A 144,179-nucleotide genomic window follows, 5' to 3' on the forward strand; every position below is an offset into this window, starting at 1 on the left:
GTTACGAACCACCAACACAATTCAGACGGACAGACTAATCCAACAATGAACGTGAATTACAATGACAGAATGCAAATTAGCTAGTCAGCCAGAATGGTTCTCAAAAGGACTCTTTTCACGCCACTTCGTTACGAAGCGACTTTCGCTAACCCATCCATTTTCCTAACCTGAGACGTTAATTATCCTAACCTGCTGCCTAAATTACATTAATCTGTTACGAAAACAAACCACTTCCGTAACAGGGTTTCTCGGTTTGCAAACAAGGAATTTTAGCTAGCTAACGTTAGCTACTTAGCCCACCAACTGACTCATTCAGGCACTGTTTTACAAACAAAGTCTGACAATTCTGTCTAAGAGTAACGTTAAGCATTTGAGTGTTTATCTAGCTTGTAAGCTAAACAAAAATAGACGTAGTTAACGTTACCTTGTTGTTAGCTGTCAACTTGCAGCTGGTGCGTGCTTTGTTTTTGTTCCAATTCTTAGTCTTTATCCCATAAGCAGTACGAAGGTGTTGCACAATAGCCAGACGCATCACATTTCTTTCCATTACCTTCATCTTTCACTTTACAAATTACTTTCACTGTGCCTTCTTAAACTTTCAACATATACTGTACCAACTTAGCCAACTTGCAGGTCTATGCTTAGCTACTATTATCCCTCTTGAATCTAACGCGTCAGCATAACATCTAAATTAGTTATCGTAGCCCACGTCCCCTTCCTTTTAAATCGCCAACAATTCTTTGCGTATGCCCTTCTCATTCAAAACAATCTAGCTAACTTGACATACCAAATCATTCTACACGTAACCTGCAACTAGCTAGGTCGACCAAAAGCAACCGCCGAGTCACTGCCAATTATCCAGTCCCAGCAGAATCGACCCAGCTAGGCGCGATCATTCTCGTGTGGCTAGCCCACGTTCGAAATCATCTAACGTTAGCTAAATAACAATTCTCATAGCTAGCGAACCATAACTAATGTATATTACCGTATGCCTAAATCTATATTCTAGCATTTACCTGAATACATAGCTATTCTCTTGTTTTTATATAATCTGAATTGCCTTAGCTAGCTACATTGCTTGCAGACTACGTTTCCCTGAAATATTTTTCCGCACATCTTTTAAACGGCAATAGCGTTTCACATGTTCCGCTCTGATTGGCTAGAGTGGGTTCAAAATATTAAGACCCACACAATGTTATTTTTCTTCTTCGTTGGGGTTTATCGGCTGTTGGCATCCAACATTATGATGCATTACCGCCACCTAATGTACTGGAGTGTGGGCCAGAGATTTTTAAAAACAAAATCCTAACTCAAACCCGTTTCTATTAAAAAAATATAACAACATATTTGAACCTATGGCTGCGTTTCAAACTCAAAGTAGACAGCCCCAATGGCTGCGTTTCAAACTCAAAGTAGACAGCCCTATGCCCTTGGGGGAATCCCCGCGGTCATATTTATCGTCGGTCCAAATGATTAGCCAAGCAAGGGAAGTTTGCAAGGCCCTCAGCCCTTGTTTTTAATGGAGTTTGCGAGTGTCACTTCGGGGCCTGAAACGCCCCATAATTCAATTCGCGACGATTGTACATCTGCTAAGAAAAGTCCGCCGAAACTTAAAACCTCAATATCATTTTGGAGTGAAAATACAAGTGTAAGTAAAAACGAATGTAAATAGGTTAGACATTTTGCTACTAATGTACAAACACATCTCCTAAAAGTAATTATGTTTTTGTTTGGTGAGCTTTTGGAAATTGTCAAACGTTTGCCTTCTTCAGAAGTAGCTAGGCAGGCAAACATTAGTTCGCTTGCTATCATACAGTAGGCATATATTAATAATTATTTAGTAAATATAAGTTGACATGCAATCATAACTGACTGTGGTGCATATAAAGCACCCACAAGCTACTGTATCAATATATGATCCACTGTCTCTGTTTCCTGGCAATAATCACACTTTCCTGTCGGATTATTTCCTATCACATTTAAAGTCTTACTCAACTGGCTGTGTCCTACCCGTAATCTTGTAACAATAGCCTCCTCTATTCTGCCCCTTCCTGCTGTCCTGATTTTCACTCATTATAAGTAGTGTCTTTGTACGTCTTCCCATGAGCACCATTGCAGGGCTGCTATTTGTTCCTTGTGATGGGGTATTTCTGTGATCCAGCATGACCAGGTATTTTTTATTTTTCACCTTTTTATATTTCACCTTTATTTAACCAGGTAGGGTAGTTGAGAACAGGTTCTCATTTGCAACTGCGACCTGGCCAAGATAAAGCAAAGCAGTTCGACACATACAACAACACAGAGTTACACATGGAATAAACTAACATACAATCAATAATACAGTAGAAAAATCTATATACAGCCTGTGCAAATGAGGTAGGATAAGAGAGGTAAGGCAATAAATAGGCTGTGGTGGCGAAGTAAAAACAATATAGCAATTAAACACTCAAATGGTAGAATGTGCAGAAGATGAATGTTGCAAGTAGAGATACTGGGGTGCAAAGGAGCAAGATAAATAAATAAATACAGTATGGGGATGAGGTAGATTGGATGGGCTATTTACAAATGAGCTATGTACAGGTGCAGTGATCTGTGAGCTGCTCTGACAGCTGGTGCTTAAAGCTAGTGAGGGAGGTAAGAGTCTCCAGCTTTAGTGATTTTTGCAGTTCGCTCCAGTCATTGGCAGCAGAGAACTGGAAGGAGAGGCGGCCGAAGGAAGAATTGGCTTTGGGGGTGTCCAGTGAGATATACCTGCTGGAGCGCGTGCTACGGGTGGGTGCTGCTATGGTGACCAGTGAGCTGAGATAAGGCGAGCTTTACCTAGCAGAGACTTGTAGATGACCTGGAGCCAGTGTCTTTGGCGACGAGTATGAAGCGAGGGCCAGCCAACGAGAGCGTACAGGTCGCAGTGGTGGGTAGTATATGGGGCTTTGGTGACAAAACGGATGGCACTGTGATAGACTGCATCCAATTTGTTGAGTAGAGTGTTGGAGGCTATTTTGTAAATTACATCGCAGAAGTCGAGGATCGGTAGGATAGTCAATTTTACGAGGGTATGTTTTGCAGCATGAGTGAAGGATGCTTTGTTGCGGAATAGGAAGCCAATTCTAGATTTAATTTTGGATTGGAGATGTTTAATGTGAGTCTGGAAGGAGAGTTTACAGTCTAACCAGACACCTAGGTATTTGTAGTTGTCCACATATTCTAAGTCAGAGCCGTCCAGAGTAGTGATGCTGGACGGGCGGCCAGGTGTGGGCAGCGATCGGTTGAAGAGCATGCATTTAGTTTTACTTGCATTTAAGAGCAGTTGGAGGCCACGGAAGGAGAGTTGTATGGCATTGAAGCTCATCTGGAGGTTAGTTAACACAATGTCCAAAGAAGGGCCAGAGGTGTACAGAATGGTGTCGTCTGCGTAGAGGTAGATCAGAGAATCACCAGCAGCAAGAGCGACATCATTGATGTATACAGAGAAGAGAGTCGGCCCGAGAATTGAACCCTGTGGCAACCCCATAGAGACTGCCAGAGGTCCGGACAACAGGCCCTCCGATTTGACACACTGAACTCTATCAGAGAAGTAGTTGGTAAACCAGGCGAGGCAATCATTTGAGAAACCAAGGCTGTTGAGTCTGCCAATAAGAATGTTGTGATTGACAGAGTCGAAATCCTTAGCCAGGTTGATGAATACGGCTTCACAGTAATGTCTTATCGATGGCGGTTATGATATTGTTTAGGACCTTGAGGGTGGCTGAGGTGCACCCATGACCAGCTCTGAAACCAGATTGCATAGCGGAGAAGGTACGGTGGGATTCGAAATGGTCGGTAATCTGTTTGTTAACTTGGCTTTCTAAGACCTTAGAAAGGCAGGGTAGCATAGATATAGGTCTGTAGCAGTTTGGGTCTAGAGTGTCTCCCCCTTTGAAGAGGGGCATGACCGCGGCAGCTTTCCAATCTTTGGGAATCTCAAACGATACGAAAGAGAGGTTGAACAGGCTAGTAGTAGGGGTTGCAACAATTTCGGCAGACAATTTTAGAAAGAGAGGGTCCAGATTGTCTAGCCCGGCTGATTTGTAGGGGTCCAGAACATCAGCTATCTGGATTTGGATGAAGGAGAAGTGGGGGAGGTTTGAGTGAGTTGCTGTGGGGAGCGCAGGGCTGTTGACCGGGGTAGGGGTAGCCAGGTGGAAAGCATGGCCAGCTGTAGAAAAATGCTTATTGAAATTCTCAATTATAGTGGATTTGTCAGTGGCAACATTGTTTCCTAGCCTCAGTGCAGTGGGCAGCTGGGGGGGGGGGTGGTCTTATTCTCCATGGACTTTACAGTGTCCCAGAACTTATTTGAGTTTGTGCTACAGGATGCAAATTTCTGTTTGAAAAAGCTAGCCTTAGCTTTCCTAACTGCCTGTGTATATTTGTTCCCAACTTCCCTGAAAAGTTGCATATCACGGGGGCTGTTCGATGCTAATGCAGAACGCCACAGGATGTTTTTGTGCTGGTCAGTGGCAGTCAGGTCTGGAGAGAACCAAGGGCTATATCTGTTCCTGGTTCTACATTTTTTGAATGGGGCATGCTTATTTAAGATGGTGAGGAAGGCACTTTTTAAAGAATAACCAGGCATCCTCTACTGACGGGATGAGGTCAATATCCTTCCAGGATACCCGTGCCAGGTTGATTAGAAAGGCCTGCTCGCTGAAGGGTTTTAGGGAGCGTTTGCCAGTGATGAGGGGTGTTCGTTTGACTGCAGACCCATTACGGATGCAGGCAATGAGGCTGAGATCTTGGTTGAAAAGAGCAGAGGTGTATTTGGAGGGCAAGTTGGTTAGGATGATATCTATGAGGGTGCCCGTGTTTATGGATTTGGGGTTGTACCTGGTGGGTTCATTAATAATTTGTGTGAGATTGAGGGCATCAAGCTTAGATTGTAGGATGGCCGGGGTGTTAAGCATGTCACAGTTTACGTCACCTAGTAGCACAAGCTCTGAGGATAGATGGGGGCAATCAATTCACATATGGTGTCCAGGGCACAGCTGGTGGCAGAGGGTGGTCTATAGCAAGCGGCAACGGTGAGAGACTTGTTTCTGGAAAGATGGATTTTTAGAAGTAGAAGCTCGAATTGTTTGTGTACAGACCTGGAGAGTAAGACAGAACTCTGCAGGCTATCTCTGCAGTAGATTGCAACACCGCCATCTTTGGCAGTTCTATCTTGTCGGAAAAAGTTATAGTTAGGGATGGACATTTCAGGGTTTTTGGTGGTTTTCCTAAGCCAGGATTCAGACACGGCTAAGACATCCGGGTTGGCAGAGTGTGCTAAAGCAGTGAATAAAGCAAACTTAGTGAGTAGGCTTCTAATGTTAACATGCATGAAACCAAGGCTTTTACGGTTACTGAAGTCAACAAATGAGAGCGCCTGGGGAGTAGGAGTGGAGCTAGCACTGCAGGTCCTGGATTAACCTCTACATCACCAGAGGAACAGAGGAGAAGTAGGATAAGGGTACGGCTAAAGGCTATATGAACTGGCTGTCTAGCACGTTCGGAACAGAGAGTAAAAGGAGCAGGTTTCTGGGCACGATAGCATAGATTCAAGGCATAATGTACAGACAAAGGTATGGTAGGAAGAGAGTGCATTGGAGGTAAACCTAGGCATTGAGTAATGATGAGAGATATAGTCTCTAGAGACGTTTAAACAGGTGATGTCATCGCATATGTGGGAGGTGGAACAACATGGTTGGTTAAGGCATATTGAGCAGGGCTAGAGGCTCTACAGTGAAATAAGACAGTAATCACTAACCAGGACAGTAATGGACAAGGCATATTGATATTAGGGAGAGGCATGTGTAGCCAAGAGATCGTATGGGTCCAGTGAGTGGTTGGGCTGGCTGGGGACACGGCGATTTAGACAGTTAGCAGGCCGGGGCTAGCAAGCTAGCAGAAGCGCCTTAGAGGGACGTCACGGTGGAGGAAAGTCTGTTTTTGCCTCCTCGTGCGGTGACGTCGATAGACCAGTCGTGGATTTGTAGGGTTCCAAGTAGTAGATGGGTCCAAGTCCAATTGGAAAAATGGGTATAGTGGTCCAAGGAACTGGCCGATGGATCAGCTAACAGTCCAATATGCTCTAGATAGCTAGCAGGCCGTGGTTAGCAGAATGGGCCTTCAGGGGACATCGCCCCTGAGGGGCCTGTTGGAATCCTCGGGCAGATTATGTCGGTATTCCAGTCGTGAAGTATCGGCGGGGTTCCGTGCCCCGTACCGGCAGTAGAAGGGGTCCGGATATTGTAGCCCAGGAGTGGGCTTCAGGAATAGCCCAGGAGCTCTAGCCGGGAGATGGGCCTAGCATGGGCTAACTCCAGGCTAATTGGTGCTTGCTCCGGGACGGAAACATTAGCCAGGAGTAGTCAACCCGGGTTGCGGTTAGCTAGCTTCAATGATCCAGATGAAAAGGTTCAGAGTTTACTGTAGGAATCCAGGGATATGGAGAGAAAAATAGGTCCGGTATGCTCTGGTTTGAAACGCGTTGTACGAACTGGCGAGAGCTTTCCGAGCTAAAGGTTAGCTGATGACCGCTAGCAGTGGTTAGCTGACTGATAGCTGGTAGCTAGTTAGCTGGCTAGCTTCAGTTGAGGGATTCCAATTCCGAGGTAAATAGAAATACTTTAGAAAAAAACAGATCCACACCACATTGGGTGAGGCGGGTTGCAGGAGAGTATTTTGAAGTTGAGGTTTAGGAAAAATAATTTTAAAAAGAATGCGAAGAAAAATATATAAAAAGATATATACATGGGACACAACAGGACAAAGACAAAGACGTCTGACTGCTACGCCATCTTGGATTATGGGTCAGCACCTGCTCTATTTGCTTTTGCCATCAGTCTTTTGGCTGTTTTCACTGCCGATTCCACTTTCCCATTACTTTGCGGGTATCCTGGAGACAATGTTTTGTGTGTAAAGTACCAAGCCTTGCTGAACCTTCAGAACTTGTCTGAAGAGTACTGGGGACCATTGTCTGAGTAAAGGATGTCAGGTATCCCATAGCGTGCAAAGTGTGTCTTCAGTTTTTGAATGACCGTTTTCGACTGTGTGTTCTCCAAATGGTCCACTTCCCAGAAGTTGGGGAGATAATCAACTGTGACCATGTAGTCTCTGTCGTTGAACTGGAACAGGTCAGTCCCTATTTTTTCCCAGGGATACTTTGGTGCTTCGTGTGGCCTCAATGTTTCTTTCTGCTGCTTCATACCCCATGCAGTGCAGGTTCTACATAGTGCCATGTATGTTCTCAGCTGTGCATTCATGCCTGGCCAGTAGACACACTCGCAAGCTCTTCTCAGACTTCCCTCTGTTCCTATGTGTGAGGAATGGATTCGCTGCATTATCTCCGACCGAGGGCAGTAGGCACAATGACTCGCTGACCTCTGAAGATAACTCCATTTTGCACACTCAGCTCATCTCTGTTGTGAAAATACATGGCTACTTTCAAGGGTACATGTTCTTTCACTTCAGGCCACCCCTGCAGGATCACATTTTTCAGTGTCTGGAGCTCCCGGTCCAGCTCAGTGGCTCTCTGGATGTGCTTTAGTCTCTTGCTTGACACAGGGAGGTAGTGTACCATATTGATTGATTCCACTTCGACCTCCACACGGCCTTTGTTGTCTTGTTCTGTGAGGTACGCCCTGCTCAGGGTGTTGGCCAGCACCACATGTTTTCCCGGAACGTATCAGAGACTGACCTCGTAGTTTTGGAGTCTTATGAGCATACGTTGTAGTCTTTTTGGTGCGCTGAGGAGAGACTTTGTCATGATGCTCTCTAGAGGCTTGTGATCTGACTGCACTTCCACAGTTCATCCATATGTGAATTGGTGGAACCTCTCCATGCCAAACACCACTGCAAGCAGCTCCTTCTCTATCTGTGCATACCCTTTTTCAGTCTCTGTCAGGGATCTGCTGGCATATGCTATTGGTTGTCCTCCCTGCATCAAGGCTGCTCCTAACCCACTTTCTGAAGCATCACACTGTAGTACAAGCTGCTCTGTTGGGTTGTAGTATCGTATCCCTGATTTTATTGAAAGCCTGCTCATGTCTCTCTGACCACTCCCACAGTGAGTCTTTGTGTGTTAGCTGTGGCTCGCAGAGCTCCGTGGCGTGGCTGCAGAACTTGGCTAGGTAGTTTACCATGCCCAGGAAGCGCTGCACCCCCTGCACATCTGTAGACCTAGGCATCTGTTTGATGGCTGTCACTTTTCCTGGGTCCACTTTCAACCTCTGTGATGTTAGCAGGTGGCCAATGTAGGGCACTTCCTTCAGCCTGACCTGCAGCTTCTTCGGATTCAGCTTGATATTGAGCTTCCTGCATCTGTCCAGGAGCATTTTCAGGTTTTTGTCATGGTCCAGAGTCGTCGCTTCATCATTGTCTCCTTCTCCCACAATCAGGATGTCATCTGCAATGATTTTGACTCCTGGAAGACCTTCCATTGCCTGGTTCAACTTCCTCTGAAAGATCTCTGGGGCTGGACTGATTCCCATTGGCATGCGCAGCCACCTGTAGCGTCCCATGGGAGTAGAGAACGTGGTGAGATAGCTGGAATCCACATGCCAAAATCCATTTTTTACATCACAAACAGAGAACACACGTGCTCTGTTCAGATCTGGCAGCACGTCTTCAACAGTGGGAAGTGGGTAATGGCTCCTCTTGAGCGCCTTGTTGAGAGGTTTCGGATCAATACACAATCTTAGTTTTCCAGACGGTTTCTTCACTACGATCAGGCTGCTAATCCAATCTGTGCTTTTTTCAACTGCTTTTATCATCCTTCTTTTCTCTAGACCACTGAGCTCCTCTTTGAGTGGTTTATATAGTGCTACTGGCACTCTTCTCTTTGGCAGCTGGACGGGCTCCACTCGCTCATCCACTTCCAGCTTCAGTTTGCCAGGTAGGCATCCATCTTCCTGGAATACATCAGAGTACTCCTGTTCAATTTGCGCTTTAGTCCAGGATACTGTTTTCTCGATGGCCAGGATGTTGTGAAGCTGCACAGTAATCAACTCCATTGCCTGGATAGCCTTACTGCCCAGAATGGGCCTGTGCACATTCTTGTTGACTACAATGAACTCAACTCGGTAGGTTTTCTTATTGTGTGGATTGATCACTTTAAGTGTGCACTTCCCCAGTGGCGTCAGAGTACTCATGTTAAACATCACCAATACCCGACTGCAGGGCTCTAGGTGACTGGCTTTTTTGAGGTTTGCAGGGATAACATTACAACTAGCACCACAATCTAGCTGAAATCTGACTGACTTTTTGTTGACCAGCATGGTTACAAAGAGTGCTGCATTGTGGTCTGTGGTTTTCTCCTGCACCACGTTGATGCTCTCTGACTTTGGCCCTAGTGTGATGCACAGAACATCCTCACCTCTCTCTGAGTCAGCTGACGCATTTTCAATTGCCAGGACTCTTTCTCTTGCTGATCCCTGCACTTTTGCAAACCGTAGAGAAGTGATTGTTTTTTCCACAGGATTTACATTTTTGTCCATATGCAGGGCATTTTTCCTTTTTTCTCTCACGTGTCAGTCCACAGTATCTGCATTGTATAATGCTTTGTCCCTCTGTAGGGTCTCCTCTCGATCTCTCTTTCTGTGTTACTGCATGCACTGCTACAGGGCCCTGCACATTTATGACTTTAGCTCTCTGTCTGGACAGTTCTGCAGCTCTTTCAATCTGTATGCATTTCTCTAAACTGAGAACAGTCTCTCTGAGTAAGTGCTCTCTTAAGTGTGGGTCACATGTGCCACACACAATCCTGTCCCTGATAAGAGAGTCTGTGATTACTCCAAAGTTGCAGGTGGCCACTAGAGTCCTCAATTCAGTGAGATATTTGTCTAAACTCTCATCTTGGCCCTGACTTCACATGAAAAATGAAACAATTGAAAGATAATTTTTTCTTGGGATCACAAAATGCATCCAGGGCTGCAATTACTTCCTCAACAGAGAGATTGTCTTTTGTACTGCCCACACACAGGGTCTCACAAATCTCTCTGCCTTTTTCCCCAATGAGATAATACAGTAGCTTCACTTTTTAGTCCTCAGGTTTTTCTCTCATTGACAGAGCCATGTACAAATTGAATTCCTCTTTCCATCTTTTCCAGGTCAGTGCTAAATTACAATCATCAAAGTCTATTTTTCCCGGAGGTTTCAGTGCATTTTCCATGGCGATTTTATTTGTGGAATGGAATGTTAGCTACTCACGAATCTGCTTGTATCCAATAGCCAGCTAGCTTTTAGCATAAAGTCACTCACGATAGCCAGCTAACGTAGACGGTCGGCGCGATGACTAGCTTGTAAACGCTGCACTTTTTCAAACTGCCGCCTGGGATGTATTCTTCATTTACATCGATGAGATCCAGGTCCTTTTGAGTACCGCTGCCACCATGTTTCAATATGCTTTGCGTTGTAGTCACGACAGACAAAGATATATAGTTAAACAAACTTTACTAGGCATGTTGTCAACCAGCACATTAATAAAGTAAGTAACAACTGGTTTCCGTTTCCTGTGTAACATCAATATGAGTAACATCAATATTGCTACACTCCCCTCCCTGACTTTCCTCTGTACTTGAAATAAATGCCTGCCCTTAGTATCTCTGTTCCACTACTCCTGCCCTCTCTGCACCATCACTGTCCATATCAGGCTTTTTGCCTCTGCCTTGCTCATTGAAACTACAACATCAACATCCCCACTACTAAGTGCTTGTATATCCAGTACATCAACTGCCTTGTTCCCCTCCACCCCCACATTGGCTGGGACCCAAGTAAATCTTATCTGTATACCCATCTGTCTTGTCCTACCATGGGTTTGTAGTACATCATAAAGCAGGTCTTGTCTGCTACATGGAGTAAATTACTGTAGACTCATCAACACTGCACATGAATCAGAGCAAATAACTACTCTGTCTGGCTTGACTTCCTCCACCCACTGCAAGGCTAACAGTATGGCCATCATCTCTGCCATATATACAGCCAGATGATCTGTAATACGTTTCCTGACTTTCATCTCACATTCCTGCACTACAAATACTGACTCAGTACGTCTTGTCCTTGGATCTTTTGAACCATCTGTGTAAATGGCCACAAAATCCTGAAACACAGTATCCAGACATCTCTTAAAGAAATCAGATGGATCAACACCCTCCCTATATTTCTGTAGTCTCTTCAACACTTCTAGATCTACTACTGGAGGCGGGAGTAGCCATGGTGGAATTACAAGAATAGCCACCGTTGGACTAAACTCCCTTCCACACAGTCCCATCTCTCTCGTCTGAGTATTAGCCACCCATTCAAGACTCGTGTTCTGTCCTCGCTCATGTTCCTAGCATGCTTGTAAAATACCTTTTGCAGGATGAGTCACCCCATGTCCCTGTAGGTTGACCCAATAATTAATTGCCAGCTGCTGTCTCCTAATCTGCAATGGCATATCCCCCATCTCCACCTGTAGTGCAGACACTGGGGAGGTCCGAAATGCCCCACTACATATTCTAAGTCCTTACCCCCTGTATGACATCTAGCCTTTCCAATGATGTCCAGGCTGCCAAACCATACTCTATACTGCCATACTCTATTACATATCGGATCAATGCAACATACATGGTCCTCATTGAGGAACGCCCAGCCCCCCACTTCTTCCCCGTCAGACAGGATCAATGCAACATACATGGTCCTCATTGAGGAACGCCCAGCCCCCCACTTCTTCCCCGTCAGACAGTGCATCACATTTAGCACCTTCTTACACTTTCCCACCACTCTCTCAATGTGTTCTGCCCAGGTCAGCCTCGTGTCAAAGTACACCCCAAGGAACCTGAAGGCCCCCACCCTCTCCAAGTGTATCACGTATAACCTCAAGCGTACCTCATCTCCCACCTTCACCCTGGTAAAGAACACTGAGTTTTCTCTACAGAGAACCTGATTCCCCACTTTAATGCCCACCGCTCTACCTCATCAATTGCTTCCTGTACCTTCCTGACTATGTATGGCACATTTCTTCCCCTTTTCCATAAGGCCCCATCATCTGCAAATAACAACCTCCCAATATCCATCCGTATCTGAGAGTAAACATCATTGATTATGATTGAGAACAACAGAGGACTAATCACGCTCCCCTATGGTGTACCATTACCCATCAGGCAGCTGCCTGAAAGAGACTTCCCCACCCTCACCTGGATAGACCTTCCAAATGGGAAATCCTTTATCCAGTTCTACGTTCCTCCTCCTACCCCCATAATATCAAGCTTGATTAACAACCCCTCCTTCCACATCATATCATCTGCCTTTTCCACAGCTAAAACAGCCTCCTTGTTCACCTGAGCCTTCCTGACCTTTGTCAAGTAGAGCACTGGGTCCAAAGGTCCCCTTCCTGAACACACTCTGATGTGGCAATACTAGCCCCCTGCTCTCCAGGAAGTAAGTTAGCCTCTCCGTAATCATACGTTCCATAATCTTACATACATGTGATGTTAAAGCTATTGGCAGATAGCTTGTTTGCCTCTTTGGATCCTTCCCTGGTACCACTACTGCCTACTTCCAGCTGCTGGTAGTTTCCCCTCCTCCCACATTATGTTGTACACCAATACCTTATCCAGTGCCTCATCACTAAGATGGGCCAACCTACAGTAACATAACACAACTCATCTTTCCCAAGTTAACCCAGCCTTACCTATTTCCCTTTTCATCTCTGCCATGTTAAATGGTGCTTTCAACGCATCATTTACAACCTCCCTCCTATCCAGAACTCCAGGGTGCTCCTCTCTTGTTCTCTCTCTTCCCCTCTGCCCCTCTGACAAATTTGGAGAGCTATGCACTTGGATAAATGCTTCGGCCATCATCTGTCTTCTTCGCATCTATTACTGCCATTTCCACCCCACTCGTCAACATTGGATAATCCCACTGACCCACACAATGGAAATGCAGATGCCTTTATACATTCAGTGCCTGTTGAGCAGCTACTTTACCAGAGTCTCTGACTGTGTATTGAAGTAAGTGGAAATATAGGTAGATTTGACTAATTAAATGCATTAAAAAAACACAGCCAATGCAGATTGCTAGACCCGCTCAGGATAGCTATACTGTAAAGTTTAAACTGTGCCAGAAATATGTGTAGAATTATATCTACAACCTATTATATGAGGTACAGTCTGGCTTTAGGAAATTCCATTCCACCGACACTTTGTCTACAATATCTAACTGACCACATCAGGAAGGAGCTAGATGGAGGTCTTCAAAAGGTGTTTGATACGGTGGATCATAACATTCTGTTAATCAAACTAAGAGCCATGGGCTTTAACATCTTAGCAATAAAATGGGTTAGCTCTTATCTGCAAGGAAGAAAGCAGATGGTGTGGATGGGACTCTGTCTAAACCCAAAACCCCAAGGGAGTGTGCTGGGTCCACTTTTCTTTCTGTTGTTTATAAATGTATTGAAATCTGCCTGTACATGTGACCTTTTCCTCTATGCAGTGGCGGTTCTAACTTGTATGGCTCCCTGGGCGAACCCCCCCCCCCGCAAAAAAAAGCGCCATACTGCACTAACTGTAACCTTTATTCAGACATTTGGAACAACACAAATAAATAATCATAACATTTTAAAACTATATAAAAATAAATACAAAATTAAGACGAATTCTCCGTTTCCTTCTCCAGCGAATGACGGGGATCTGGGCCTGGTCGGGTGTCTGTAGTATATCCCTCCCATCTGACTCATTGAAGAAAAACTCTTTGTCTAATCTGAGGTGAGTAATCGCAGTTCTGAAGTCCAGAAGCTCTTTTCGGTCATAAGAGATGGTAGCAGCAACATTATGTAAAAAACGCGAAAAAACTAACAAAATAGCATGGTTGGTTAAGAGCCGATAAGACGACAGCCAGCCCCTCCGGGGCCATCTTCAAATAGCCGCATGTTGTAAGACTATAGCACGTGGGTGAGAAGAAAATGCCCAGGATAGCATATGGTCTGGCTTTTGGTGTCTATTGTGGATCATATTGTGATTGTCTTGTATACTGTATATTAGGGTATTATTGTTTTATATTCTAAGGGGTATGTGAGACAAGGGAGATGTACCTGTCCAGAGTTGTTGATTAGGAAATGGAACTGTACAAAGGAGCTTCCCCCTCCAAAAGGACCACAATGGAAATAAGCTTTGTGCTATACTTGATGATTTTCTTAAATTGTATGTGGAGGCGTCACCGGCTGGAGTGCCCTTATGTATGTATCTTAAAAAATAGTCTAATAAATGCAATCAATCAGTCAAAGGAAAATATGAATACCAAAAATCGTATTTACTTTTTCAATATTCAGTATTTCTATGCACATTCCAGATAGATATATAAATTGATTAAAGTTGGCGTATGGCATCTTGATAGGCCTATAACAATGCCGATAAGAGTTTAGAACAAATGTACTTACAAGGATCTATTTTTATTACAACAGTACATGTATATACAGTAAACACAGTATGAATGTATGGGTGAAGGGGGGATTGATTGTTTAGAAGCACTTCCTGTGGACAATGGAGGGGCCTGCCTCATCGTACTCCTGCTTGCTGATCCACATGGCCTGGAAGGTGGACAAGGAAGCCAGGATGGAGCCACCGATCCAGACAGAGTACTTACGCTCGGGGGGAGCGATGATCTAGAAGATTAACAGAGTACAGGGAATTGCTTAGTTTCACGTAGACCCACTGTAAATCGGAACATTACAATTAACTTGATAGGTAACTTCCTGAAGGTTAACATGGCGGGATTGTCCCTTACCTTGATCTTCATGGTGCTGGGGGCCAGGGCTGTGATCTCCTTCTGCATACGGTCAGCAATACCAGGGTACATGGTGGTACCACCAGACAGCACATTGTTGGCGTACAGGTCCTTACGGATGTCAATATCACACTTCATGATGCTGTTGTAGGCGGTCTCATGGATACCAGCAGACTCCATACCTGATAGAAGATATTACAGAAGTCCATTAATTGGCACAGCAACACAAAAACATTAATTGTAATAACACATTGTATTGCAACCATAATGCATAATGCATACTGTAAGTATGACTTACCAATGAAGGAAGGCTGGAAGAGGGTTTCTGGGCAACGGAAACGCTCATTACCAATGGTAATGACCTGACCGTCAGGAAGCTCATAGCTCTTCTCCAGGGAGGAGGAGGAGGCAGCGGTGGCCATCTCATTCTCAAAGTCCAGAGCCACATAGCACAGCTTCTCCTTGATGTCACGCACAATCTCACGCTCAGCTAAGGGGGGCATGTTTCAATGATGAGAGGGAGAACATTTACAGAACTGCACAGCAAGAGATTGCTCTAAACACACAGAAATTACAATAATCTAAAAAATGAGGCATAACCTCCTTGACAGAAGTTAGCTCTCCTTACCGGTGGTCACGAAAGAGTAGCCACGTTCTGTCAGGATCTTCATCAGGTAGTCAGTCAGATCGCGACCAGCCAGATCTAGGCGCATGATGGCGTGGGGAAGAGCATAACCCTCATAGATGGGGACATTGTGGGTCACACCATCACCAGAGTCCAGCACAATGCCTATAGGGAGCAGGCAAGGCACGCTAGTCAGTCAGACAGACATGACTGACAGAGGAATGGTCGGCTGTTATATGGGAATCACTCCAAGCATTTGTCACATCATAAACAAACAATGCCGCTGACATTAATGGCTAAAGGTGTGCCACATACCCTGCCAAACAGGGATTACCATGTCCTTGACAACAGGGGAACAATTAATCTAGCTATCTCTGACAACTAAACAGCTCACTTACTCAACACTATTGTTATACATGTGCATCAACTTGATTTTAGCTGTCTCCTGTGATTATGTTGACCACTAATGTGTGGAAGCGAACTACATATTGTATCAGTAATATAGCAACTATCCATGGTTGACATTGGTACATATAAGAGGCAGTGTCCTGGAATACTGACCGGTGGTACGACCGGAGGCGTACAAGGACAGGACAGCCTGGATGGCCACATACATAGCGGGAACATTGAAGGTCTCGAACATGATCTATAAGACAAGAATACGAGAGACATTTCAGAAGTTTGCTGGAATGTTATGCTCTAACAGAAGACGTGGATTTGAAATAAAGTGGGGGGAATAATGGGGTTAAAAGTACCTGTGTCATCTTCTCTCTGTTGGCTTTTGGGTTCAGGGGAGCCTCTGTCAGCAGGGTGGGGTGCTCCTCAGGGGCCACACGCAGCTCATTGTAGAAGGTGTGGTGCCAGATCTGCAAGGATACGAAAGAGTTCCCTGTTTATTATGTTATTATGCTGCATGTATTTACTCCTAGTCTTGTGCCAAAGTCAATGCCAAAACTCAGCAAGATGTTGTAAGAGGTGTGTAGTAATTTAGGACACACCTTCTCCATATCGTCCCAGTTAGTGATGATGCCATGCTCGATGGGGTACTTCAGAGTCAGGATACCCCTCTTGCTCTGCGCCTCATCACCTACATAGCTGTCCTTCTGACCCATACCCACCATCACACCCTGGATGAGAAAGAAGAGAGGTTAGGAGTGACACAATCATCACTGTAGCCGAGATGACAGACTGCATACTAACATACTGCACCATTTTTGACAGTTTCCCCCTATAAATGTGTGTCCGTACAATGGCACAATCTATACCCGCCCCAGTTACATTATGGTACAGTACCTGGTGACGGGGCCTTCCAACAATGGAAGGGAAGACAGCACGGGGAGCGTCATCTCCGGCAAATCCAGCCTTGACCAAACCAGAGCCATTGTCGCACACAAGGGCGGTAGTCTCGTCGTCGTCACACATGGTTAGGTTTTACTGGGATGGTCTGTGTGTGACAGAGAGACACAGGGGTGAGACTGAGTGGTGGGAACAGCTGCAATCCCCCCCCCCCACCATTGAAAGAATTTCAAGCAAGCCTATCCTAATTGGTTTGTTCACAACCACAGATTTATTACTGTACTGACATGAAAAATGTTTGCATCTGATATACAGAAGTTTTTTTGTCTTTTGGAATAATATATTTATTTTACTACTGTAGTCAAATTGGTACAACTTGTCTTATAACTATTTTGAAAATGTTATCAATTCCTTGTATTTAAAATATCAGCTATCTACAATGTATCCCATGTTATTTGTGTCCCAAACATGCTGTGAAGTTACTGATACTATGTATCAGCTGTCATGATTGTTCCTGGGACATTTTAGGGCTGCCTAGGTAGCTCCAAAAAGGGGCATATCAGTGGAAGCAGGAAGCAAGACCAGCTATCTATTTTAAGCTCCACCCCCTGGCTGCTCCACGCACAGCTACACCAAGTGCTACATTGACCTCCATGGATCCCTATCTGGAACTATTTCAGACATGGGAGAGTTGGAGCCAACCCAGAGAGCAGCTGTCGGCACATTGTAACACCTCTGTTTACAGCATGGCTCCTTGCTCCATCTGCCTATAATGGCTTCATTCATTAGACACTATTTAGTTCTGTCTCAATGTACCTGACCAAACCAGCGTTGGTCAGTGTATCAGTAACTGTTTACTAAGTTATTACACTGTATTTGCCTGCACCCTCCCCACAATCACCCGATGATAAATAGTTTATTTTTCTCAAATCTCTGAATAGCTGAATGCCTTGTATTATTTTGGAGAGATAGCATGAATCCATTCCAATAAGCAGTTACTTCAGTTTGAAGTGTACTTCTAGTTCATGCATCAATAAAGCTACAAACAACCCATCCAGGTAGAAAACACTATATCATCCAATGTCAGAGATCAGCTCTGTCTGGTCAGCGCCAGGTTAAGATGTACTCAAATAACTCAAATGTGGACACCTAGTCCCCACAAAGTCTCATGTTTTCCATAGAAATAAGTAGTAATATACAGAAATATGCACTCACCAAGTTGTAGCGCAAGACTGATGCTTCCACTGGGACAAAGGAGGAGGGTGAGAGGACCCTTAAATAAGAGTGGGGTCTGGGGACCAGGGGTGGAGCCTGGAGTTCACACAAGTCCAAATAAGAGCTGCTAGAAAAAATAAAAACAACCTACAAGTGAAATTATGCGATTGGTTGAGATGGAACTCCTCAAAAATGGTGAGATGCTTCCTGAGAAATGCCAGACTGATATGCTTTAGAGATGAAATGAGAAGTGAAAAGGGAATGTTTTGTTTTATTAAGATGTCTGGGTGTTATAATGGTAATCACAAAGGTGTCAGACCATTAAAATGCAATTACAATGGTCTTTATTTAAATACTTTTCTGTAGGTAAAGCTTTAATTTAAATTGTGTTTTCTTTACAAAAAGAATAGTTTAATTATAGCAAGTTCAGTGCATCCATTTGACACTTTAAAGAATTCTGAATCAAGGTTCTGATCAGTCATGATTTCTGAAATCACACAAAAAGGTGCATTGGTCATTGTACATTTAGATTGATGGTGTTGTTGTTTTAAAGGACAGGGTTTGTGAGAAATCTGAAAAGTGATTAAGACATTTACTGAAATTGTACATCATACAATTCTCTCGAAAAACATTGAGCAGATGTGTCACAGTGTTTTCGTTGACACGCACTAGGTATGAGCGGAAATAGTAGACTTGTGGGCCTTGTTAAGGAGATAAAAAAGAGAGGCTTCGGTCCAGTCAGTAAAACACTGTATATGTCAGTGGGCTAGGCTGCTGCTGGAATGTGAGCTGAGCCCCTAAACATGGTGAACAGCTGAGGGTTATGACGTCTCGTCCTTCTTCCGAGCTGGCGGTCTGACTGGTCTGCGTCCACCGTGCTGAGCCCTTATTGGTCCTGCTCTCTCCTTTTAGGGTCACGGTGTGTAACAGGTGTCGTTAATGTCCATCCAGTGGGGTCCCTCCTTGTTGAGTTTGCAAACTGAGATCCTTATTCGTCCCACCCCTTTCAACAGCCTTTATTTTTCTCTATGTACCTTATGAGGAAATACAGTCTTTCAAGTTTCACCTTTTCAAATGTATTGAGAAAATCAATCACCTATTGAATGATCAGAATTATTATTTTCTATAACACGTTTTACCCATATTACTGAACTGAGCACTATTGGTACCATGCATTATAAATGGCAGTCGTCCATCTGATGTTGTCAGGTATATTTTGACTTGTAAGGCAGGTAGAACAGACAGGGGACACTGTAGCAGATGGTTGTCTTTGGAGTCTGTTAGTTTATATCCATGGCTGGATTATATGAGAGCATTTTCTTCCTCTAGGCTGTCCCACTGGATGTTAGGCCTGCCTATTTATAGGTGTTACTTTCTCTATGTCCACAGATATGTGTTGGATGCTATGGTTTAGAATTCCATTGCAGTGTAATTGTGTTCTTCTGCCAGCCAATGAGTGATGGGAGTTAACAGTTAAACTGACACTGATGTTATCTGAAAGATCATTTTCAGAATCTCACACAACTCAATGTCACACAGCTTGTTCTGAACACAGGCATCTCTTTGAACTCTCTTATCACACCCAGAGCCTTTTACACCAATAACTTATACCATTGAATATCTGTTATAAAAATATTTTTACCAGAATATTTGTTTTTTATTACGGCCTGTTTTCCCTACTTAGCCACTCGGCCTCCTCATCACCATCATCCAGAGTATTTTGTCACTTGAGACAGGAATTATTGGCCTTGATAATTACACAACAAATTGTGGTTGCAAATTGTGGTTGATAATAAAGATGTCAGGTGGACAGATGTGTGATGAATTGCATAACTTCAATTTAATGTTTTATTTCATTTTTCTTTAGAGATGTGCATTACTGCCATCTACAGTTATGTTTTGGAAATGTTACGTAATGACGTTACATCTGCGACGGCAAGTATGACGCCTGCCATGCACCAGCGTTGCGACTATGTTGTGATTCCGTGGTGCTGTCAATGCTGGAAGTTCAACGTTTTGGAATCAGATACATTATTGATCGCGTAACTTTATCCGAGGTTGATATTGTAATGTTACTAAGTAACAAAAGACGAGTGTTACAATAGGTTGTAACTAATTCGCCTCGATATTAAGACGGGTGTATGCGCGAGACATGTGTGTCCATGTAGCTCAGCTAGTAGGATGAGTTGTCATCAGACTTCTGCAGCTGGGAGTGGGACCGACGACTATTCTGTTCAACAGGAAAACGAACTAGAAGCGCTTGCATCCATTTTTGGGGATGATTTTCAGGATCTGCGGAATAACCGTCCATGGAAGGTAGGCCTACTTTCAGCACAATTGTTTGATGAATAGAGTTTCTGATTGCTGACTTGCTAATGCGACGTGGTGTTGATTACACCAACAAGAACTCCTTTATTTGTCTCCTTCTGTGTTCTGCTTTCTCCTCATTCAGCTCAAAAGGCCACCCGAGGTATACCTGTGCCTGCGACCTAACGGACTAAGCAATGGGAAGGAAAGTTATGTGACAGTGGACTTACAGGTCAAAATCCCACCAACGTACCCAGATGTGTGAGTATCATTAGATCAATCCATCGATGGAATGCATGTCATACAGTATATCTTGCCCTAGATTCAGATGTATAATGTTAGATAATATTTCCTAGTATACACCACTGGGGCCACGTGTAGTCGGGCCAGCTGTTGCTGTCTGATGAAATATAAATAACAGCCGCCACCTCTGGCATTAGGAATACTGTGCCTGATTTGTACGTTCAACGTGTCTTTTGGTTTGATACAATCGCCTAATAATTTCATCTGTCTGGAACAAAATGGTATATGTTTTTAAGCATTCATTCCTTTGTTTGTTTGGGAGACAGGCCTCCAGAGCTTGACTTAAAGAATGCCAAAGGTCTCTCCAATGACAACCTCCAGAACCTCCAGACAGAGCTCACTAAACTGGCTGCAGAGCGATGTGGGGAGGTGAGATAGACTTTTACAGGCCGGCAGACAGATGACAAACATCTCCACTGAACCCTTAGACACTACAATTATAATTTTGCTTTGGTCACGTCTTTGTGTAAGTCTCAAAATGACATATTTTCTCCATCACCTCCTCCTCTCTTCCCCCAGGTGATGATCTATGAGCTTGCGGACCATGTCCAGGGGTTCCTGAGTGAACACAACAAGCGTCCGTCCAGCTCTTTCCATGAGGAGATGCTGAAGAACCAGCGGCTGCATCAGGAGAGGCTAGACCTGGAGGAGCAGGAGCGACTGGATCAATGCCGCAGGCAGGAGGAGCAGACGGTGAGGAGGAGACACACACACACACACACACACACACACAAATGTACTATGTCTTTAAACCCTTTCATCGCTACAGAAATCTGAGATCATGGCTGAAATCCAAAGAAGAGAGGAGGAGAAACGAGAGGAGAAGAAGAGGAAAGAAATGGCCAAACAGGTGCCTTCATAATCTTCAAATGTTTACATTTAGCCAACTCACTTTTTTAGAACCAAGACTTCTTATCCTTCTTTGGAAAAGTGACGGACTTTAGGTTTTTAGGATACTGATCATCAATTAATATAATATTGTTTGAAACCAAATTAATTAAAATCATGCTTGACTTGACCTACATATTAAACATAAACCTCCATACAAAACAGAGCATGAAATGTAAACATATTCTGGCTTTGTGACTGCCCAGGAGCGCTTTGAGAGTTTGGACCAGCCTGCCGTGGAAAGTTGTTCTGTATTGGGCAGCTCACCTTGTTCCCCTGGGCTTCCACTTGAGCTCACTGAACCCAGAAAAGGGGCCAACCACCGGAGACGAACCAACTCGAACACCCGCCACAGGCACGGACCAGCAACATACATTCCTAAGATATAGCTCTGTGCCTGAACTACACGGAGTTAACTCTGCATGTTGTTTTTGTTGTCATCAGACGGGACACATACAGCGAGGATAGCCAACGCTCACAGGAAGTGCTTCACTTCAGCAACAGTACCCTGGGGGACATTATAGTGCATAGAGGGAAGTGCCTAGGTAAGAGATTATAATTTCCTGTAAATCTCTCATTATGTTGTTTTGTAATGTAGGTTACTGTACTGTCAGTGTTGAGTTGTGCGCCTCAGTATGCTATGTGTCTGTGTCTCTGGCAGGGGAAAGTGAGAGGCTTGGCCGTAATGTTTATAATGCGTTCGATGCGACCAATGGAGAGTTTGCTGTAGTATACGAGTGGATCCTACGCTGGAACAAGAAGATTGGCAAGTTCTTCACCAGCGAGGAAATCAGGAAGATTGACAATTGTAAAAAGCAGGTGAGTAATTCCTTGCTGAGATCCTTCCTGACATCAGATGCTATAGTCATAGATTTCAAGATATTATAACACAGATGCCTACACACTAAGTAATACCCTCTGTCCATTTCTTTATAGATCCATGGAGCAGAGAGTGAGCTGAACTCCCTGCTGAAGCTGGAGCACCCTAACCTGGTGCACTACCAGGCCCTGAGCTCCAGTGAGAGGGATGACTGCCTGGTGGTGGACCTGCTGGTGGAGTATGTCGGGGTCAGCAGCAGTCTGAGCCAGAGCCTGGCCAGCCAGACCGCCATCCCCCTGGAGCGCCTCCGTCTGCTTACCACCCAGCTCCTGGCTGCCCTCGACTACCTCCACTCCAACTCTGTTGTCCACAAACAGCTGGGCGCCTCTAGTGTGCTGCTGGACCACCAGGGCAATGTGCGTCTCACAGACTACAGCCTCTCCAAGAGACTGGGTGACATCTGCAATGAGGACATCTTTGTGCAGGCCCGCGTGCGCTTCTGTGAGGACATGCTTCCCACCAAGGCTGGGAAGAAAGGGGACGTATGGAGCATGGGGCTTATGCTGCTGGCACTGAGCCAGGGGAAGGAGGTCAGGGAGTACCCTGTGTCTGTGCCCACCAGCCTGCCAGCTGACTTCCAGGACTTCCTTAACAGGTGCGCCTGCCTGACAATAACCATCAACTCAGTTTGTCCAGACAGCTAGTCTCAGTGACAGCTAGACAGCCCAGTCTCAGCCACTTCTTCCATGCCTGGACCTTCTCACTTTTTATGGTGGCAGTCAATTAAAACTTTATTTTTCTGTGGTTAAATTAAAATGTGTTTTACAGATTATGACTCATTAGCACATATGTTTTTTTGTATATCTAGCTAGATGATTTAGGAAACATGTCATCTTTATTATTCTTGTGATAGAAACCAGGCACACTGCACATACAGGTTAATTTTGATGTATTTCACTTTCCTGTGCCTTTTGGCCTATTGTCCTCCTATCATGGACAATGTGTTAGTCAGGGTTTGGTTGTCGGAGTTCGTCCTCTGTGTTTGGGTACCAGTGTTAGTGTAGCGTGGATGCAGAGTAACACAGTGTGGACCAGATGTTGATGGCCACAGTGGGCCTTGCCAGGAATCCCCTACATGAATGTTAGCTCTATTGGAAGTTTCCATCCGTAATGCAACGTTCACTCTGTGTGTGTGTGTGTGGTAGGTGTGTGTGCCTGGATGATTCTGACCGCTGGAACACCCAGCAGCTCTTGGACCACCCCTTCCTCAACCCTCCACTTCCAAAGACCCCTCTACAGTGCCAGGATGCTAGTCCAGAAGGTGACAACTTCTCTTTACAAAGTTCAGAACAGAGCCACTAGATATTTTCAGTCTTAAAGTCTATAAAGTTGTGAAAAAATTGTTACCTTTCAGAGTTCTGATTCACCATATAGAGTCCTGACTGGTTTATTCTGTCCTCTCCCAGACAATGGGGATGACTTTGCGTCGTCGGTCATCCCTCACAGTCACATCCTCAACGCCCCGTTCAGCACTGGGCTGCAGAGGCAGTTCTCACGCTACTTCAATGAGTTTGAGGAGTTACAGCTGCTGGGGAAAGGAGCTTTTGGTGCCGTTATCAAGGTAAACCATGTTTAATATAGCATAGCTGACAGTAGCTTTCATAGCCTTCCCCTTTTCTTTTAGTCCATGGTTATTGTTCACATAATGTTTGTATTCTCTTGACTCCCCACCCATCTTTGTTTCTCTTTCTGTTTGTCCATACCGCTCTCTTTGTGTGCAGGTCCAGAACAAGTTGGATGGCTGTTACTATGCTGTGAAGCGTATCCAGGTGAACCCGGCCAGTAAGCAGTTCCGTAGGATCAAAGGTGAGGTGACGCTGCTCTCACGCCTCAACCATGAGAACATCGTCCGCTACTACAACGCCTGGATCGAGAGGCACGAGACCCCCTCAACAGGGGTCCTGAGCTCAGACAGCTCCGAGCCCAAGAGCACAGCGGAGAATCTGCCCCAGGTCCGAGCCCCCTCTCTGCGACTCAATGAGCTGGGCTTCAGCATTCTTGACAACGTGGAGGACAACGCCCCTCCCCCCGCCCTGGCCAGCTCGGTGGAGTGGAGCACCTCCATCGAAAGGTCCTCTAGCGCCAAGTGTAGTGGCCACGAGACCAGCGATGAGGACGATGATGATGAAGAGGATGTCTTCTGTGCCTCGTTCCTGTGAGTTCCTTTGAGGGTACATCTGGTGCAGTGCCCTGTACACTTGATATACTGAAATAAAATGCACTTTTTGATATCTGTTTTGTTTGCGTCTAGCCCATCAAACAGTGACTCAGAGAGTGACATCATTTTTGACAATGGGAATGGCAGCATATCTCAGGTTAGTGTTCACATTATTGCCATAGTGTGTGTTACTAGTGTGTACAATTTCACCAATTACATTCAATGTAATCTCCATTCCTTAGGAGGAGCCAAGCAAGAGAGTGGGGGGTGACACGATAGATAGCACAGACTCGGAGAGGCCACAGCTCATAGCACATTACCTTTACATCCAGGTAAGGCTCAGTTCACTAGCACTTAACTAATACCACACTAGAGGGCACTGTTTTATGTCTGATATCTAACCCAGGGGTTCTCAAACTTTTTGTGCCGTGACAGAAAATTAATCAGGGACCCCCTCATAATCAGAACACAACTTATATATATGTATGTGCATATGTTTGTATGTATGTATTTATGTATTGTTATTTTTATTTTTAAATAGTTGATCTGGCCGTGGACACCCTGACCCACTTTGAGAACCCTGATCTAACCAGTGTTCTCTCCTCCCTCCAGATGGAATACTGTGAAAAAAGCACTTTGCGAGACACCATTGACCAGGGCCTCCATCAGGACAACAGTCGCCTGTGGAGGTTCTTCAGGGAGATCCTGGATGGCCTGGCCTACATCCACGAACAGGTCTGTCTGTAAAGCCCCATCTCCCCTAATCAGAGTGCACTGTAGGGTTCAATGTCTGCTTCAGGGTGTGGAACAGAGATATCATGTTAAGATCATAGAGTTGGAGAAGAGTGGAGAGAGAGAGGGTACTGTCCTGTCACATTCGGTTAAGAGGTAGGAAGTCCAGGACAGTCACTGCTTGTGATTATGTTGTTCCACTCCAAGTATCTGCTAAATCTTCAGATCCCAATGTCAAAGAAAGGTTTTGCTAGGTTCATGGTGGACATTGATATGGGATATAATTTGTGCTGTACAAAGTGTTTTGAAATGTGTTTGATGCAAAACGGTGTTTTAAAGGATCCTCTTCTCATTTTTTCAAACGCTCAAATGTTCTGGCATACATGTTCCTTCCTACCTCTACACCAAGAAGCCAAGCTGTCACAGCACGGCTCAAAACAACGATGATTACGCTCATGACATGCTTCTAGCCATGGTTCCAATTAGCACTAATTGATCACCTCCCCATCACCCTTCCAACAGGGGATGATTCATCGAGACCTCAAGCCTGTCAACATTTTCTTGGACTCTCAGGACCATGTGAAAATTGGAGACTTTGGCCTGGCCACAGACCATCCTGCTAATGTGGTATGCCTTAATGTCCTCAGCTTCGCTGTCTCCTGGTGATAGAGATGAATTAACTGATACCTTGAAGTTCATGTTGAGGTCTATAAGTGGAATTTTGACGCTGTATCAATTTAATGTATTTCTTGTGTTTTTTGTCTTAATGTCAGAATTGTAATGCGTTATTGCCTTCTCTGCAAGCCCAAAAAAGTCAAGAATCAACAAATAAGTGGTTTTGACTGTACATTTAATCACCTCATAGGCTGCAGCAGGTAAACTGGATATTGAGGAGAGTGGCTCTGTTCTGATTCTCAAATCGGACCCAACAGGTACTGAGAAGCAACATCCTTCCACATTAAACTGTCCCAAGTGTTTCAGGCTTTGTGACTCTGTTAAGCTCATATTTTCTACCTTGTTATTTCTGAACAGAGAATATGACTGGTATGGTTGGTACTGCCTTGTATGTCAGTCCAGAGGTGCAAGGAAATACTAAAGCCACTTACAACCAGGTAAGAAATACAGTACGAATGGAACAAGCACCAAAGTCAATTCAGAAGAACAAAATAAAGAGGTATTGTCTCAGTACAATCATTCATAAAAGATCTCAAAAGAAGTCTCAAAAGAATTATACTATCTTATAATGACTTTTTAAGGCCCTTGACTCCTGGGTGGACCACAGACTAATGTCCTCTGTCATTTTAGGCAGTTCAAGGTTTTCCCAACGGTGTTACTGTATTCTCACTAGGAAATATATCATTCTGAATGGACTGTATGAACCTGATGTAAAAGGGGAGAGGGTTCAACCCGTGATCTGTGTTTCTCCTCAGAAAGTGGATCTGTTTAGCTTGGGTATCATCCTGTTTGAGATGTCCTACCGGCCCATGACCACCGGATCTGAACGCATCTCAGTCCTGAGCCAGCTGCGCATGGTGAGTCTGTCCAGCGAAGGGAACACAGACGGGTGTAGTGTGGGGGGGGGGCACGGGAAGGGTCTCAATCACTCATCTTTCATCACTGTCCCATTACTCTGTCATTCCACTCTGCAGGAGGACATCCACTTCCCTGAAGACTTCCCTGAGTGTAAGAGTGGAATGCAGGTGACTAAGGACATATTCAATTCATGTTACACAAGTTATACTCTCAGCTCTGTGAATTTTTGTGAAGCTATGTATAAAGTAGAAGTAGTTCACATAGTCTGATGATGGGAAGTTTAATGAAACCAAACTGAGTGACATTACACGGTATGGGCCGATTGACTGATCTATCTCCCTGTGTCTATCTCAGAGGAAGGTGATTGGCTGGCTGTTGAACCATGACCCGGCGCTGCGTCCCACGGCCCAGGAGCTCCTGAAGAGTGATCTGCTGCCCCCGCCCCAGATGGAGGAGTCAGAGCTCCACGAGGTCCTGCAGCACACCATGGCTAACGTCAATGGCAAGGCCTACCGCACTATGGTCAACCAGCTGTTCTCCCAGAACACCTCCCCCGTCATGGACTACACCTACGATATCGACCTCCACAAGGTACTAGGCTACTGCTCTGGCCAACACACCGACACATTGGACCAGACCCCTCAAACCTGACCTAGCCACACAAACACAACACAAAGCAACCAGACGTTAAAGCTTGGGTACGATTATTCTTTCTGCCATTTCATAGCGTCTCAAACCACTGTTTGTGACAGACAAGTATTGGAGAATTTGTCTTGAATGCTCAGAATAGAATGGTCCAAAGTGGGAAGAGCTACCCATCTCCTCCTGTAGGTGTCACTGTTAACACAGTAATGATGCTGGTCCTGTGTTCCGCTGCAGTTCTCCCGTCATCTGTTCCACATGATGTTGGGATTGTTTAAGCTTTAATCGATGGCTTTTGATTCATAACAGACTGTGTTTGTTTTGTTTTGCTGCAGGGTAGTTTTAATTTCAACAGTGCTAAATTGCAACAGTATGTGTACGAAACAATTACCAGGATCTTCAAGAAACACGGTGAGTCTGGACTTTTTTGTCCCATTTTAAGAGCTGAAGTCATGTTTACTCTCTTGTGCAAACGACTTGACCCATTCCACTCTTAACTCCCTGTTATGAAGACCTCACTGGGGGCCTTGACTTAAACATCTGCTCCCATATATACTGTTGTCTCTAGTGACTAATTCTAGGCAGATGTTTGGTTATACACTGCTCAAAAAAATAAAGGGAACACTTAAACAACACAATGTAACTCCAAGTCAATCACACTTCTGTGAAATCAAACTGTCCACTTAGGAAGCAACACTGATTGACAATAAATTTCACATGCTGTTGTGCAAATGGAATAGACAACAGGTGGAAATTATAGGCAATTAGCAAGACACCCCCAATAAAGGAGTGGTTCTGCAGGTGGTGACCACAGACCACTTCTCAGTTCCTATGCTTCCTGGCTGATGTTTTGGTCACTTTTGAATGCTGGCGGTGCTTTCACTCTAGTGGTAGCATGAGACGGAGTCTACAACCCACACAAGTGGCTCAGGTAGTGCAGCTCATCCAGGATGGCACATCAATGCGAGCTGTGGCAAGAAGGTTTGCTGTGTCTGTCAGCGTAGTGTCCAGAGCATGGAGGCGCTACCAGGAGACAGGTCAGTACATCAGGAGACGTGGAGGAGGCCGTAGGAGGGCAACAACCCAGCAGCAGGACCGCTACCTCCGCCTTTGTGCAAGGAGGAGCAGGAGGAGCACTGCCAGAGCCCTGTAAAATGACCTCCAGCAGGCCACAAATGTGCATGTGTCTGCTCAAACGGTCAGAAACAGACTCCATGAGGGTGGTATGAGTGCCCGACGTCCACAGGTGGAGGTTGTGCTTACAGCCCAACACCGTGCAGGACGTTTGGCATTTGCCAGAGAACACCAAGATTGGCAAATTCACCACTGGCGCCCTGTGCTCTTCACAGATGAAAGCAGGTTCACACTGAGCACATGTGACAGACGTGACAGAGTCTGGAGACGCCGTGGAGAACGTTCTGCTGCCTGCAACATCCTCCAGCATGACCGGTTTGGCGGTGGGTCAGTCATGGTGTGGGGTGGCATTTCTTTGTGGGGCCGCACAGCCCTCCATGTGCTCGCCAGAGGTAGCCTGACTGCCATTAGGTACCGAGATGAGATCCTCAGACCCCTTGTGAGACCATATGCTGGTGCGGTTGGCCCTGGGTTCCTCCTAATGCAAGACAATGCAAGACCTCATGTGGCTGGAGTGTCAGCAGTTCCTGCAAGAGGAAGGATTTGATGCTATGGACTGGCCCACCCGTTCCCCAGACCTGAATCCAATTGAGCACATCTGGGACATCATGTCTAGCTCCATCCACCAACGCCACGTTGCACCACAGACTGTCCAGGAGTTGGCGGATGCTTTAGTCCAGGTCTGGGAGGAGATCCCTCAGGAGACCATCCGCCACCTCATCAGGAGCATGCCCAGGCGTTGTAGGGAGGTCATACAGGCACGTGGAGGCCACACACACTACTGAGCCTCATTTTGACTTGTTTTAAGGACATTACATCAAAGTTGGATCAGCCTGTAGTGTGGTTTTCCACTTTAATTTTGAGTGTGACTCCAAATCCAGACCTCCATGGATTGATACATTTGATTTCCATTGATCATTTTTGTGTGATTTTGTTGTCAGCACATTCAACTATGTAAAGAAAAAAGTATTTAATAAGAATATTTCATTCATTCAGATCTAGGATGTGTTATTTTAGTGTTCCCTTTATTTTTTTGAGCAGTGTATATACATGTTATAGACCTTTAATACAGCTGCGATTCTTTATTTGAGTTGTTTATTCAGTTTCTATATTATCTGCTTCGTCCAGGTCAAAATATATATATATATATTATGCAATATGCAAAGTAGATACTGTACATGGCTGGTGGGCACACTGGTTGAATTTGAACTTCCATATTGCGTTTGACGTTATATTTTTATGTACATTAAACTTATTAACATACATTAAACATAGTGTTTCTGTGGCTGTCTGTCCAGGGGCTGTGCGTCTCCAGACCCCCCTGCTGCTCCCCAGGAATAGGAAGTTGTATGAGGGCAGTGAGCTGGCCTGCTTGATGGACCACAGCGGTATGCTGGTCACCCTGCCCTACGACCTCCGGGTGAGCATCAAGAAGCAGGAAGTACTACACCGTGATCGTGGCACGCAATCAGAGTGGACTACAGCCAGGATAACCTCAGGACAACCCTGGAACATCCTAGGGACTTAACTGTCTGTTTCCACATAGGGATTTATTGTAGTCTTACATGCACTGTTTATTGAGTCTCTCTTTTGTCTCCATTCCAGATGGCATTCGCAAGATTTGTGGCCAGAAATAATATTACCCATTTCAAGAGGTAAACTTCATAGGAGTCAATCACTGAATTCTTGAGTCTATGCATGTTCAGTCTTTGCATGTCATCCGAGCATGTGTTTATATCCAGCATAATGTAATGGGGTTTGTGTGTGTGTGCGCAGGTGGAGCATCGAGCGTGTGTTCCGGCCCAGGAAGCCAGACAGGGCTCACCCCAGGGAGCTGCTGGAGTGTGCCTTTGATGTCATTGTCCCTGTCACCAACAGCCTGCTGCCTGACGCTGAGACCATCTTCACCATCTCAGAGATTATCCAGGAGTTCAGTGTCCTGCAGGTACGAGTACTGGACACTTCCTGTCTGGCTCACTCCTTTCACCGTGTTACTACCCCTGTCACAGTCTAGTTCAGGTCACAGACCATACTGTCCTTCCCTTATAGCAGGTCACAGACCTGTTCACTCCCTGGACACTACACAGGGATTTTTCTGCCATTGAAATTCTTGGGCAGGAAAATCACTTTCAGTGTAAACGTAAACGACTAAAACCAGATATAAAGAATGTAGAAAAAATAAATGACCTATGTATTTTTTAAGAATATAATCATTGAGAACTAACAATCACCAAAATATAATCTAGACAGTCAGGGAGAATTGAAAATTCTAAAAAACAATTTACCAGTATAGTTAGAACACAGCATTATCCATTGCAAAATGCATAGAATTGCAGGAAATTAGCTTTAAAACTTTAAAAATTCTCTCAGCTCCGTGGCAGAATATGTAAAATCACACTAAATTTGTTTTAAAACTGCAACATTTCTTCTCGGTTGCATGGCAAAATGTGTAGAATTGCAGGAAATTGTCTTTAAAACTGCATAAAATGTATCTTAGCTCCATGAACAAATTTGTAGAATTGTAGGAAATTGGCTTATAAAAGCAAAAATGTCTCTACAACGTCAAGATGGGGGCCTCTAAAATGTTCTCTAAAATTCAGCCAGGCCGACCGCAATCCCTGCCACGCTCACCACCTAAGCTCCATTTTGATCCAGAAAAAACCCTGGTACAGTAGGCCCAGTTCACTCAGCATGAGTCCAGTCCCCCCAGAGGACCACCATAGCTCCAGGCCCCCTCTAAAAGGCCCTCTCCCTGATTGCACCATTTACTGTATATTCCCTCTCTCTGTGTGAGAAAGCTGTTAAGAATGTGTGAGTCACTGAATGAGAGAGCAGCAGCCAGCCTCTGTGGCCATTTCACTGAGCAGTCCTCCTACAGTAGTGGTTTAGGGATGAGAAGTTCTCCTACAGTAGTGGTTTAGGGATGAGATGTCCTCCTACAGTAGTGGTTTAGGGATGAGAAGTTCTCCTACAGTAGTGGTTTAGGGATGAGATGTCCTCCTACAGTAGTGGTTTAGGGATGAGATGTCCTCCTACAGTAGTGGTTTAGGGATGAGAAGTTCTCCTACAGTAGTGGTTTAGGGATGAGATGTCCTCCTACAGTAGTGGTTTAGGGATGAGAAGTTCTCCTACAGTAGTGGTTTAGGGATGAGATGTCCTCCTACAGTAGTGGTTTAGGGATGAGAAGTTCTCCTACAGTAGTGGTTTAGGGATGAGATGTCCTCCTACAGTAGTGGTTTAGGGATGAGATGTCCTCCTACAGTAGTGGTTTAGGGATGAGAAGTTCTCCTACAGTAGTGGTTTAGGGATGAGATGTCCTCCTACAGTAGTGGTTTAGGGATGAGATGTCCTCCTACAGTAGTGGTTTAGGGATGAGAAGTTCTCCTACAGTAGTGGTTTAGGGATGAGATGTCCTCCTACAGTAGTGGTTTAGGGATGAGATGTCCTCCTACAGTAGTGGTTTAGGGATGAGAAGTTCTCCTACAGTAGTGGTTTAGGGATGAGATGTCCTCCTACAGTAGTGGTTTAGGGATGAATGGTCTTCCCACAGTAGTGGTTTAGGGATGAACAGTCCTCCTACAGTAGTGGTTTAGGGATGAACGGTCCTCCTACAGTAGTGGTTTAGGGATGAACGGTCCTCCTACAGTAGTGGTTTAGGGATGAACGGTCCTCCTACAGTAGTGGTTTAGAGGTGAACGGTCCTCCTACAGTAGTGGTTTAGAGATGAACGGTCCTCCCACAGTAGTGGTTTAGAGATGAACGGTCCTCCCACAGTAGTGGTTTAGGGATGAACGGTCCTCCCACAGTAGTGAATTAGAGATGAACGGTCCTCCTACAGTAGTGGTTTAGAGATGAACGGTCCTCCTACAGTAGTGGTTTAGAGATGAACGGTCCTCCTACAGTAGTGGTTTAGAGACGAACGGTCCTCCTACAGTAGTGGTTTAGAGACGAACGGTCCTCCCACAGTAGTGGTTTAGAGACGAACGGTCCTCCCACAGTAGTGGTTTAGAGATGAACGGTCCTCCTACAGTAGTGGTTTAGGGATGAACGGTCCTCCTACAGTAGTGGTTTAGGGATGAACGGTCCTCCTACAGTAGTGGTTTAGGGATGAACGGTCCTCCCACAGTAGTGGTTTAGGGATGAACGGTCCTCCCACAGTAGTGGTTTAGAGATGAACGGTCCTCCCACAGTAGTGGTTTAGAGATGAACGGTCCTCCCACAGTAGTGGTTTAGAGATGAACGGTCCTCCTACAGTAGTGGTTTAGGGATGAGATGTCCTCCTACAGTAGTGGTTTAGGGATGAGAAGTTCTCCTACAGTAGTGGTTTAGGGATGAGATGTCCTCCTACAGTAGTGGTTTAGGGATGAACGGTCTTCCCACAGTAGTGGTTTAGGGATGAACGGTCCTCCCACAGTAGTGGTTTAGGGATGAACGGTCCTCCCACAGTAGTGGTTTAGGGATGAACGATCCTCCCACAGTAGTGGTTTAGGGACGAACGGTCCTCCCACAGTAGTGGTTTAGGGACGAACGGTCCTCCCACAGTAGTGGTTTAGGGACGAACGGTCCTCCCACAGTAGTGGTTTAGGGACGAACGGTCCTCCCACAGTAGTGGTTTAGGGACGAACGGTCCTCCCACAGTAGTGGTTTAGGGACGAACGGTCCTCCCACAGTAGTGGTTTAGGGATGAACGGTCCTCCCACAGTAGTGGTTTAGGGATGAACGGTCCTCCCACAGTAGTGGTTTAGGGATGAACGGTCCTCCCACAGTAGTGGTTTAGGGATGAACGGTCCTCCCACAGTAGTGGTTTAGGGATGAACGGTCCTCCCACAGTAGTGGTTTAGGGATGAACGGTCCTCCCACAGTAGTGGTTTAGGGATGAACGGGCCTCCCACAGTAGTGGTTTAGGGATGAACGGGCCTCCCACAGTAGTGGTTTAGGGACGAACGGTCCTCCCACAGTAGTGGTTTAGGGATGAACGGTCCTCCCACAGTAGTGGTTTAGAGATGAACGGTCCTCCCACAGTAGTGGTTTAGGGATGAACGGTCCTCCCACAGTAGTGGTTTAGGGATGAACGGTCCTCCTACAGTAGTGGTTTAGGGATGAACGGTCCTCCTACAGTAGTGGTTTAGGGATGAACGGTCCTCCTACAGTAGTGGTTTAGGGATGAACGGTCCTCCTACAGTAGTGGTTTAGGGATGAACGGTCCTCCCACAGTAGTGGTTTAGGGATGAACGGTCCTCCTACAGTAGTGGTTTAGGGATGAACGGTCCTCCTACAGTAGTGGTTTAGGGATGAACGGTCCTCCTACAGTAGTGGTTTAGGGATGAACGGTCCTCCTACAGTAGTGGTTTAGGGATGAACGGTCCTCCTACAGTAGTGGTTTAGGGATGAACGGTCCTCCTACAGTAGTGGTTTAGAGATGAACGGTCCTCCCACAGTAGTGGTTTAGGGATGAACGGTCCTCCCACAGTAGTGGTTTAGGGATGAACGGTCCTCCCACAGTAGTGGTTTAGGGATGAACGGTCCTCCCACAGTAGTGGTTTAGGGATGAACGGTCCTCCCACAGTAGTGGTTTAGGGATGAACGGTCCTCCCACAGTAGTGGTTTAGGGATGAAAGGTCCTCCTACAGTAGTGGTTTAGGGATGAACGGTCCTCCTACAGTAGTGGTTTAGGGATGAACGGTCCTCCCACAGTAGTGGTTTAGGGATGAACGGTCCTCCCACAGTAGTGGTTTAGGGATGAACGGTCCTCCCACAGTAGTGGTTTAGAGATGAACGGTCCTCCCACAGTAGTGGTTTAGGGATGAACGGTCCTCCCACAGTAGTGGTTTAGGGATGAACGGTCCTCCCACAGCAGTGGTTTAGGGATGAACGGTTCTCCCACAGTAGTGGTTTAGGGATGAACGGTCCTCCCACAGTAGTGAATTAGAGATGAACGGTCCTCCCACAGTAGTGAATTAGAGATGAACGGTCACCCTACAGTAGTGAATTAGAGATGAACGGTCCTCCCACAGTAGTGGTTTAGGGATGAACGGTCCTCCCACAGTAGTGGTTTAGGGATGAACGGTCCTCCCACAGTAGTGGTTTAGGGATGAACGGTCCTCCCACAGTAGTGGTTTAGGGATGAACGGTCCTCCCACAGTAGTGGTTTAGGGATGAACGGTCCTCCCACAGTAGTGGTTTAGGGATGAACGGTCCTCCCACAGTAGTGGTTTAGGGATGAACGGTCCTCCTACAGTAGTGGTTTAGGGATGAACGGTCCTCCTACAGTAGTGGTTTAGAGGTGAACGGTCCTCCTACAGTAGTGGTTTAGAGATGAACGGTCCTCCCACAGTAGTGGTTTAGAGATGAACGGTCCTCCTACAGTAGTGGTTTAGAGATGAACGGTCCTCCTACAGTAGTGGTTTAGAGATGAACGGTCCTCCTACAGTAGTGGTTTAGAGACGAACGGTCCTCCTACAGTAGTGGTTTAGAGACGAACGGTCCTCCCACAGTAGTGGTTTAGAGATGAACGGTCCTCCTACAGTAGTGGTTTAGGGATGAACGGTCCTCCTACAGTAGTGGTTTAGGGATGAACGGTCCTCCTACAGTAGTGGTTTAGGGATGAACGGTCCTCCCACAGTAGTGGTTTAGGGATGAACGGTCCTCCCACAGTAGTGGTTTAGAGATGAACGGTCCTCCCACAGTAGTGGTTTAGAGATGAACGGTCCTCCTACAGTAGTGGTTTAGGGATGAGAAGAGCCTCCCACAGTAGTGGTTTAGGGATGAGATGTCCTCCTACAGTAGTGGTTTAGGGATGAGAAGTTCTCCTACAGTAGTGGTTTAGGGATGAGATGTCCTCCTACAGTAGTGGTTTAGGGATGAACGGTCTTCCCACAGTAGTGGTTTAGGGATGAACGGTCCTCCCACAGTAGTGGTTTAGGGATGAACGGTCCTCCCACAGTAGTGGTTTAGGGATGAACGGTTCTCCCACAGTAGTGGTTTAGGGATGAACGGTCCTCCCACAGTAGTGGTTTAGGGATGAACGGTCCTCCCACAGTAGTGGTTTAGGGATGAACGGTCCTCCCACAGTAGTGGTTTAGGGATGAACGGTCCTCCCACAGTAGTGGTTTAGGGACGAACGGTCCTCCCACAGTAGTGGTTTAGGGACGAACGGTCCTCCCACAGCAGTGGTTTAGGGACGAACGGTTCTCCCACAGTAGTGGTTTAGGGATGAACGGTCCTCCCACAGTAGTGAATTAGAGATGAACGGTCCTCCTACAGTAGTGAATTAGAGATGAACGGTCCCCCTACAGTAGTGAATTAGAGATGAACGGTCCTCCCACAGTAGTGGTTTAGGGATGAACGGTCCTCCCACAGTAGTGGTTTAGGGATGAACGGTCCTCCCACAGTAGTGGTTTAGGGATGAACGGTCCTCCTACAGTAGTGGTTTAGGGATGAACGGTCCTCCCACAGCAGTGGTTTAGGGATGAACGGTCCTCCCACAGCAGTGGTTTAGGGATGAACGGTTCTCCCACAGTAGTGGTTTAGGGATGAACGGTCCTCCCACAGTAGTGAATTAGAGATGAACGGTCCTCCTACAGTAGTGAATTAGAGATGAACGGTCACCCTACAGTAGTGAATTAGAGATGAACGGTCCTCCCACAGTAGTGGTTTAGGGATGAACGGTCCTCCCACAGTAGTGGTTTAGGGATGAACGGTCCTCCCACAGTAGTGGTTTAGGGATGAACGGTCCTCCCACAGTAGTGGTTTAGGGATGAACGGTCCTCCCACAGTAGTGGTTTAGGGATGAACGGTCCTCCCACAGTAGTGGTTTAGGGATGAACGGTCCTCCCACAGTAGTGGTTTAGGGATGAACGGTCCTCCCACAGTAGTGGTTTAGGGATGAACGGTCCTCCCACAGTAGTGGTTTAGGGATGAACGGTCCTCCTACAGTAGTGGTTTAGAGGTGAACGGTCCTCCTACAGTAGTGGTTTAGAGATGAACGGTCCTCCCACAGTAGTGGTTTAGAGATGAACGGTCCTCCCACAGTAGTGGTTTAGGGATGAACGGTCCTCCCACAGTAGTGGTTTAGAGATGAACGGTCCTCCTACAGTAGTGGTTTAGAGATGAACGGTCCTCCTACAGTAGTGGTTTAGAGACGAACGGTCCTCCTACAGTAGTGGTTTAGAGACGAACGGTCCTCCTACAGTAGTGGTTTAGAGACGAACGGTCCTCCCACAGTAGTGGTTTAGAGATGAACGGTCCTCCTACAGTAGTGGTTTAGGGATGAACGGTCCTCCTACAGTAGTGGTTTAGGGATGAACGGTCCTCCTACAGTAGTGGTTTAGGGATGAACGGTCCTCCCACAGTAGTGGTTTAGGGATGAACGGTCCTCCCACAGTAGTGGTTTAGGGATGAACGGTCCTCCCACAGTAGTGGTTTAGAGATGAACGGTCCTCCCACAGTAGTGGTTTAGAGATGAACGGTCCTCCCACAGTAGTGGTTTAGAGATGAACGGTCCTCCTACAGTAGTGGTTTAGGGATGAGAAGAGCCTCCCACAGTAGTGGTTTAGGGATGAGATGTCCTCCTACAGTAGTGGTTTAGGGATGAGAAGTTCTCCTACAGTAGTGGTTTAGGGATGAGATGTCCTCCTACAGTAGTGGTTTAGGGATGAACGGTCTTCCCACAGTAGTGGTTTAGGGATGAACGGTCCTCCCACAGTAGTGGTTTAGGGATGAACGGTCCTCCCACAGTAGTGGTTTAGGGATGAACGGTCCTCCCACAGTAGTGGTTTAGGGACGAACGGTCCTCCCACAGTAGTGGTTTAGGGACGAACGGTCCTCCCACAGTAGTGGTTTAGGGACGAACGGTCCTCCCACAGTAGTGGTTTAGGGATGAACGGTTCTCCCACAGTAGTGGTTTAGGGATGAACGGTCCTCCCACAGTAGTGAATTAGAGATGAACGGTCCTCCTACAGTAGTGAATTAGAGATGAACGGTCCCCCTACAGTAGTGAATTAGAGATGAACGGTCCTCCCACAGTAGTGGTTTAGGGATGAACGGTCCTCCCACAGTAGTGGTTTAGGGATGAACGGTCCTCCCACAGTAGTGGTTTAGGGATGAACGGTCCTCCCACAGTAGTGGTTTAGGGATGAACGGTCCTCCCACAGTAGTGGTTTAGGGATGAACGGTCCTCCCACAGTAGTGGTTTAGGGATGAACGGTCCTCCCACAGTAGTGGTTTAGGGATGAACGGTCCTCCCACAGTAGTGGTTTAGGGATGAACGGTCCTCCTACAGTAGTGGTTTAGGGATGAAGATTGTATTTGTGCTCAGATGGAATGGTGTATTGGTTGTGTGGTGGTGTAATGGTGTATTGTGTGTGTTGTGTTAGGAGAGGAACTACCACATCTACCTGAACCACACCAGTCTGCTGAAGGCCATCCTGCTACACAGCGGAGTCCCAGAGGACAAGCTGAGCCACGCCTCCAGTATCCTTTGTGAAGCCATGGTTAGTACTCCGTCCACCGCACTCGTGCAAATTAAACATACACCATGCATGCGTAGATTGTGTGGTAGAAGTTTTGTCCATAACATCTTTGTTCTACCACTGGAACTGTAAAATGGTATCCTGTCTCTGTTCATAGAGTGAAAAGCTGACTAGGCGAGAGGTGGAGGCCAAGTTCTGTAACCTATCTCTGTCCAACAACAGTGTAAGTATCTACTGTTGCTTCTGGTGTTTTATGACATGTTTGGTGAAATCATCAGTGTATCCACTTTGACTCTGCTCAGAGGGAAGATACTGGTCAGCTTTTCTTGAACATTGCCTTGCTCTCAGCTACAGATACTGTATTTTCTCTCTGTTCAGATCTGTGTCTGATGTCTGTCTTTCCCTGCCAGTTGCAGACGCTGTATAAATACATAGAGCAAAAGGGAGACCTTCGGGACCTGGTCCCCCTCATCACCTCTCTGACCAAACAGAAGACTGCCGTTACCCAGCTGGCCAAGCAGGGCCTCAGAGACCTGGAGGAGCTCACTGGTCTGCTCAGGAGACTGGGTGTCAAGCTGCAGGTACTGCTACTCCCTCTCACCCTCCATCTTGATTGTTACCCCAGGTGTATGAAGTGCATGGAGAGAATGGTATTGAAATGTGTTTTGCTGTTGAGTGAGTGAGTGATTGATTGATTGATTCTCTCTCGTGTCTGTGTCTTTTAGGTGGTGGTCAATCTGGGTCTGGTATATAAAGTGCAGCACCATTGTGGGGTCATCTTCCAGTTTGTGGCCTTCATCAAGAAACGCAGACGCACAGTGCCAGACATCGTGGCTGCAGGAGGGAGATACGACCACCTGGTAATGCCCCCATCCTACCCATGCCGCCAACAGATTATGTCCCAACTTGGGTCCTTGGAAGTGTTGAACTATCAGGGTTTCTGGTTCTCTTCCTGTAGATCCTTGAGTTCCGTGGTCCAGCGTCCTCTGCTCCTGTCCCCTCGGCAGTAGGGGCCAGTGTGGCTTTGGACAAGGTCTGTGCTGCCCTGGCCAACATGGAGGAGCCGGTGAGAACACTTCATCAGTGATCATGACCCACAGACACAGAAGGTCATATTTGAGGATGGCTTATTACTTTCAGCCTCCATTAAAGTTATTATCCTGCCTCTAAAATGTAGCTGTTTTGGGAAAGGCTGTACTGTATATTTCTATACTGTAGAATGACAGTTGATGGGTTTACCCCCGAACCCTCTGTAATCAAATCAACTGAATTTGTGTGGAGCTCTGTGTGTGTGTGCATGTTTAAACCTAACTCCCTGCCTCCTAGCCCTCTATCAGTTCGTGTGATGTGCTGGTGGTGCCTGTAGGCCACACCTCCATGGGCAGGGCCATCAATGTGATCCAGAAGCTGTGGACAGCAGGGGTCTCTGCTGACATCGTCTATGACGTGTCACAGGTAAGTGATGAGCAGCCTGTAGCACCTTCTGCTGTGACAATATCTAACCAACACGGGGCAACACCTCTATTCTCTTCTACCCAACATGGACCGGGGTCCAAACTACCTGAGTTATTTACCGTGACAATGTCTGGACCTGTAAACACTCAGGCGAATGGGATCCATTTTGAGGTTACTTGTATAATCCTGTTAGTGTAGCAGGTTTAAGAAATACGATGAAACATCTCTGTTACTGTATAGAGTTTTCTACGCAGTTTTTATTTTCAGTTTTTAGTTGAAGTCTGTTGACCAACTTTATCCTGAGAAGAGTTTCAATGTGTTCCAGTGTACTTGTTGTCATCCTGTTGCATGTGGGTGGTGTAGTGTGACTGCTGTTCTGGTGCCATGCCTCGTCCCATTCTTCATGTTTATGTGACAGCCTGATCTCAGGCCAGGAGCTGTATGTCACTACTGCTGTGTGTGTCTCTCTGGCTGGCCCCCACAACCTGGCGTTAGCGTGCAGCTGACAGCTCTCCTCTCTCTCTTACGTTGAAACTTTCCCTCTTCTCTTCTTTTATCCTCTTTTCCTCTGTTTACCTCACCCTTTTCTCCCTTGTCCTCTCCACCATTCCTTCCACCCACTCCAGTGTCCTCCCTCTCTTCTCTACTTTTCATTTGATCTCTTCTTTTTCTGTCTCTGTGACTCTCTATAACGTCACTGATTGCCCAACTCCATCCCCCTGAGCCCCAAGCAGCAATTAAAAGCTTTGCTTTGTCTGAGCTCACGCTGCTTTGCTGGAGAGGAACAACATGTCACTCCAAGTTGTTAGGGATGCCTGCCTTATGGACCAGCCAGCCAGCTGGGGGGGGGGGGGGGTAGTGTGAGAGACAATATCCAGTGTTCAGAGTTTATTAAGTGCTGAGATGCTCCCCTCCTAACACCTTTCACATGCACTGCTTTTACTGGCCAAATCTCCAGTAAATGATCATTTATGGTCCGTAGACGGTTCCTTTCTTTTAGCTTTTCTAGCCAAATATGGTGAACCCTATCTGAGGTCAGCTGGGAGGCATATGGCCGAAAGCTGGTCGACCCTCAGGCATCCACAGTGGCAGAGCTATAGCCTCGGCGGTCTCAGTGAGAGAGCTGCTGTGAGCAAGCTGGTGGGGAGAGCAGAGCAGAGAGGTGATATACAGTACAGGGATTGTTCCTCAGCAGAGTCTGCTGCTCTGTTCTGACTCAGCATTGCCTGCCAGTTGAAACCTGTCTGTCTGTATTTGATTAGGATAAATCAGCTCTGCTGCTCACACACAGCCACGGGTGAGTACAGTACCCGGACAGGACCAGGTTTGTGCAATGGGCAGAGTTGCTCTCCGTTCCAAGCTAAACTTGGTTCTCCGCCACTCTGGAGGAATTTGAGGCACAAGTGAAGCGTTCCCCCAGCACGCATTTCATTTTCCAGGCTTTATGCTGTCTCTGCCACCCCTGCTCTCTCTCTCTCCCACCACATCACTTGCTCTGATCTCAGTGTAAAATGGGGGGAGTTTTCTGCTTTTATTATTACATTCCTGCCGTGTTGTCCAACACGTATGCACACACTCTTCGTTTGCTTGCACACTCCGTTTGCACAGGAACTGATGAGTCATAGGAAAGCCACTGAAGCCTGCCTGATCCCAGCTTTCAGCACACCATGAAACCACCAGGACTGCTTACAGCTCTTACTCTTAAACAGACAGCCCACTTTGATAAATACGCCACAAACTAACTTTCCCATAACCCCACTGTCATATTACAGGAGAAACATGGAGCTGAAGGAGAGCTTATCCTCAAACTAATTCACTGTATAGTGTTGAAGGGGTCCACTTGCTCACTGTAACCACTTAACTCTGTAGCTCACTGTTACCACAACCCCTATAGCAGGGATCATCAACTAGATTCAGCTGCAGGACAATTATTTTTCTTTAGCGGATGGTTGGGGGGCTGGAACATAATTACAAATAATTTGTAGACTGCAAATTGACAGCAAGAAGCCCAGATAGATGTAATATTTGACTAAAACATAATCATTTTAAACCTTGATTACATTTGTATACGATCTATCAATTAAGCGTGGAACTACTTAGGAACAGATTTCCCCCCCCAAAACACCAGGAAGTCAGCTCCAAGTGATTTTAATATGTCCAACAATGAAAATGAAAATTTGGCCCCTCGAAAAATTTCAGGGGCCAAATAAAACCCTCCGCTGGCCCAATTCTGCCCGCAGGCCACCAGTTTGGGAACCCTGCTCTATTGTAAGTACATGCAGGTTACAATTCACCAAAACCATACAGTTGGTCAATCCACATATAGTAGTAGTAACTGTAAATGTTAATCTGGGTCTAGAACTCGGTTGCAGGATCTGGAGCTCGTTGGGACATCATCATCTTGGGAGCAGTATATACCATATTTTCACTTGGCTATTACAAAGTAGTGTTTTCTTCCCCTCTGGATCTGACTGTGTTGTGTTCAGTCCCAGGAGACTCTGCTGGAGCACTGCAGACAGGCTGGCATCACCTGCATGGCCCTGGTCTCAGACAAGGAGGGGAACTACATCAAGGTAATAATAATAACTATTCATTTTATATAAAGCTTGTCCAGATGCTCAAAGCTCTGAGGGCAAACGGGGTGGTGAAACTCAATATTAGGAAGGTGTTCCTAATGTTTGGTATTCTCAGTGTATATGGTATTGATATGAATGCCCCAAAATACAAGAATTTGGAGTGAAAGTGTGTGTTGGAAGCAGGTCTGATTCCTCTCCCTATCCCCTGTGTGTCCCCAGGTCAAGTCCTTTGAGAAGGAAAGGCAGTCAGAGAAGAGGATTCCAGAGTCTGACCTTGTGGATCACATTGTTCAGAAATGTCGGACCAAATTCTATGAGGAGAGAAATGTCAGGTGACAACACGGTTTACTAGCCCACGCACAAACTCTGTTCTAGACTTCCAGTGAAGTTGGGGAAAGAGACTGACACAGCGGTGTTGTTTGTCTCCTCCAACAGGGAAATCTCTGAGGCTGTCTCTCTTCAGAACTCCAAGGGGTCACTCGTCAGTACCTCAGGTACAGTTGAACAGCCTCTTGACCCTGTGTCCAAGGATGACCCCATTACCTTTGACAGAGAGCAGAGCAGTAATTATGGTCCTCTGGTTTCCTATGAACCTACTTTGTTCTGGGTTTAAGTCCCTACATGGTGGCAGAGCTTTGTTAAATGGGTAATCAAAGAGCGATGGTGAATATGTGAACTACAAAGTGATTAGTGGTAGTGTTACATTTCTCACCACCTCTGGCTCAGATGTACAGTAGATATACACCTTAATACAACACACTGGACTTATTAGTCTGGCTAACAATGATGGCTTCTCAGTCGACTGGTGTCTGTGGGTGGTGGTGGGAGAAGGCTGTAACAGCTCTGACATATTGCCATGGTCTCATTAGGATTGTGTGTGTGTGTGTGGTGTGATCTGACAGGATCATCAGAGCAGCACGGGAGCAGTGCCTCTAGTAACATGAATGTGAACCTCCTCACCCCGGAGAAGGTGTCCTCTAGCACCAGACGACGCTACGAGACCCAGGTCTGTCAATCAATCACACCTGTCACTCACACCTTTCCTGGAGTAGGCTATAACAGACAGAAAGACATACACAACAGACAGACGGACCGAGCCAAGCCCAGTCATGCAGCCGATCACGAGACCGGGACAACCTCTCCCTCCCTGGCTGTGGTTCCCAGCTCTGTCTCACTGTAGCGTTCGTCACAGTCAGACAACACGCTGCCTTTTACACGCCGCCAGCCCAGGCTTAAACCCCATTGGCTCGCGTAGAGATGGATTGCATGTGAGGATGAAGTGGCTTTTGTTTCCCAGTTTCATTGTGTTCATGGGAGCAATTACTCCTTTCCCCCTCTTTCTCTCTCTCTCTCTTTCTTTCTCTCTTTCTCTCTTTCTCTCTCTCTCTCTCTTTGTTCAGATACAAACCAGATTGCAGAATCTAAGTAGCAATTTACAGAGCAAGAGCAATGACATCGAAGTTCTGGCTGTAAGTCATTTTCTGTTTCCCCACCTCTACACCTTATCTGTTGAATCCATGTATGAAATAGATCTGTGCGTGAAATGAGGACAGAAGTTAGCTGATCAGTTGGACTAGTGGTTCTCCCCTCTGTTTTTCTCTGCACTGCAGAGGGGTTTACAGGGCTCTCCTGGAGGTAGATGGCTACAAAATGATTCCAGTTGCTCCACAACAGAAAACAAGGAGAGAGCATGTCATTTGGAGCTAAATTGCTAGCATATTTTGTTTATTTGTGGTTTCGTAGTCAATTTGAAAGGAGATATTCACAGAGTAAATTATACAGTGTATTATTTACTGATACGACATAGTCCAAATACATTTGTCATTCCATATGTTTGTGTCTGGTTCACATCAGAGGGTTAGAGGTTAGATGCTGGAGCGTGAGGTATTGAAGTATAACAGACATATTCACCTTGATGCCGGTATGTATTTACTCAGAGCTAGAAGTGTGCTTCCAGGTTACATCAGCAGTATTGCTAACCGTCTGTCATAGGTAATACCCGTAACTAAAGAAAAAGGCAATTTAACCAACATTTTAAGGCATAGATGGAAAATCAGCCCTGACAGTTCTATGATTTCCTGCAAAGGACATTTTAAAGTAGTGCACTCAGTGGTAGTGAGAGCACCATGAATGAGTTACAGAAGTGCACTCAGTGGTGGTGAGAGCACCATGAATGAGTTACAGAAGTGCACTCAGTGGTGGTGAGCGCACCATGAATGAGTTACAGAAGTGCACTCAGTGGTGGTGAGAGCACCATGAATGAGTTACAGAAGTGCACTCAGTGGTGGTGAGAGCACCATGAATGAGTTACAGAAGTGCACTCAGTGGTGGTGAGAGCACCATGAATGAGTTACAGAAGTGCACTCAGTGGTGGTGAGAGCACCATGAATGAGTTACAGTAGTGCACTCGGTGGTGAGCGCACCATGAATGAGTTACAGTAGTGCACTCGGTGGTGAGCGCACCATGAATGAGTTACAGTAGTGCACTCGGTGGTGAGCGCACCATGAATGAGTTACAGTAGTGCACTCGGTGGTGGGCGCACCATGAATGAGTTACAGTAGTGCACTCGGTGGTGAGCGCACCATGAATGAGTTACAGTAGTGCACTCGGTGGTGAGAGCACCATGAATGAGTTACAGTAGTGCACTCGGTGGTGAGCGCACCATGAATGAGTTACAGAAGTGCACTCGGTGGTGAGAGCACCATGAATGAAGAATAATGAACAAAGTCAATGTTCTGCTCTGACTAAATTGCTACAACCACAGTGTGCAAATGATCTTCATGACCTTGAGCTGAGGGAACTGAACCCTGAACCCTGTTTTGTGCCATTGTGGAATGTGTCTTGAATATTTATAGCAAATATTTGAGTGCTGTGGCAGAGGTTACATATACTTCCTAAGGAAAAGGACAGCATGCTATGTACAGTGTGGTCTGAGATTACATGGTGAGATAGAGTAACATCCGTTGTGTTAGTGGAGTCTAACGCACCTCCGTTTGTTGTTCCGTCCCAGGTGGACCTGCCAAAGGAAACCCTCATCAACTTCCTGTCTTTGGAGGTCTGTACCCAGCTCTGCTTATCATGACCTCCGTCTGCACAACCAATAAAGTACATCTTGGCAGGATGGAGTAGGGGAGGGAAGGAAGGGAGGTCAGGCTTTCGGAGAGGAAAAATAAGGGAATCCTGACTCCTTTCTTAGCCTTGTCTGGGGAGGGGAGTAAACACCACAGAGTTACCCAACTATCAGCTGGGACAAGGTGTGAACACTCACATTCCAAACTCCTGGCTGCAGCGCCTGCCAAACGAAGCAGAAACCCCTAGCTTTCATTAAAAAAAGAGAATGTAAATGATATGGTGTTAAATATAATAAAGATTTTAAAAAAATACTCAGAACACAAGCTTATGTTAGCAGACAAAGCGTAGAATGAATGGCAACCTTATACAGTTCCCCTCTCACATCATACGTGGCTTTGTGATTGAGTGTCAGAGAAAACAACTTACAATACACAGTGTGCATGCCCAGACCCACAGGAAACCCTGCATCACACTGACTAATTACCCCACAGAGCATTAGAGGGCCTGAGACTCTAAACTATCCTAGCAGCTTTACTGAACCTCCACTCTCAACAGGCAAAAATATACAATGTGTAAAATCCACAACCCGCAGATCTATCTTTTATATTTCCCCCCATTAACTGCAGATGGTGGAGTCTCCGACACGGTAACTACAAATACAATAACAACCGTGTTTGTTTGATCACAGTGGCTATGTTGAATGTCTGATTGCTCTCTCTCTCTCTTTGCCACTTCTCTCTCTGTAGTTTGATGGAGATGAGCCGTTCAATATCAGCGTTAAACATCTGCTGTCGCGTCTCCCCAAGCAGCGCTACCTCAAGTCCATCTGCGAGGAGATCCACCGCTTCAAAATCATGAAAAGGTGCGTAGTTGTACCTGTGGTTACTGGGCTGTTTTGAACAGCGTATGGGTGTCTCAGGGCAGGCGAGCCCAGCCAGACTGTGAGAGCAGGGCAGTATACCCCATCGCCTCGCCCCTGTGTGCTCCCAGGGCCTGACTTAGACCCAACTCGCCTTTTTATAAAAAATCATGAAACCTGAGGAAAACGGTAGAGATCATTAAAGGCCCTTTAAAAACCAGACTTCCTTTTATGACCAGCAAACACCAGAAAACCCCAGCCCACACCCCAGGTGTGTGGATGTCAGTCAACTCTTCAAACAAATCAGGTCAGAGATACCTATAGTCTCTAAAACAACTCCTCAGATGATCAGATTTCCATCTGGGGGAAGGATTTGGACTGTTTGTCTGTCTGCTGTCTGGTTGTTTCCACTGTGAGTGACACCTAGAGTCCTGGGCCATAGGCCAGGTCACAGGCAGGGCTTAAGCCCCACTGCAAGCTGTCTACAGGAGCCTGGGTTAATATCAGCCTCACTGCCTATAGCCCTGCTCAAAGACTCGGCTAAACAATTTTTTGTTGTTGCACTGCCTAGCTTTATTTGGATTCTCAGAACAAGGAGCCTATGTAGGATTTGATGGATGTTCTCTTTCATGAATGGGGATAATGTAGGAGAAAGCTAGAGCCTCTTTCTCTGGTTCCATCTGGGCTCTTCGTAGACTGTCCAGAGCAGTTGGTTTTAATTTCCTGTGTGTACTGTGTGTCTCATTCACCGTTAAGGGAAAAGTGTTTACTGACAAATTAACGTAATTTGGGCTCGCTAACAATGGAGATATTCACAGTGGGTGTTTTTGTGTTTGTTTTGGCTGGAACTAGGGCACAGAGAAGACGAGATGAGTGGGCCAAAGGCCACAGTAGTCAACAGTCACTTGGCTGCACTGTGCCTGTAAACTACCCATAGGGCCCCACAGTCATTGAGCTGCCCCAGTCTTACAGCTACAGCCACTATTTCATGTACTTCAAAACAGACTAGCTGCCCCCCAGGTCATCTGAAATGCCCTGTAAAAGAATGGAAAGCTAGGGCCAATAATGATCAAGGTGACAATGAATAGAAATAGTCCAATTAGGCTGTTTTTACACAATGAACTGGCCAGTTAAACAGCTAAACAGACTTTACCTGGTGTGCTAGACTTACACAAGAAAACAGTTAGGTTATTGTCTGTTTTTGATGTCCATAGCAAGTGTTATACATTCCCTTTGCATATGGAAACATCAACAGTCCGCTAGTGGACACACGGTGGGGTTGTTTTGGACATACATTAAATATCAAGTTTTTGACTTGACGAGTGTGTTGTCTTTGCAGGGTTGCCGTGGTGGTTTTGTACAGCTACAAGGATGATTACTACAAGATTCTTCTGTGAAACCGAAGATGTTTCTGCCCAGGACAAGCTCCAAGCTGCTCCCAGCACAACGGGCTTCCTGTGCTTTTCAATTTAGTGAAACAGTATCCGTTTGTTTGAAGAAGATGACAGCTTTATTCTGTGACTTTCCTTTTCAGAGTGAACCCAAATTCAAAAGTCAACTTTTACAGTGTTGAAATGTAATCCAGGTACAATCAGCTGTTACCCTGACGCTCACAGCATTGTGTTGGTCCCTACCAAAAGACCAAGACAGTTTCTAATCTTACTGTACCTGCCTTAATGGAACAGATCATATACATTCTGAAGCAGAAGGGTTTTTTGATTGCAGATACTGTTTCCAAATTAATGTCCAATTCCATATTTTTTAAGTGACATGATTAATAATGGCAATAAATCACATTTTACCCCAGTATGTAGTTCTCTTCTTTGAGAGTGCCCCAGTCTGCGAAAACAATGAATGTGTTCATAAAAAAAAAAGTATCTCACACCTTGGATTTAGCTGAGAAACTTGATAATTAGCTATGGACTGTGGATATTCTTTTACTGAGAGATCTATGGGGTGTTTGACTAGTACTCTGAATTTCACAAAATGTTCCTGTTGAATGTGACCTCTGATGGTATCGAAAAGCCGTTGTGACCACACTAATAATTGGTTTAACCGTTATGCTGTAAGAAGCTAATCTTTGAAAAAAAGCTCCTTAAATGGTTGATTTCTTGTGTTTTCGGACCAATCTTCACCTCATGTTGAGCTTTATGAGCAAACGGTGACAGTCAAGTCAAACGGAATTCTTCAGGTTGTCTGTTCAAGCCTTCCTGACTCAGTGTTTTTCTGTCTGTGGTTTTATGAAGCCCCGAGTGTGAGACTGAGATCTGGCCGCTGCATTCCCCACTCACGCCTCATCCGTATAGCCCTGTGGGCTGTGAGAAACACCAAACACACATCTCTGGTCTTCCCCATCCGCTAACACATCACGGATAAGGAGAGCAGAGCAACTATGCTTAAGAGAAAGGAAACTTTAAAACCTTTGGGAAACTAAGTGAGAAGATTTTTTTATTTAACAAGACAAGTCAGTTAAGAACAACGCTGGGCCAATTGTGCACAGCCCTATGGGACTCCCAATCACAACCAGATGTGATACAGCCTGGATTTGAACCAAGGACTGTAGTGACACCTCTGGCACTGAGATGCTGCGCCACTTGGGAGCCCAGGAAGCAGATCCCCTTTGGCAGCACTGGGCAAGAGTAGATAAAGGAACAGATGTCACATCTAACCATGATATGTTACCTCTTTTGAACCCAACTGTTGCTAAGTTGATATTTATTGATATTTATTTGATTTGTAGGGATTTCCAGTCTTTTTTTAAAAGCACGGGGCATCAGCCAGCTCCGTCACACTTTTCATTGCAAACATATCACCATGGAAATGTCACAAGCACTGAAATGTCTTCCCAAATGTTAAATGTAAAGAATTTTTGTTCACACATTTTGTTTTTCAAAATAAGTATAAATGTTACAGTTCAACAGCAAAGAAAAATGTATTTACAGTTTACAACAGTAAAATAAATAGGCTTGAAAAACAAAGCAGATGGAAATGGTAAATGGCTTACAATATCTAAAATGTACAGCAGCTTTGGCTACCAAGTTCATTTGCCAAAAACACGTCATTAACTCAATCTATACTTTAGTATTAATAAATAAAGCTATGTGAAAAAATAAATAAGCGACTCTTCTGTCCTACTTTTATCTACCTTTTTTACACATAGGAAAAACAAATAACCCCTCTTACCTTCATTTAAAACACATGGTTGTGATTCAAACGGACCCAAATCTACTGAATTACTTTTGAAACTCTTCAATAGAAATCTATATTTGTCTCCACACAGTTTTGGCATCACAATGGTCTTTGTATCGAGAGACTGGCAATGTAACTATGAAATCAGATCCAAAGATTTCCTAATAAACCCCAGTCTGTTTTGTAATGCTCTGAATCACATCTATTTCATTAGATTGTTAAATAAGCCTCGAATTTGCTGCACCATTATGTTTACTTGAGTGATTCATCACCTCCATGTGCTAAATATGCCCATCAAATCCCTGATTAGGCCTTTATCCCGCCAGGAAGCTCATCCACAGCTTTTTAAAACACTGGATCCTAACAAAAGTGCTACATTTTATGAACATGCGCTGTTGGAATGTACCATTATTTGCATTTCATAGCAGAGTCTCCTTGAGACCCTTGCCCCTTGCCCCTTTTCATTGTAATATGTTATAAACTGGTGGGAATGGGGAGACCTTCAGTCAGGTTACCTTGGCATGGAATACATGGCACAACAAATTGCACCAAAATTGGACTAGCATACGTCATTACAGGAGAAACAATGAAATATGAAAAACATTAAGGCTATAAAATAAAGGCTACTAATGTATATGTTAACATTCTCTGGAAACAGTAGCTCATGTTTACGCACAGCTGTAAATGAAGTTATATAAGTGAGGCTTATTGTATGTTGACATTCCTCATGAGTAACTCCAGAAAGTCTGGAACTGCTTCTGTAGTTTCCTGTAATGAGTCCTCTTATCTGCAAGCTATAAAATAACAGTCGGGATTAGTATTAATCCACCTAATCTTGAAGTCCATTCCCATTTCTAGATGAAGTCCAGCCAATGGGATGATTCCTTCTAAAGAGAGTTATTGAGTACAGAAGGATGAAGGACCTTACTGTATTACAGCCAGACACACTGGCTTCATAGCTGAGGCAGAATACATTCACACCGTTTTCCCTCTTCCCAGGGTGGTTGGTTGTTTTCAGAATGGAATGATTTTGGTCATCACCTTTGAGGCAGACAGAAACCACTACAGTAAGTGGGAATAGAAGAGTGTCATTCCTTTGCATCGATGGGGAATGTTTAGTCTGGCATTTACAATGTTTTAATCTTGCCACCATGGAGACTTCCATAACAAAAACTAGGCTTGACCAAGAAAAACACTACAACTATTACACATAGAAATATATTTAAAAAAAGCTAAGATGGAAACCACACGTTCTAAAGCAGGAGTTTGGGTTTCTTTTTTTTCTAGGCCATAGTCTGCTGGGTTCTGATGCTGCTCAAAGTCATTGACTGGGGAGAGGAGCGAGTCATGGAACTAGCCATTCATCTGATAATCGACTTACCCTCCCATCCAATTTTGATTACAACTGGAAAACCAGTTAAATTGGCATCACTAAAACAATTGTTGATGAATTGAGTGCTGCGCTGCGGCACATAGAAAAGAGCAAACTAGAGACCTTCGACTAGAACCCAAACCCCTGTCCTAAAGCTGTTATATTCCTCCTGTTAGTTTCATGTTCTAGTTCCAGAGAAGGCGAGAAGCGATGATGATCATGTTCACATTTCAGAGCTCTCTCTGGCTGACTAGTAGCCTCTCTGGCTGACGAGTAGCCTCTCTGGCTGACTAGTAGCCTCTGGCTGACTAGTAGCCTCTCTGGCTGACTGTCACTCTGTCTGTGGTGAACTGTATGGCAAAGTCCCATAATGGCCACATCCTCCTGCCTCCACAGTCTCTCCTCACTGTACCAGCAGTATGATAAAGCAACAGGCAGTTGCATTGCATTGTTGTGGATCGATCACCATGAAAATGTGAGAAAGAGAGAAGAGGAGGTGCTTGGTAGCCTTTTGGGCAGCGTAGAGTTTGGGGGTCTGGTGAATGGGAGTTGGTGTTTAGGGGGAGGGGGGTCTAGCGCTGTCCCCTGACCTGGCCCGTACTCAGCTTGACCCGGGGGATGAGCATCCTCTCCCCACATGGTGAGCTCATCTCTGGGGAGAAGTTGATGCCACAGTCATTCTTCATGCTCTGGAACTTGTTCTCCTTTGAAGGTTCCATGTACACCACCGAGTTCTTATTCACATGCTTCTTCAGGATCACAGTCTAGGAAAGGAGGAAAGGAAATGTTTTAAATATCAATTACTTTACTTTCACACAACAGGTCTTGTCAGCTATATTGATTGAATCCTACTGCTTTGTGTTATCATGTCTAGTTAGGACGGGAGAGACTTTTTCGGAAACCATGTGACGAATTACGATTTTCTGTGCTGCTCTAGTCTCATTTCATGGGGGTGTTGTAAAACGATCACATTTTATGATAAACTTGACACAGTTCAAAGTGCTCCATCAGAATTAAGTGCTGGAAAAATACATTTATCCCTACTTTGACACCCTGAACATGAATTGTAGCAGGAGCTGGAAGATCAAGGAAAACCCACGACCCACCCACAGATTAGATCCTAAAACAACGGCCCACCCGCCCCGCTATGGTGCTATGATTTAGCACCATAGTGGTCTGAGTTTGGGCAGCAACCCCATACCAACAGCAAAAAAAATGAAGTAATTTAATTGGTTCTATCGGGCAGAATCATGAGGCATTTCGAAGCTGTGTTGCAATTCATTTGTGAATAGTCTTTTTCCGCAAGCTGTACATACAGTACTGGGCCTAATGAGCGGCTTTACCCACAATGCCTCACCTTCTTGGGGGCGCTGTAGCACGACATCCGCACCCACTTTTTCTTCTTGTTAATGAGGACTGCCACAATGAGGAAGATGACGATGGCCAGGAGGAGACCGGCCAGTATCCAGGCAGCTGATTGGTAGATGAGAGCCATCCTAGTTTGACTGGGGATGTTCTCTCCCAGGCTGTTCCCATCTGCAGGGAAAATCAATATCAGCTCTCCCCACAGACTGGACTACACATACTGCTGTCACACAGGCCAATATTTCCATTACATTATTCCCCTTCTAATCAATTTAAATGAAAAAGCAGCTCATGTCCTTCCTTAGTGTTTGGCAGTTTTCCCTGGCCAATACGTTAGATACAGTCTCCAGATGAATGTGTGTCCGTGTGCATTTAGCTCATTTGTCAAAGCATTCCAATTGCCCCACAAGAATGTAAGCATCAACAGGCTGGCTGGGAAAGTATGGACAATGATACCAAGTCACAGGTCTGAAGCAGTTGTTACCTATCAGTAACCTATCATTTAACCATCTCTGTGGGCCATAGGAGGAGTGAGTGAGTGAGTGAGTGAGTGAGTGAGTGAGTGAGTGAGTGAGTGAGTGAGTGAGTGAGTGAGTGAGTGAGTGAGTGAGTGAGTGAGTGAGTGAGTGAGTGAGTGAGTGAGTGAGTGAGTGAGTGAGTGAGTGAGTGAGTGAGTGAGTGAGTGAGTGAGTGAGTGAGTGAGTGAGTGAGTGAGTGACAGAGAGAAAGAGAGAAAGAGAGAAATAGTGAAAGGGAGAAGGTGAGCTAGAGAGAAAGAGAGATGGACAGACAGACTGTACCTGTAGCAGCAATGATAGGAGGCAAAGTGACAGTGGGGATCCAGACTGTGTTGTCCACTGTGGTAGTAACCCTGGTCTTGGGGGCCTTGGTCGACACCATCATTGGAACAGACGTTGTTGTTATTTCTGTAAACCAAAGAGGAAAATCACAAATAAGTCACAACCCACGTACGTAATGTCAAACACACTTGAGCTGAAAACAAATCCCACATCCCAGATCAATGTAACAGAAGGTTATGGTTGGGTGGAGTGTCTGTAGATAAGGTGTGTTTACGGGATGTGTTCCCTAAGCTTCCATGACTTCCCTTTGTCAAGAGTCTTATGTAAAGTGCTGTTATCCACCGAGCAAATAACCAAAACAAAGCTGAGATGAAACGGTTACAAATCAGAGGGAACAATGCATGCCTGTGTCAAGGTTTTCCTCTATAGGAAAAGCTGACATGGAGCTTTGCCTTCCTGTGCCGGCATTGAGAGTGGCGGGTCGGCTCAGCCGGAGACAGGAAACACGTGTGAATGTGCGGATGCTTGGGGAATGTTTTCACTCTGAGTGAGTTGTGTCACATGGAATGTTGCTGTGAGTAACGGTGTTTGCCCAAGCAGCGCCAGCGAAACAGGCACTCAGAACGCGACTCACACACGCTTGCTTTATTCTAGCTAACCGAAAAAGTTTGAAAACGGTTCCTCCCTTCCTACAAGTTACACTGTGATTGATAATGGTCTCAATAACAAGCTGTACCTCGTCCCAAAGGAATAACTTGTTTTAATGCATACTTAATATGGGATTTTTCACAAGACACAAATATACTACACACTAGAATGACAGTGGACATCATTAGGGAGGCTAACAAGGCAGTGTGCTCTCACCCATCTAGACATTCCCAGGAGTTTAGTTCCACGGACAGACTCACTCTCACACATACAAACTCACTTACCCAGACAGTGAGGGCAGCACTGGCCCTTGCGCAGGACGGGCACCCTGCAGTTGGCAGGCGGGCAGCGCTGGGAGAAACACTGAATGGTTCCATTGTTGCAGGTGCAGCTGGTGCAGGCATTGGCCTTCCAGGTGTCCCCAGCCAAAAGCACGTCTCCCTCGCTGGAGATACAGTACTCCTGCTGACTGGTGCTCACCGGGAGCTGGGGACCCTGCTTGTCCTCTGTGGATGGAAGGATGGAGGGAGAGGCACACCAAGGTAGTATAACATGTTAATCCAGAGCAGTTATTAGGACAGTTCACCTGTGTTTGCAATAAGATGGTTTTACTGTATGGTAAATTCTAGCAGGAAGCTAGCTGATGACTAGGGACTAGGGAACACATGGCTGCTGTGCTGAGCTATGTCAGTTAACTCTCAGGCTTATCTCTGTGTCTCATAGCCATAGGCCCATAGATCAATGGCCTGTCTGTGACCAAAGCTTAGCTAGACTGTACACATCTCAACACTAATGTAAATCAAATCAAATGTTATTCATCACATGCTTCGTAAACAACAGGCGTAGACTAACAGTGAAATGCTTACTTACAGGCCCTTCCCAACAATGCAGAGAGAAAGAAAATTGAGAAATGATAGAAAAGTACAACACGTAATAATAAATACACAATGAGTAACGATAACTTGGCTATATACAAGAGGTTCCAGTACTGAGTTGATGTGCAGGGGTATGAGGTAATTGAGGTAGATATGTACATAGAACTAGGAATAAAGTGACTAGGGAACAAGATAGATAATAAACAGCAGCAGCAGCCTATGTGATGTGTCAAAAAAGTTTGTGCATAAAGGGTCAATGCAGATAGTCTGGGTAGATGTTTGGTTAACTATTTAACTAATTATTTAGCAGTCTTATGGCTTGGGTTTAGAAGCTGTTCAGGGTCATGTTGGTTCCAGACTTGGTGCATCGGTAATGCTTTCTGTGCGGTAGCAGAGAGAACAGTCTTTGACTTGGGTGGCTGGAGTCTTTGAGAATTTTCTGTGCCTTCCTCTGACACCGCCTGGTATAGAGGTCCTGGATGGCAGGGAGCTCGGCCCCAGTGATGTACTGGGCCGTATACACTACCATCTGTAGCGTCTTGCGGTCTGATGCCAAGCAGTGGCCTTATTAGGGGGTGATGCAGCCAGTGGCCATACTAGGGGGTGATGCAGCCAGTGGCCATACTAGGGGGTGATGCAGCCAGTGGCCATACTAGGGGGTGATGCAGCCAGTTAAGATGCTCTCACTGGTGCAGCTGTATAACTTTTTGAGGATCTGTGGGCCCATGCCAAATCTTTTCAGCCTCCTGCCATCCACGACTGTGTTGGTGTGTGTGGACGACGATACATCCTTAGTGATCTGGACACCGAGGAACTACAGCCCTGTTGATGTGAATCGGGGCGTGCTTGGCCCTCCGTTTCATATAGTCCATCATCAGCTCCTTTGTCTTGCTGACATTGAGGGAGAGGTTGTTGTCCTGGCACCACATGGCCAGGTCTCTGACCTCCTCCCTACAGGCTGTCTCATCGTCGTCGTGCGCATCCACGCAGTCGTAGGTGAACAGGGAGTACTTGTGGGACTAAGATCGCACCCCTGTGGGCCCCTGTGTTAAGGGTCAGCGTGGCGGATGTGTTGTTGCCTACCACTTGGGGAGGCCCGTCTGAAAGTCCAGGATCCAGTTGCAGAGGGAGGTGTTCAGTCCCAACGTCTTTAGCTTAGTGATGAGTTTGGAAGGCACGATTGTGTTGAACGCTGAGCTGTGGTCAATGAACAGTATTCTCACATAGGTGTTCCTCTTGTCCAGGTGGGAGAGGGCAGTGTGGAGTGCAATAGAGACTGTGCCATTTGTGGATCTGTTGGGGCGGTATGCAAATTGGATTGAGTCCTGGTTGTCTGGGATGATGGTGTTGATGACCAGCCTTTCAAAGCCTTTCATGGCTACAGACAGGGACTATGGTGGTCTGCTTGAAACATGTATGTATTACAGACTGGGTAAGGGAGAGGATGAAAATGTGAGTGAAGACACAAGCTGGTCAGCGCATTCTCTGAGTACGCGTCTTGGTAATCCGTCTGGCCCTGTGACCTTGTGAATGTTAACCAGTTTAAATGTCTTACATCGGCTAGGGAGAGCGTAATCCGAAACAGCTGGTGCTTTCATGCAAGGTTCAGTGTTGCTTGGCTCGAAGCGAGCATAGAAGGTATTTAGCTTGGGTAGCTCGCGGCTAGGTTTCCCTTTGTTATCCGTGATAGTTTTCAAGCACTACCACATCCAACGAGCGTCAGAGCTGACGTAGTATTCGGTCTTAGTCCTGTATTGACTCTGCTTATTTGATGGCTCATCGGATGTCATAGCAGGATTTCTTATTTCTTATAAAAAATGATCAATGGAAACAGGATGCGCCTGAGCTAATTTTCGAGTCTAATAGCCAAGGGTCTGAATATGGATGTAAATAAGTTATCTGTTTTTAATTTTTAATACATTTGCAAAATAAAAATAATGAGGTATTGTGTGTAGATTGCTGAGAAAAAAACCCTATATTGAATCCATTTTAGAATAAGGCTGTAACGTAACAACATGTGGAAAAAGTCAAGGGATCTGAATACTTTCCCAAAGTCACTGTATGCCACGCCTGTCATGTGGATGGATTATCTTGGCAAAGGAGAAATACTCACTAACAATGATGTAAACAAATTTTTGCACAACATTTGAGAGAAATATACTTTTTGTGTGTACAAGAAATTTCTGTGATCTTTTATTTCAGCTCATGAAACATGGGACCAACACTTTACAAGTTGTGATTATATTTTTGTTCAGTATAGTTATGGTCAGATTTGAAAAATGGAGAGGGGGGAGAGCTATGTATGGGTTTCTATGTGTGGACTAAAGGTGATCTGAAGATTTGTCACCTCTAGTTGCACAGGTGACATGCTGGTAAAAATGAGGTAAGACTGATTTTCAAATCAAATTTTATTAATCACATGCACCGAATACAACAGGTGGACCTTACAGTGAAATGCTTACTTACGAGCCCCTAACCAACAATGCAGTTTAAAAAAATATGGATAAGAATAAGAAATAAATGTAACAAGTAAATAAAGAGCAGCAGTAAAATAATAATAGTGAGACTATATACAGGGGGCTACTGGTACAGAGTCACTGTGCGTGGGCACCGGTTAGTTGAGGTAATATGTACATGTAGGTAGAGTTATTAAAGTGACTATGCATAGATGACAACATCAGAGAGTAGCCGCTGTGTAAAAGAGGGGGAGGGGAGGGGGGGTGCAAATAGTCTGGGTAGCCATTTGATGAGGTGTTCAGGAGTCTTATGGCTTGGGGGTAGAAGCTGTTTAGAAGCCTCTTGAACCTAGACTTGGCGCTCCGGTACCACTTGCCGTGTGGTAGCAGAGAGAACAGTCTATGACTAGGGTGGCTGGAGTCTTTGACAAATTTTAGGGTCTTCCTCTGACACCACCTGGTATAGAGGTCCTGGATGGCAGGAAGCTTGGCTGCAGTGATGTACTGGGCCGTTCACACTACCCTCTGTAGTGCCTTGCGGTCGGAGGCCGAGCAGTTGCCATACCAGGCAGTGATGCAACCAGTCAGGATGCTCTTGATGGTGCAGCTGTAGAACCTTTTGAGGATCTGAGGACCCATGCCAAATCTTTTCAGTCTCCTGAGGGGGAATAGGTTTTGTCATTGCTTCTTCACGACTGTCTTGGTGTGCTTGGACCATGTTAGTTTATTGGTGATGTGGACACCAAGGAACTTGAAGCTCTGAACCTGCTCCACTACAGCCCCGTCGATGAGAATGGGGACGTGCTCGGTCCTCTTTTTCCTGTTGTTCACAATCATCTCCTTTGTCTTGATCACGTTGAGGGAGAGGTTGTTGTCCTGGCACCACACGGCCAGGTCTCTGACCTCCTCCCTACAGGCTGTCTCATCATCGTTGTGCGCATCCACGCAGTCGTGGGTGAACAGGGAGTACAAGAGGGGACTCAGCACGCACCCCTGAGGGGCCCCTGTGTTGAGGATCAGCGTGGCGGATGTGTTGTTACTTACCCTTACCACCTGGGGGCGGCCAGTCAGGAAGTCCAGGATCCAGTTGCAAAGGGAGGTGTTGAGTCCCAGGGTCCTTAGCTTATTGATGAGCTTTGAGGTCACTATGGTGTTGAACCCTGAGTTATAGTCAATGAATAGCATTCTCACATAGGTGTTATTTTTGTCCAGGTGGGAAAGGGCAGTGTGGAGTGCAATAGAGATGGCATCATCTGTGGATCTGCTGGGGCGGTATGCAAATTGGAGTGAGTCTAGGGTTTTTGGGATAATGGTGTTGATGTGAGCCATGACCAGCCTTTCAAATTCCTTCATGGCTACAGACGTGAGTGCTACGGGTTGGTAGTCATTTAGGCAGGTTATATTAGTGTTCTTGGGCATAGGGACTATGGTGGTCTGCTTAAAACATGTTGGTATTACAGACTCGGACAGGGAGAGGTTGAAAATGTCAGTGAATACACTTGCCAGTTGGTCAGCGCATGCTTGCAGTACACGTCCTGGTAATCCGTCTGGCCCTGCGGCCTTGTGAATGTTGACCTGTTTAAAGGTCTTACTCACATCGGCTGCGGAGAGCGTGATCACACAGTCTTCCGGAACAGCTGGTGCTCTCATGCATGTTTCAGTGTTATTTGCCTCGAAGCGAGCATAGAAGTAGTTTTGCTCGTCTGGTAGGCTTGTGTCACCGGGCAGCTCTCGGCTGTGCTTCCTTTTGTAGTCTCTAATGGTTTGCAAGCCCTGCCACATCCGACTAGCGTCAGAGCAGGTGTAGTACGATTTGATCTTAGTCCTGTATTGACACTTTGCATGTTCGTCGGAGGGCATAGCGGGATTTCTTATAAGCTTCCAGGTTAGAGTCCCGCTCCTTGAAAGCGGCAGCTCTACCCTTTAGCTCAGTGCGGATGTTGCCTGTAATCCATGGCTTCTAGTTGGGGTATGTACATACGGTCACTGTGGGGACGACGTCATCGATGCACTTATTGATGAAGCCAATGACTGATGTGGTGTACTCCTCAATGCCATTTGAGGAATCCCAGAACATATTCCAGTCCTGGAACTTAGCATCTGCTGCATCTGACCACGTTTTTATTGATCAAGTCACTGATGCTTCCTGCTTTAATTTTTGCTTATAACCAGGAATCAGGAGGATAGAATTATGGTCAGATTTGCCAAATGGAGGGCGAGGGAGAGCTTTGTACGCGTCTCTGTGTGTGGAGTAAAGGTGGTCCAGAGTTTTTTTCCCTCTGGTTGCACATTTAACATGCTGATAGAAATGAGGTAAAACATATTTAAGTTTCCCTGCATTAAAGTCCCCGGCTACTAGGAGCGCCGGCTCTGGGTGAGCGTTTCCTTGTTTGCTTATGGCGGAATACAGCTCATTCAGTGCTGTCTTAGTGCCAGCCTCAGTCTGTGCTGGTATGTAAACAGCTACGAAAAATACAGATGAAAACTCTCTAGGTAGATAGTGTGGTCTACAGCTTATCATAAGATACTCTACCTCAGGTGAGTAATAGCTCGAGACTTCCTTAGATATGGTCCACCAGCTGTTATTTACAAAAATACATAATCCGCCACCCCTTGTTTTACCAGACGCCGCTGTTCTATCCTGCCGGTAAAGCATATAACCAGCCAGCTGTATGTTGATAGTGTCGTCGTTCAACCAGGACTCCGTGAAGCATAAGATATTACAGTTTTGAATGTCCCGTAGGTAGTTTAATCTTCCGTGTAGGTCATCTATTTTATTTTCCAAAGATTCTATTCTGCTAGCAAAAGTGCAAGGAAGTGGGGGGTTTATTCGATCGCCTATGAATTCTCAGAAGGCAGCCCGCCCTTTGCCCCTTTTTCTCCGCCTTCTCTTCACGCAAATCACGGGGATCTGGGCCTGTTCCCAGGAGAGCAGTATAACATTCACGTCGAGCTCGTCAGACTTGTTAAAGGAAAAAAAGGATTCTGCCAGTCCGTGGTGAGTAATCGCAGTTTTAATGTCCAGAAGTTATTTTCGGTCATAAGAGATGGTAGCGGCAACATTATGTACAAAATAAGTAAAAAAATAAGTTACAAACAACGCAAAGAAACAAACAAAAAACACAATTGTTTGGGGACACGTAAAACGTCAGCCTTCTTCACCGGTGCCATCTTATTTATTTCAGTTTTCCTGCATTAAAATCACCAGCCGCTAGGAGTGCCGACTCTGGATTAGTATTTTTTTGTTTGCTTATGGCACTATACAGCTCGTTGAGTGCCGTCTTAGTGCCAGCATCGGTTGGTAGTGGTTAATAAACTGCTACGAAAAATATTGATGAAAACTTTCTTGGAAAATACTATGGTCTCGTTCTCTTCCAAGTCTTTGGGATTGGGGGCTGGTCTGGGGTGAGCAGTATGTTCAGCGCCGCCAACTTGTTGAAGTCGAAATCTTCATCCAAATCGACGTTAGTGATCGTTTTTCTGATGTCCAGAAGCTCTTTACGGTCATAGATAATGATGGTGTAAACATTATACAAAAAAATCCCACTCAAAATAGCCTGTAAAACGGCAGCTATCCATTCCAGCGCCATTCTTACTCTTCCATGATGTACACATACATCAAGGGGCCTGTCATTGAAATGTGTATTATTCCCACATTCTTCAGAGACAGAACCATACATATATCAAAGGGCTGCCTCTTACAATCTGATTTTGTGGTGGGAGATGTGGTGATAACGCAACTAGCCGAGCATTCCCAAGGAGGCTCTGTGGGTTTCAGGGGCTGTCATGCATTTCTGATTTGTGAGGCTCTTGCTTGGGGGGCTGGAGGGAGGAGTGAGGTGCGGGGGGAGGTCGTGGTGGGGGAAGGTGGTGATGGGGTGAGGAGTGAGGGGTGGAGGGCGGTGGTGGTGGGGGAGGAGTGAGGGGCGGGGGAGATGGTGTTGGGGGGACAGTGTCCAACTCTATTCTTCTCAGCAGCTGGTGAGGTCACATGACCTGAATAGTGTTGCGAAATTCTGGGAACCTTCAATAAATTGCCTGGTTTTCAAGAAATCCTGGTTGGAGGATTCTGGATTTTCCCTCTTGATTCCGGAATCTTCCAAATGGGATTTCAGGGAAACCAGGGAATTTATTGAAAGTGCCTGGAATTTTGCAACCCTAGACCTGACCAGGAGAAACTAGTTATAGGCTATAACTAGGGCCTAAAGTTTTTCCTAGTCATATCACATTGCCATGAAAAATACTGTTCTTATGTACGAATAGTGGAAACAGACAGGCTTGTCCCCATGTGTTCCTCTCTGGAGGATATATCCCCATGTAAAGCCAGCCGGTTTGGTCTGGATTCTTTATTAGCCTGTGTGTACTGACATTAAACTGTGGGACAGATTGCAACATGCACCAAGACAAGGCAAGACCCTCAATCCACCACCACATGCTGCTGATAATGGCTCCAGATCAAATTTATCCCACTCTATACTGATCACAAACTGACATCGCTTCTGGAGTCATTCAAGTGCTTTTGATATTATCTGAAATTGCTCTTGTCAAGGCTAGTACGATGATAGAGTTCTACATTTACAGAGAAGAAAATGGCTTAGTACTAGAGGTTTCCTAGTAAAGCAGCCTATGACAGATGTGGGGGATGTAAGGTACTGTACCTGGGCAGACATGGCAACAGGTGTCCTTGTTCCTGGTTGGGGCCTGACACACAGCAGGGGGACACACTTCAGTATCGCACAGAACACGGCCCTTCCTGCAGGTGCAGCGTGTACACTCATCCAGGTTCCAGGTCTCTCCCTCCACATAGAGTTTCCCCCCAGGGGCTCGACACACCACCAGGTCCATGCCCTCTGGCTGACCACTGCCTGACTCATCTGGACAGACAACACACAGGTTATGAGAGGCAGATAACAGTAACACAACAACACATGAAAGACTACAAAGAATAAGGTTCACATCTTACTAGAACTAAGCTTGGTGGTTACACAACAATTTGTGTTCGGACATACTTTCCTCTAGTCCAGTACAACAGTACAGATAAAACAATTGACTGCAATAGGGTTGATATCTGTAAGGAGTTAGTCTGTTGTCTCCTGACAAACTGTGTTGAGTTACTGAAAGTTGTAGACATTCTTTCACTTATAAATATTTGAACAGTCCACTGAGTCACTCCCCTATAAATATCCCCAGTGACTCTGAGGGGTGTGGATGAAAAGGTGTGGGTGTGTAACTGTGTATCAATGTGTGTTGCTCCTTACACAAACACAAAGTGTGAGTGTTCATGGAGCCTGAGACCTGACTGATGGGGCAGTAAGTGGACTGGGCTCTAGGGTGTGAGCTCCTATGGGACTGTGAACTGCCAGACGTGTGTGTGTTGATAGATCAGCCGGCTCCAGACAAGTACCTTCACAAGTGGGACAGCACTGGTCAGGCCTGACCACGGGGTTGGGACAACTGGGCACAGGGCAGGATATGAGCACACACATCTCTCTCCCGGTGTGGCAGTAGCAGTCTCGGCAGCCGTCGTGCCAGCTCTCGCCCTCCTCATAGCGGTGCCCGTTGGAGGTCAGGCAGTAGCTGGGCATGGGGGCGGGGGCAGTGGTGCTTGGCAGGTGGTCACTCTCTGGAAAAAAACCATGAACACAGACAGACGTTAGGAAGGGAGGGAGACTGGTGACTTGAACCTGGGAGAAACCATCAACACAGACAGACGTTAGGAAGGGAGGGAGACTGGTGACTTGAACCTGGGAGAAACCATGAACACAGACAGACGTTAGGAAGGGAGGGAGACTGGTGACTTGAACCTGGGAGAAACCATGAACACAGACAGACGTTAGGAAGGGAGGGAGACTGGTGACTTGAACCTGGGAGAAACCATCAACACAGACAGACGTTAGGAAGGGAGGGAGACTGGTGACTTGAACCTGGGAGAAACCATGAACACAGACAGACGTTAGGAAGGGAGGGAGACTGGTGACTTGAACCTGGGAGAAACCATCAACACAGACAGACGTTAGGAAGGGAGGGAGACTGGTGACTTGAACCTGGGAGAAACCATGAACACAGACAGACGTTAGGAAGGGAGGGAGACTGGTGACTTGAACCTGGGAGAAACCATCAACACAGACAGACGTTAGGAAGGGAGGGAGACTGGTGACTTGAACCTGGGAGAAACCATGAACACAGACAGACGTTAGGAAGGGAGGGAGACTGGTGACTTGAACCTGGGAGAAACCATGAACACAGACAGACGTTAGGAAGGGAGGGAGACTGGTGACTTGAACCTGGGAGAAACCATCAACACAGACAGACGTTAGGAAGGGAGGGAGACTGGTGACTTGAACCTGGGAGAAACCATGAACACAGACAGACGTTAGGAAGGGAGGGAGACTGGTGACTTGAACCTGGGAGAAACCATCAACACAGACAGACGTTAGGAAGGGAGGGAGACTGGTGACTTGAACCTGGGAGAAACCATGAACACAGACAGACGTTAGGAAGGGAGGGAGACTGGTGACTTGAACCTGGGAGAAACCATGAACACAGACAGACGTTAGGAAGGGAGGGAGACTGGTGACTTGAACCTGGGAGAAACCATGAACACAGACAGACGTTAGGAAGGGAGGGAGACTGGTGACTTGAACCTGGGAGAAACCATGAACACAGACAGACGTTAGGAAGGGAGGGAGACTGGTGACTTGAACCTGGGAGAAACCATCAACACAGACAGACGTTAGGAAGGGAGGGAGACTGGTGACTTGAACCTGGGAGAAACCATGAACACAGACAGACGTTAGGAAGGGAGGGAGACTGGTGACTTGAACCTGGGAGAAACCATCAACACAGACAGACGTTAGGAAGGGAGGGAGACTGGTGACTTGAACCTGGGAGAAACCATCAACACAGACAGACGTTAGGAAGGGAGGGAGACTGGTGACTTGAACCTGTGAGAAACCATCAACAGGGATGTTTCAGGGCATGAGAAACGCAGGAGTGAATTCAAAGTGGAAATGTCATTAAGAATAAAATGGATAGTAAAGCTATCCAATGTTATTGTCTTGGGTCCATTAGAGGCTAACGAGAAAGCTCTGCTAACCGTCCCTGGTTCCTCTCAGCTCCACCTTCACCAAACACCATTATGTGCTCTTCCTTTTAAAGTCTCTTAATTTCCCAATAATCCATTTACAGTTACAACACAAATAAATAAAGTTGAATAATTTCCCTGAAGTTTTTGGGACCTGACCCAAAACTGATGTCCTCTGTTTCTGTTGAGAGATAGGTTGAGGTTATAAAACCCCACATCTGCCAATAACTGGCCCCCAAGTGGGATATAAACCCAGTGTGGCTGTTAAGTCTGGGGAGAACAGTGTTTTTGATAGAACGTAGTATTTCAGTGAATCACATCATGTTTCCACATCCAAGGCAGATGTTTATGTGTCTCTTCTCTCTCAACACACTGTTAAACAAAGGGAAAAAGGTACACTTCACAAAAAAGTTTCCTATCCATAAATATTTTAACAGTCCACTGAGTAACTGAGTAACAGTCTCAAAATAAGATAAACATGACGGGGTGCCACTTCACCGCCATCTTGCTGAGCAAGAACCTCCAAATACATTCCAAGCTAAAATATTTATGATATTACTGGAAAAATTCAATAAACACATAAAAAAGTATAAATAAGCCGTCTAAACTTTCTTTAACTTGTGTGGTTGGTGAATCTAATCAAACATGCACACACAGGCCTCAGCGGGAGCTAAATAAAACACAAGAGTCAAAACATCCATTCATAACAGGCTTCACAGCAGATCAGCTAAATGGTTCCAGCAAATCAAATCTGCTACATAGTGGGAGAAAGTCAACACACACACGGTCACACAAACATGTGTACAAACACGCACGCAGACGCACACGCACGCACACACACACGCACACACACACACACTACTGTTGTTGTTATTGAACTGAAGTCATGTGACCGGCTGACCCAGACGGATGGATATTGATGCGGACCAGATTTGACAGACAGACAGATGAGAATCATACCTTTGCACATGCAAATGGAGCAGCCCTTCCTGTTCTGCCGGTAGCCATCGCTGCAGTTCTTATCACAGGTTAAGGGGGGACACTTGACACAGCGACACATCTCACAGCCGTGCTTATTCCTCCTGTGGGATAGATAGAGCACACAGATGTCTATCAGATATGTAATGAGAGAGGGAACAATAAGAATGCCATTTTACATCTCAAATGGGGCATATTAAACTCATATTTGAATGAAAGCTCAATAGCCAGTGGTCTTGTGAGTGGTCTGGTGGAGTACTGCCGTGGAACCAGATGGTCAGGTCTGGTATAATAGACATATGGTTCTGTTTTCCCCCTGCTATATTAGCTGGCTTTGAAGAGGCCTGATAAAAGCAGCACCCTGGAACACGTGAGAGCCCCATGGTGCACGGCACACACACCATACCAATGCTAGAGTCTAGGGCACTGGGTTTAAAGCAAATTCAGATGCTTTCCATTTGATTCAACCTATTCAGATGGCTACTGTATTGCTACCAAAGCCTTTGGCTGACATGCGAGGTCCAGAGCAGGGCCAGATGATATGAATGCAGCCAGGTTGATTAAGGAACGTAGAGACTGAAGGGCCCTGCTCTCCATTAACTATGAGCTCATCATGGTTGATTTGATGACAAACAGATTTGTAAACAGAGTAGACACAGGGATGACACTGGAAAAACAATCCCGGAAGAGTTTGAGAGACGATCTAAGCGGCTTCTGAAATGAAACTAAACCCCCACTGATTGGCCGAAAGCTAAGGAAGATACACGCAGAGAAAAAACAAACCATAGATGAGTTAGGAACGGACACAGAGCATGTGACCTAGTTGGATCCATATATAGAGGTCATAAAACATAGATGAGCAGCAGGTTGAGAAATGCCCGATCCAGATGGGTTCATCTATTACAACTCCAGTCTGTCTCGTTCTCTGTGTGTCTCCCATACTCTCTTTTTCTGGAACCTGGAACCCATAAGGCCTTTTTCAATTAAACATGGATTCCGTTAGGTTGGATTAATTACACTATTAGTCTCTGTAGGCCACATAAATAAAACAGGAAATGAACCCAAATCAAATGTTATTCATCACATGCTTCGTAAACAACAGGTGTAGACTAACAGTGAAATGCTTACTTACAGGCCCTTCCCAACAATGCAGAAATAAAGAAAATAGAGAAATAATAGAAAAGTAAAACACGTAATAATAGATACACAATGAGGAACGATAATTTGGCTATATACACATGGTACCAGTATCGAGTCGATGAGCAGGGGTGCGAGGTAATTAAGGTAGATATATACATATAACTAGGAATAAAGTGACAGATAATAAACAGCAGCAGCGTGTGTGATGAATCAAAAAAGTTAGTGCAAGCAGGGTCAATGCAGATATTTCGGTAGCTATTGGGCAGTGATGTAAAGTAACTAAGTAAAAATACTTTGAAGTACTACTTAAGTACATTTTTTGTATATCTGTACTTTACTATCTATATTTTTGACAACTTTTACTCCACTACATTCCTAGAGAACATATGTACTTTTTACTCCCATCCATTCCCCCTGACTCCCAAAAGTACTCGTTATATTTCTAATGCTCAGGCAGGACAGCAATATGGGGCGGCAGGTAGCCTAGTGGTTAGAACGTTGGGCCACTAACCGAAAGGTTGCTGGATCAAATCCCCGAGCTGACAAGCTAAGAATCTGTCATTCTTCCCCTGAGCAAAGCAGTTAACCCACTGTTCCCCCAGGCCCCCAGGTTGGATTAAATGCAGTAGATACATTTCAGTTGTGCAACTGACTAGGATTGTCCATTTCATGCACCTATCAATATTATGTGTTGTCATCCCTACGGCCTCTGATGTGACGGACTCACACAAATGCTGTGTCTGCAAATAGTGTTGGAGTCTGTCCTTGGCTGTCTATACATTTTAAAACAAGAAAATTGTCACGTCTGCTTTGCTTAATATAAGGAATTTGATATATAGTATTTACTTTTACTTTTTACTGAAGTATGACAGTTGAGCACTTTTTACACCAATGTTATTTGGTTAACTAATTAACTAACTATTTAGCAGTCTTATGGCTTGGGTAGAAGCTGTTCAGGGTCCTGTTGGTTCTCTGCTACCGCTTGCTGTGCGGTAGCAGAGAGAACAGTCCATTACTTGGGTGGCTGGAGTCTTTTACAATTTTTAGAGCCTTCCTCTGACACCGCCTGGTATAGAGGTCCTGGATGGCAGGGAGTCCGGCCCCAGTGATGTACTTGGCCATAAGCACTACCCTCTGTAGCGCCTTGCAGTCAGATGCCAAACAGTTACCATACCAAGTGGTGATGCAGCCAGTCAAGATGCTTCCAATGGTGCAGCTGTAGAACTTTTTGAAGATCTTGACCCATGACAAAACTTTTCAGCCTCTGAGTGGTGTTGTCGTGCCCACTTCACCACCGTGTTGGTGTGTTTGGACCATGAAAGATCCTTAGTGATGTGGACACCGAGGAACTTGAAGCTCTCGACCTGCTCTACTACAGCCCCCAGAGGCAGTCGGAGACAATGCCCTGCCACTAGCAGTGGTCACATCTCTACTGATTCAGCAGTAATGACAGTATGGAGAGGCCAGGCTGAGCTTTGAGCTGGCTGGGCCCTCAGTGTACAAACACAGAGACAGAGAGTCTGGCCATCTTGGTAACTGGGCTTTGTTTAAAGGTGGTGTGTGGAATTTCGTGCACAGCGCTGGGCTCTGGGGCTGGGATTGCTGGCTCTGCACAAATTCCAGCGTGCTTGGCAACAGGAGAATTCCGTGCACGTCCTATCAGGTCCGATGATGATTTAGACCCATTGAGGAGGGGAAACGCTTTAAGTCCCCCTTTGTGTCCTTCCCGAAGGCGCTCAACTATGCCAAATGTCAATGTAAACACACCTTTAGGGCTCTGACCCACTCTGACAGCCCACTGCTCACTGCTTACATGATGTCCCCCTCTACCCTATGGAGATAAGAGAACTGGACTGTTCATACATAGCAAGGATAGTGTTTGAGGCAACAAATTATATAGTTGAGTTCTCTGTAGAGGTTATAAATGCAGCCAATTTATACAAAGCCGTCTCTGTGCCACCTCTTTGTATCTTCTCACTAGTCCATTATAGGAGAAGCACTCTGCTAGAAGATTGATGCATTGCTTGGTTCATCAAGGATTCAGACTTCTGAAGGCGGCCCTGAACGGGTGCTTATGGATGCTTCCTGCTCCTCTTCCCCCTCGAGGGGACTCTCTTCTGACTATATCCTGCGCAGACATATCAGGCCCATCTTGAGTGGAGGCTCCAGAGAGCATGGTTCAGATACCAGAACAATCCCACTGTATACACTTCATAGAGGCCGCTTTTGTGCAGATGTGTTTTTGATCGTTGTTTTGAGACGGAAAGATGATTTATGAAATTAAAGTGTGGGGGAAGGGGTAGAGGGACTGAAGCACCAGACACTGCACTGGTCACACAGAGACACAAATTGGCCCCTGATTGGCCCTGATTGACCCTTTAGATCTGAGCAGGTGGGGAGAAGGTGAGGCTGCCAGGTGGGTAACAGTATACTTCCTCTCTGCCCAGTGAGACCTGGCACTGCACCCTGCCAACTACTCCACCTGGAGAATGATGATGTTGTCTGTACACACTGATCTACAGTCATGTTTTTACAGAGTCTGATAGTCCTGTCAGCCAAGATACAGTGCTTGTGTTCCATTGCCAGAGCCAAAGATTTCACAGTGTGAGTAGTAGCGCACTTGTCAAATAACCAAAATCAAACTAAAAGCGTTTACACAGTTGAAGTCTACATCATTACAAAATACATGACTGAACAAAACAAACAATGAGAGGAGGAGGCCTATTTATAACTACATAGTAGAAACATAGTGTTTTTCCAGCTAACGAGAGGCCGGATTGTATGTTAGGGCCCATGTCAATAATAAACCAGACAAATCATCATTACTTCAGGCTTTGGCCTTCAGTCGTAACCAATGGGGCTGTAACAGCCTTTGATCAGCGTGGAAACTAAGGGGTGAATAATGAGCAGTGCTTAACTTGAAGATGTGGAGACCATCCAGAGGACTTACACATATCCGTAGGGACAGGTCTTGCTGCAGGTCAGGGGTCGGCACTTGGGCATTGGAGAGCTGCACTCACACACCTCGCAGCCAAAGTTATCCTTCTCGTATCCCATGGGGCATTGCAGGGAGCAATATGTCCCCAGGTCAGGGCAGGATTCATCTGAAACAGTTCACATGGAGGTCATCTTACCATCAACACCATGTTAGTTTGCATTAGGGTTTTTCATTTGAGAATTCCTACAACTTAAAACGGCAAAATACTACACAGCCATGGAAACACATGAGGTGCGACAGATATTTCTTAGTGTGTGTGCTTATGTTTGTGTTATGGAGATAACGTGCCAGGGAATCGTCAATTTAAGCAAGTTACAGTATGTGTGTGTTTACGGTATGTGTGTGTTTACAGTGTGTGTGTGTTTACGGTATGTGTGTGTTTACAGTGTGTGTGTTTACAGTGTGTGTGTTTACAGTGTTTGTGTGTTTACAGTGTGTGTGTTTACAGTGTGTGTGTGTTTACAGTGTGTGTGTGTTTACAGTGTGGGTGTGTTTACGGTATGTGTGTGTTTACAGTGTGTGTGTGATTACAGTGTGTGTGTGTTTACAGTGTGTGTGTGTTTACGGTATGTGTGTGTTTACAGTGTGTGTGTGTTTACGGTATGTGTGTGTTTACAGTGTGTGTGTGTGTGTGTTTACAGTGTGTGTGTGTGTGTTTACAGTCTGTGTGTGTTTACGGTGTGTGTATGTTTACAGTGTGTGTGTGTGTGTTTACAGTGTGTGTTTAACCGGGTTCAACCCTTTACATCCAGTATGAGACTCACGGTTGAGGCACTGGCAGAGCAGGCAGCCGTTGTTGTCCTGCTGGAAGCCGTAGGGGCAATCTTTCCCTGATCGAGAGCAGTTCTCCAGACGAGGACACAGCATGGGGCTCACTGTCTCATACGAAGGCTCTGTGAGATAGAACAGTAGGTTATAACCTTCATATGATGCTGCTATAACTCTCTATGACATGCCATACTATACTTGACACTATGAAGCCTATAACACTCACAGACATGTCATACTATTCTGAAATGAGGCTTTATTGAGAGTTCAGAGTAAAGAAACATACATTTAGACACACACAATGTTACACATCTATCTCCATGCCAACATAAATAGTTCAGTGTTCACGTTGCTCCCATCAGAGAGTGCTGTGATAAGAGATAAACGCAGGCCCATTACAGCAGATACTGTAGGTGCTCTCTATCAATTGGCTCTGATGAATGAGCACCTCACATGTTGTCTAAATGACCTGGAGTGCAGGAGCACGCTTTGCCTTGGTTCTCTCCCCTAACAGGGGAGGCCCTATGTGGGAGTCTGGTGTGTCAGAGGCTGGCACTGGACAGACCCAGAGGGCTTCTGGCCCTGGTCAGGGCCTCATCCTCACTGGAGCCGGTCAGCGATGAGGTGTTCTGCTGGCCTGGGTCACACATGTATGAGCCACAACCAGGGGATGTTAAGGTGGGGGTCTGGGTGCGAGCCCATTATCTTGCCACGTTCAGTGGGAGGAGCACCAAACAAGCTGTAACTAATTATGCTCACAAAAAAACAGTGATCCACTCCAATTAAGCAGCCTTAAGCCCTTAGTCTAAGCTGCACCTCATGCAGGTGGGTCTCATTTTGCAGGCTGGACCAATAAAAAATAACAAAGGAGCCTGCAGCTGAAGAATGCTGTGCGGCCTCCCCTTTAATGAGCCACCAACATGGCCTCCACATAGCTGCAGGGGGAGAGGCTATCCTACAGTTCTGCACCAGTCAGGTTCTAAGCTCAAAGTGACTGTATTGTAAAACACAACTGAATTGTAGCTCGGCCCAACGAAGTAGGAATTGTTCCATTTACAGATGAAGACGTCAATTGGCGGACGTACTGTACATGGATCTGTTGCACATCTGATATAGCTACATTGACATTTGAGGGGGTTTCATTAATGGGGGTGTTTTCCTGAAAATCAGCTGCCGAGTTGTAAGTTGTTTATGACAGCAGTTTGGCAGATACACTACGTTGGCTATATGAAGAGCTCCATGGAATGACAGATACAATTTATGGTGCCCCTGATCCTTAAACATCAGAAACATTGAAGTTGTTGTGCTTTCAAAAATGTTATTAGATTAAAAACTGAGTATACATTATATTATACAGTCTTTACTGCCCTATTAGGCTAGATGAAAGGAACATTCAATCTACCATTAAAACGTATGGTATGTCAATTGCTTGCACATGTAATATTAAGCTTCTGGAGAAGTGCGACGTCAGATATTTCCTTTTGAGGACATTGGTTGCTTTTGACAATAAGGGGTATGTCTAGAACATGCTAAAATTGGACTTGTTCCTTGCTATTTTCAAACTTAAATCTCCAACTACTTCAATGCTGTATGTGATTAGGTACAGTATGATCATACATTTATGAAGCAGGTGTGTGTGTGTGTGCGCGTGTGTGTGTGACTGTGTTTGAGTGTGTGTCTCGCTCTCTCTCTCCGTACCCTCGCAGAAGGGGCAGCATTCTCCTGGGATCTTGACTGGGTTCTGGCAGCTCTGTTTGCAGGCCATGGCGGTACAGTGAGGGTCTCCATCCACACACTGACAGAAGGTGCAGTCATCCTCCTTCCACTGCTCCTCGTGGCCACGCAGCTTGTTGTTCACCCAGCAGCTGGCCTCCGTGCTATCCATAGACAGGAGCTCCACATCTGGACACACAGAGAGGGAGACACAGATAGAGGCTGGGATCAGAAGGAGAAAAGTGTGGGAACTATACTGTGTTATTTGGTATACCATCCTTACTTGTAAATGCTGTGTGGTACATATGCTGTATGACACACAACATTAGGAATGTTTTGCCCTCAGAACAGCCTCAATTCGTCGGGGCATGGACTCTACAAAGTGTTGAAAGCATTGAGCATGAAAAACCCAGCAGAGTTGCAGTTCTAGACACAAACCGGTGCACCTGGCACCTACTACCATACCCCGTTCATAGGCACTTAAATGTAGTCTTGCCCATTCACCCTCTGAATGGCACATATACACAATCCATGTCTCAATTGTCCCAAGGTTTAAAAATCCTTCTTTAGCCTGTCTCCTCCTTCATCTACACTGATTGAAGTGGATTTAACAAGTGACATTCATAAAGGACCATAGCTTTCACCTGGATTCACCTGGTCAGTCTGTCATTAAAAGAGCAGGTGTTGTTAATGTTTTGTATACTCATTGTATGTACATATCGACGTAATTGAGTTAACAAAGTACTGGGTGGAATCAGAGGTGTGGGAAGCAGGATATTGCTGGAGGGACCAGGAGAAACTGGCCGCCACCAAAACTGGTGGAAGAACACTCCAAAGCTCTTTAAAGGAGTCAGAGAGGATGTAAAGAAACTGTACAGGGATCTAATGTACATATAGTGTAGGTCTAATGTATAATGTACGTAATTAGAGCTAGATGGAAGAGCATGGGATCGGAGCATTTCATATTGGAGCGAGATTAATTAATTAAAAGCAAGACAGACATAACTAATTTCCTGTCTCTGCAGTGTCCAGTCATTCCCTTTAAGAGGAGTTACCCTCAGCCATGTGCATGTCACACAGATCCAGTTTCACCAGTGCCCCCGAAGGCCAAAGACCAGTTCAGGGTTCACCGTCAAAAATTTCACTCCAAAGCCACAAATCCCATTTAAGAGCATTTCATGCATAACATGCGGTTTTACCCATTTGTTTGAAGTCTAGGAACAGCAACATAATAAAGCCAACTGTTTAAGAGGCAACCCAGAAAACACGTTGTGCTTAGAATTCTGGGAACCTGTTCTGATGACTTAAGAGTTTAAATAACCATAATTGTTTTTTGTTCAACTGTTTATTGGTAACAGAGGCAGGCCATTACCACAGCAGCAGTGTGAGGTGGAATTGGTTAGGTGATCTGAGGGTAGTGTGTGTGTGTGTGTGTGTGTGTGTGTGTGTGTGTGTGTGTGTGTGTGTGTGTGTGTGTGTGTGTGTGTGTGTGTGTGTGTGTGTGTGTGTGTGTGTGTGTGTGTGTGTGTGTGTGTGTGTGTGTGTGTGTGTGTGTGTGCGCGTGGTGAAGAAGGGGGGTATCCCTAAGGCCAACGTCCTATTTGCCAGATTTGATTCTAGCAGAGATTTGGCTGCTGTGATTCCTCCATCTGGGTGTGATTACCACAAATATGAAGCAGTTCTGCTTTCCTCTCTATCTATCCATCTATCTATCCCTTTCTTTCTCTTTCTATCCATCTCTCACACTATCAATAGTGAGCCTAAAAATACACATTGTATTGCACTCACACACAAGCCTTCAAGCACTTTTAGGGTTTTAGGTGACTTGACCAGCCTACTAAAAGGATTAGATCAGGTATGCAGCTGTGCCTTGTAAATGAGACAGCTATCAGGTACAGAACCGGAGGTTCCTCTTAATAACGTCCATGAACCAGGTGCCACCCCCAGCTTACCACAATAACCCTGACTATAGCCTCCTCAATGACTGGAGCTTTGGCCAAGCAGGGGTACAAGATGAAAGCATTCCCCACCATCTCAGGGGCTGAACATTCCAGGTGTACGTCCAACACTGACCTCCAATAACCTCCATGTCTCCCTCCCTCTCATGTGTCTGATCAATTACAAAAACACAGTCAGACAAATCTGGCCACCACCGTCACCATTATACGCTGAACAAAAACATAAACGCAACAAGTCAAGTGTTGTTTCATGAGCTGATATAAAAGATCACAAACATTTACATTTGTTTAGATCCCTGTTAGTAAACATTTCTTCTTTGCCAAGATAATCCATCCACCTGACAGGTGTGGCATATCAAGAAGCTGATTAAACAGCATGATCATTACACTGGTGCACCTTGTGCTGGGGACAATAAAAGGCCACTCTAAAATGTGCAGTTTTATCACACAACACTAAATGTCACAGATGTCTCAAGTTTTGAAAGAGCGTGCAATTGGCATGCTAACTGCAGGAATGTCCACCAGAGCTGTTGCCAGATAATTGAATGTTAATTTCTCTGTCTTCAACATCGTTTTAGAGAATTTGTAGTACGTCCAACCAGCCTCACAACCGCAAACCACGTGTAGCCACCCCAGCCCAGGACCTCCACATCCGGCTTCTTCCCCTGCTGGATCGTCTGAGACAGCTGATGAAACTGTGGGTTTGCACAACTGGAGAATTTCTGCACAGAAATAGTCTCAGTGAAGCTCATTTGCATGCTTGTCGTCCTCACCAGGGTCTTGACCTGACTGCAGTTCGACGTTGTAACCGACTTCAGAGAGCAAATGCTTACCTTCGATGGCCACTGGCATGCTGGAGAAGTGTGCTCTACCTGGATGAATCCCAATTTCAACTGTACCGGGCAGATGGCATGGTGTTGGTGTGTGTGTTGGTGTTGTGTGGTTGAGCGGTTTGCTGATGTCAACGTTGTGAACAGAGTGCCCCATGGTGGCGGTGGGGTTATGGTATGGGCAGGCATAAGCTATGGACAATGAACACAATTGCATTTTATCGTTGGCAATTTGAAAGCACAGAGATACCGTGACGAGATCCTGAGGCCCATTGTAGTGCCATTCATCCTCTGCCATCACCTCATGTTTCAGCATGATAATGCACGGCCCATGTCGCAAGGATCTGTACACAATTCCTGGAAGCTAAAAATGTACGACAGCGTGTTTCAGTTCCCTCCAATATCCAGCAACTTCGCACAGCCACTGAAGAGGAGTGGGACAACATTCCACAACATTCCACAGGCCACAACTGCCTGATCAACTCTATGCGAAGGAGATCTGTCACGCTGCATAAGGCAAAATATGGTCACCAGATACTGACTGGTTTTCTGATCCACCCCCATACTTTTTTAAAGGTATCTGTGACCAACAGATGCATATCTGTATTCCCAGTCATGTGAAATCCATAGATTAGGGCCTAATGAATTTATTTAAATTGACTGATTTCGTTATATGAACTGTAACTCAGTAAAATCTTTGAAATTGTTACGTACAGTCATTTGTCCACATGCGCTGCCCAAACCCTTTCAACAGCTCCAACCGCAGGTACCAGTGTTTTTACCTGCCTCTGAGGACATGTGTTTTAGTGAGGAGGTCAGGTACAAACATGTCTCCCTCCATTAAGGCTACCAGATATAATGAAGCCAAAGCAGTCACTCAAAGGAGGTTTATGTTCCTGACTTCCGAGACATTGCTAATTCTTTTGACCAGTCCTTGTATGTGAAGCATGTTAATGAATCTTGAGTCGAGCTGGATGTAAATGGAAGCGATTAAGGTAAGGCCATTGTATGGCGTGTTGGGTGCCCTGGGAGAGTGTACTAAAGCCTTATGTGCTCGATACGTCTGCCCCCCTGCCTCCCTAGTGCCTCCCCTGCCAGTCTGGCCACAATCAACACTAATCACAAACGGCCTCCCTGACTGTGTCAGCTCACCTCCACAAATCTAGTCGTGTCATACAAAACCTCACTTATCTATAAAACATCTATATCTTTTATACTGTTGTTTAACTTTTGATGTGTGTACCTATGCATACGGGGCAGCATTCTCCCTCCGGGATGTAGAAGTTCTCACAGTCGAGTTCCGCACATTCTGCTTTGGAGCAGAAGGATATCCCTCCTCGGCACTGGCAGAGCCAGCACGGGTCCATACGGTACACCTCCTCCTCTGAAAACTCCTTCCCGTTGTGGACACACTTGGGAGAAACTGGGGAAAGTGGAAGAGGAAACAGATGCTGTCAACCTGAACGATATGTAGGGCTCTTGATGGCTAACATACACTAACGGCTGGCTCATTCATCCCCCCTCCTCTCCCCTGTAACTATTCCCAGGTCGTTGCTGTAAATGAGAATGTGTTCTCAGTCAACTTACCTGGTAAGATAAGGGTTAAATAAATAAAAAATAAAAAAATTAACATACTATGCTAAACCATCCATTTGGTATGTATAAAATACATTATCCATCCCGGGACAGAATGAGTTTGTTGCTTCTGTATCCGTGTACAGAATGAAGCAATAATTACAGTGTAGCTAGCTGTGGATGGAAGAGCAGTGTGTTGTGGTAAAGTCGTGTGGAGCCGAGAGCCCTGGGCACTGGGCTCCAACAGCATTAGACAATGAAGCCAGCTCCATTAGGTGGAATTCAGCAGAGATTTGTGAAGTCTTGGTGGAGACAGCACTCGCGGCGTAGCTCAGCTCATCCCAGCGCTGGGTAAAAGAAAAAAGCAGCAGACTGTGCTGGTACAATGTGGTCTGGAGAGCTGGGATGCAGACAGCAGACAGGCCAGTAAAGCCAGCGTAAGTACCGGAAACCTCAGCTGTCTGTCTCCAAACGCCGGCCCATAGAACAATGACTACCGTACGGATCATTAGAGACCCATAACAAGCCCCGAGACACAACTGTCCGCTCACTGCACGCGATGCTCCTGGAAGACTCCGGGAGAGAGTGTGTGTGTGTGTGTGTGTGTGTGTGTGTGTGTGTGTGTGTGTGTGTGTGTGTGTGTGTGTGTGTGTGTGTGTGTGTGTGTGTGTGTGTGTGTGTGTGTGTGTGTGTGTGTGTGTGTGTGTGTGTGCGAGCGAGAGGTGAAGGACAAGCCCATTCTCTATTTAGTTTATTAAAGTTCCATCATTTAAATGTCCATAATTTCATTAAAATGTGTTCTGTATTATTGTCAAATAAACAAGAGGGGATGTTGAAAAACTAACTCAGTGATTAGCACAGCCATTTGTCTTTGACACTTTCACTGCCAATGCCTATGACTCAGGGTCTTGAAAGACCACATTAACTTCTCATCAAAACCATGACGATTTAGCTACTGCAGTGATTATGTAAACAAGTCATGGTCAGATATGCCATGGAGGGGAAAATAACTGTCCAGATGCTAACAGATGTAGCTAGCCCCACTAAGGTTTCCATCTGTATACCATACCCTGGTAGAGCACTGCTCTGACCCCTCTCCTTGCCCTCTGGACCAGCCCTGCACTCTAATACAAAGCAGGTGGGCCAACTGAGTTGAAAGTAAAGCAGGGCTCTCTCTCTCTCTCTCTCTCTCTCTCTCTCTCTCTCTCTCTCTCTCTCTCTCTCTCTCTCTCTCTCTCTCTCTCTCTCTCTAGCTTCCATTCATGCTCTCTGATTCCTAAGTCCTATCCTAATTGAGGATGTGATAGTGGTTGGGGCTGAATGTGCCATAAAACCAGGGGATCAACTTTCACTGGGGATGTGGGGGACATTGTCCCACCCCAGTTTTATCATTAGAATGTGATACAAAACGAGGCAACGGTGTGCTTTAGGACCATGAGGAAGCCTCCGAGCGTTGGGTAGGCGGTTTGGACTGATTATGAGAGTGGATTCAAAATAAATAAATAAAAATGTCCCCCCCACTTCTAAAACCAAAGTTGCGCCCCTGCATGAAACCCTGACTTTGGCCCACCCTAAAACATTCATTACATTCGACATGGTGTGACCGTCTCTTCCAGCAAACAAAAATGTAAAACCAAATTATAAACAAAAATCAGAGGGAATTTTCTCAATGGAGCAGAAAGGTCTCAGCATATTAAGTCTGGTGAATCCAATTTCCTCCCATATAATGCACATCCATGCAAGACCATGCATTCTTGATTCAAATTGCCAGACACTTTGTGTGGTTGTAGAGCTTGATTCAAGTTCACAGCTTTAATGTTCTTGGAAAGCAAGTACCATACTAGTCTACATCAAGTTGTGGTTAAACCTAAATGCTACACGCGATGAAGTCCATACTGTTTGTTCGTCGAAGGGCTGATAAACAGTAGGCTGCTGTTAAAACGGTCGTTTGGAACCATCTGTAATATCAGATGACATCAGGTCAGGAAGGCCATGCCAGCTCCTGCCCAGCCACCCAGACCCATTCTTCAGCCAGAGCTGGAAACGTCTCGTCAAACATGGCCAAAACACACAGGTCAGACCCATTGTCATAGGACTCTGTACACTGACACTGACCAAATACCCACCAAAAGCCAACCTCTGGTCTGTAAAAACATTTGTTCAATGCCTTAGGTCACTGAAAGTTGGGTACTATTATGTGTTCCATTGCAAAATACTCTAGGAATCCCAAACTTTGTGATTAATGAACCTGATTATAATTTAATATGTTTTGTGGATGGGCTTTAGTGTTTGTGAGAAACCCAACCATTAGTGAACAGTCATTAATTTTGAGCCCCACCTGTTTAGCAAAAAATAACAAAACAAAAAACAATTGTTTTGTTGTTGTTGCCTGTTTTGTATGTTATTTTGGCATTAATACATGCCACATATCAGTTTGCAAACAATGTAAAAAAAAATGTTTGAGTTAATAAAGCCACATAAAAACCATTTCAGCCTAGCTCAGTGCTTTCTGTGGTGGTGGGGCAGCCAGCGGAAAATACAGAGCATAGGAGTTGGTAATGTTCTCTAGTTGCATCATGATTGGCTCAGTGTTCTGTCACTCATGGGGACACTACGTCACCACAAAATCTACTGGGTAGAGCTCGAAAATTTAAGCCCCTTGGGTGCTGCCATAGATTTACATTAGAAGCACCCATCCAAGAAGGCTTAAGGTCATTGGCCACAGGTAAAATGACGTCAAATCACGTTATATCTACCGTAGCTTTGATTGGACTGATCATGTCAACATCATACTTTCAAAATCTTAGCTAGCAAGCTAGACAAGCAGTCATCATAATGAACCAAGTTGACAATCTACTGGAAAATATTTTTCAAGCCTTGTCACATGAAGAGAAATTATAGATAAAATATATCGGTGCTCATCGGCCATTGGACATAAACATTACACAACAAGTTGGAAATTGCAAATTGCAAAGCAATCACTAGCCTGTGTGTGGTCCAAGTCTGGGTTTAAGGGTCTCTTTTCCAAGCTTAAAAGGATAAACATTCACATGCAACACCAAAGGTTGAATACATTGGGCATGCTATCAATCCAGCATGACTTCTGCCATGTTCAAAACCACTGGGAACTGTGAAAAAAATTTGCTCAGACTGGGAAAATATGTTTTGAACGGTCATCCAACTTGGAATTCCAAGTCGGGATCTCTGGCCTCTTTTTAGAGCTCTGACCTGAAGATCATTGACGTCCTGATTCAATCTTGTTTTTTCAGAGTTCCCAGTTGTCTTGAAAATACCATAAATCCAGAGAATGCCTGACTTTGATGACAAATATTGATGACAAAATTTGCCCACAAGAAAGACCGCCGCACCACCGTTCTGTTCAAGTGAAGACAGCACAACAAGGTGATTCCAAAAATGTATTGTATGCTGCTGCATAAATTATGTATAACATGCCAGGGAAATATGTATACTGTAGCTAAGAAATTAATACTGTGTATGTTGTGTAGTAAGCTGTTAGTAGGCCATGTGCCTCACTCTAATACTTTGGTCTCTTTCTCCCTTACAACTTATCATACTGTACTAACTTGGTGGTGTACATGTAGCCTACAGCCTGTGTTAGAGAAATGTCATCCTTGATTATTGTAAAAGCTTTCAGTGTCTGCTTCTATGCCCCCTTTATTTATACTAGGGTTCTGACTTGGTGTACAAGGAGAATACTGTAAGAATGGCTCATGTTCTGAATTCTGTCGCTGTACATTTCAAAAGTGCTGAACAAATAGTTATATTGACTACGTACGTCTTAGCTCACGCATTAATGTCTTAATCAAAATTACAGATTGCCTCTCATCCGCTCATCATTCCCTTAAGCCATAGTTTGTACATCTCAATTGTCAGTAGAAATCACATTTGTTTAAGCAAGTCAGCCATATCATCTTTTTTAAAAAGGCATTAAATGAGGCTGAATGAACTGTTTCGCTGCCAGACAAGGCTCCGCTGATAGTCAGGTGTAGCAGTGGTAAGGATTCACTCCATGATGCTGAAAATAAAGCTCTGCTGTTGGGACAGCTTTATATAGGCCCTAATAGTTTGTGGGAACCGTTTGTCACCGTTATAGTGCAATTCATGTATTGTTTAGTGTTGTGTTGTGAGGTGGCTTTGCTGGTATGTATATTTGCATTTGCCCCACCAATATTTACATGCTAAAATCACCACTGCACCCAACACATATCCCCAAAGAGCTTCTGGGGAGGTCTTGGGGGACACTAGGGGGGTATGTGCCATATCTTCATCCCCAGTCTCTCTCTGTGTGATTTCTAATGTGGACGCAGTCATGTAGAGCTAACTGCCAGTAGGGGAGGCACAAAGGGCGTGCAGTCCAGACCCAAAGAGCAGCAGACACTTGTTATCAAAACACTGGTTCCCTAGCCTCTGCAGCCGCCATTCAGTCCCTGTCGGCCTGCCTGACTCAACTACACTCCCCCTGGAAGACTGGAGCACAATAAAAGCATTCCCATCAATTAACTGTTGAACCTTTTCCTTTTGGATATGTGACCAAGCAGGAACTCTTTGACACTACACAATTTATTCTGTTGGTAAAACAGCAAATATTTGCTGGGAGCGCAGAGTAAACAGCCAGGTCCAGGTCCCCCCTCAGTCACCCTCCCTGCTCCTCTCCCTCTCTCCCTGACTAGCTGGCTGGTTGATTAGCTGTGTGCTTCTGTGAATGTGCTTTTGGAGAAGGAGAGTGAACTGACCGAACTACCAACATCTGCTCTCTCACACACACACACACACACACACACACACACACACACACACACACACACACACACACACACACACACACACACACACACACACACACACACACACACACAGACAGACAGACACACAGACAGACAGACAGAGACAGACAGACAGACAGACAGACAGACAGACAGACAGACAGACAGACAGACAGACAGACAGACAGACAGACAGACAGACAGAGACAGACAGAGACAGACAGAGACACAGACAGACACACACACACACACACACACACACACACACACACACACACACACACACACACACACACACACACACACACACACACAGACAGACAGACAGACACACACAGACAGAAACACACAAACACACACACACACACACACACACACACACACACACACACACACACACACACACACACACACACACACACACACACACACACACACACACACAGGCAGGCACACACAGACAGACACACACAGACAGACACACACAGACAGACACACACACACACACACACAGACAGACACACACACACACACACACAGACAGACACACACAGACAGACACACACAGACAGATACACACAGAGACACACACAGAGACACAGACAGACACACACAGAGACACAGACAGACACACACAGACAGACACACACACACACACACACACACAGACAGACACATACAGGGTGAGAACACCAGTTGTGAGTACGCTTCACACACACAATATGCATAATGAGATCCATTATGTTTAATATGCCTTGTGGCGTTGAGATTATTTGCGGCTATACCCCAGAAAAATGTATTTGGACAACAAATTACCATCTATTTAGTGACTCTCCTTTTCATCACAGAACATTTGGTAAACTGGGACTTTGGGGGAAAAACTGTGTTCTGATTAAAAGAATCACCTCCAAAAAGGAGTTAAATTTCACACCAGCACCACTTCTCTCATCAAATTCATGGCTTGCTACGGTTATATATGTTACCTTTCTGGCACTCGAACATGTCACAGCAGTCTCCTGGCTTGCCGGTGGCCTGACTGAGTGGTACAGTCTTCTGGCCGGAGGGGCACTGGGGCTTGTGGCACGCCCGGAGGTCACAGGTGCACTGGGGGGGCACAGTGGGGCAGCAGCCAGCAGGGGGAGTGTAGCTCTTGGTCAGAACCGAGCCCTCAGGACAGGAAGGCACCGGCAGGGCAGGACATGTGGTCGCGGCACATTTCAGCTCCTCTGAAATACACACACACACACACGCACACACACACACACACACACACACACACACACACACACACACACACACACACACACACACACACACACACACACACACACACACACACACACACACACACACACACACACACACACACACACACACACACAGAGTCAATCACATACAATAACAAGCCTCTGTAAGGCATGCTGTAACACCACCTTCAACCCAGCTCCAGGCTACAACAGTGCCCACACTGTTTGCTAGGTGGCAGGGGAAAAGGGGGGAGAAGAGTGGGGCTCCCTGGCCTGCATACAGTGTTAGTGGAACAGTGTTGCTCATGTTGCAGTCATCAGATCCCCTTCACTCCGTGACAGCTTTACAGCTTCCTGTTAGGACGGAGAGTGAGAGCTATGCTCGTCTCTAGACACGACACACCTCTCAGCACATCCTGTCTAAGACCTTTCCTGATCCCTGCCTGCCCACCCACTGGATCCAGCTCTCAATCCAAACAGGCTCTCCATCTCACCAGCCATTAATACAAGGCCATGTTTTACTCAGACTTTTTATCCTACCCTGAGCCTTATTATTGAAATCACACTACACTTAGCATACCAGGAAGCGTTTGTCTATTGATATGCCAGAGCCAACATAATGGTCTTCATACTCTGGTTAGGGAGTGCAGGGGGCACAGGGTTGTACTTTGGACACTTTCAGGAAAAGAAAAGTGGAGTTCCCCTCTGTCTCATATTGTAGAAGGACAGTAGCTACCTTACGAAGCTTGGATTACCCAATCCTTAACCACTGCTTATTTTGGTTCAACCGTGCCACTGTTATGCATACAGAGTCGAGGGATTGGGTGCTGCAAACTCATGTCCTGTCCTATACATTGCCTTCAGAAAGTATTCACACCCCTTGACTTTTTCCAAGTTTTGTTGTGTTACAGCCTGAATTTAAAATGTATTTACTTTAGATTTTGTGTCCTACACACAATACCCCATAATATCAAAATGGAATAATGTTTTTTGAAATTTGTACAAATGTCTCGAGTCAATAAGTATTCAACCCCTTTGTTATGGCAAGCCTAAATAAGTTCAGGAGTAAAAATGATCAATTAAGTCACATAATAAGTTGCATGAACTCACTCTGTGTGCAATAATTGTCACGCCCTGACCTTAGTTCCTTGTTTATGTGTCTATTTTGGTTTGGTCAGGGCGTGAGTTGGGGTGGGCATTCTATGTTTTGTTCTATGTTTGTATTTCTAGGTGTTTGGCCTGGTGTGGTTCTCAATCAGAGGCAGCTGTCTATCGTTGTCTCTGATTGAGAACCATACTTAGGTAGCCTCATTCCCACCTGTGCTTGGTGGGTAGATGTTTTCTGTTTTGTGTATTGCACCTTGCAGAACTGTTCGTTTGTCGTTTTGTTCAAGTGTTCGTATTTATTAAAAGTATTATGAATACTTACCACGCTGCACCTTGGTCCTCTTCTCCTTCTCCCGACGACGTTCGTTACAATAATAGTGTTTTTTCATTTTTTTTCATGATTTTTTAATGACTACTTCGTCTTTGTTTCCCACACATACAATTATCTGTAAGGTCCCTCAGTCAAACAGTGAATTTCAAACATTTCAACCACAAAGACCCGGGAGGTTTTCCAATACCTTGCAAACAAGGGCACCTATTGGTAGATGGGTAAAAAACAATGAATTACACGTTTGATGGTGTATCAATACACCCAGTCACTACAAAGATACATGGGTCCTTCCTAACTCAATTGCCAGAGAGGAAGGAAACATCTCAGGGATTTCACCATGAGGTCAATGGTGACTTTAAAACAGTTACAGAATTGAATGGTTGTGATAGGAGGAAACTGATGATGGAGCAACACCATTGTAGTTACTCCACAATACTGATTTAATTGACAGTGAAAAGAAGAAGCCTGTACTGAATTGAAATATTCCAAACAATGCGTCCTGTTTGCAACAAGGCACTCAAGTAATTGTACAAAAAATTAAATACAATTTTAGTAATGAATACAAAGTGTTATGTTTGGGGAAAATCCAATACAACACATTACTGAGTAAGACTCTCCATATTTTCAAGCACAGTGGTGGCTGCATCATGTTATGGGTATGCTTGTAATCGTTAAGTACTGGGGAGTTTTTCATGATAAAAAAGAAACGTAATGAAGCTAAGCACAGGCAAAATCCTAGAGAAAAACCTGGTTCAGTCTGCTTTTCACCAGACACTGGTAGATTAATTCACTTTTCAACAGGATAATAACCTAAAGCAGATGGTTATTTAATCGATTTGGAATTCAGGCTGTAACACAACAAAATGTGAAATAAGTCAATGGGTATGAATACTCTCTGAAGGCACTGTAATTGTCAATGGCTAAAAAATTTCACAGATCTCCTGTTTGTAGGATACCAGGTTAGATCTGTGGCTGTTACAGAGGACTGGGAGAGAGTGTGAGGAAGGGTGGAATAAAGCAGTGTATGATTGATGACAGTGGAGACAATTGGTAATTACGTTTCTACTTAATGTCTTCCCTTGGGCCTTTAGGAAAGGAAATGCCATGAAGCTAATAAATAACGAATTGCCTCCTAAGAGAGAGAAATGTAATGGCTATCATGCGTATGAGAAGAATACTTTACAATCTTTGCATGCATTATGGTTTTGGTGGAAAGAGAATGAAATAGAATGAAATTGCGTAACAAGGCTTGGGGTTTGTGGCTCTTTCAGAAGCTAGTTTGTTGATGTCCTTCCCAGACTTTTGGCGTTCCCTGGTGCAACACGACTCTAGCAGAGGATGTGTCTCATCCCTGACATTTGAGGGCCTGAAAGAGGATCCCTGAGGCTGTTCCTACCAGATGGGAAACTGAAATGGCAAACAGAGGGACTGGAGCCCAGGTTCTGCTCCACAGACAGACAGTTCAACTCCACGTACAGCGATGATTGCAGTATTACTTTCAATAGTCAAACCCTCAAGGGTTGAACACATCGGTGCGACCCAATGCTCACCCGGCATGTTAATGTTCCATCTATGCAGTCGTTTGAAGTTTGCCTGACCCGTAAAAGTTAAGTTGTGACTTGAGCAGGAGAGTCATATTTGGGGGAGATATCTGACAGATGAAATTGAGGATGAAGGAAGTGTTGGATTTATTCTTCCCTGAATAAATAGTGCATGGGCATGAGGTATCTGTACTGTACTGTTTGCTCTAGGAACCTGTGAACAGTGGGGGCAGGCACAAAGCTTGCATTGATCAACTTTGTTACTGAATAGTGTCAGAGAGAAGGGGGGAAATTCCCCTGAATTAGGCCGAGCAACGACCCATTTAACGGTTTTTGGCCTAATTCCTGCATTTGGTTTAAATAAACTTCAGTGACAGGCTGATTTCAGAGGTTTTATATCTAATAGCAGTAACACAGAGCATGCTGCTGTCTAACAGAGTGATGTGGCCATGAATAAAATGTTGTGCAATGTTTGCATTGAATAAGACTTTCTGTGTGCCCCAGTCAAAGAAAACAGATTGCTTACTCACGTCTAACAATGGGTGGACTGGAGTACGCTGGGAAAACCAGCTGCCAGACACTCTATTGTCATTCAAATGAATGATATTGTAGCCATTTCTGAACATAATAGGCAGACACAAAGCATGGAAACAGTATGGTAAACTCAGTAGAGGATGGATTTCAGCACATTCTGTTTGTGTTCTATCTAGAAGCACCAATGGGGTAATTAGCTAGTCAGTGGTCACAAAAGCAATCTCTGTATTACAATGGTGGCTATTCTCCAGCTTACGCAAACAAAAACACAAAGACCTAATTTGGCATGCTTAATAAATTCAGTCTGTAGAATGGTCAAAACGTTCTCTTGTTGTGGTGGTGAGATAGTATGGAAAACCTAGCAACCCCCTAGGAAAGCCGTAATACACACACAAACATGCACACATGCGCACACACACCCTGAAGTTGGGCTTGAGGTAGGATTTAGAAATTGGTTTATTACCACAGAATGTGCTATTGTAAACAATGCATATTTCTGGCATCTCCGAGAAGCCCATTCAGGAAAAGAAAACACCTCTATGTAAATTAGCTTTTTTCTACACAGAGCACAAGGAGCACAGTATTCATCTGACTGAAGCAGCTCTGGTAGGCAGAGGAGGCTGTGTTGACAGCCTGAGTTTACTCATGGAACAAGTGCACAATGTGAGTTTTGTTCAGGGACTGACTTTGGAAGCAAGTCAGCGGAGAACAAAGCTGTCTTAGTACAGCTGCCCTCCATGGGCCTCTGGTACATCCTCTGGTTTTATACAGTTTGTCCGCAAAGGGACCCATCAGGCTCATCTCTCACGTAAGCTGTGGAGGTCTGGCCGCTTGCCAACTGGCGGTTGAGGCTAAAAATGTCTGTATTGTTCTCTATTTTTAAGAACTAAGTCTGGGAGGTGGTTCAGGGCAAAAGGCACAGGGCCACATGAGAGGGAAACATAGACGTCTGATCATCACACTCTGGTTAGGGCAGTGTGTCAGAAGAGAGAGCTGCAGCAGCCCACAGTCCACACACACACACACACACACACACACACACACACACACACACACACACACACACACACACACACACACACACACACACACACACACAGACACACACACACACACACACACACACACACACACACACACACACACACACACACACACACACACACACACACACACACACACACACGCTCAGGCTAAATATTTGAGGATGAAAAACGTGATCCAAGTGTTCTCTGCTCAGAGTAGCTCAACACAGCCTTCTTCGTACTGTCAGATGAGATTGGGCCAGGGAGATTGAAAGAGAGAGGCTGAGCTTTTATCATGCTGAACGGGCTGAACAATGTTGCAGAGAATACTTTTCTATGGACAATTGTCTACTACAGAGCTGGCACAAAATGCATTGGAGTGAAAGGATGGCACAAGTATGGTCCAAGTTGAATGAAACAGTAACAAATGGGCCATGAGGGAACCTTCAAACAGAGTTAAAGGTCTCTGGATCTGCCTTAGAGGAAACTGAACATAAAACATGAATTGGGCTGTACACATAAAAGTCAGTCCAGGGGATTACGGGGCTACACTCTGCAGCTGCCCAGTCAGTCCAGGGGAGTACGGGGCTACGCTCTGCAGCTGCCCAGTCAGTCCAGGGGAGTACGGGGCTACGCTCTGCAGCTGCCCAGTCAGTCCAGGGGAGTACGGGGCTACGCTCTGCAGCTGCCCAGTCAGTCCAGGGGAGTACGGGGCTACGCTCTGCAGCTGCCCAGTCAGTCCAGGGGAGTACGGGGCTATGCTCTGCAGCTGCCCAGTCAGTCCAGGGGAGTATGGGGCTACGCTCTGCAGCTGCCCAGTCAGTCCAGGGGAGTACGGGGCTACGCTCTGCAGCTGCCCAGTCAGTCCAGGGGAGTATGGGGCTACGCTCTGCAGCTGCCCAGTCAGTCCAGGGGAGTACGGGGCTACGCTCTGCAGCTGCCCAGTCAGTCCAGGGGAGTACGGGGCTATGCTCTTCAGCTGTCCAGTCAGTCCAGGGGAGTATGGGGCTATGCTCTTCAGCTGCCCAGTCAGTCCAGGGGAGTACGGGGCTACGCTTTGCAGGTGCCCAGTCAGTCCAGGGGAGTACGGGGCTACGCTTTGCAGGTGCCCAGTCAGTCCAGGGATACACTCTGCAGCTGCCCAGTTCGTGGTAGTTGAGGCAGTTGAGTTACGTAACATTGTTGGTCATCTGCTCATGTTTTCTCACAGACAACCAGAAAAAGCAGAGGCTGGTGGCTAGAGCTGGAGAGCTGGGGCAGGGGCTGGAGGGCAGGAATGGATCTGAGGCTGGTGGCAGGGGCTGGGGCTTGGGTTGGGGCAGGGCTTGGGAAAAGTTGTGGTACCTGGTAAGCAGAGCTATCAGCTGGGTGACTGGGAGCAGTGAGAGGACAACAGGCTGAGACAGCGATCCCACTTTGCCTAGCGGGAAGCTCTTTGTCTGAGCCAACAGATAAACTGTGTTTTGTTTCCCCTCTGAAATCACTGCCAAGACGCACGCACGCACGCACGCACGCACGCACGCACGCGCGCACGCACGCACGCACGCACGCACGCACGCACACACACACACACACACACACACACACACACACACACACACACACACACACACACACACACACATGGGCATGACAGAGGCCATAGCCTCTGCAGACGACACACAAACACAGAGACGTCTAGCACCCCTGCCAGCTACTGGCGGTCTGGACTGGCGAGTAATAGTGATGCCACAAAGAGGCTGCAGCCAAGCAGAACTAATGATGCTTTCAGGGGAAGGATACGGGCGAATGTGGTACTACTGGTGGGCCAACTCTGTGGTGGCGAGGTCTGTTTGCACCATGGCATCATGGTGGGCACGGCTCCAGTGTCTGACCCACCTCAACTCCACTTCCTCCCTTGTAATGTTCTTTTAAAAGTATACACTTGTACTAAACATTAATACTGCCCCATTTCACCCATATTAACCTTCTGAGGTTAGCCATGAGGACCAGTCACATGTTGGGAGTTTAAAGTACATTGATGTAATATGACATACAATAGCTGTGTAACAACCCACAGGCTTAAATCTGCCTTCTGTTTTGTCAGAGCCGCTCTCCGCAGGGCCATTACAACATCAGGTCATATCAGCAACATCAATCAAAGTATTACAGAACAAGCACCTCTTCTGAAGGCCACATGGGGAAACTCCTTGTGCACAGCAGCTCAAAGACTTATAATTAATCAAAGCCATAAATGTACACTCAGGGCCGGAGAACTAAATACAGGCCCCAGACCATTTCCTGCACTTACATTTACATTACATTTTAGTCATTTAGCAGACGCTCTTATCCAGAGCGACTTACAGTAGAGTGCATACATTTTATTACATTTTACATACTGAGACAAGGATATCCCTACCGGCCAAACCCTCCCTAACCCGGACGACGCTATGCCAATTGTGCGTCGCCCCACGAATATGTATGCATAAAGCTTGTGGGAAGGGCATTAGATTCAAATCTTCTCTCTGTATGAGAGAAACTGTATTTTTTTGACACAAATAACTTGTCAAAATGGCTTGCCCTAGCTGGCTCCCTGGCCTGACCTCTTCCTCCTCTTCCACTAATTTGATCAATCCTCAGAGATCCAGTCTAATACTTCCTCATCAGCAACACAGTGTGTTCATGTCACCTCCCAGCACCCAACATGACATTGACCCCTGTTTGAAGTCCAACGACGTGCGTCAGCATACTGACAGTACATTTATAGAGAGCCCTTAGCGATACTAAGAAATGGCTGTTGGTGATCAGGCGCTGCAGACAGTGAAGCTGCAAACGAGGTTTGTGCCCCAAGTCTTCGAACAAACAGTAAACAGGAACACAAGCCAGGACAGTCGGCAGGCCTCAGAAAGCTACTCTACTCTCTGAGTCAGAGCGAGCATTAAGAGCCAGTCCCAAACCACTACCATGTGTGAATGTACAAGCCCCAAGCAGAGGCAGAGGATGCTATGTTCAAATGGATGGCTGAAAAAGTGCTTCAAATACTGGCAACAAGGTCCGCTTTCATCTTCAACTGCATGTGAAGATTGGAATTGCTGTAACTCTCATGCAGCGAAAGCAGAGCTTACAGTATGTGTAGACATCACAAGCTAAGGGACACATTGACCCAGAGCTAAATCACTACTTGATCAGATGGGTAGCTCCATGACATCTCAGGAGCACTGCACTCAGGGTTACTCATCATAACGGAAGCACTGACGACAGACAGCAAGATGTCTGCCAAGCCAGTCAGACAAAACAAGTTCATTATCAGTGCCCTGAAAACACACACACCCTCCTTACTTAATGCATGGCCGTCTGAAGGGTGTGTGGAGTAGCGACAGCACATAAGCTGCAGAAAAATGTTGTTTACTGTTTTCAGTGTTGTGATTTCACGCTGTCGTCCTCTCTTGGCTGCTCTAGACAACTGGAAGTTGAGAAATGCAGCAGAGGACTTGTATATTATTCATAGGGACACAGGAGAGGGCAATGACACTGTCTCTCAATAATACAGTATGTGTACTTTTCCGCACTGCTAGAGGGATTTACAGAACAAACAGCTCAGTACAAGTATCCAAATACACAGCCAAGGGACTGTAAATGCTCTGTAACAACCTTGTTTGGATGTAGATCTTGTTTGTAGATCATATAACTGAAGATTACACATTTTGTGGTCCTCTCTAGCTCAGTTGGTAGAGCATGGTTCTTCTAATGTTAGGACGGTGGGTTTGATTCCCGGGACCACTCATATGTAAAAGAAAATTCACTCATGACTATAAGTCGCTTTGGATAAAACGTCCGCTAAATGGCACATCATACAATACTCTCAGACCTTACATTATCAGGAATGGTACAAATTTCCCAACTGAACTATCAAAGAAAAAAAGGGATGAAAGCACAAACAAAGCTAAAACAAATGTCTTAGTTGTGGATCGAGTCACTTGTCTTGAATTGGGCCTCCTAAACTCAACAAATGTCCTTAGTAAACTGACGTGAGTCTAGCTTTTTGGCACAACATGGCTACGCAGTATTATGAAGCGGATGATGAGATCTTCCCACTAACACAGCAAGAGAGAATCTGTGAGTTCACTCACTGGCACTTTCTCAGTGAGACCAATGTTCTTTATACATACAGAGAGCTGCCATGTTGGTTTTATGCATCTCTCACACAGTTCTGTCAAAGGGGTGAAATAGAACCCACCTCAATAACAATTCTCACTCAGAAGTGTCAGTCAGAGAGGCAGCTACATGGGTACTTACCCTTAGCCCCTCTATGAGGCACATTTAAACAAACAGCTCATAATTGTCACTCTGGTTCCTTAGCTCTGTGGAGGTCTATCTTCCTCCTCACTGCGTGCTTTAACCCTGGACACAGGCTGAGAATTCAGCCAACACACTATACTGTTACACTTTACAGCCTGAACACTGTGTACGTAGATTTCTATCACCTCATAGGTCCACAGTATATTCTCCTCCTTATAATAGAACCTCTCTCTGCTACTCTCTCTCGGTGTTGACATGGAAAGGACTTTGGAATAGACTGACTGATTGTCTACTACACCTCTGTGATTTTTCACAGGTTGTGCTGACTCGCTGTACTGTATGGGTCTAGGTTGAAGAGAAGGTTAAGACAATGTAATCATTCCATGCAGAAGTGTTCGAAAATAAACAAATTCATTGGACCAGTGCCGGACTGGAAGTGAATGTTAGCAGTACAGAAAGTTTTCCATCAAAGTGGAGAATAAAGACAATCATAATGAATTTCAGCTAACTACTCAGCAAACACATATCATAACTGTTTTACTGTAAATCTACTTATTTAAATGTTTTTCAAATGATCTACAGACACTTTATTACTTGATTTCCCGACCACTGGTCACGTTATCAATGCTAATCCAGTATAATCAGCAACAGTGCTGGCACAATGAATGTGCTTATTTTTGAACGCTCAGCATGGAATTATTACTTTGTCTTAAACTGTATTTTTTCAACCTAGACATGAGTCAGGTATGAGTCAGTTAGCACATAACTCAAGGTATATATTAGGGTACATATGCTTAATAAGCTGAGCTCAACTCAAATAGAGATAGTGTAAAAGACAGGAATGTTGTAGGATAAATAAGGTCAGCTCTTTTTTGGAATCTGCATTTTGTGTATCACTGTATCAGCCACTGTATCAGCCACTGTATCAGCCACCTTTGTGCAACATGACTTGAGCAGTTGTTGGTTAGTTTTAGGTTAGTTCTAGGTTACCTGCGGCCTCCTGGCACTGGCTGCGGTTGATGTAGGAGGAGTGATAGTGGCAGCTCTGGGATTCACACACACAGCCCTGTGCTGTCAGGTTGCACCCAGAAAACATGCAAGCTGGGTCGGAGGGTCCCACAAACTTCTCCCTGTGCCTCTCCTGGTACTCATGTCTACGGCCTTCTAAAAGAAAGAGAAGGGGGGACTTGATTACTGCTTATCAAAATACTCTGGCTTCTCTCACAGACACATTTAGAAGTATGAGTAGTAGTGTTCCCATCAGAATGTATTACAGGAGCTGGGCTAAATAAACTTTGTAAAACACTATAGAGTGGTAATCGGTGAGTAAAGGTCATCATCAGTCACTGACAATGGCACCACACAGATCCATGCTGGGGCCACCCTCAGACTGAGCATGTGTGTCATCACTATGACATGTTAATAGCATTAGTCACCAGCGTACAACATCTGGTATGGATTAGCAATGTTCAAAGGATTGTATTTTTTGCTCCTGACGGCTAGCTGTGGGAAACTCACCTGTCTTGCTGGCCCTCATGCAGGATTCCATGTCAGGGTAGCTGAAGGAGCCCAGGCAGGAGTGACGGGCGTCACACACACACATGGCCCCGGCCCTGTCACAGCCTGTCTGCAGGGGGCAGCGCTCATCCTCCAACCCAGCCTCCGGACTGTGAGGCAGAACTGTGGAAATGAGAAGAGACAAGATATTAGAGGAAAATAAAGAAGAGGGGAGGGGCTGGAGAGGAGGGGAAAGGAGAGGAAAGGGGGGTAGGGGAGAAGAGAAGCATCATCAAAGTGATCCAGAGCAGACATCTTTGTTCTGTTCCTGCCATGCATTGCCTTGCTACTGCCATTTACCTTATGTGTTTGTTCCATGCCCAGCCAACCATCCCTACCCCTACCTCTGATATACTGTAGCTAGCTCCTCCAGGCTGAGCTCAACACAAACAAACACATCTAATGACAATGGGGAGTGAAGGATGGAGGGGAGACAGGGGACCCACCACGTCAGCTGCCTCTCTGCTCCTCAGGGACCCCACAGGGACCCCACAGGGACCCCACAGGGTTTTCGTGTTCATGCCTGATGCACTGCCTGCGTGCCACAGAGTAAACAGGCTCAAACAGAAAACACCACAATACAGCGCTCCTTTCCTCTCCCTTCAACAGCTTGTCTTCCAGGCCTCAATCAACAGTGTAGAGACTTGATTACTGCTTATCAAAATACTCTGGCTTCTCTCACAGACACATTTAGAAGTATGAGTAGTAGTGTTCCCATCAGAATGTATTACAGGAGCTGGGCTAAATAAACTTTGTAAAACACTATAGAGTGGTAATCGGTGAGTAAAGGTGTACTTCTTCTTTCCTCTCAGAAGGAGAAGCCTTGCTTTAATACTCTGCTAGGGGCCGGGAGACAATGATGATTAAAAATGATGGTATATGCTGGTATAGGCTGGCGATAATGAAAATACTTAAGAAAATGTACGTTGTTCATTTATTAATACCAAACAAAGGTATCTATTATTGTACAGCACATTCAGTCATTCCTTTCATAAGTGGTACTTGAGAAGTGCTCTGTATGTAGCCTATAATGGTCACCTATACAAACCCACCGCTCTCTGATGTGCTAATTCTGGAGACTCTGTAAGTGATTATTTCCAGAGTTGAAAGAGAGAGAGGTGAATCTTGGGTGGCAGACAGTCATGGTCCCTGTGAGTTAAACCAGCCAAGACATTGGGGAGAGTAGAGGGGCAGGCAGGCTTTTCAAACGGAGCTCCCCTGCCACGCCAAAACTCTCCCTCGTATTTCCTGTTACCTTAAAATGATCCCCACCTCCTCATTTGTTCCATCTCTGGGCCTTTCTCTGCCTGGGAGGGTATTTTTAAATAGCAGTCATTGAAGGTGGGTGTCTGAGTGTGTCTGTGGGGTGCTAAAGGGGGCCTCCAGGAGTAGGAGGCAGGAGGTAGACAAAGCAAAATGAGAGGTTAGGGGGAGTGAACCTCTAATTACTGTAGCTAATGATTAGGTTGACCCCCCGGCTGTGATATGACCCCACTCAGCTGGCCTGGATCACGGCTGCGTCTCTGGGGAAGTCCTCTCAGCCATGGAGACTGCTTGTCTTGGCATCCAGAGCTGCGATGGGAAAGTTGACCTCTGAGGCCCTTTGGCTGATAGCAAGCTCCAAAGGAAGTCTTTGAAACATTAGATAATGCTGGAGGAAGAGGGAAGTGGACAGGATTAGAAGGAGTAGTGGACTGGACAGGACGCAGAGTCCAATCTTTGCGCTTGAGGACAGACATTCTGTGAGGTGCTATTGTTAAGTGCTCTGGAGAGGGAAGAGGTGGCACTAACACAGTGAGACAGACAAAATAAAAACACCCTGGGCCAAACATCGATATCACTCAAGTGGTGAAAAACCCTTTGGGGATTAAATTAGTTACGTGTTTGGATTCACAGGCAACTTTCCCTAATCACAGCTGTCATAACAATTCACAACCACTTTAACTGGCTGCACTTGATATACAGTATGCACATAGTATAAAAGTCCTCATAAGCATACACTTACTGGATATTTAGCATTCTGTTCAATATCATGTGCATCAGCTATTTTCTCACTGACTGTACACATGTTTGTCTACTACAGATGTCACCTGAAGACATGGTATACTTTCTTCGACCTCCATCACCATTCCATAGTGTGCGAATTACGGGGGGAACACAGAACCCCCAAATCATACATGAGATCCCATAAATGCAATGAAAGTCCAACTATGGGGGTGGGGGGTCTCTAATTTAACCATTCTCCTATTTAGAAAAATGCAATTGTGTACTGATACAGTGGTAAATATGAAAATGAAATCTTTTTCCAAATGAAACGAACACTTCCACCTCTCTGTCATGGTTTGAATAAGTGACAGTTGGTTCAGGCTTTCAATCGCATTCATCTCTCTCCTCCGCCTGCTAGCGAACTTACAACATTGTATCAACGGTGCCTTACAGTTTCTCGCGCCGATGAGCTTGGGACGGACACAGCTGTATTTACGTCCCTTATTTCAGCCCCTTTCAGGTTTCCCCACTTTTCTTTTTACAAAAAAGGTCAATTTGTCAGCAAGAAAAATCACTGAATTCAGGCTACATAGTAAAGCCTAATGACAATTCGCACTCTGCCCTTCCATATTGACCACCCAGAACAACAAGACTTAGAGCAGAGGAGCGGAGAGAGAAGCAGGGGTCAGAGACTGGAAACATTTACCCCCTACTCCTGATTGCGACCCTAATCACTTTAAGACCCTACCCCTGGCTTGGGAGGGAAATCCCGGATCAGCCTGGCCCTCGTGGCCACTGCAAACACACAGGGAGGTGTTGATTTACCCTCACCCAGCCAACCCCACCGGGGGGGGGGGGGGGGGGGGGGGCGCTGGGTCCCACAGCCACGAGGACCAGAGGCACGACTCAATCATGGAAACCATTAACTTTTACATTAGAAATTTTAGTAATTTAGCTCTTATCCGGAGCGACTTACAATTAGTGCATTCATCATTTAGAGACATTCAAAGCTGTTAATTTGACAGAGGGGGTAGCTATGGGTATGGAGGGGGATTAAGGCCTGCCAGCATAACCTGTAAATAAAGCCCAATCAGGGACACTGTCTCCTGGGACACCCTGGGGCCGGAGACCCAGGACCACTAGACCCCTCCGAGTGATGGTGGAGGGCAGGATCATGTAGATCCGGCCCCAACGTGGGACTGTTTTTCCTCACCTCTGATAATGTCAGTCCCATGCCATCACTTTGTTTCAGCCTGGACAGAGTCCAGGTGAGGGACTGGCTGGTGCTTGATGTGATCCTGACCATGCCCCATGCCCAGCTCTCTCAGAGGGCAACTCCTGTTCTGCCTTATCAACTGTGTGAAAAGCTGATCTTGGCTGTCCTTTTAGAATGCTACATACACACGCATGCACACACTCAAACACACACACTCAAACACACACTCACACACACAATGGTCATGGATGGGTACCCTTGAAGCCCTAAAGGATTTGGAGAGCCATCCTCTGGAGTATAATTTCCCTGGGAGCCAGGGATATATTGTGTACAACAGCTTCATAAACTGTCAGTAAAGGACTGGTATAGGACATGGATCTGATAGGAGGGAAGGCAGGGAGACCACAGTGGGATTCATGGTAAGGTCATTCAGATAAATCTGCCAATGAAAACCTGCTGGTGAGACTTTTGCTATTTTGCCTTGACCCCAAGGGAGCCCTCAGAGGCACATCATAAGCCCATTGATTGGGCAACCACATTACAGCAAAACACTTTCTACAAGGACAGCTAACCTGTTTCAGGATCAAATGAAGACAGAGTAAAGTGTACACGCACAGATACACATTTCCCATTGTTAGGCCGCCCATGCTTTTTAAATCAGACAAATTAAAATAGTCATTAACTTTTAAGAGGTTCAAATTGGGCCCTGGCAGGGAAGCCTGAACTTAAGTAATACTGACGTGGAGGCATGGTGCAAAGGTTTGTTGCCAAACCTATTGTCATGCCTGCAAGAGAAGAAAGCTGAGGTTTCAAGGGGGGAAATGAACAGTCTAACATGAGGTCCTCTGTTGGCAGTCAAGAGCTACTTAAACCCGTAGACCTGCTTCAACCAGTCCATTGAGCTTAGAGACAATGTCCAGCACAGTCGATGGAATCATGAACTAGCTGGCCACTGTGGTGTGCTCAAGCTAAATTAGAATAATCACTTACTATGGAGACTTTTCTGCCCAGAGCTGAGAGTGATGTTAATGAATAACCGTGTTGCTGAAACCTCAATGTCAAAACCTCCCATTCTTCTATCAATTTTGTATTTTTTAAATTTTGAAATGTAACCTTTATTTAACTAGGCAAGTCAGTTAAGAACAAATTCTTATTTACAATGACGGCCTACCCAGTAATTACAACACAATAATTACCTAGTAGCCTGAGGGCAATTCCACAATAACTGAATTATGATGAGACTCTGAATTTTCACTGTAAAATGTATGCCAAACAAAAACCATTGACATAAAAGTTTAACAAACCATACACCTCTATGCACAATGACTACTTGCTGAAAAATCTCTGCGTAATTCCGTTATCATGGAATTGTCCCTTTAGCCTACTATAGAATAAAGATGATTGTGCCATTCTAGGTCATGCTTACAGTTCAGAATGGGAAACAAGACCAACATTAAAGTGAGCCTATTTTATTCATAAGTGAAGTCTTATTTTAGACATAGGCTACCCACCTTTACAAACTCCTATTTCAGGGAGCGTTACAGCTCCCGTTTGGTTGACAGCCGCGCAGGTTAGTCCCAAGGCGCAGTAGCCCAGTGCCCAGTCCTGGCCGGCGCACGGCTCCCACTCCATCCGGGTACACTGATCGCAGCATCCGCACGGGTCCCTGGCCAGAGTCCGACCGCTCTCGCAGGCTTTCGGCGGACACGTCCGGAGATCACATGGCGTACATTCATGAGACATCAACACACGCACCAGAATTGAAAAATTCAAGAACGCGACTAAACCCTTCCTGAACATATTTAAAATATGATGATGAGCCCAAGATCGGTAGCCTATGTTAAAAATGTAGGTCTAAGCAAACAATTTCCTTCTGTCAAGTAAATCGCCAAATTAAATCCGCGAGGTCCGTTAGATGTAATTCCAGAAGTTATAACGTTCCGGTTCAAATGGAATGAGAAAAATTGTTGGTACCTGCGCTGTCAGTGCCTTTACAATAGCCTAGGCAGCATGCTGCCCGAGAATAGGCTACCTCGGAAAGTGCACGAAAAAGTGCACGGATGCTCCTGGTTTGGTCTCTCTGGTAGGCTGGCTTACCTTTTACTGTCAATGGGCTATCCTCAGAAAAAAGTATTCAATGCCTACTGTAGGAAGGTGCACTTTCATTGTTGTTTCAAGTAAAATAATAGCTGTGTCCTACGACAACCACATAGTGTGAGTCTTCTGCGTTTGGAGAGGAGTGAGGATGCCTTCACACCGAAACATTGGGATGCAATATGAGACCCAAATTGACATTACAGGCATAGACATTAGCTGCACCCATTCCTCTTGACTGACATGTACGCCCAGCCTAGTGTACGCCCAGCCTGGTGTACGCCATCCAATCACAAGTAGCGAACGGAGGGAGGATTTGCATTGAGATATCCTCTAATCGTTCAGCTGGTCCTCTCATTTTGTTGCGCAATAGGCAGCGTATTCGCAATAACCTTGAAATTCCGTTGAACGAAATGTTCTTTCCGCTTTTTCTTTTCATTTATACTTTTATTTTAACGACCAATTAATAGTACATTTTTTTAATCACATTTTCATTTGAGAAAATCATGCTATTTTCTATTTCAATTCAACTGTTGATAATTGTCGGCCTACATGCTCATTGTAACTGTTTCTGAAATATCAAATAGATTTTAACATTTGTATGCAATTCAACATATAAACTATTGATCAATCAGTAGGCTGCACACTAGGGCATCTCAAGAAGGAAGCCCGTAACTTAACTGATGTAGCATTTAGATGTGATCTCAGTCAAACATAAACATAACAACATGCTGGGCACATTGCTTCATTTCTGGAATATCATTTCCATAGTTGCGCACTGGACATCATGCAATACCAATAATTCCAGTTAATGGCCATGTCAAAGCATTATCTGCCTATCCAATAGCCCTTGACCACTTCAGAGAGCTGTTAAGCAAGGTGCAGCCACATCTTGAGTTTTCCCTGCCCGAAAGACACTGCAGTGACCCGTGGAGACCTCTAGCAGTGGTGCCAATGACCAGCAGACACCAGGGTCAGGTGTATATGAGGTAGGTCATATTGTGTCTTTCACAATACTGTTTACAAAGTACAACATCCCCTGTTAGCTGTTTAACTCTCGAGAGTTAAGACATGTACTGTATGTTGGCTACAGGCCCTAGTCATGTGTATTGTCTTGAGATGTTCAGTATGACTTAGCTACCGTTAAAGATAACTCCTTAAGACTGGACATTCGGTGCTTTTGAAACATGGTGGGTCTCTCTTAGAGGGTCCACTGCTGCAGCTCAAAGTGGGGTTCCTGATGGCCGCTGGAGACCCCAGCTCCATGTCAGAGAGTCAGGGTCATGGACTCAGACCTACTCTCACTGAGGACAGGCAACTTTCAGATAGGCTATCAGTTGTTTTTATTCACATTATTACAACGACACACCAGATATTGGGCCAGAAAAGGTCTCGTAACACACAATATTTCCACATTTGTTTATGTTCCTTGTAAGGAAAGCACCAAAGATTATTGAATATTTTTCAGCTCACTGTCACTCCTGGAGAGCATCTGTTTTGTGTTTCCAGTATGTCTCCCTGCTTATGGTCATGATCAGAAAACAGTGCTACTCACTAAAACTCAACAAGTGTTGAGAAATAATCTACTGGGGATTGATACTGGATTTGGCAAAGTATAAACGAGTCCTTGTGTACACATTTGTTCATTTTCAAGGGAAGATGTTCATACCAGTAGCGTTTCTGTTAAAGAGGTAACATGGTTACAGCATGTCATTATGTTGTCATCAACAGTGATTTATGTATTATCATTCAGTAAACAAAGATGAAGCTATGGTTTCAGTCATGTAGCTTCCTCTGTCTGGCATTCTATATTGTTTAGTTCCGATAAAACACTCATGCTTACAAAATCTTTGTCATCAGGCACTATCACTCAGCCTTGCAAAAGGTCTCCAAGAGACAGCCTTGCAAAAGGTCTCCAAGTGCAGAGTGCAGGAGTGTAGGACGTCAGTATGTAGTCCTACAGTGAATAAATTACTAAAAGAAAAAAGGAAAAGATAAGGAAATTGACTTACAAACAAGTCTTAATTGAATATACTTTTTCAAGAATAACAGGCTACAGTGGGGCAAAAAAGTATTTAGTCAGCCACCAATTGTGCAAGTTCTCCCACTTAAAAAGATGAGAGAGGCCTGTAATTTTCATCATAGGTACACTTCAACTATGACAGACAAAATGAGAAAAAGAAATCCAGAAAATCACATTGTAGGATTTTTAATGAATTTATTTGCAAATTATGGTGGAAAATAAGTATTTGGTCAATAACAAAAGTTTCTCAATACTTTGTTAAATACCCTTTGTTGGCAATGACAGAGGTCAAATGTTTTCTGTAAGTCTTCACAAGGTTTTCACACACTGTTGCTGGTATTTTGGCCCATTCCTCCATGCAGATCTCCTCTAGAGCAGTGATGTTTTGGGGCTGTTGCTGGGCAACACGGACTTTCAACTCCCTCCAAATATTTTCTATGGGGTTGAGATCTGGAGACTGGCTAGGCCACTCCAGGACCTTGAAATGCTTCTTACGAAGCCACTCCTTCGTTGCCCGGGCGGTGTGTTTGGGATCATTGTCATGCTGAAAGACCCAGCCACGTTTCATCTTCAATGCCCTTGCTGATGGAAGGAGGTTTTCACTCAAAATCTCACGATACATGGCCCCATTCATTCTTTCCTTTACACGGATCAGTCGTCCTGGTCCCTTTGCAGAAAAACAGCCCCAAAGCATGATGTTTCCACCCCCATGCTTCACAGTAGGTATGGTGTTCTTTGGATGCAACTCAGCATTCTTTGTCCTCCAAACACGATGAGTTGAGTTTTTACCAAAAAGTTCTATTTTGGTTTCATCTGACCATATGACATTCTCCCAATCTTCTTCTGGATCATCCAAATGCTCTCTAGCAAACTTCAGACGGGCCTGGACATGTACTGGCTTAAGCAGGGGGACACGTCTGGCACTGCAGTATTTGAGTCCCTGGCGGCGTAGTGTGTTACTGATGGTAGGCTTTGTTACTTTGGTCCCAGCTCTCTGCAGGTCATTCACTAGGTCCCCCCGTGTGGTTCTGGGATTTTTGCTCACCGTTCTTGTGATCATTTTGACCCCACGGGGTGAGATCTTGCGTGGAGCCCCAGATCGAGGGAGATTATCAGTGGTCTTGTATGTCTTCCATTTCCTAATAATTGCTCCCACAGTTGATTTCTTCAAACCAAGCTGCTTACCTATTGCATATTCAGTCTTCCCAGCCTGGTGCAGGTCTACAATTTTGTTTCTGGTGTCCTTTGACAGCTCTTTGGTCTTGGCCATAGTGGAGTTTGGAGTGTGACTGTTTGAGGTTGTGGACAGGTGTCTTTTATACTGATAACAAGTTCAAACAGGTGCCATTAATACAGGTAACGAGTGGAGGACAGAGGAGCCTCTTAAAGAAGAAGTTACAGGTCTGTGAGAGCCAGAAATCTTGCTTGTTTGTAGGTGACCAAATACTTATTTTCCACCATAATTTTCAAATAAATTCATAAAAAATCCTACAATGTGATTTTCTGGAATTTTTTTCCTCATTTTGTCTGTCATAGTTGAAGTGTACCTATGATGAAAATTACAGGCCTCTCTCATCTTTTTAAGTGGGAGAACTTGCACAATTGGTGGCTGACTAAATACTTTTTTGCCCCACTGTAAGTATAAATGCTTAAAGTGGCATGGCACAGCACAGCAGCATGTGTATCAGGACAACAGCCCCCTATGCTCCACAGCCGATAGCAGATTGCTATAATCCAAAAAGCAATCACCTCTTCTCAATGACATCACACCAGTGGTGTAAAGTATTTAAGTAAAAATATTTTTGGGGTGTCTGTACTTTACTTCACTATTTATATTTTTGACAACTTTTACTTTTACTTCACTAATTTCCAAAAGAAAATAATGTACTTTTTACTCCATACATATAGAATGGCACCGGAGGGGATGGCTGCCGTTTTACGTTCTCCAAACCAATTGTGTTTTTTCGCTTAGATAATACATAGATAATATACAGTTACCAGGGTTTTCCGTGCATCGACAAGACAAAACAACTACCTCCGGTAAGACAAGAAGGTGGCGGTCTGTGTCTATTTGTAAATAACAGCTGGTGCATGAAATCTAATATTATTAAGGAAGTCTCAAGGTTTTGCTCACCTGAGGTAGAGCATCTCATGATAAGCTGTAGCCCACACTATTTACCAAGAGAGTTTTCATCTATATTTTTCGTAGCTGTCTATTTACCACCACAAACTGATCTTAGCACTAAGACGGCACTCAACGAGCTGTATAAGGCCATAAGCAAACATGCAAACAATGCTCATCCAGAGGCGACGCTCCTAGTGGCTGGGGACTTCAATGCAGGGAAACTTAAATCCGTTTTGCCTAATTTCTGTGCAACACTCTGGTTGCAACAAATGTGCAACCAGAGTGTTAAAAACTCTAGACCACATTTACTCCACACACAGAGACGCGTACAATGCTCTCCCTCGCCCTCCATTTAGCAAATCTGACCATAATTCTATCCTCCTGATTCCTGCTTACAAGCAAAAACTAAAGTAAGAAGTACCAGTGACTCGCTCAGTACGGAAGTGGCCAGGTGACGCAGATGCTAAGCTACAGGACTGTTTGGTGGCCCAGAAAGGAATATATTGCGGGATTCATCCGATGGCATTGAGGAGTATACGACATCAGTCACTGGCTTCATCAATAAGTGCATCGATGACGTCGTCCCCACAGTGACCGTTCACACATACCCCAACCAGAAGCCATGGATTACAAGTAACATCCGCACTGAGCTAAAGGGTAGCTGCTGCTTTCAAGGAGCGAGACAGTAACCCGCTATGCCCTCCGACGAACCATCAAATAGGCAAAGCGTCAATACAGGACTAAGATTGAATCCTACTACACTGGCTCCGACGCTCGTCAGGTGTGGCAAGGCTTGCAAACTATTACGGACTACAAAGGGAAGCACAGCCGCAAGCTGCCCAGTGACACAAGCCTACCAGATGAGATAAAGAAATTCTATGCTCGCTTTGAGGCAAGCAACACTGAAGCATGCATGAGAGCATCAGCTGTTCCGGATGACTGTGTGATCACACTCTCCGTAGCTGATGTGAGTAAGACCATTAAAGAGGTCAACATTCACAAGGCCATTACCAGGACGTGTACTCCGAGCTTGCGCTGACCAACTGGCAAATGTCTTCACTGACATTTCAACCTGTCCCTGACCTAGTCTGTAATACCAACATGTTTCAAGCAGACCACCACAGTCCCTGTGCCCACAAACACAAAGGTAACCTGCCTAAATCAACACCATTATCCCAGAAACCCTAGACCCACTGCAATTTTGTATACCGCCCCAACAGATCCACAGATGATGTCGTCTATATTGCACTCCACACTGCCCTTTCCCACCTGGATAAAAGGAACACCTATGTGAGAATGCTATTCATTGACTACAGCTTAGCGTTCAACACCATTAGTGCCCTCAAAGCTCATCACTAAGAATAGGACCTTGGGATTAAACACCTCCCTCTGCAACTGGATCCTGAACTTCCTGACAGGCCGCCCCCAGGTGTTTAGGGTAGGTAACAACACATCTGCAACGCTGACCCTCCCATAGAGTGGATCAGGCTGTTGATTTTGGCCTGTGGAATGTTGTCCCATTCCCCTTCAAAGGCTGTGCGAAGTTGTTGGATATTGTCTCGAACTGGAACACACTGTCATACACGTTGATCCAGAGCATCCCAATCATACTCAATGGGTGACATGTCTGGTGAGTATTCAGGCCATGGAAGAACTGGGACATTTTCAGCTTGCAGTAATTGTATACAGATCCTTGAGACATGGGGCCATGCATTATCATGCTGAAACATGAGGTGACGGATGCAGATGAATAGCACGACAATGGGCCTCAGGATCTCGCATGATGCCATCTGCCCGGTACAGTTGAAACCGGTATACATCCGTGAAGAGCACGCAGATGAGCTTTCCTGAGACAGTTTCTGACAATTTGTGCAGAAATACTTTGGTTGTGCAAACCCACAGTTTCATCAGGTGTCTGGGTGGCTGGCTGGTCTTAGCTGGTTGTGGAGGTCCTGGGCTGGAGTGGTTACACATGGTCTGCGGTTGTGAGGCTGGTTGGACGTACTGCCAAATTAAAAACAAACAAACATTGGAGGTGGCTTTTGGTAGATAAATAAACATTAAATTCAGCTCTGGTCGACATTCCTGCTCTATGCATGCCAATTGCATGCTCCCTCAAAACTTGAGACATCTTTGGCATTGTGTTGTGTGACAAAACTACACAAAACTGCACACAAAACTGGCCTTTTATGTTCCCCAGCACAAGGTGCACGTGTGAAATGATCCTGCTGTTTAATCAGATTCTTGATATGCCACACCTGTCAGGTGGATGGATTATCTTGGCAAAGGAGAAATGATCACTAACAGGGATGTGAGCTAATTTGTTCCCAAAATTTCAGGGATCTTTTATTTCAGCTCATGAAACATGGAACCAACACTTTACATGTTGCGTTCATATTTTGTTCAGTATACATGGAACCCAAAAGAGTTCTACCAGGAACCAAAAATAGTTATGCTATGGGGACACCCGAAGAACCCTTTTGGAACCCTTTTTTCTAAGTGTGTAGTGAGTAGATGTACGTGTCTGTGTGTGTGAATACCAGGGCAGGGAGCAGAGAGCAGGGCGGGTTACCATACATTCTCAGGTCCTGAATGGGTGTAGTGTGCTGGTGGACTGACTCAGGGGCACTGCTGCTGTGACTAACTCACCCAACCTCCAGCGTGTCCATGAGGTCAGCTCCCTGACTCCAGGGTGCGGACACGGTCCCTGGTGGTAGGCTCGTCATCCCCTACATGAGGAGGCCTACAGTACAGCTGGAAGTGGTTATTAGGGTGGGGGGTCTCAGGCCTGAGTGTGTCTCTGCTTGCCCCTCACACTCCCTCCATTGTTAGAGCTGTTGGATTTACACCCTGCTGCTGTGGAGGGCTTGGCTGGTGTTTGACTGACTGGCCAGTGCCAGAGGGTGTTTCTGACACATTGGAGGGGCTTCCACAGACCCACAGTACATGGCCTATGGTGAAACAGCGAGCCCCTTCCATGGCCACAGCTTACAGGGCTATACAGTGGCTATGTGTTACAGCTTAGAGGGGCTATGTATTGAGTGTGTATGGAGTGGACAGTGTGGGGCACACCTTATTACAGGCCTGAGGATGTGTTTCAGGGGTTTTACTGTAAGGACGGACATATGGGCTCGCTATCGCACATGCTACGCTTATCAGTGAACTCATGGCGCTGATGTGGGAATCAAGGCCATGGTGATGGCAATGCATAGTGAGGGACACTTATACACTATATATACAAAAGTATGTGAACACCCCTTCAAATTAGTGCATTCGGCTTTTTTTTTTGCTGACAGGTGTATAAAATCGAGCACACAGCGATGCAATCTCCATAGACAAACATTGGCAGTAGAATGGACTGAAGAGCTCAGTGACTTTCAATGTGGCACCGTCATAAGATGCCACCTTTCCAACAAGTCAGTTCTTAAAATTTCTGCAATGCTAGAGATTCCCCGGTCATCTGTAAGTGCTGTTATTGTGAAGAGGAAACGTCTAGGAATAACAACGGCTCTGCAGCGAAGTGGTAGGCCACACAAAACGGGACCACCAAGTGGTGAAGCATGTAGCGTGTAAAAATCATCTGTCCTCGGTTACAACAATCCCTATCGTGTTCCAAACTGCCTCTGGAAACAACATCACTACAAGAACTGTTCGTCTGGAGCTTCATGAAATGAGTTTCCATGGCCGAGCAGCCACACAAAAGCTTAAGATCACCATGCGCAATGCCAAGCGTCGGCTGGAGTGAGTAAATCTCGCCGCCATTGGACTCTGGAGCAGTGGAAACGAGTTCGCTGGAGTAATGAATCATGCTTCACCATCTAGCTTTTCGCCTGGCGAATCTGGCTTTGGCGGATGCAAGGAGAACACTACCTGCCCGAATGCATAGTGCCAACTGTAAAGTTTGGTGGAGGAGGAATGATCTGGGACTGTTTTTCATGGTTCGGGGCTAGGACCCTTAGTTCCAGTGAAAATAAATCTTAACACTACAGCATACAATGACATTCCAGATGATTCTGTGCGTCTAACTTTGTGGCAACAGTTTGGGGAAGGCCCTTTCCTGTTTCTGCATGACAATGCCCTCATGCACAAAGCGAGGTTCATACAGAAATGATTTGTCAAGATCGGTGTGGAAGAACTTGACTGGGTTGCACAGAGCCCTGATGTCAATCTTTTTCTCTTTCTTTCTTTCTTTCTTTCTTTCTTTCTTTCTTTCTTTCTTTCTTTCTTTCTTTCTTTCTTTCTTTCGTTCTCTTTCTTTCTTTCGTTCTCTTTCTTTCTTTCTTTCTTTCGTTCTCTCTCTTTCTCTCTCTCGTAGGCTACCTGGCCTGATGACTCCTTGCTGTCCCCAGTCCACCTGGCCGTGCTGCTGCTCCAGTTTCAACTGTTCTGCCTGCAGCTATGGAACCCTGACCTGTTCACCGGACATGTTGCCTGTCCCAGACCTGCTGTTTTGAACTGTCTAGAGACAGCAGGAGCGGTAGAGATACTCTGAGTGATCGGCTATGAAAAGCCAAATTACATTTACTCCTGAGGTGCTGACCTGTTGCACCCTCTACAACCACTGTGATTATTATTATTTGACCCGGCTGGTCATCTATGAACATTTGAACATCTTGGCCATGTTCTGTTATAATCTCCACCCGGCACAGCCGGAAGAGGACAGGCCACCCCTCATAGCCTGGTTCCTCTCTAGGTTTCTTCCTAGGTTCTGGCATTTCTAGGGAGTTTTTGCTAGCCACCGTGCTTCTACACCTGCGTTGCTTGCTGTTTGGGGTTAGGCTGGGTTTCTGTACAGTACTTTGTGACATCAGCTGATGTAAGAAGGGCTTTATAAGTATATTTGATTGATTGATTGATTGATTGAACCCCATCGAACACCTTTGGGATGAATTGAAACGCTGACTGTGAGCTAGGCCAACATCAGCAAGTCCCTGGCTATATCAGTCTGCTAATACAGGACTATTAAAGGCCCAGTACTTTTGTGAGAAAGAAAAAAATCTTCTATTTTTATATAATTCTTATTTTTCAGGGGGTGTTAAACATGTATTGTAAATGTTTATCAGCACAGCATTATGACAGCATTTTCTAAATTGTACCCTCAGAACCCCTACTATGCCAGGGAAGGTTTTTTCGCCTGGTCACAGATAGCTGATGACAGATAGCACTGAAGTCCACAAGCGAAGGGAAAGGTAAGAGGAGGAGAGCGTGTGGATGCGAGAAGGAATGAAATAATAATCAAAGGGATCATGCTGTTTGTATGGGGCTGCTATGAAAGTGAATTGTGTTTGCATGCGATCAGGGGTGTATTCATTCCACCAATTCTGTTGAAAACGTTTCTTAGATGTAAGCAAACGGAACGAAACAGGGATAAACATACCTGAATTTGCAACTGTTGGACTAATGATTACACCCTACTGTAGGTCAGCTAGATGCAGGAAAGAGTGTGCAAGGCCCTATTGAATGTGTCAATGTCTGTCACTTTGTAGCAACCTCATGATGGCTAGAAGGAAAATTGTAAACCTATCGATGTTACATTCAGCTGGGTGAATGGAATATGAATGACAGTCATCCAATATGCTGTAATAGAAATAAGGCCTGCTCATTAAAAAAATAATCGTCCTCCCTAGTCTTAAAGGGGGGCGGCAGTTAGCCTTGTGGTTAGAGCGTTGGGCCAGTAACCAGAAGGTTGCTAGATCGAATTCCTGAGCTGACAAGGTAAACATCTGTTGTTCTACCCCTGAACAAGGCAGTTAACCCACTCTTCCTAGGCTGTCATTGTAAATAATAATTTGTTCTTAACTGACTTGCCTAGTTAAATAAATAAAGATGAAAAAATAAATAAATAGGGCAACTTTCATCTGTATTTGGCACTGAGGCACTGACTGCCACGGGTGGGGACCATGTGTCCAAGTAGGCGACAGGTATCTGTGTGTGGAAACATTTCATCACAAGTTAGACATTTAACATGTTTAGTATAGTCTGTTTGTAACTCCACTCACTACTTGTAGCTGCAAAGCCTGTTTGTTTGTGTTGTTGGTCTTGGGCAGACAACAAGAAAATTGCGTTTGAAAAAGGTCAACATTTTGCTGTGAGCCAATGGGGTAACCTACAGTAGGTAACCACAAGTGGTGGGTAGGGCCGCAACGTTCTATCTAATATCCACCGGGACTATATCAGTTAGCATCATTTGAATGAACATTCTACATTACCATGGACATTATTGCATGACAATACCAGGCAGCCATTGCGAGGGTACCCATGAGCAGTAAATCAGACCTGACCCGTGACAATGTGTGAGAGGTAACCCTGTCAATACTGTTAAACCTTTAAGATAATGGGAATGTTTTTATCCCTGCTTTCTCAGGGGGGTGAAGGGATACAGGAAACATTACTGGGAAACTGACTGGGCATTTAAAAAACGTGAAATATTGCATCAAACATTCATTACAACATGAAGCCAGGCTAGCAGTATCGTCTTGATGCTTATAAACATTTCAATCAAGATATACTTATCATCGAATACTTAAATTACATCAATCCAAGAGGCAAGCTTTGTTTTTCCATCTGCGGTCCATTGGCTGGCATATGAGTGCAGGCCTTACCGCATGGCTTACTTTACTAGGATTTGTCAGAGGCCTGGGTAGAGTTGTAATGGCATACACTTGGGCCTTACACCCGTGGTATTGCTGACCGTGACTATTAATTCGAAAACCAACAGCATCACTCACACTAATAGAGATGTAGTGACACATAGTGGTTCTGGGTTTGGTGGTTGGCACCTCAGACCTGTTGACTCACCCACTCATGTAGAGTTGGAGTATGGAGTTGGAGAGGGTCCTCAGTGAAGCTTTACTTACAGTTCTGGCTGAGCTCCTCTGGATGTGGATCATGCCTGTGACAGACGGCTTACAAACTTATGACTTACAGAACATTAATGTTAAGATGAAAAATTACCAGTTCATTTTTGTTTAACTCTGGGTGACTCCTTTAATGTCTAGAGAGTTAGGTAAATCAGCCTTTAATTTCCTTGCCCCTTACGTTTGGAATGGTTTACAATACACTTAAACATTTTAGGAATTAGTGTCTTTAGGGCATTTCAGATGGTTGTTTTACTGAGAATGTCTCTGTTTTTTATGATTGTCTTTTGTTTTTTGTGTATTGTTGTGTATAATGATATGTATTTTATTGTGTATATGGATGTGCAGTGGTGGAAAAAGTACCCAATTGTCACACTTGAGTAAAAGTAAAGATACCTTCATAGAAAATGAATCAGTCACCCAGTAAAATACTACTTTAGTAAAAATATAAAAGTATAAATCATTTCAAATTCCTTGTATTAAGCAAACCAAACAGCACCATTTTCTTGTTTTTTAAAATGTATTTACAGATAGTCAGGAGCACACTCCAACACTCAGACATAATTTACAAACTAAGCATGTGTTTAGTGAGTCCGTCAGATCAGAGGTAATAGGGATGACAGGGATGTTCTCTTGATAAGTGAGTGAAGTAGACCATTTTCCTCTCCGGCTAAGCATTCAAAATGTAATGAGTACTTTTGTGTGTCATGGTAAATATATGTAGTAAAAAGTACATAATTTTCTTTAGGAATGTAGTGAAGTAAAAGTGATATTAAAGTAAAGTTCAGATACACCCAAAAATTACTTAAGTAGTACTTTAACGTATTTTTACTTAAATACTTTACACCACTGTGAATGTGTTTATTGTATTTTAATGTTTATTTTGGTGCTACACAGGGCTCATCTGGAAAAGACACCTTGGTCTCAGCATTGACTCCCTGTCAAAATAAAGGTTAAATAAACTAAAAAATACTATGAGCTTCTCACCCTCCAGAATATGACCTTGGAGAGGGATGGCCATGAGCTTGTTTGACATTTGTAAGTGGCATACTAGCTCACCCCTGTAATGTTTGAATGGAACTTTAAGTGGGACCTCTCAGAAGCTTAATCTGTAAATCTTTGTGTTGATGGAAAATTCCAAGGCGGATTGGGAATTTAAAAGAAACGTTGTGTCCAATTCCCACAACACCTGCCCATTATAATCTGTCACTTCATATGTGGGCTCAGGGACACTATGGAACCAGCATAGCTTGTAGAGGATACGCTTACATCAGCAGGAGTCAGGAGTCAGAACCCAGATAGCCTGCTAGTCTCCCTCCCTGATTGTAAACAGATCTGGAAACCTCTCGCCCTTTGTGAGTGTCCGGCCGGTGGGAGCATGTCGGGCCCGCCAGGGGGATCACCTCAGGTAACCATCCCAGGTAACTGAGGCTCTAGATTTATAGTCAGACATCCATCTGGCTCTGGAATGTCAATGCTCCCTGTTTCAGCTGTACATTCTCCCGTAATTACAGTGTCACAAACGCAAACATTAAGGTGAAACAACCACCTTGCTGGCGGAAAATAATTGTTGCTTAATATTATTTCTAAGACATGTGTACATGCAGTTTGCTGATTTTAATATTTAGAGTTAGGTAGGAAATAATGTTTTTTTGACAATAATATAAAGGAAGAAGCCTTGAGGCTGGACTCTAACATGTTTGTATTATCTTATATAAGTCATATGTTTTGATCATGGCCGGCTCCAGGCATAAGCAACATAAGCGTAATGTCATTCACCTTTTAACTTCAGCCTATGAGCATGGCTCAGTAAGGCAATTCCACCAATCTTGCAGATTAACCTATGGGCTCACTCGTGCAATAATCACTTTCCTTTTCTTCAACCAATGGGCATGAATCTAGGGGACTATTTATATGTCAACTCAAACCTTGTGTCTCCCACTTGCTGTTTTGCAGCAACAGTCTTCCAATGACCTTCCACTTCTCCACCACCACCAACTGAAGGACCGCCATCGGATCCCCATTCTGCCAGCTGCCCAATGTAGGGGCGGCAGGTAGCCTAGTGGTTAGAGCGTTGGACTAGTAACTGAAAGGTTGCAAGATTGACTCCCTGAGCTGACAAGGTAAAAATCTGTCATTCTGCCCCTGAACAAGGCAGTTAACCCGCTGTTCCTAGGCTGTCATTGAAAATAAGAATTTGTTCTTAACTGACTTGCCTAGTTAAATAAATAGGGCAACCTGTCATCTGTATCTGGCACTGATGAGCATTTCTCAGAGATGAGGCCTACCCCAAACTATTCAATAAAATTCTCTGAATAAAATATGTTCTAAAATTGCAACATTTTCTCTTCACCCCATTGCAAAATGTGTAGAATTGCAGAACATTTGCTTTTAAACTGCAACATTTTCTTTACACCCAATGTCAGAATGTGTAAAATTGCAGGAAATTAACTTTTAATTTTTTCCCCCCCTCTCCGCCGTCAAAATTGGAGACACTAAAATGTTTTGCTGCGAAAGGCAAGAGGGGGGTACTAAAATGTTTTGTCGCTTAGGGCCCCCCTAAAGGCCCTAAGCCTTTTGCTGTGAGCGTCTGTTTAGTGAATGCCAGAACGTCTCATCACCATTTTTGGTAAATGAACCTGTACTTATTACGCTATGTGGTGCTGCCTCCCAATGGTATACCATAGGCATTGCCTGCTCAACCACTTTATGGCTTCTCTCTCACCCATTCATCCATTAGGTTAAACAGATACCAGTGAGTGTGCTGAACCAAACTGATGAATATAGAGATGTCGCTCAGAGATAAAGCATCATCTTGCCTCTAAATTCAGGACTAGGGACAATGTGTCATGGCTGCCAGTCTCTAGCCTATACCCTAAGGCCTGCATCCTCTCACCTCCGTCCTCTCTCGCCTCCTTTTGAAAAAGGTCAAAGCAATCTAGGAGAGGCGCCGAGGAGAGTGAACGTGGACGAAAATGCACTTCTATGAAATGAGAAGCTCCTTCTCCACTGGCAAAGGACGTTTACAGGGGGGATCTCAAAATAAATATTTAAAGTAATAAAGGCAAATTAAGTTAGTTGTGCAAGACATTTTATAGATAAAATGATAAGTAGCATATTAAAATAAATGTGTGCATGCTTTTCTCCTCCAACAATACAGCTGATTCAAAAAGGGGGTGTGACCGATATTACATCTCTTCCGCGGTAGTAAACGCTTGTGCTTTCTATCCGAAAGGAGGCTATCGAGGAGGACCGTCTTCCTTTTGCCTACTAACAAATTTACACTCCTCGACCACTTGACCACTTATCGGTTTCTGGGTCACGGAGGAGCGAGGATGGAGGAGAGAGGACGGAGTACAGACTTTTCACCAAACGAGAAAAAGCCAGACTCTACTGAGGAGCGATCTAAAGCAGGAAGCTGTGTTGGCTCACAGTTTTTATTGGCCGGACTACAGATCACTTCCTGTTTTTCCTTCTGTGAAATACCAACAAACAATGACAGGAAGGGCCTTTCTCTCTGTCTAGACATGAGTCTGTCAGGCCAGGGGCTGCTGCTCTCTATGTTGTCTTGTCTGGCTCATGTCAACATGTCCCAAGGCTGATTCATATCAGCATCCAGTGCCTTCAGAAAGTACTCACACTCCTTGAATTTTTACACATTTGGTTGTACTACAGCCTGAAATTGAAATGTAGTAAATTTAGATTTTGTGTCACTGGCCTGCACACAATAGCCCAAAATGTCAAAGTACAATTATGTTTTTAGACATTTTTACAAATTAATTAAAGATAAAAAGCTGAAATGTCTTTAGTCAATAAGTGCTCAACCCCTTTGTTATGGCAAGCCTCAATAAGTTCAGGAGTAAAAAAAAATGACTTAACAAGTCACATAATAAGTTGCATGGACTCACTCTGTGAGCAATAATAGCATGATTATTGAATGACTACCTCATCTCTGTACCCCATAAATATGATCAGTGGTGGAAAAAGTACCCAATTGTCATACTTGATTAAAAGATACCTTAATAGAAAATTAAACAAGTAAAAATGAAAGTCACCTAGTAAAATCCTACTTGAGTAAAAGTATAAAAGTATTTGGTTTTAAATATAATTAAGTATCAAAAGTAAATGTAATTGCTAAAATATGCTTAAGTATAAAAGGTATAGGTATAAATACTTCCTTATTGTTTTTACTGATAGCCAGGGGCATGCTCCAACACTCAGACAAAATTTACAAACAAAACATGTGTTTAGTGAGTCCACCAGATCAGAGGCAGTAGGGATGAGCAGGGATGCTCTCTTGATAAGTGTGTGAATTAGACCATTTTCCTGTCCGGCTAAGCATTCAAAATGTAACGAGTACTTTTGGGTGTCAGGGAAAATGTATGCCGTAAAAAGTACATCAGTTTCTTTAGGAATGTACTGAAGTAAAAGTTGTCAAAAAATATGAATAGTAAAGTATAGTACTTAAGTAGCACTTTCAAGTATTTTTACTTAAGTACTTTACACAACAGCATATGATTATCTGCAAGGTCCCTCAGTCGAGCAGTGAATTTCAAACACAGATTCAACCACAAAGACCAGGGAGGTTTTCCAATGCCTCGTAAAGAAGGGCACATATTGGTAAAAAAAACCAAAATAAATAGACATTGAATATCCCTTTGTGCATGGTGAAGTTATTATTTACACTTTGGATGGTGTATCAATATACCCAATCACTACAAAGATACATGGGTCTTCCTAACTCAGTTGCTGGAGAGGAAGGAAACAGCTCAGGGATTTCACCATGATGCCAATGGTGACTTTAAAACAGTTAAAAAGTTTAATGGATGTGATAGGAGAAAACTGAGGATGGATCAACAACATTGTAGTTACTCCACAATACTAACATGAATCACAGAGTGAAAAGAAGGAAGCCTGTACAGAATACAAATATTCCAAAACATGCATCCTGTAAAAATAAGGCACTCAAGTAAAACTGCAAAAAATGTGTCAAAGAAATGAACTTTATGTCCTGAATACAAAGCGTCATGTTTGGATAAAAAGTAACAGAATAGAGCTAAGCACAAGCAAATTCGTAGATGAAAACCTGGTTCAGTCTGCTTTCCAACAGACACTGGGAGACAAATTCACCTTTCAGCAGGACAATAACCTAAAACACGAGATCAGATATAAACTGGAGTTGCTTACCAAGATGACATTGAATGTTCCTGAGTGGCCTAGTTACAGTTTTGACTGAAATAGGCTTGAAAATCTATGACAAGACTTGAAAATGGCTGTCTAGTAATGATCAACAACCAACTTGACAAGGCTTGACATTTTTTTAACTTGAAAATGGCTGTCTAGCAATGATCAACAACCAACTTGACAAGGCTTGAACATTTTTTAAAGAATCATGTGCAAATATTGTACAATCCAGGTGTGCAAAGCTCTTACAGACTTACCCAGAAACAATAACAGCTGTAATCGCTGCCTAAGGTGAATTCAGGATGTAACATAACAAAATGTGCAATAAGTTAAGGGGTATGATATGTTGAAATCACCTCGGTCTCTCTAATCAGCCACTGCCACTACTTCACAGAAACCTCTCAGCTGACCTCTCCATATTGACCTCTCAGCTGACCTCTCCATATTGACCTCTCAGCTGACCTCTCCATATTGACCTCTCAGCTGACTTCTCCATATTGACCTCTCAGCTGACCTCTCCATATTGACCTCTCAGCTGACTTCTCCATATAGAAAGTCTAAAAATATGAAATATGGAACATATCAGAAGCATGTCATCTAACTATATTTTGACCTGTAACTGGTTCCATTGTGACAGATATTTAATGACACCTGTTGTTCCGCTGAAATATTGCTTGTTTGTTTGTTCACTGTACAATGCCATATGTTACATAACTACAGTGGTGGAAAAAGTACCCAATTGTCATACTTGATTAAAAGTAAAGATACCTTAACAGAAAATGACTCAAGTAAAAGTGAGTCACCCAGTAAAATACTACTTGAGAAGAATTTAGAAGTATTTTATTTTAAATATACTTAAGTATCACAATAAATGTAATTTCAACAATATACTTAAGTATCAAAAGTAAAAGTAAAAGTATAAATAATTTCAAATTCCTTATATTAGGCAAACCAGACGGCACGATAAAATGTACAGATAGTCAGGAGCACACTCCAACACTAACAATTTACAAATGAAGCATGTGTGTTTAGTGAGTCCGCCAAATCAGAGGCAGTAGGGAGGAGCAGGGATGTTCTCTTGATAAGTGTGTGAATTCGACTATTTTCATGTCCTGCTAAGCATTCAAAATGTAAGGAGTACTTTTGGGTGTCAGGGAAAATGTAACGAGTAAAAAGTACATTATTGTCTTTAGGAATGTACTGAAGTAAAAGTAAAAGCAATCAAAAATATAAATAGTAAAGTAAAGTACAGATACCCCCAAAAAACGACTTAAGTAGTACTTTAAAGTAGTTTTACTTCAGTACAATGCACCACTGTATAACTATGTTCAACAGTCACTTTGGTACATCTTGTAGTAGACATTTTCTAATTTACAGGCTGCAGTAGATTGAATCAGCCAGCTGAGGGCAGAATTACCCAACTTTTTATGTTGTGTTCTCTCAGGTCTATGGATAGCGTTAGGCCTTATCTAATACAAGGGTGTATACACTAGTGTAATACTGGTGTTACAGCCGAAAAGCAGGGCATTGTATCTCTTGTGGAATGACAATGTGTCTTGGCCTTGGAAAGCTTACAGCTGCAGTGGGGAATATGTCACATCAATTTGGATTAAGATACAAAGTTACAAAACAGACATGCAATATATCACAATTTTTACCAAGACAGTTAGTTATGAGAGTAGGTTGGCCCTTTGAGGCTTAGCAACACACCTTTTTTGAGACTACAAGGCTCCTTGACTACATCTTGACCATAGCTGTCCTGTATCCTGCCAGCCTGCACAAGATAATAAGACACTGGGGGTGTCCGAAATGATGCCCTGTGCTCTGTATACAGTAGTAATATATGCCAGATTCCAATGGGCCTTGGCCAAAAGTAGTGCACTTAATAGGGATTAGGGTGCCATTTCAGACACAGCTGTCTTTATTAGAGTGTTGTTTACACTGAGTGGCGTGTTGCAGCCAGGGCCTGGGCAGCACATCACAGTGAATCAATGTTTCATACTGACTCTGCTGAGGTAGGCAAGGGTAGACTCTCTGGAGCCAGCTCCCCCATGCCCTCTGTCTCTACCTGTCACTTTAGAGACCAGGAGGGAGGGAGGGAGGGAGGAAGAGAGAGAGAGATAGGAAGTGGGGGAGAGGGAGGGAAAGACGAAGAAAGAGAGGGGGAGAGAGACAGAAAGAGTGAGCGACCACAGTAAGCCTTGCCCTGAGGGGATGAGTGTGCCTGAGCTTGGTGTGGAAAGGAGAGGCTGACAGTGTCATATGCCCAGCTTTAAACTGGCTTACGAGCAACACATCTGGGTTTGGTATCATGGGATGCAGTGGGCTGAGGGGTTGTCTGCAAGTTTGAAAGGCTCACTCTGAATGCAAACTTTAAACCAGAAACGTTCTCTCTAACATGCATTAAGGTGCATGCGTGCAGCCGTGCACACCACAAATGCACCGTATACCTCTTTTTCACTTCACACTTCTACTATTCTCAGGGTCATTAATGACTGTATCAGAGGGATTCTTTTCTCTGGAAGCAGTGTGTCTGACTGTTCTACAGCCAGCCTTAGGGTGGAAGCCTGTCTATTATTACATGGTCTGATTACACATTTACTGCTCCCAAAAACACCAGCCTTATACAGAACACACGCACCTCTGTCGTCTAACCTGCTCCGTGCAACGTATCTTCCTCTTCTCTCTCTCTCTCTCTCTCTCTCTCTCTTTTCAGCCTCCTTGCACAATGAAGAAAGTACTCTTCCTGAGCCGAGGCTCTGATTACACATTCAGGTTGGACCTCTCCATTGCTCCCTTGGGCTGTTTGGAGACACAAGGAAAAGAGGAGTTGATGGAAGGAAGGCCCACAAAAGCAATGTGTTTCCTGGCATGTCGGGGCCTGCAGCCTTACCACCTACTGCACCTGTTCTGGAGCCTCACACTCACTTACTGACTGACACACGTAGTACTGGAGCTCTGGTGGCACCTGCAGCGTGGCTCCAACCCAGCTAGGGTGAGGCCCGGACACATCACCACCACCACCACCACCTCCCTCCCTACACCCCCTCCACCTCCTCTATCCACACTACCCAGACACTAACCTCACACACGTGTTTGTTTCCCCCATCACCCTTCCACATGTTCCAGACCCCAATTATAGCCTTGCGACACTAGATAATTGAGTAAGTTTGTAATGAGGTTGGTCATTGGTATCTGTGGGTAATCCAGTTTAAATGTGACCCAGGCCACACCACGGCCCAGCAGGTTAACTGGTTCTGTGTGTAGTACAGGGTACTGTATAAAGTAGGAGGAACAGTGCCATTAAATGGAATAAAGTTTGATTTGTTGATGGCTCAGTGTTGATAAGTAACTATTCCTCGTGACAAAAGTTATCCTTCTCAGTGGTTTCCACATTTGCCAATCTCTTCCCATCACTATTTATTTTCAAAAGACTACCTGGGTATAGATAATATCTCACACAGAATGTGGCATACGAGTCAGTCTCCATGGACATCCAGCACTGGCAGTAATATTTTACGACAGACTCTTTTACATTTGAGCTAGTTTCCAAACCATGATGCCACACCAAATACGGGTGGTGTAGTTCTCACTTTAAACTCTCAACAAGCCCTCAATCGTTTCAGCATTGTATTCTGTGGTCTTAATGACATGTTTTGAACACACTGTGCCTCTGACTTTGGTGTTGAATAAACACTGGTGTACATCCTAACCTCATCCCTGCTGAGATACTATTTGGCAGCCTGGGCATCCCTTTCTCTGGCTGTGATTGGTTGAGCTTGGTGTTGTTGCTGTGGCAGCAGAGGTAGTGTGACCTCATGGTCAAGGCCAGTGAGTGTAGCGTTCTGCTCATTTCCTTCAGTACCAGGAGCGGGCTCAGGAAATGAACTAACCAGTGCTACAGCTGGGGCCTGCTCCACCATGATACCACCTCCCCCAGAGTCCACACAGGAACCCTTAAACATAATATGTCCGTGTTCTGTTTGTAAAATACATTTGCCTGTGTTTGCTAGTTCATTGCACTTTATCCAGCATATGACATTATGCCTGTCATGACTGAGGTGATGGAGAGCAGTGGAGAGAGAGATAGAGCTCTGAGGTCAAATGGTTACTGTTTGCAGAATCTGGTGCTTCTGTCCCCAACCAAGGAGGGCCTACAGCAGCACCTAGATCTTCTAGGTGCTGCTGTACAGATTCTTTCAGACTTGGGCCCTGACAGTAAATCTCAGTAAGACACAAATAATGGGGTTCCAAAAAAGTTCCAGTTGCCAGGACAACAAATACAAATTCTATCTAGACACCGTTGCCTTCGAGCACACAAAGAGTTGTACCTACCTCGACCCAAACCTGTACACCGCAGGTAACTTCCACAAGGCTGTGAACGATCTAAGAGACAAGGCAAGAAGGGCTTTCTCTGCCATCAAAAGGAATGTATAACTCAACTAGGATCTGGCAAAAAATACTTTAATCAGTTATAGAACCCATTGCTTTCTATGGTTGTGAGTTCTGGGGTCCACTCACCAACCTATAATTCACAAAATGGGACAAACACCCAATTGACATTGCATGCAAAATTCAGCAAAAATATGCCTTCATGTACAACACAAAACCCCAAACAATGCATGCAGAGCAGAATAACGGCTATATCTGCCAATTATCAAAATCCAGAAAAGAGCTGCTAAATTCTACAACCACCTAAAAGGAAGCGATGCCCACACATTTCAGCACAAAGCCCTTACCTACAGAGAGATTAACCTAGAGAGGAGCCCCCCTCAGCCAGCTGGTTCTGGGGCTCTGTTCACAAACACAAAAAGACAACACAGAGAGAGCCCCAGGACAGCAACACAATTAGACCCAACCAAATTATGAGAAAACAAAAACATTGCTATTTGACACATTGGAAAGAATCAAACAAAAACTGAGCAAACTGGAATGCTATTTGGCCCTAAACAGATAATTCACAGTAACATAATACCTGACCACTGTGACTGACTCTATATAAGTAAATCCTTGACTATGTACAGACTCAGTGAGCATAGCTTTGCTATTGTGAGAGGTTGCCATAGGCAGACCTGGCTCTTGAGAGAAGAAAAGTGCCCATTGCCCACAAAATGAAGTAGAAACTGAGCTGCACTTCTTTACCTCCTGCCAAAGGTATGACCATATTAGAGACACATATTTCCCACAGATCACACAGACCCACATTTTTTTTTAAACAAATCAAACAATGATAAACTCCCATATCTGTTAGGCAAAATATCGCAATGTGCAATCCCAGCAGTAAATTTGTGACCCCTTGCCATAAAAATTGGGCAACCAGTGGAGCACAAACAACATTTGTGTTATTATCTTTCTATTCTTTTTCTCTTTCTCTCTGCATTGTGGGAAGGGCCTGTAGTAAGCATGTCACTGTTAGTCTACACCTGTTGTTTAAGAGGCATGTGACAAATATTTTATTTATTTATTTGAAATACAACCAATATTTATCTGTTTACTTATCTTTCCCTACTATTTGTACTACGACTATTTGTACTAGTACTAATTGTACTACTACTATTTGTACTACTATTATTTGCATATTGTTTAAAAAAGCTTTACATAGCTGATAATATAACATTTGAAATGTCTTTATCCTTTTGAAACCTTTATGAGTGCAATGTTTACTCTAAATGTTTAATAGTTTTTGTTTTGTCTCACTTTTGTTTGATTATTTTACTTGCTTTGGGGAATGTAAACATATGTTCCCATGCCAATAAAGCCCATTTAAATTGAATTGAAATGAAATAGAGCAGGCATCCAGCAGGGATCCAGCCTGCCACAGCTCTGCGCTGCAGATAAACATGTCTTCACACTGTGGCCACTATCTGACAAGGCTGTCTAGGGTGGTTAGCGATTACACCTACCCCCCTCCTTGGTATTTAAAGCACCCTCTCTATCTTTTTACTGTTTCTGTCGACCATGTTCCCTTCTATTTAAATATTTTTTTGAAACTTTCGATCACTCTATAGCTCTTGATTTATCTTTCTCTCTTTCTTTCAACTTTCTCCTCTTCCACCACTCCCTCCCCTCTCTCTCCCTCTCCTCAGAGAGTTGACTCACTCTGCTCTGTGGGGTTGTCAGACAAGGCGGCCTCTGTCTGCTGGAGCTGTAGTCAGGCTGTGCAAGGCCAGCCTCCCCTTTGTCCTGGACATCTCTGGGAGATGGATGTGTCTCCAGGGGATTGGCCCTAGAGAAAAGCACATCCAACTCACTCATATTAAATTCTGCTGAGCAAATACAATCCGCCAATGTGTTTTTTTCTCTCTTTTTTAGTGGAATGGCTAATTTAGAGAGAGAAAGAGAGAGAGAGAAGAGTGGGGGAAGGGTACAGTATCACAATGAGAACGTTAGAGGCAAATATAACATCAAAGTGAAAGACAATGAAAGTGTCCATGTTGATGTATTTGAAATATTTATTTCTCTCACTTTCTGGAAATAATTATGGAAAACGTTAATCGGGGCAGAAGATGCTTCGGATGTCTTTAAAATGTTCAATTCTTTGGGTCCCTGGGAACAGTAGTTGAGAAGCCTTGTCTTCTAACAATGTCTGAAAATGTCCATGTTCTTTAATTAACATCATCTATCTGAAGACATCTAACTGTATGAAGTAATCTTAAATTGTAAACCATGAAATGTGTATGAAATATTAAAACTGAACAATCTGAATATATACACTGCTCAAAAAAATAAAGGGAACACTTAAACAACACAATGTAACTCCAAGTAAATCACACTTCTGTGAAATCAAACTGTCCACTTAGGAAGCAACACTGATTGACAATAAATTTCACATGCTGTTGTGCAAATGGAATAGACAAAAGGTGGAAATTATAGGCAATTAGCAAGACACCCCCAAAAAAGGAGTGATTCTGCAGGTGGTGACCACAGACCACTTCTCAGTTCCTATGCTTCCTGGCTGATGTTTTGGTCACTTTTGAATGCTGGCGGTGCTCTCACTCTAGTGGTAGCATGAGACGGAGTCTACAACCCACACAAGTGGCTCAGGTAGTGCAGTTTATCCAGGATGGCACATCAATGCGAGCTGTGGCAAAAAGGTTTGCTGTGTCTGTCAGCGTAGTGTCCAGAGCATGGAGGCGCTACCAGGAGACAGGCCAGTACATCAGGAGACGTGGAGGAGGCCGTAGGAGGGCAACAACCCAGCAGCAGGACCGCTACCTCCGCCTTTGTGCAAGGAGGTGCACTGCCAGAGCCCTGCAAAATGACCTCCAGCAGGCCACAAATGTGCATGTGTCAGCATATGGTCTCACAAGGGGTCTGAGGATCTCATCTCGGTACCTATTGGCAGTCAGGCTACCTCTGGCTAGCACATGGAGGGCTGTGCGGCCCCACAAAGAAATGCCACCCCACACCATGACTGACCCATCGCCAAACCGGTCATGCTGGAGGATGTTGCAGGCAGCAGAACGTTCTCCACGGCGTCTCCAGACTCTGTCACGTCTGTCACATATGCTCATGTGCTCAGTGTGAACCTGCTTTCATCTGTGAAGAGCACAGGGCGCCAGTGGCGAATTTGCCAATCTTGGTGTTCTCTGGCAAATGCCAAACGTCCTGCACGGTGTTGGGCTGTAAGCACAACCCCCACCTGTGGACGTCGGGCCCTCATACCACCCTCATGGAGTCTGTTTCTGACCGTTTGAGCAGACACATGCACATTTGTGGCCTGCTGGAGGTCATTTTGCAGGGCGCTGGCAGTGCACCTCCTTGCACAAAGGTGGAGGTAGCGGTCCTGCTGCTGGGTTGTTGCCCTCCTACGGCCTCCTCCACGTCTCCTGATGTACTGGCCTGTCTCCTGGTAGCGCCTCCATGCTCTGGACACTACACTGACAGACACAGCAAACCTTTTTGCCACAGCTCGCATTGATGTGCCATCCTGGATGAACTGCACTACCTGAGCCACTTGTGTGGGTTGTAGACTCCGTCTCATGCTACCACTAGAGTGAGAGCACCGCCAGCATTCAAAAGTGACCAAAACATCAGCCAGGAAGCATAGGAACTGAGAAGTGGTCTGTGATCACCACCTGCAGAATCACTCCTTTTTTGGGGGTGTCTTGCTAATTGCCTATAATTTCCACCTTTTGTCTATTCCATTTGCACAACAGCATGTGAAATTTATTGTCAATCAGTGTTGCTTCCTAAGTGGACAGTTTGATTTCACAGAAGTGTGATTGACTTGGAGTTACATTGTGTTGTTTAAGTGTTCCCTTTATTTTTTTGAGCAGTGTATATACATACAGTTGAAGTCGGAAGTTTACATACACCTTAGCCAAATACATTTAAACTCAGTTTTTCACAATTCCTGACATTTAATCAGAGTAAAAATTCCCTGTCTTAGGTCAGTTAGGATCAACACTTTATTTTAAGAATGTGAAATGTCAGAATAATAGTAGAGAGAATAATTTATTTCAGCTTTTATTTCTTTCATCACATTCTCAGTGGGTCAGAAGTTGACATACACTCAATTAGTGTTTGGTAGCATTGCCTTTAAATTGTTTAACTTGGGTCAAATGTTTTGGGTAGCCTTCGACAAGCTTCCCACAATAAGTTGGGTGAATTTTGGCCCATTCCTCCTGACAGAGCTGGTGTAACTGAGTCAGGTTTGTAGGCCTCCTTGCTCGCACATGTTTTTTCAGTTCTGCCCACACATTTTCTATAGGATTGAGGTCAGGGCTTTGTAATGGCCACTCCAATACCTTGACTTTGCTGTCCTTAAGCCATTTTGCCACAACTTTGGAAGTATGTTTGGGGTCATTGTCCATTTGGAAGACCCATTTGTGACCAAGCTTTAACTTCCTGACTGATGTCTTGAGATGTTGCTTCAATATATCCATATAATTTTCCTGCCTCATGATGCCATCTATTTTGTGAAGTGCACCAGTCCCTCCTGCAGCAAAGCACCCCCACAACATGATACTACCACCCCCGTGCTTCACTGTTAGGATGGAGTTCTTTGGCTTGCAAGCCTCCCCATTTTCCCTCCAAACATAACGATGGTCATTACAGCCAAACAGTTCTAATTTTGTTTCATCAGACCAGAGGACATTTCTCCAAAAAGTACGATCTTTGTCCCCATGTGCAGTTGCAAACCGTAGTCTGGCTTTTTTATGGCGGTTTTGGAGCAGTGGTTTCTTCCTTGCTGAGTGGCCTTTCAGGTTATGCCGATATAGGACTCGTTTTACTGTGGATATAGATACTTTTGTACCTGTTTCCTCCAGCATCTTCACAAGGTCCTTTGCTGTTGTTCTGGGATTGATTTGTACTTTTCGCACCAAAGTACGTTCATCTCTAGGAGACAGAACACGTCTCTTTCCTGAATGGTATGATGGCTGCGTGGTCCCATGGTGTTTATACTTGCGTACTATTGTTTGTACAGATGAACATATTACCTTCAGGCGTTTGGAAATTGCTCCCAAGGATGAACCAGACTTGTGGAGGTCTGCCATTTTTCTTGAGGTCTTGGCTGATTTCTTTGGATTTTCCCATGATGTCAAGCAAAGAGGCACTGAGTTTGAAGGTATGCCTTGAAATACATCCACAGGTACACCTCCAATTGACTCAAATTATGTCAATTGGCCTATCAGAAGCTTCTAAAGCCATGTCATTTTCAGGAATTTTCCAAGCTGTTTAAAGGCAGTCAACTTAGTGTATGTAAACTTCTGACCCCTGGAATTGTGATACAGTGAATTATAAGTGAAATAATCTGTCTGTCAACAATTGTTGGAAGAATTACTTGTGTTATGCACAAAGTAGATGTCCTAACCGACTTGCCAAACTATAGTTTGTTAACAAGAAATTTGTGGAGTGTTGAAAAACGGGTTTTATTGACTCCAACCTAAGTGTATGTAAACTTCCGACTTCAGCTGTATATATATATATACACACTGTATATTTAAAAGGTTCAGTTCCTTTTGTTGACATATCCTCATGTCACGCTATCCTCAAAGGCTCACACTGTCAAGCCTCTGAGCTCTGGCATGCGCTGGGTCTCTGTCCTGTTTAAAACCACAGTGTTTGGGACTCATTATATGTGTGCTGGCCTGGCCCTAATTTACCCATCTTCTTCTTAGGAGAATAATAGGTGAGGTTTGGAGGAGAGCGGAGCTGCTGTGTCCGAGCTTGTGCTTCTGTCAACCCTCCTCCCTCAAAGCCTGCTCCCCCCTCCCCCACTTCTCTCTTCCGCTCCTCCCCCGGGACTAAAGCATGAGCACCTGCAGAAGCACTGGGCTGTGGGACTCTCTCTCTCCCTCCCTCCTTTTCTCTCATTCTCCATCTCTCTTTGGCAGGATGCCCAAAGCCTGTGTTGACAGACTCACACCCCTGTGCGTGAGAGTGTACCTCTCTGTAGATGGCTGGTTTGTGTGTAGGCTTGATTGTCTGTGTGTAATGCTAGAGTTTACGGAACTTTGACTAAGGTGAATTCAGCCTCTTTTCATGGGGTTGATTCACTATGACAGAAAACACATTTGGTGATAGAGACTCAGCTCTGAGTTATACTGACCCATAATCTCCTGAGGTTACTCATCCACTCCTCCACACCCTACTTCTTCTCCTCATTCTCCCCCTCCCATCCTCTCCTCCCCTGCTACTGACGGTGTGTCTCTGGCTCTGCTATTTACATGCCCGTGCTTTAATACTCTATATTGATGTGATTTTACTGCAGGGATTTTTAATTAGCTTGCACCTGCTCTATTGTATATGGCACTATGAAACAGCTGGGGATGTACGTTTATTTCCAGATCCCCATGACTAATGCTTGCCGGGCCTTCCTCTTCCCCTCGCATTGGTTTATTCCTTGTCATTTCTCTCCCTGATTGAAACCAGGCTGAGCTCTGGAGCAGCCCAGTGCCAACGCATAGCCTGGCAGCATCTCTGCCACCTCTCCTCTGGCCTGTCTGGCACCCACACACATGGCACTGCCCCAAGCACATGGTTTTAATAGATCTTCTTCTTCTTCACTCTTTCTTTCTCTCCTTCTTTGCCTCCTCTTATGTCTTTCTGACACATGTGCAGTCAAACACACACACATACACACCCACACACTCTCCCTCACAAACCCAATGTTATGTCCTTGAAATTAAGACTTGAAATTAAGATATTATGGGGTCTCCAATTGCATGCATTTTCTCCTTGGCTGCATGTGGTATTGATTGCTGTATTTTGATCCAGCTGTCGTCCCAACAGTCCCCAAGGTTAGGAAGCAATGTATCACTCACGGCCTGAAGCACATACTCTTTTTCCATTGAACATATTTCCCTGGCCAGAGGGATTCTACATGATTTTCATTAGCTGTGTGATTGCTAGAGAGCAATCATTCTGCAGTCAGATCTACCATCATGCACTGACCAGGATCAGTATCAGGTGCTCTTGGGAACTGCAAGTTTCTAGGATAGTAGATCAGAGCTCAGGGGAATTCATCTGGCACTAGAAACATTAGAGAGTTATCACTACACCAGCATCATACTGACCAACTGTCCACTTCTCGCCCACACCACACCAAAGCACAGCCTTGCTGATTTTTCTTTTATTGTTACTTTTCCTCCTTTTTTGTAGAAGTAGTAAAGGTTCTGGGGCTCATCAATATGCTGTATAATAAACCATCACTCCATATATTATGGTTTAGTTAAGAGGGAAGAAGCAATATCATTCAAATCTAAGATGGATTTTAATTGTAAGATTGATTGAAAATGTATAATCCCTTTGAGGAGTGAAGCCTCGTTGTACAGGTAACTGCCAAAATAAAGGAAACACTTGAGTAAATGAGGGATACAATGTATATTGAAAGCAGGTACTTCCACACAGGTGTGGTTCCTGAGTTAATTAAGCAATTGACATCCCATCCTGCTTAGGGTCATGTATAAAATGCTGGGAAGGCCATTATTTTGGCTACCATGGCTACAGGATGACAATGCCCCTATCCACAGGGCACGAGTGGTCACTGAATGATTTGATGAGCATGACAACGATGTAAATCATATACCATGGCTGTCTCAGTCACCAGATCTCAACCTAATTGAACACTTTTGGGAGATGTTGAATCTACGCCTGACACAGAGTTTTCCACCACCATCAACAAAACACAAAATTATAGAAATGATTGTGGAAGAATTGTTTTATTTTTTAATTTTTAATTTCACCTTTATTTAACCAGGTAGGCTAGTTGAGAACAAGTTCTCATTCACAACTGCGACCTGGCCAAGATAAAGCAAAGCAGTGCGACACGAACAACAACACAGAGTTACACATGGAATAAACAAACATCTAGTCAATAATATAATAGAAAAAAAAGTCTATATACAGTGTGTGCAAATGAATGGTATCGCATCCCTTCAATATAGTTCCAGACACTGTAGAATCTATGTCAAGGTGCATTAAAGGTGTTCTGGCTGGTGGTGCCCAATGCCTTATTAACACGCTTTATGTTGGTGTTTCCTTTATTTTGGCAGTTACCTGTTTATCTGTGGGATCCTAGAGCTGTGGTCTTGACTGTGGGGTCACATGGGATGAGAGATTTCATAATCCTAATCATGTGACCAAAGAACCATTTCAATGAAACTTGAATGAAAGCCTAGTAATTACTGCAGTGAAAGGGGCTGAGATGACTGGTCTTGAGTCATGCTGAGACGTTTAATCTGCCTCTCTAATTACTACCATGGGAGAAAATTAAGACAAAATGCCAACATGGTTGTTTTTGAAAATAACTGTAAGGAAAGTCTGAGTCCTCCTTCAATTGAGTGATTCCATGTATTTAAAATATAATTGTGGCCCAATACATTGTACTGCAGCAAGTTTTCAGGTTTGAAAACAGCAAACAATACAAAACCTGTATGGTTTGGGTCTGGCACAGTCTTTTTGCACAAAAGACTCAACAGGCAATGCCAAGAGCAGTCAGCTGGCCTCGTTCCAAAGGGAGCCTTTGTGTGTCCCTCCTCCCAACCCCCACATAACCTCTGTTACCCCCCCCCACCCTGTATCGTATCACCTGGGTCCTGGGCCGTGGCCAGCAGAGTGAAGCCCCCCGGAAGGGACCAGGGATTATGGGTCTTTAAACAGGCCGTCTATGGCCAGTAGACCCAGCAGCCTCCTAAAGGGAATGTGTCTGCTGCTCTGCTCTATAGTATCAGTGCTCTGGTGTAGCAACACTGAACCCCTCCAGTCTGACTCTACCTCTGATATGATACTCATGCTGGTACAACTGTACAACCCTCCCTGAGGTACCGTATCTATGTCTGCCTGTCTGTATGTCTGTCTGTCTGTCTGTCTGTCTTTCTGTCTGTCTGTCTGTCTGTCTGTCTGTCTGTCTGTCTGTCTGTCTGTCTGTCTGTCTGTCTGTCTGTCTGTCTGTCTGTCTGTCTGCCTAGCTGTCTGTCTGCCTGGCTGTCTGCCTGTCTGTGAAGCAATCTCAAGATAAATAGCCAGTCTTCTGTCTAGTCAGGGATACTATAATACTGTACTTAAGTACACCCTATCTCTATGACACAGAGACACCTGTGGAATAAAAGGATTGTTCATCTTATTCCTGCCGGTGTTACATTTATATCCTGTATCTTGGAGAACATTAAGTGCATACATAATATCCTCTCTCTCTGCTGCATGTTACGTGACACGTCTCTCCTCTTCTATCCATCCAATTGGCTTTTCAAAACCGCAAGCCCAGGTGCCCCAGCATTCAGAAGTCCCACTCCCGGGACTCCCCATTCTTGAGGCATCACTAGGCTTGTGACTTTAATCACATTATGTTAAGACGTGGCCTTTCCCATAAAGGGAAGACCTTGAGCGTTCTTGAAGACTTTGTCCAGTGTGTTGTCCACTCTGGTACTGCATGGGGTCAGGGCTACATGCCCAGTGCTGGCCTCTGGTCCCTATTGTGAAGCATGGCTTCTCATTAGAACTGTCCTCATGTGACTGGGCCACTCAAACACACACACACACACACACACACACACACACACACACACACACACACACACACACACACACACACACACACACACACACACACACACACACACACACACACACACACACACACACACACACACACACACAACAAGGTACACTCATCACATGACCAGCTGAAGAAGAGCCATTGTTCTGCTTCACAGGGTCCCTTCACACACAATTCCCTATATGCACGTGCCACAGCTACATACTGTAAGTCCCTGTATTAATATTCTGTGACTGCACACTTCCACATGTGCATTGAAAGTTGCCACAGAAATCATTCTGTGTTCAGGCTGTGTTCAACAACATAACTCTTGTATCCGTATGTGACAACTAACTACGGAACTCACTGTTGTTTATCATATATGCATAGTCACTTTAACTATACATTCATGTACATACTACCTCAATTCAGCCGACCAACCAGTGCTCCCGCACATTGGCTAACCGGGCTATCTGCATTGTGTCCCGCCACCCCCGCCAACCCCTCTTTTACGCTACTGCTACTCTCTGTTCATCATATATGCATAGTCACTTTACAGTTTTTTCCAACTGCTTACACACAAAATATTTTCATGTCACACGATTTTTGAAACCTCTCACTCAAAGTGCAAAACTACACACCAAATATCCAAAACCATAAGCTATTTCTCAGCCTTTGACTCAGTTGTCAATTGCATAAAACACTTTTTTTCAAAACACTACACACAATTCTCTACCTAAAACACAAAAATCTAACAGGAAGTGACTTGCTTTCCTTTTCCAAACACAACCAATCAAAAGGCTACACTTATTCACCAGGTCACACACACACTCCTCACATGTGCAAACACTAATAGCTTAACTGATCACTAACCAATCACTGCTTTACTGTAGTATAGGCCTATAAATAGGTCAAAGGTCAGATTACCTGTTTTGAACAATGGATGCTAACAATGGACAGAGAGCAAGAGGAGTAGAAGGGAGAGGAAGAGGAAGAAGAGGACGAGGGCAAAGAAGAGAAGGAAGGAGAGCCGTCTCTGATGAGATTAGGGCAACACTTGTTGATCATGTGATCAACCACGGTTTGACCATGAGAGAGGCTGGACTGAGAGTCCAGCCCAACTTGAGTCGATTTACAGTGGCGTCCATAATTCGAACCTTCAGAAATGAGAACAGGTATGCAACTATCTAATGACTATTTTAGCATTACAGTAATGTACTGTAAAATACATATGACTGCATAGTATTGCATAAACATTTGTAACTCTAAGCCATCCATTTACTGCACTGCATTGAATGAATGAGGTTGGTTATCATGCTGTACTTCATTTTTTTGTACATTGTTTACAGTTCCTATGCTGAACACATACTGTGTTTGAATTCTGTACAGAGTGGAAAGGCAAAGACATCATGGAGGACGAGGACGCTTGTTTACAGATGTACAAGAGACTGCAATTATACTGTACATATGGTTTTGGCCAACAATGCAATTAGGATTCGAGAGATAAGAGAGCATATCTTGAATAATGACACCATATTTAACAACATCAATGCTGTAAGCCTGTCGACCATACAACGCATCCTCCAACGGCACCGAGTGACGATGAAACAACTTTACAAGGTGCCATTTGAGAGAAACTCTGACAGAGTCAAGAATATGCGACATGACTTTGTAGAGGTATGTATGCAACACTACTTCCAGTACTTCAGACATACCATATTTACTCATCTGTATATCATTTTGTCTGTTACAGAGAGTATTGGAGCTGGATGCCCATGTAATTCGCCATGAATTTATTTATGTGGATGAGGTTGGCTTCAACCTCACCAAAACCAGGCGCCACGAAAGAAATGTAATAGGACAGAGGGCAATTACCAATGTCCCTGGACAGCGTGGGGGTAATATAACTATGTGTGATGCCATCACTCAAAACGGGGTCCTCCATCACAATGCCACACTGGGTCCGTACAACACCGGCCATATGCTCACTTTTCTGGATGCAATTTACACAATGCTTGTCCCTGATCCAGATCAGGAGCCTGCTAGATTTGTGGTTTTATGGGACAATGTTAGTTTTCACCGGGCTGTTCTGGTCCAAAACTGGTTTGCCACCCATCCACAATTTGTAGTTTTGTACCTACCCCCATATTCACCTTTTCTAAATCCCATAGAGGAATTCTTATCAGCCTGGCGCTGGAAAGTGTATGATCGCCAACCCTGTGCCCGCATGCCGCTTCTCCAGGCAATGGAGGACGCATGTGGGGGCATAGAGGTTGCCTCTGTCCGAGGTTGGATACGCCATGGTAGGAGATACTTCCCTCGATGTTTGGCAAGAGAAAACGTATCTTGTGATGTGGACGAAGTATTGTGGCCAGACCCAGGCCGGAGAAGAGATGAAGCGTAGCTTAGCACTGGTGACTGCCCCCCCTACCAATTCATGGACTGCCCCCCCGGGACCCCACACACACAATTGTGTTCTTTACTGTATTCTAAAGAATATACTTTTTGTTTACATATGTTTATGGTTTTGTTGTATGCTACTGTATACAACAGTAATGTTTGGCCTAATAAATATTTTCTGTTTCTACATTGCATTGGTGTTTACAGTGTACTTGTTACCCCTCTCAGCAGATTACTTTCACTGTAGAACATTGTATTGAAATGTAGATATAAGCCTATGAAAGACCAAAGAGCTTTAGATTTAGAACAACAGTGTTAACATGGTATATCCAAAAATGTACTATTATGAAAGCAGTGTTTGCCATTTGATGCAAATGCTTCATTCTGACATGTGTTTATGGCATTTTGAATGCAGTGTTACATTTTGAAGGAGATGTGAGGCATTTTGCATTTTGTGTGTGCAGTTTTGGGAATTGTGTGTAGAGTTTTGAAAAAAGGAGACAGTTTTGAAAACGTGTGTAAGCAGTTGGAAAAAACTGTAACAATATATCTACATGTACATACTACCTCAATCAGCCTGACTAACCGGTGTCTGTATGTAGCCTCGCTACTTTTATAGCCTCACTACTGTATATAGCCTGTCTTTTTACTGTTGTTTTATTTCTTTACTTACCTATTGTTCACCTAACACCTTTTTTGCACTATTGGTTAGAGCCTGTAAGTAAGCATTTCACTGTAAGGTGAAACACCTGTTGTATTCAGCGCACGTGACAAATAAACTTTGATTTGATTTGATTTGTTGTCATGCACTAGTAAACATTCTGAAGTGAACAGGCTGTGGTAGAAGTACTCATATACACAGTTTGGAAGGCCAGGGTTTCAGGGGTGAATACTTGTTGGAAGGGAGTGAATAAGGCCTAGCTCTGTCTCTCAGACCCCAGGCCCCAGTCTCCGCCCTACCCTTGCACCAGTGGTCCCAGTATGCCCAGTGTGATAGGGACCCATGGCAGGCTGTGACATTGACAGGCCATTAGCCTGCTTTGCTGAAGGGGCTCTGCTGGGGTCAAACACCTGACCTCAGGGGCCTGGTGTCTTCAGGGACACAGGGTCAGGGTTAGGAGGGGGGTGTATGACCATGCCTGACCCCAATCTCTACTCTTTGGGCACAAGTCACAAGACAAACATTTTTAACTATGATTTATGAGCTAATGGACTTTTTACAGATATGACTTTGCACTGTGGGGACGAAAGCACGTAGGCTACTGCTCTTATACCGCTAAGTCAACATGAACTGTGTGTTTTTTAGACAACTGTGTAATGGGTTTCTTTGGGCTTTGGTAACTTTGTACATCAGTCATAGTAAAATACAGCTGTGTATGAACCAGTGCAGGGTGGTGAGAGTGGTGGTCACACTTTGCACTGAATAGATGTTCGATGAAATGTGAAGAGGGTCACACTTTGGCAGCTGTCTTGTCTGGTGTGTCTTTTTCACGGTGTTAGACGAGACACAGCTGTGTGTGCTCACAGTAAACCACTGAAGCTCGAGGGAACTGCACCTGTGAACTGCACCATTTTGTTCCACGAAATGAGGGCCTTTTGCATCCCTTTGATATTTTAAGTAGAAATTGTGCACCAATATTGAATTTAAAAGCCTATCATATTAAAACCCTTTCCTGCAGTCGAATGACCAAATCTCACTCTAGTGGCCTCATGGGTGGAATGGTATTAATAGTTTTCATAATTAAAAATGGCAGTCTTCTGTGATGTATATAAAGTGTGATATTGGGATGCAAACTCAAAATTGAATACATTTCAACTCTATATCTGACATGGTACAGGTGTCTTGTTTGTTTTAGACTCATAACCATGTGTGTGAGGTGTATACTTTTGTGTCAAAGTAGATTAGTTTAAGACTACCAAGAAACACTCTGTGTGACCCTGATTTAGTTCACTGCAGAAAAATGTTAAATTAAGTGCTCTTTAACATAGACCACATGGATAAATTCAATAAACCTTATTTTTAATATAAATATTTCATTTGATTAGTGATTCATTTACGTCTGTCCCTCATTTTACGGTCAACCCTGTTACGTGAACTGAAGAGTCCTTTTAATTGTCACGTTCTGACCATAGTTCTTTTGTATTTTCTTTGTTTTAGTGTGGTCAGGGCGTGAGTTGGGTGGGTAATCTATGTTTTGTGTTTCTGTGTTGTATTTCTGTGTTTGGCCTGATATGGTTTTCAATCAGAGGCAGCTGTCAATCGTTGTCCCTGATTGGGAACCATATTTAGGTAGCCTGTTTTCTGTTGGGTTTTGTGGGTGTTTGTCTTCCGTTTCAGTGTTTGTCGCCACACGGTACTGTTTCGTTTGTTCACATCATTTATTGTTTTGTTTAGTGTTCTGAGTTTAATTAAAAACATCATCATGAACACTTACCACGCTGTGCTTTGGTCCTCCTCTCTTTCTCCCGAAGACGATCGTTACAGAAACACCCACCAAAAAGGACCAAGCAGCGTGGTAACGGGCAGCAGCAGGAGAACCAGCGCTTTCTGGAGAAATGGACTTGGGAGGAGATTCTGGACGGCAAGGGACCCTGGGCACAGGCTGGTGAGTATCGTCGCCCCAAAGCTGAGCTGGAGGCAGCGAAAGCGGAGAGGCGGTGGTGTGAGGAGGCTGCACGAAAGCGCGGCTGGAAGCCATAGAGGCAGCCCCAAAAATTTCTTGGGAGGGGGGACATGGGGAGTGTGGCTAAGCCAGGTAGGAGACCTGAGCCAACTCCCCGTGCTTACCGTGGAGAGAGAGCGACCGGGCAGGCACCGTGTTATGCAGAGATGCGCACGGTGTCCCCGGTAGGCAGGCATAGCCCGGTGCGGTACATAGCAGCACCTCGTATCGGCCGGGCTAGAGTGGGCATCGAGCCAGGTGCCATGAAGCCGGCTCTACGCATCTGGTCTCCAGTGCGTCTCCTCGGGCCGGTGTACATGGCACCAGCCCTACGCATGGTGTCCCCGGTTCGCCAGCACAGCCCAGTGCGGGCTATTCCACCTCGCCGCACTGGCCTGGCTACGAGGAGCATTCAGCCAGGTAGGGTTGGGCAGGCTCGGTGCTCGAGACCTGTAGTGCGCCTCCACGGTCCGGTCTATCCGGTGCCTTCTCCACGCACCAGTCCGCCTGTGGCAGCCCCTCGCACCAGCCCAGTACCACCAGTGCCAACACCACGCACCAGGCTGGTGCGTCTCCAGAGCCCTGTACGCCCTGTTCCTGCTCCCCGCACTCGCCCAGAGGTGCGTGTTCCCAGCCCGGTACCACCAGTTCCAGCACCACGCACCAGGCCTACTGTGCGCCTCCAGGGTCCAGTATGCCCTGTTCCTGCTCCCCGCACTCGCCCTGAGGTGCGTGTTCCCTGCCCGGTACCCCCTGTTCCGGCACCACGCACTAGGCCTACTGTGCGCCTCAGCAGGCCAGAGCTGCCCGTCTGTCCAGCGCCGCCTGAGCTGCCCGTCTGTCCAGCGCCGCCTGAGCTGCCCGTCTGTCCAGCGCCGCCTGAGCTGCCCGTCTGTCCAGCGCCGCTTGAGCTGCCCGTCTGTCCAGCGCCGCCTAAGCCGCCCGTCTGTCCAGCGCCGCCTGAGCTGCCCGTCTGTCCAGCGCCGCCTGAGCAGCCCGTCTGTCCAGCGCCGCCTGAGCTGGCCATCTGTCCAGCGCCGGCTGAGCTGCCCGTCTGTCCAGCACCGCCTGAGCTGCCCGTCTGTCCAGCGCCGCTAGAGCCGCCCGTCTGTCCTGAGCCGCTAGAGCCGCCCGTCTGTCCTGAGCCACTAGAGCCGCCCGTCTGTCCTGAGCCGCTAGAGCCGCCCGTCAGTCAGGAGCCGCCAGTCAGGAGCTGCCAGAGCCGCCTGCCAGTCTGGAGCAGCTCTTCAGTCCGGAGCTACCCCTCAGTCCTGAGCTGCCCCTCAGTTCGGAGTTGCCCTCAGTCCGGAGCTGCCCTTCAGTCCTGAGCTACCCCTCAGTCCTGAGCTACCCCTCAGTCATGAGCTACCCCTCAGTCCTGAGCTACCCCTCAGTCCGGAGCTGCCCCTCAGTCCGGAGCTGCCCCTCAGTCCGGAGGAGTTTTTTCATTCCAGAGGCGTCCTTCAGTCCAGAGGCGTCCTTCAGTCCAGAGGCGTCCTTCAGTCCAGAGGTGTCCCTCAGTCCTGTGGGCCCGGTTATTAGGGTTCCCAGGCCCTCGCCGTTCCTAGGAGGCCACTAAAGCGGACAAAGACTATGGTGGAGTGGGGTCCACATCCTGCGCCAGAGCCGCCACCGCGGACAGATGCCCACCCAGACCCTCCCCTATAGGTTCTGCACCTTGGGGGGGGGGGGGGTACTGTCACGTTCTGACCATAGTTCTTTTGTATTTTCTTTGTTTTAGTGTGGTCAGGGCGTGAGTTGGGTGGGTAATCTATGTTTTGTGTTTCTGTGTTGTATTTCTGTGTTTGGCCTGATATGGTTCTCAATCAGAGGCAGCTGTCAATCGTTGTCCCTGATTGGGAACCATATTTAGGTAGCCTGTTTTCTGTTGGGTTTTGTGGGTGTTTGTCTTCCGTGTCAGTGTTTGTCGCCACACGGTACTGTTTCGTTTGTTCACATCATTTATTGTTTTGTTTAGTGTTCTGAGTTTAATTAAAAACATCATCATGAACACTTACCACGCTGCGCTTTGGTCCTCCTCTCTTTCTCCCGAAGACGATCGTTACATTAATATGGTGAAACTATTCCTTTTTATATTTATATATATATACAGTATATAAAACAATCTTTAAAAAAAACATTCAACATCTAATAGTGAAATCATAGAGTAAATGCCAGTGAGCTGGTTGTACTCTTTTTGAGCATTTTCTAGTGTTCTGTAGTAGAAAACTGAGCGGGTCGAGCATAACACGTCAACCCTGTTACCCATAGATAGACAGGTTAGCATAACACGTCAACCCTGTTACCCATAGATAGACAGGTTAGCATAACACGTTAACCCTGTTACCCATAGATAGACAGGTTAGCATAACACGTCAACCCTGTTACCCATAGATAGACAGGTTAGCATAACACGTTAACCCTGTTACCCATAGATAGACAGGTTAGCATAACACGTCAACCCTGTTACCCATAGATAGACAGGTTAGAATAACACGTCAACCCTGTTACCCATAGATAGACAGGTTAGAATAACACGTCAACCCTGTTACCCATAGATAGACAGGTTAGCATAACACGTCAACCCTGTTACCCATAGATAGACAGGTTAGCATAACACGTCAACCCTGTTACCCATAGATAGACAGGTTAGAATAACACGTCAACCCTGTTACCCATAGATAGACAGGTTAGAATAACACGTCAACCCTGTTACCCATAGATAGACAGGTTAGAATCGTTTTAACAATTGTAAAAAAAAAAAATTGTGAAGCTTCCAATCAATTGCCATTCCCTGTTCCACTGTCACATAGGGATTTATGACTGATTTAAGAAGAAATCGTCAACCCTGTTACTTTATTTGGCACTTAATAGGCACTTACTATAGTTTTTTATGTAACCTCTTGAGATGGGATAACATGTTTTTTAAGAAGTTGAACATGTGCTCTTTATGACAGAATGTTAAAATTAGGTGAAATCAAACGCTTAAAAAAAGATACACTTCTCAAAAGGCACCGAATTGGTGGAATGACACATCTCCTTCTCAGACCTGACCAAAGAACTTCATCCCCTCCCCAAAGCACATACACCAAAACCCTACACTACTACACTACACCTCGGTCTCTTCCAAGCTCTCTCTTTCAGCAGAAATTCTTCTTCATCAATGGTTGGCAAAGATGTTGTAGTGTAGAGGTGAGACGCAGAGCAGACAGGAGAGAAAGGCTAGCTGGTTATTGTCATTAAATCCCAAAGGTCACACACAGAAATAGAAAAGGTTGAGTGTAATCATGACATAGTTGTACAATAATTAAATTGTTTGAAAGCATAACACGCTAGCTCATGGTTTAATGATATTGTGTAGTAAACAAACATTTAATAATTTGCCAATTGACAGTTCATAATAATAACTCCTTCAAACTCACAAAGTGTGTTGTCTATTCCGGTTTTCATTGAGGTAGAAACTGTATGTTTTCATTGAGGTATTTACGGACTGTATGTCACGACATATCCTCATTCCCTATGAAAACAACGCTGTGCCACGCTGTCACTTCCTGTCTTGCACCATGACACCACTGTGGCATCCTGTGTTAGTGTGATAAGCAGTCCCCTGATACCCCCTCTAGAACCAGAACAAAAGAACCAGAGGAAGAGGGCAGGTCTGTTCAATGAGAGTCTGACAAATAATGTCAGCCCCATATGGTTCAGATTGAACACAATAAAAACAAATCCCTAACTGGGCCGCCAATTCATATGCAATTAGGACAATGTAACCCAATGATGTATGAGCAGGATCTTACTTACACTGCTCTCTAAAAGAACAAACCAGGATATACAGTTGAAGTAGGAAGTTTACATACCCTTAGGTTGGAGTCATTAAGACTCGTTTTTCAACCACTCCACAGATTTTCTGTCAACAAACTATAGTTTTGGCAAATTGGTTAGGACATCTACTTTGTGCATGACACAAGTAATTATTCCAACAATTGTTTACAGACAGATTATTTCACTTATAATTCACTGTATCACAAGTCCAGTGGGTCAGAAGTTTACATACACTAAGTTGACTGTGCCTTTAAACAGCTTGGAAAATTCCAGAAAATGTCATGGCTTTAGAAGCTTCTGATAGGCTAATTAACATAATTTGCAGGTGTACCTGTGGATGTATTTCAAGTCATACCTTCAAACTCAGTGCCTCTTTGCTTGACATCATGGGAAAATCCAAAGAAATCAGCCAAGACCTCAGAATTCTATTTTTTAGAGAGCAATTTCCAAATGCCTGAAGGTACCACATTCATCTGTACAAACAATAGTACGCTAGTATAAACACCATGGGACCACGCAGCCGTCATACCGCTCAGGAAGGAGACGCGTTCTGTCTCCTAGAGATGAACGTACTTTGGTGCGAAAAGTGCAAATCAATCCCAGAACAACAGCAAAGGACCTTTTGAAGATGCTGGAGGAAACTGGCACAAAAGTATCTATATCCACAGTTAACCAAATCTTATATCGACATAACCTGAAAGGCCACTCAGCAAGGAAGAAGCCACTACTCCAAAACCGCCATAAATAAGCCAGACTACAGTTTGTAACTGCACATGGGAACAATGATTGTACTTTTTGGAGAAATGTCCTCTGATCTGATGGTCTGATGAAACAAAATTAGAACTGTTTAGCCATAATGACCATCGTTATGTTTGGAGGATAAAGGGGGAGGCTTGAAAACTGAAGAACACCATCCCAACTGTGAAGCACGGGGGTGGCAGCATCGTGTTGTGGGGGTGCTTTGCTGCAGTAGGGACTGGTGCACTTCACAAAATAGATGGCATCATGAGGTAGGAAAGTTATGTGGATATATTGCAACATCTCAACATCAGTCAGGAAGTTAAAGCTTGGTCGCAAATGGGTATTCCAAATGGACAATGACCCCAAGCATACTTCCAAAGTTGTGGCAAAATGGCCTAAGGTCAACAAAGTCAAGGTATTGGAGTGGCCATCACAAAGCCCTGACCTCATTCCTATAGAACAATTGTGGGCAGAACTGAGAAAGCGTGTGCGAGCAAGGAGGCCTACAAACCTGACTCAGTTACACCAGCTCTGTCAGGAGGAATGGGCCAAAATTCACCCAACTTATTGTGGGAAGCTTGTGGAAGGCTACCCGAAACGTTTGACCCAAGTTAAACAATTTAAAGGCAATGCTACCAAATACGAATTGAGTGTATGTAAACTTCTGACCCACTGAGAATGTGATGAAAGAAATAAAAGCTGAAATAAATCATCCTCTCTACTATTATTCTGACATTTCACATTCTTAAAATAAAGTGTTGATCCTAACTGACCTAAAACAGGGAATTTTTACTCGGATTAAATGTCAGGAATTGTGAAAAACTGAGTTTAAATGTGTTTGGCTAAGGTGTATGTAAACTTCCGACTTCAACTGTACCTGCACTGCACACCATCAAACCGGCTGACTGAGTGTGCTGACTGTACACAGACTTCCCCCAAGTTATGAAGTAAGGTGTTCTACAAGTGGCCTTTTCAACAGCCATAGACTCTACCCAAGAGGTCTCCAACATACAGTACCAGTCAAAAGTTTGGACACACCTACTCATTCAATGGTTTTTCTTTATTTTTACTGTTTTCTACATTGTAGAATAATAGTGAAGACATCAAAAACTATGAAATAGCACATATGGAATAATTTAGTAACCAAAAGAGTGTTAAACAAATCAAAATATATTTTATATTTGAGATTCTTCAAGGTAGCCACCCGAAGGTGGCTCCCCTGCCTGTTCGGGCGGCGCTCGGCGGTCGTCGTCACCGGTCTACTAGCCGCCACCGATCCCTTTTTCCTTTTTCTGTTCGTTTGGTCTTATTGGTTGCACCTGTCCCTTATTTTGTTTCTTGATTTATGTCTATTTAAGCCTGTTAGGCCAGCCTATGTTCGTGCGGGATTATTTTCTGTTAGTCAGGGTGTGAGTGTTTGTGTTCCTGTCCGTTTGTGCCCTGTGTTGGGTCGGACTATTTTTCTGTCTGTTTATCGCCTATGGTTTTGGGCGTTCGTGTGGGAATCCCAATAAAGACGGTTTTCCCCAGTGTCCTCTGCTCTCTGCAAGTGACTCTGCACCCACCACTCCAGGCGATTGTGACAATTAAGGAACTTAAAGCTTAGCTTTTTTACATGGCACATATTGCATTTTTACTTTCTTCTCCAACAATGTGTTTTGCATTATTTAAACCAAATTGAACACGTTTAATTATTTAGTTGATTCTAAATAGACTTTCTTTATGTATTATATTAAGTTAAAATGAAAGTGTTCATTGTTCATTCAGTATTGTTGTAATTGTCATTATTACAAATAGATATAAAAATCGGCCGATTAATTGGTATCGGCTTTTTTTGGTCCTCCAATAATCGGTATTGGTATGGGCGTTGAAAAATCATAATCGGTCGACCTCTAATTCACACCCCATGACTTTTTCCACATTCATTTAAAATGGATTAAATTGAGATTTTGTTTCAGATTCAACCACAAAAACCAGGGAGATTTTCCATTGGTTCGCAAAGGAAGGTACCTGTAGATGGGTAAAAAAAACAGACATTGAATATCCCTTTGAGCATGGTGCAGTTATTAATTATACTTTGGATGGTGTATCAACACCCAAACTGGTCTCAGAGAATTTTGTATTATTCTGTAAGTAAATCTGAAACACTCCATTTAGTATGATGATATGTATTAATTTGTGGACTTCCATCACCCATTTCGTATGATATGTTACAAATTACAATTCATATTATATGTTACAAATTTGCAAAGCGTACAATATGTTATGAATTTGCAAAATGTACAATATGTTACAAATTCTAGTTAGGTGGCTAGGTGGCCGACGTTAGCTTGCTGGCTGACGTTAGCTAGGTTAGAGTTTAGGGTTAAGGTTAGAGCTTAGTTTAGGAGTTAGGTTAAAGGGTTAATGTTATGGTTCAGGTTAGGGGAAAGATTAGCTAAAAGGCTTAAGGTTAGGGTTGGCTAAAAGGGTTAATGAGCAAAAATGCTCAAGTTATCCGTGATGAGATTGAACTCGCAACTTTTGGGTTAGGGGAAGGGTTATCTAAAAGGGTTCATGTTAGGGTTAGGCGAAGGGTTAGCTAACATGCTAAGTAGTTGCAAGTAGCTAAAACGTAGTAAGTAGTTGAAAAGTTGCTAATTAGCTAAAATACAAAAATTGTCTGTGATGGGATTCATACTTGCAACATTTGGGTAAGTAACCATCTGTCACATGTAACCATATCAAACGTATCATATTAATTTGAGTGTCCCAGATTTAAATTGACTATGTTAAGTCTAGTCTATGGGACCAGGCTGATACACCCAGTCACTACAAAGATACGGGCGCCCTTCCTAACTCAGTTGCCAGAGAGGAAGGAAACCGCTCAGTGATTTCACAATGAGGCCAATGGTGATGTTAAAACAGTTACAGAGTTTAATGGTTGTGACAGGAGATAACTGAGGATGGATCAACAACATTGTAGTTACTCCACAATACTAACATGAATGACAGAGTGAAAAGAAAGATGTCTGTGTAGAATTCTTTTTTCCAAAACATGCATCATGTTTGCAATAAGGCACTAAAGTAATACTGCAAAAATATGGAAAAGAAATTAACTTTATGTCCTGAATACAAACTGTTATGTTTGGGCCAAATCCTACACAACACATCACTGAGTACCACTTAATCATATTTTCAAGCATGGTGGTGGCTGCATCATGTTATGGGTATTTTTCTTCCACTTTGACATTACGGATGGATTATTTTGTGTAGATAGATTTGTGAAATCCATTTTAATCCCACTTTGTAACACAACAATATGTGGAAAAAGTCAAGGAGTGTCAATACTTTCTGAAGGCGCTGCATAGTGTACATGGTCTTACCTTAACTGTCGCCTTGTATATAGTGTAGATTCTTGTGTGTATTTATTTTATATGACTTAGTTTACTGCATTCTTAAGGAAGAGCTTGCAAGCAAGCATTTCACTGTACTCTTTACACCTGCTGAATCCTGTGCACGTGACAAATAAACTTTGATTTAATTTAATTTGTGTCAGTGTTAAAATTATGGGAAGAGTTATGAAGGGCTCTTTTAACCCATTTAACTCTGCCCTTGGAGAGTCAACATTGACCAGCCTAATGTTCTCAAGGGTCAACATGCCCCTGTCTGTCATACCATAAACTTCCCTGGCTCCACCCCCCTGTGGCTTTGGAAAGATATGGGGTCACTCACAGCCTGAGTCACACACAGCCTGAGGCACACCATGTCAATACATCATAGATGGAAAAGTGACCCTTGACATTGCTTTCTCTTGCTCTTGTTCTATCTGATCTGATCTGATCTGATGAGAGAGAGAGAGAGAGAGAGAGAGAGAGAGAGAGAGAGAGAGAGAGGGAGAGAGAGAGAGAGAGAGAGAGAGAGAGAGAGAGAGAGAGAGAGAGAGAGAGAGAGAGAGAGAGAGAGAGAGAGAGAGAGAGAGAGAGAGATGGGGGAGTTGCCCACTTGGAAAGCTATCTGCCCTTTAGCCAAACGCCAGCCTGTTAAACATTAATCCAATTGCGTGCTAAAGCAAACAGCTTGTCAAACTCAGTTTTAAACTCCCCTATAGTCTCTACTATTAGGACTGTTACTGCACTGGACCATAAATCACCAGGGTAAAGCGATTGCCGAAGTGCCTGGTCACTTCGGGAATCGCTTATGAATCCTGAAAAACAGGTTTCTTTTCAGTAGAATTAGAAAAGTGCTTAGTCTCCAGAGCAGACCTGTAAAACTAGCCTTTTTCCACAATAGAAATGTTAGATCTGGAGAAAGATGTTAGATCTGGAGTAAGATGTTAGATCTGGAATAAGATCTGGAGTAAGATATTAGTACTGGAGTAAGAGAATAGATCTGGAGTAAGATCTGGAGTAATATGTTATATCTGGAATAAGATGTTAGATCTGGAGTAAGATGCTAGATCTGGAGTAAGATGTTAGATCTAGAGTAAGATGTTAGATCTAGAGTAAGATATTAGATCTGGAATAAGATATTAGTACTGGAGTAAGATGCTAGATCTGGAGTAAGATGTTAGTTCTGGAATAAGATCTGGAGTAAGATATTAGCATTGGAGTAAAATATTAGATCTGGAGTAAGATATTAGTACTGAGGTAAGATGTTAGATCTGGAGTAAGATATTTGATCTGGAGTAAGATGTTAGATCTGGAATAAGATATTAGTACTGGAGTAAGATGCTAGATCTGGAGTAAGATGTTAGTTCTGGAATAAGATCTGGAGTAAGATATTAGCACTGGAGTAAAATATTAGATCTGGAGTAAGATATTAGATCTGGAGTAAGATGTTAGATGTTAGATCTCCAGATCTATTATCTTACTCCAGTACAAATATCTTACTCTAGTTCTTATTCCAGATCTAACATCTTACTCCAGATCTAATATCTTACTCCATATCTAACATCTTACTCCAGATCTAACATCTTACTCTAGAACGAACATCTTACTCCAGATATAACATCTTAATCCAGATCTATTCTCTTACTCCAGTACTAATATCTTACTCCAGATCTTATTCCAGAACTAACATCTTACTCCAGATCTAGTATCTTACTCCAGACCTGTAACACTAGCACTGGAGTAAGATGTTAGATTTAGAGTAAGATGTCAGATCTAGAGTAAGATTTTAGTACTGGAATAAGATGTTAGATCTGGAGTAAGATTTTAGGTCTGGAGTAAGATGTTAGATCTAGAGTAAGATATTAGTACTGGAATAAGATGTTAGCTCTGGAGTAAGATGATAGATCTAGAGTAAGATATTAGACCTGGAGTAAGATGTTAGACCTAGAGTAAAATGTTAGATCTGGTGTAAGATGTTAGATCTAGAGTAAGATATTAGTACTGGAATAAGATGTTAGATCTGGAGTAAGATATTTTATCTGAAGTAAGATGTTAGATCTACAGTCGTGGCCAAAAGTTTTGAGAATGACACAAATATTAATTTTCACAAAGTCTGCTGACTCAGTTTGTATGATGGCAATTTGCATATACTTCAGAATGTTATGAAGAGTGATCAGATGAATTGCAATTAATTGCAAAGTCCCTCTTTTCCATGCAAATGAACTGAATCCCCCAAAAACATTTCCACTGCATTTCAGCCCTGCCAATAAAGGACCAGCTGACATCATGTCAGGGATTCTCTCGTTAACACAGGTGTGAGTGTTGACGAGGACAAGGCTGGAGATCACTCTGTCAGGCTGATTGAGTTCGAATAACAGACTGGAAGCTTCAAAAGGAAGGTGGTGTTTGGAATCAGTGTTCTTCCTCTGTCAGCCATGGTTACCTGCAAGGAAACACGTGCCGTCATCATTGCTTTGCACAAAAAGGGCTTCACAAGGAAGGATATTGCTGCCAGTAAGAATGCACCTAAATCAACCATTTATCAGATCATCAAGAACTTCAAGGAGAGCGGTTCAATTGTTGTGAAGAAGGCTTCAGGGCGCCCAAGAAAATCCAGCAAGCGCCAAGACCATCTCCTAAAGTTGATTCAGCTGCGGGATTGGGGCACCACCAGTACAGAGCTTGCTCAGGAATGGCAGCAGGCAGGTGTGAGTGCATCTACACGCACAGTGAGGTGAAGACTTTTGGAGGATGGCCTGGTGTCAATAAGGGCAGCAAAGAAGCCACTTTTCTCCAGGAAAAACATCAGAGACAGACTGATATTCTGCAAAAGGTACAGGGATTGGACTGCTGAGGACTGGGGTAAAGTCATTTTCTCTGATGAATCCCCTTTCTGATCGTTTGGGGCACCCGGAAAAAAGCTTGTCCGGAGAAGACAAGGTGAATGCTACCATCAGTCCTGTGTCATGCCAACAGCAAAGCATCCTGAGACCATTCATGTGTGGGGTTGCTTCTCAGCCAAGGGAGTGGGCTCACTCACAATTTTGCCTAAGAACACAGCCATGAATAAAGAATGGTACCAACACATCCTCTGAGAGGAACTTCTCCCAACCATCCAGGAACAGTTTGGTGATGAACAATGCCTTTTCCAGCATGATGGAGCACCTTGCCATAAGGCAAAAGTGATAACTAAGTGTCTCGGGGAACAAAACATTAATATTTTGGGTCCATGGCCAGGAAACTCCCCAGACCTTAATCCCATTGAGAACCTGTGGTCAATCCTCAAGAGGCGGGTGGAGAAACAAAAACCCACAAATTCTGACGAACTCCAAGCATTGATTATGCAAGAATGGGCTGCCATCAGTCAGGATGTGGCCCAGAAGTTAATTGACAGCATGCCAGGGCAGATTGCAGAGGTCTTGAAAAAGAAGGGTCAACACTGCAAATATTGCCTCTTTGCATCAACTTCATGTAATTGTCAATAAAAGCCTTTGACACTTATGACATGCTTGTAATTATACTTCAGTATTCCATAGTAACATCTGACAAAAATATCTAAAGACACTGAAGCAGCAAACTTTGTGAAAATTAATATTTGTGTCATTCTCAAAACTTTTGGCCACGACTGTAGAGTAAGAT

General features: G+C 44.8%; 4 protein-coding genes across 6 annotated transcripts in view; 1 reads left to right on the top strand and 3 right to left on the bottom strand.

The window, feature by feature from the left end:
* The window catches only part of LOC120060234 (rho GTPase-activating protein 11A-like), a 10,924-nt gene extending 9,795 nt beyond the window's left edge, over positions 1–1,129 (bottom strand). For both annotated transcript variants that reach the window (XM_039009396.1, XM_039009395.1), the window contains exon 1: positions 425–1,129. In XM_039009396.1, the coding sequence (XP_038865324.1) occupies positions 425–556 (132 nt within the window). In that variant the 5' untranslated portion in view covers positions 557–1,129. The remainder of the gene's footprint in view (positions 1–424) is intronic.
* A 13,158-nt stretch (positions 1,130–14,287) lies between these two features.
* On the bottom strand, positions 14,288–17,944 carry LOC120060236 (actin, alpha cardiac muscle-like). Its single transcript, XM_039009397.1, has 9 exons — positions 17,915–17,944; positions 16,697–16,847; positions 16,402–16,530; positions 16,159–16,269; positions 15,965–16,049; positions 15,407–15,568; positions 15,077–15,268; positions 14,779–14,960; positions 14,288–14,656 (listed from the first exon to the last, which is right to left on the bottom strand). The coding sequence occupies exons 2-9, from the start codon at positions 16,823–16,825 to the stop codon at positions 14,513–14,515; spliced, it is 1,134 nt and encodes a 377-aa protein (XP_038865325.1). The 5' UTR covers positions 16,826–16,847; positions 17,915–17,944; the 3' UTR covers positions 14,288–14,512.
* Positions 17,945–19,875: 1,931 nt separating this feature from the next.
* On the top strand, positions 19,876–47,731 carry eif2ak4 (eukaryotic translation initiation factor 2 alpha kinase 4). The gene is made up of 39 exons (XM_039009398.1): positions 19,876–20,230; positions 20,367–20,482; positions 20,791–20,893; positions 21,044–21,217; positions 21,294–21,374; positions 21,619–21,767; positions 21,857–21,957; positions 22,074–22,231; positions 22,349–22,887; positions 23,438–23,553; positions 23,699–23,853; positions 24,014–24,447; positions 24,544–24,607; positions 24,693–24,782; positions 25,063–25,185; positions 25,705–25,809; positions 26,048–26,114; positions 26,215–26,294; positions 26,613–26,714; positions 26,832–26,882; positions 27,070–27,306; positions 27,693–27,768; positions 29,790–29,911; positions 30,097–30,146; positions 30,268–30,436; positions 37,866–37,982; positions 38,119–38,184; positions 38,372–38,542; positions 38,687–38,821; positions 38,920–39,027; positions 39,288–39,416; positions 41,903–41,989; positions 42,212–42,324; positions 42,428–42,486; positions 42,895–42,998; positions 43,393–43,461; positions 45,004–45,048; positions 45,812–45,927; positions 47,264–47,731. The coding sequence occupies exons 1-39, from the start codon at positions 20,096–20,098 to the stop codon at positions 47,319–47,321; spliced, it is 4,974 nt and encodes a 1,657-aa protein (XP_038865326.1). The 5' UTR covers positions 19,876–20,095; the 3' UTR covers positions 47,322–47,731.
* A 2,584-nt stretch (positions 47,732–50,315) lies between these two features.
* Positions 50,316–97,555, bottom strand: LOC120060238 (cysteine-rich motor neuron 1 protein-like). 2 transcript variants are annotated; one of them, XM_039009400.1, is made up of 15 exons: positions 96,791–97,555; positions 92,039–92,200; positions 91,511–91,681; positions 81,441–81,683; positions 75,342–75,521; positions 71,296–71,499; positions 69,594–69,722; positions 68,782–68,935; positions 64,674–64,795; positions 62,034–62,252; positions 61,288–61,503; positions 53,583–53,804; positions 52,651–52,776; positions 51,843–52,021; positions 50,316–51,249 (listed from the first exon to the last, which is right to left on the bottom strand). In XM_039009400.1, the coding sequence occupies exons 1-15, from the start codon at positions 97,077–97,079 to the stop codon at positions 51,058–51,060; spliced, it is 2,808 nt and encodes a 935-aa protein (XP_038865328.1). In that variant the 5' UTR covers positions 97,080–97,555; the 3' UTR covers positions 50,316–51,057. The 2 variants fall into 2 exon arrangements, with proteins under 2 accessions (XP_038865328.1, XP_038865327.1); XM_039009399.1 differs by having other exon boundaries at positions 91,511–91,684.
* Between the last annotated feature and the right edge of the window lie 46,624 nt (positions 97,556–144,179).

The sequence above is a fragment of the Salvelinus namaycush genome, chromosome 15 (genome assembly GCF_016432855.1).
Source record: "Salvelinus namaycush isolate Seneca chromosome 15, SaNama_1.0, whole genome shotgun sequence".
Classification (NCBI taxonomy): domain Eukaryota; kingdom Metazoa; phylum Chordata; class Actinopteri; order Salmoniformes; family Salmonidae; genus Salvelinus; species Salvelinus namaycush.

Bases quoted from the DNA above. Each gene is read 5' to 3' on its own strand.
- LOC120060236 (XM_039009397.1), bottom strand. From the start codon at position 16,825: ATGTGTGACGACGACGAGACTACCGCCCTTGTGTGCGACAATGGCTCT. The intron at 16,531-16,696 runs GTACTGTACCAT...TTTCTCATCCAG, and splicing joins TTGGAAGGCCCCGTCACCAG to GGTGTGATGGTGGGTATGGG. The intron at 16,050-16,158 runs GTACTTTTAACC...CTTGTCTTATAG, and splicing joins ACAGAGAGAAGATGACACAG to ATCATGTTCGAGACCTTCAA.
- eif2ak4 (XM_039009398.1), top strand. From the start codon at position 20,096: ATGAGTTGTCATCAGACTTCTGCAGCTGGGAGTGGGACCGACGACTAT. The intron at 26,883-27,069 runs GTGACTAAGGAC...TGTCTATCTCAG, and splicing joins AGTGTAAGAGTGGAATGCAG to AGGAAGGTGATTGGCTGGCT. The intron at 43,462-45,003 runs GTAAGTCATTTT...GTTCCGTCCCAG, and splicing joins ATGACATCGAAGTTCTGGCT to GTGGACCTGCCAAAGGAAAC.
- LOC120060238 (XM_039009399.1), bottom strand. From the start codon at position 97,079: ATGTTCAGGAAGGGTTTAGTCGCGTTCTTGAATTTTTCAATTCTGGTG. The intron at 75,522-81,440 runs GTAACATATATA...CACTTTCCCCAG, and splicing joins CATGTTCGAGTGCCAGAAAG to TTTCTCCCAAGTGTGTCCAC. The intron at 62,253-64,673 runs GTATGATTCTCA...GTTTTTTTCCAG, and splicing joins CTCCATTTGCATGTGCAAAG to AGAGTGACCACCTGCCAAGC.